Source organism: Oryctolagus cuniculus, chromosome 21 (assembly GCF_964237555.1).
Source record: "Oryctolagus cuniculus chromosome 21, mOryCun1.1, whole genome shotgun sequence".
NCBI classification, from domain to species: Eukaryota; Metazoa; Chordata; class Mammalia; order Lagomorpha; family Leporidae; genus Oryctolagus; species Oryctolagus cuniculus.
The window spans coordinates 7,083,195-7,196,734 of NC_091452.1; the positions used below are offsets into that span (position 1 = coordinate 7,083,195).

Here is a 113,540-nt window from a genome sequence, read left to right on the forward strand (position 1 = left end):
CAGCTGTTGTGGGCACTTAACGAGTGAATGAGTAGATGGAAGATTTCTCTCTGTGTCTCATATATACATACATATGATACACATCTGCCTTTCAAGTAATGGAGATAAACTGAGACCCTAGCTTTCGTCTGTGTACACTATGGTGCCAACATACTTTAAAGGCCAACATATCGCTGCCAACTTAACCACGTGCAGAGCTGCAGATGATTTCTGCCTCCTGTGTGCTTCGCAGCCCAGTGGAGTGTGAGGCGGCCAATCAACCACCTGGGCTAGTGCGGTGTACCAGGTGAGGCCCAGATGTGTCACACACGGGGCTGGCTGCTTCTGCTTCTCTCTGGCAGTTGCCCCACTGTGAAGCTTGACCAGTGATGCGCTTCCCGAGGGCCTCACCAACCGCCTAGGTATTTTGTAGAGAAGAAGCCACTCACAGAACTCTTGGGGGCCCCAAACAGCTGGGGTGATGCCCGGCGGGTGTCATGAAGGGGGCCGGCTGCTGCTAAGGCCTCCACCTCCAGCCCAGCCTTGCTGTGCCCTGCATGGACCTCTTGACAGCACCCTCTTCATGGCTCAGGCCCGGGGATCCCACAGCCATCAGCACCCAGCTGCCAGGGCTGTTCCTGCCTCCCCCTACTTTTCTATTTCAGAAACAGTGGAATGTCCAACTTTGCAAATTCCATTGCCGAACAGAAACTTGCTTTTAATGTCCAAATGTCCTGATGAGCAGAACGTGGGCAGGGAAATGCAGAAATCACACACACACACACACACACACACACACACATACACACACACTCAGCATGCTGCCTCTGGGCTTCGAACATTCCTCACAACTTCACTGACCACTTTGTTCGGAATCTTCTGAAATGGCCAAGCCAAGGATTTCCGTTGTGAATATTTCTGCAGTGATTTCTTCTGGAAGTTCTTCTTCAAGGCAAATTTCTGATCCTAGCCCAACAAGAAAAGAGTCACACACCTCTACAGCGACTGGGTTTCTAATTCAGACATGCCTTCCAAAGGCACTGGGATGGGATGCTGAAGGAAAAGGAGGGGTGCTCCAGGCCTGGGTTCACTGGGCTTTGGTTCCTTGAAAACCCTTGCAGGGAGAGTGGTTAAAATCCCTCCTTAGAGAACAGAGCCCTGTTAGCTCCAGCCACACCATGTGGCTGTATTTTTTCCATTTCTTGGAATCCTTTTGTCACAACATAAACACCCACCATCAACAAGGCTGCATCCTGAGATGCCAAGGACACAAGAGAATGGAGCAGGGAGCACACAGCCTGGAAACAACCTGCTGGGCACCAGTGTCTACAAAGATGTGAGACCAGGAACTTTGTCTAATCAGACACAGCAGTGAAGGAGAAGGGAGGCTGGCGGTGGTCTTGTCTGGGGAGACCTTCCAGCCCAGACAGGCAGGGGGGCTGCTGGGATTGCTCACTCCTGGGCTTGCATGTGTAGCCCTCACTTCCCGCCCAGTGGACTCGAGGAAAAGGGAGAAGGACAACCCTCAGGCAAGGGTGGGACGGGAAGGCAGGAGATGCTTAAACACTTGAAGGTCCTGGTGGCCAGAAGCTGGCCTCGAGCTGCCCACCTGGTTGCTGCCCCTCCCTAGCCACACCTCTCTGGACACAGCCGTGCTGAGCTGGACTCTACTGGTAGCCAGGGTCCACCCACCCAACCCACAAAGACAAAGAACTGATCCAAGGAATAGGGAGAGAAATGAGGCCAGAACCCATGAGAGGAACAGGACTCTCATCCCACAGGTCACCAGTCTAGTCCTCACTCGTTCACCATGGCTGCCTCTGCGTGCACAGCCTCACAGCGAGGCGCTTGTACAGTAAGGGGCAGTAAATGCACTCAAGTCTACCTTTGACAAGGTACCTTTGACGGAGGTGGCAGCGGGCTCCGATCCCCAGCCCTCAGGATTCAGGCCGAACAGTGTAGCGAAGCAGTTGGACATCTCCTCCTGGGTCATGTGCTCACCTGGGCTCCATCAAGCACAAAGGCAGCCACTCAGTTCTAGGGCTAAGTACAGGATTATCATCCAGGGTCTTACAGAAGCACTCTGTACTATCTGCTTTCCTTCGGACCCACACACAATCTAGAGTTCCACGTCACCGTCACACAGACTTCCTCCTATGGTGTGACTACGGTGTGACTACGGTGTGACTACGGTGTGACTAGGCTGGAGCTGGCAGAGCTCAAAGGCAGCTTGCTGAAAAAGACTGGGTTCTCTCACATCAAAACCACCCAGCTGGACAGAGATGAGAATATCACCCAAACAGAGTACCTGCTGAGCTGCCTCATACACAGTCACAAGGAAAAGTGGGCAAAAATTAACAGAAAAGTTGGCCACGGTGTAGATTTATTTCACAAACATGTCCTAATCTAAATGGCAGCCACATGGGACAGTGAGGCTGGAACTTCCCCTGTGGCTTTGCAGGGAGGACGCAGGCCCTACAGAGCTCCGGAGAGCTGAAGCAGAAGCCCCCTTCTCCCGGCAGCCAGGCCAGGGTCTCTCCCATCACCCCACACGTGCAGGTGGGCAGAAGGAGGTTCCTGCTCTCCCCTGAAAGACGGGGCTCCCAGGAGTTTGGCTCACCAGGCTTCGCTCTTCCCCTGGGAATGCTGGAGGATGTTCCCAGACGCCCTGTTTGTGCACTCACCTTTCGTTTGGAGCAGTTTCAGGAAATCCTCTCTTCGAATAGCCTTTTGTCCTCTGGAATTGGTGAAACCCAGAACCTCAAAGGTCTGCTGAATGCCACTCATGGTGTTACCGAAAGGCGGCCTGTGATTGAGGTAAACTTTGAGGAAATCTGGCAAGTTGATTTTGTCAATTATCTTCCCAGTGTTTACATACTCGCTAAATTTGACTTCATTAAACATATCCGCAATCTAGGGGAGAGATATAAAAATAAAAAGATCATGGTAAAAAGGAATGACGCTTCCATAGGCTTCTAAAACTTAAAGCATTAACAAGACAAATTTACACAAGTGGCTTAGAACATGTCCATTATGGGATGATTGTGCCTCCCAAGAAAAATACGTTGAAGCCCCAGGACCTCAGAGTGCGGGGTTAGTGGTGACAGGACCATGGCAGATGCAGTCGTCATGAGGTCACAGCCGAGCAGAGTGGGCCTTTGCTCCAGTGTGACTGCTGTCCTTGCAGGAAAGGGACAGGGACGTGCAGGAAGGGAAGGGCTGCTGACGCAGGGACCAGAGAAGCACAGCTCTAAGCCAAGGTTTGCCGCCCTCCCGACTCTGCTGAAAGCTGGATTTGGATTGTTGTGAAAGAGCAGGTTCTGTGGCTGGTTTGTGTTACTTTGTTACTGCAGCCCTGATACAGTATCAGATTTGTCAGCCTGAGCAGGAATTCGTTTCATTGTCTCACTTTTTTTTTTTTTTTTTTTTTTTTTTTGTCAGAGTTAGACAGTGAGAGAGACAGAGACAGAGAGAAAGGCCTTCCTTCTGGTGGTTCACCCCCCAAATGACTGCTAACAGCCAGCGCTATGCCGATCCGAAGCCAGGAGTCAGGTGCTTCCTCCTGGTCTCCTATGCGGGTGCAGGACCCAAGCACTTGGGCCATCCTCCACTGCCCTCCCGGGCCACAGCAGAGAGCTGGACTGGAAGAGGAGCAACTGGGACTAGAACCCGGTGCCCATATGGGATGCCGGCACCACAGGTGGAGGATTAACCAAGTGAGCCACGGCGCTGGCCCCTCACTGTCTCACCTTTTACCCAAGGGTGCATCCACCACTCTCTTGCCTTGTGAAACACATATTAATTTCATTTTAAAGACAGAATCCTCAAGAACTTTGAAATTTGTTTATCTGAATAAGCTAGTAACTTAGAGTGACACTCAACCATAGGACCCAAGCCCCTAGTATGTTTCTCAACCACCTTATAACTCCTTTTGCCTTTGTAATTTTACTGTGCACTATTTTATATATACAACAGACTATATGTAAAATATATGCAATTCACATGGCATTTTTTAAATGAACACCTAAAGAAACATAAGTCAGAAAAAAATCAACAAAACTGACAAATCTTTAACTAGACTAACCATGAAACAAAAATATTCACATTATCAACATCAAAAATGAGGGGCCGGCGCTGTGGCACAGCTGGTTAACACCCTGGCCTGAAGCGCCAGCATCCCATATGGGCGCCAGTTCGAGTCCCGGCTGCTCCACTTCCAATCCAGCTCTCTGCTGTGGCCTGGGAAAGCAGTAGAGGATGGCCCAAGTCCTTGGGCCCCTGTGCCTGTGTGGGAGACCTGGAAGAAGCTCCTGGCTCCTGGCTTCGAACCGGCGCAGCTCCAGCCGTTGCGGCCATCTGGGGAGTGAATCATCGGACGGAAGACCTCTCTTTCTCTCTCTGCCTCTCCTCTCTCTGTGTAACTCTGACTTTCAAATAAATAAATAAATCTTTAAAAAAAATCAAAAATGAAAGAAGTGACCTCACTACTGACACTACAGAAATAAAAACCAAGCAATGGGGTGAGAATCTGGCACAGCAGTTAAGACACTGCTTAGGATGCCTGCATCCCATACAGGAGTACATGGTTTAAGTCCTGGCTCCTCTATTCTGATTCAGCTTTCTGCAAATACACACCCCATGGAAGCAGCAGATGATGGCCCAAGTACTGGGGGCCTTGCCACCTATGTGGGAAACCCAGATTGATTTTTTTGGCTCTTGGCTTTGGCCTGGCCCAGCCCTGGCTGTTGTGGGTAGCTAGGGAGTGAACCAATAGGTGGAAGATCACTGTTTGTCCCTCTGTCTCTGTCCCTGTTTCTAATTAAACAATGAAAATAAATAAATAATTAAAAAAAGAGAGAAGAAAGAAGCAAGGGATAAAGGGAAGTAAAACAGAAGAAAACTTGTAGAAGAAAATAAAATAAAAGAAAAGTAACACCTTGAGCATTAGGGAATACTATGAACAACTATGTGTCAACATAGATAACTTATATAAAAAGGAAGAATTCTTGCACAAATAGAAGCAACCAAAACTAACTTGAAAAAAAAAATAGAACATCTGGATAGACTTTCAATAGAGATTGAATTAGTCATTTTAAACTTGACACAAAGAGAAATCAAGGGCCAGACGGCTGCAATGGTTAATTCTACCAAATATTTAAAGAAGAACAAAAATTTTCCACACACACTCTCTTCAGAAAAAGAAGAAAATAGAATATTTCCCAATTCATTCTGTAAGACCAGTAATATACTGAAACAAAAAACAGCAAAGACATCTCTTATGATTTTTAGATGCAAACACCCTCAACAAAATACAAGCACAGAGAACCTAGCAACATACCACAAGAACTGGGTAGCATGACCAAGTGGGATTTACCCTGGGAATGCAAGGTTGTTTCAACATATGAACCTCAGTGCAATACATAATTATCAACAGGACAAAGGACAAAAACCACACATACATGGTCATCTAAATAGTTGCAGCAGAAAACATTTGAGAAAATGTAACAAGCTTACATGACTAAAAACACTCAAGAAACTAGAAGTGGAGGACATTTCCTCAATCCAATAATGATTATTATGAAAAACCCACAGCTAACATTACACTGAGTGATCAAAGACTAAATGCTTTCCCCCCCATGTTCAGGAATGAGATAAGGATGTCCATAGCTTTACCTCAGTCCACATTGTACTAAATGTTCTAGTGAAGCAAAATTATCTTGACTTAAGGATGATATGATTACACACAGAAAAATCCAAAACAACGCATCAGAAACTATGAGAAGTGGTATATAAGCTCAGCAAGGTTGCAGGGCACAATAGCAATAATCAATTGTGGCCGGCGCCGCGGCTTACTAGGCTAATCCTCCGCCTGCGGTGCCGGCACCCCAGGTTCTAGTCCCGGTTGGGGCACCAGATTCTGTCTCGGTTGCTCCTCTTCCAGTCCAGCTCTCTGCTGTGGCTTGGGAGTGCAGTGGAGGATGGCCCAAGTGCTTGGGCCCTGCACCCGCATGGGAGACCAGGAGAAGCACCTGGCACCTGGCTTCGGATCAGCATAGCGCTGGCCATAGTAGCCATTTGCGGGGGGGAACCAACAGAAGGAAGACCTCTCTCTCCCTCTCTCTGTCTAACTGTACCTGTCAAAAAAAAAAAAAAAGAAAGAAAGAAAACAAATTATGAAAATAATTTCTTTTTTAATTTGAAAGACAAGGTTACATAAGGGGGAGAGGGAAGGAGGAAGGGAGAGGGGGAGAGAGAGAGAGATTAATCTAGATCTTCTATCCACTGGTTCACTTCCTAAATGGTCACAACAGCCATAGCTGAGCCAGACCATATCAGGAGTCTAGAGCTTCATCTGGTTCTCCCATGTGGGTGCAGGGGCCCAAGCATTTGGACCCTTTAGGAATAAATTTAATAAAACAAATACAAGACTTACATAAACTATAAAATATTATTAAAAGAAATAAAAAAGAAAATTAAACAATGGCAACATTATCCAAATTGATGGCAATACTACAAAGTTGATCTATAGACTACAGAATCCTTATCAAAATTCCAGATGGTTTTCCTGCAGAAAATTTGATCAGCTGATCCTAACATTCATACTTCAAAAGGTACCAAGAACAGCCAAAACAATCTTGAAAAAGAACAAAGTGAAGGACTCGTATTTGCTGATTTCAAAATTTCTACAAAGCTACAGTAACCAAAACAGTTGGTTCTGGCAGAAGGACTGACACAGATTTCAACAGAAGATAATTAGGAGTCCAGAAATCCTCACGCATCTTCATCACTAACAGATTTTTGACAAGGGTGTCAATTCAATTCAATAGGAAAACAGTCTTGTACAAACGGTGTGGGGACAACCAATATACACTGAGAAAGAACAAAACTGGACACCTTCCTCACATCACTCACAAAAACTGACTCCCAATGGGTCAGAAAAGAAATCACAGGAGTACATCCTTGGTTTTGGCAAAAATCTTCTTACATATGATAACAAAAGCACAAAATTACAGAAGAAAAATGGCAAGAAAATTGGACTTCATCAAAATTAAGAAAATTATGCTTCAAAGGACACCATCAGGAACATGAAAAGACAACCCAGAGACAGAAAGTGCTCAAAGGACCTGTATCTGATAAGTGACCTTATACCCTGGAAAAGACAAACAACTCTTCCAGGAGTAGGCATTTGGCACCTTAGTTAAACACCCACTTGGAACAGCACAACACACATCAGAGTGCCTGGGTTCAAGCTGCTACTCTGCTTTCGATTCCATCATCCAGCTAATGCACACCTTGGGAGGCAACAGGTGATGGCTCACACGCTTGGGTCCCGGCCACCCATGGGGGAGACTCAGACTGAGGTCCAGCCTTGGCTGCTGCAGATATCTGGAGCATGAGCTGATGGATGGAAGACCTCTGTTTCTGTCTTTCAAATAAATGAAGATGAATTTAAAAAGTTTTTTTTTAAAAGACTTAGTTATATATTTATTTTATCTGAAAGGCAGAGTTAGAGAGAGAGAGGGGGAGATGGAAGGGGGGAGTTAAAGAGAAGGAAGGAGAGTGGTCTTCCATCTGCTGGTTCATTTCCAAAATGGCCCCAACTGCCAGGGTTGGGCCAGGCCAAAGGCAAGCCAGGCCAAAGCCAGGAGCCAGGAGCTCCTTCCAGGTCTCTCACAGGGGTGCAGGGACCCAAGCACATGGGCCATCTTCCACTGCTTTCCCAGGCACATAAGCAAGGAGCTGGATCAGAAGTAGAGCAACAGGGACTTGAACCGGTGCCCATAAGGGATGTCAGCCCTGTAGGAGGCAGCTTAACCCACTATGCCACCATGCCAGCCCCTGAATAATTTTAAAAGAGAGCTTGTTCAATTCAATGACAAGAGACAAATCACTTTAAAAACAGGCAGATCATCTGAATAGGTATCTCTCCAGGAAGATCCGTGGATGGCCAACAAGCACATGAGATGATGCTCACCCAGAGGGAATGCAGACCAAAGCCACAGTGAGAAACCACTTCATATCCACTAGCCTGGCGGAAATCGGACAGACAGTACCCAGCCTAGTGAGGATGCAGGGAGCCTGAAACTCAGACAGAGGCAGGAGTGCAGACTGTACAGCTGCTATGGAAAACAGTTTGGCTGTTTCTCAAGAGATTCAGCAGAGTTCCCATGAGACCCAGTAGTCCCACTCCTAGATACACGCCTACAACAAAACACATCCACAGGAAAAGCAGGACACGAACACGCACAGCAACATCCTCACCGTGCTGCCAAACGGAAACCACCTGATTGTCTGCAGTTAAATCGCAGTGGAATGACCATATCATGGGATATTATTTGGCTGTAAAAAAGAACAGACTTGACATGTGCTACAGCATGGATGAATCTTGAAAATGCGCTTTGGAACAAAGTATGCCAAGTGGAAGAAGCTATCACAAAAGAAATATACATGTGGACCCATCGATACAAAATATCTATTTGAGGCAAGTCCAGGGGAGCAGGAAGTAAATTCATGGCTGTCTATGGCTGAGGATGAGGGGTTGGGGGGAAATAAAGAGTGACAATGTCAAACTGGATTCTGATGATGGTTCTGCAACTCATTGAATTGTACACCTTAAAAGGGCAAATTTAAAAAAATTATTTATTTTAGGCCGGCGCCACGGCTCACTAGGCTAATCCTCTGCCTAGCGGCGCCGGCACACCGGGTTCTAGTCCCGGTCGGGGAGCCGGATTCTGTCCCAGTTGCCCCTCTTCCAGGCCAGCTCTCTGCTGTGACCAGGGAGTGCAGTGGAGGATGGCCCAGGTGCTTGGGCCCTGCACCCCATGGGAGACCAGGAAAAGCACCTGGCTCCTGGCTCCTGCCATTGGATCAGCACGGTGCGCCGGCCGCAGCGCGCCGGCCGGGGCAGCCATTGGAGGGTGAACCAACGGCAAAGGAAGACCTTTCTCTCTCTCTCTCTCACTGTCCACTCTGCCTGTCAAAAAAAAAAATTATTTATTTTCATTTAATTGAGAGGCAGAGAGAGAGAAACAGAGGCACAGAGAAACAGAATCATCTTCCATCTGCTGGGTCACTCCCTAACCCTTAACAGCCCAGGCTGCACCAGGCTGAAGCCAGAAACTCCACCTGGGTTTTCAAGTGAGTGGCAGCGACCCAAGTACTTGAGCTTCACCCAAGTACCTCCTGTTTCCTAGGGTGCTCATTCAAGAGTAGAGATGGGATCTGAACACAGACACTCAGATATGGGATGTGTGCATCCCAACTAGCGTCTTTTTTATTTATTTATTTATTTTTAGGATGTATTTATTTGAAAGGCAGAGTGGCAGAGAGCCAGAGGCAGAAAGAGAGAGAGGTCTTCCATGCACTGGTTTACTTCCCAAATGGTCGCAACAGCCAGAGCTGGGCGGATCTGAAGCCAGGAGCCTCTGGGACCCGCATGTGGGTGCAGGGGCCCAAGGACTTTGGTCATCTTCTACTGCTTTCCCACCATAGCAGAGAGCTGAATAGGAAGTGGAGCAGTTGGGACTCAAATCAGCACCCATATGGGATGCTGACACTGCAGGCAAATCCTTTACCTACTATGCCATTTTGCCAGCCCCATCCCAATTGGGGTCTTAACTAATTTTTTTTTGATAGAGTTAGACAGTGAGAGAGACAGAGAGAAAGGCCTTCCTTATGTTGGTTCACTCCCCAAATGGCTGTTACGGCCAGCGCGCTGTGCCAATCCGAAGCCAGGAGCCAGGTGCTTCCTTCTGGTCTCCCATGCAGGTGCAGGGCCCAAGCACCTGGGCCATCCTCCACTGCACTCCCTGGCCACAGCAGAGAGCTGGCCTGGAAGAGGGGCAACTGGGACAGAATCCGGCGCCCCGACCAGGACTAGAACCCGGTGTGCCGGCGCCGCTAGACGGAGGATTAGCCTAGTGAGCCGCGGCGCCAGCCCATCCTCCACTGCTTTCCACAGCAGAGAGCTGGACAGGAAGAGGAGCAACCGGGACAGAATCTGGCGCCCCAATGGGGACTAGAACCCAGGGGCTGGTGCTGCAGGCGGAGGATTAGCCAAGTGAGCTACGGTGCCAGCCTAACTACTATGCCAAACACCTGCCCCCTAAAAGGGTGAAATTTAACATTTGTGAATTCTATCTCAACAAAACCATCACACAACTGAAGAAGAAAATCACTTGTGTGCTTCTTCCCTTTGCTGTCTATCTCCCCTTCTCATTGAATTACCCCCTGAACTTCCATTCCCCACTCCTTTGCTTTTTTATAAACTTATATGTATACTTTTCTATATACATCATGTGTACAAACCCCTAACTCACAGAGGATTCACTGTCACATTAAAGACACTTCTAGAAGATCATCTTGAAGCCTGTCACTTGCTGCTCTCAAGTTGTCACCTGCACAGTTACAACCTATCGGCTCATTACAGTTCACACAGACTGCTTAGGTTCACGCATTGGTATGGAGCAGGCAGAAAACGTGATGATTTCCCACTCCACCTGTGAGAGATGACAACTGTTACATGCTAGCTGCCTGATTCCTGACTTAAAGTATTTCTTGGTGGGCATCACTGGACTCCTGACTTCTCTTTTCTTTTCAAAAGTTTCATTTACATGAAAAGCAGAACCGAGCCAGCATCCTGGCATGGTGGGTAAAGCCATCACCTGAAATGCCAGCATCCCATATGGTGCTGGTTCGTGTCTTGGCTGCTCAGCTTCCTATCCAGCTCCTTGCTACTGTCCTGGGAAAGCAGCAGCAGATGGCCCAAGTGCTTGGGCCCTTGCCACCCACATGGGAGACCTGGAGGAAGTTCCTGGTTTCAGCCTAGCTCAGTCCCGGCCATTGTGGTCACTTGGGGAGTGATTCAGTGGATAGAAGATCTCTCTCTCTCTCTCTCTGATTTTCAAATAAATATTTAAAAAATAAATAAAGGGGCCGGTGCTGTGGTATAGTGGGTAAAGCCACAGCCCACAGTGCCGGCATCCCATATGGATACCAAGTTCAATCCCAGCTGCTCCACTTCTGATCCAGCTCTCTGTTTATTGCCTGGGAAAGCAGCTAAAGGCAGCCCAAGTGCTTGGGCCTCTGCACCCACACGGGAGACCCAGGGGAAGCCCCTGGCTCCTGGCTTCAAATCGGTCCCACTCTGCCCATTGTGGCCATTTGGGGAGCGAACCAGCAGACGGAAGACTTGTCTCTGTCTCTCTCTCTCTGTGCCTTTACCTCCATAATTCTGCTTTTCAAATAAATAAATAAATATTTAAATAAATAAATAAATAAATAAGAAAAGAAAGAGAAAGAGGAAGAGGGAGAGGGAGAGGGAAAGGAAGACGGGGAAGGGGGGAGAAGGGGAGAGGGAGAGGGGGAGGGAGGGGGGAAGGGCAGAAGGAGACAGGGGGAGAAGGAGGGAGAGGGGGAGGGAGAGGGAGAGGAAGAGGGGGAGGGAAAGGGGAGGGGGAAGGGAGGGGGAAAAGGGGAGGGGGGGAAGGGGGAGAGGGAGAGGGAGAGAAATTGATTCTTCATCCACCAAGCTGAAGCCAGGAGCCAGACACCAGGCACTTCATCCAGGTCTCCCATGTGGGTGGCAGGGGCCCAACCACTTGGCCATCTTTTGCTGCTTTCCCAGGTGTGTTAGCAGGGAGCTCGATGAGAAGTGGAGCAGCTGAGACTCAAACTGGTGCCCATTTGAGATGCCACATCACAGGTGGCAGCTTAACCTGCTGCGTCACAACCCAGGCCCCTGGCTCCTGATTTTTTCTTCACATATACCACCCCAGCAGAGGGAAGAGCTTTAACTCCAGGCTCCACATACTTTTTATACAGCTGTCAATGCAGTTTCTTACCGTGGGTCTTCAGAAAGTTCACAGAAAATGTGTGTTATGAACACAATGCACGGATTTAAACTTGACAAGGGCTTGCCTTTTGGCCATGAGCAGATGACCAGGCAATTGTGCTCCTAACACCATCGCCCAGAGAACCCAGGCCCATGAGACTTTTTAAATGTTTCTTCTTTGCCACTTAAAAAAAAATATTTCTTAAAAAACTTTGGAAAGTCATTCTTTGTATATTTTCCAAATTTTCTAAAATGAGCAAAGAGAGTTAACGTTGTGGGGAGCAATCCGGACTAGACTAAGTTGCTCGAATTGGGACTTGTTCTATGCATCTGCTCTCCCACAACATGGCGTTGGGAGAGAAGTAAACAGCTTCCGCACAGCTGCCTCCAGTTCAACTAATAAACTGTAGGACTTGCTCCTGATTGGAGAGCAGCGTACTCGGCGTGTGGGCGGCCGAGTTGGGATTGGCGGAGGAGGACTATAAAGGAGGAGAGAGACGGCATGCACCAGAAACATCTATGGGGAACATCTAAGGGAACCCGTGCAGCCCCCGAGAAAAGCCGGCCGGTGGTGTGCCGCTCCCCTGCGGAAGTGGGGAATGCGGCCAGGGGGAACTGCCCTTCCACGGAGGTGGAAGGGATAGTAGCCAACCCGGGAAGAACCAGCAGCAAACCCGGGGAGGGCCGAGCAGACGAAAGAACAGCGCAGGGTCCTGTGTCGTTCCTCCACGAAGAGGGGGAGCGACATAATGGTGCCGTGACTCGGATAGGAAACCTAACTCGGATAGGAAACCTAGGACGGATATGAAACTTAGGAGGGAAGAAATGACTCGGATTAGGAAACCTAGGACGGATAGCAAACTTAGGAGGGAAGAAACGGGAACAGACTAGGGAAAATATCGGAGAGAGAAACTAGCAAACAGCCTAGGGAAAAGCCGGACAAAAAAGGAGCCGGAAGAAGCTATTGAAAGCCTAGGCATAGACTCGAAACAGCCTAGGGAAAAGCCGGACGAAAAAGGAGCCGGAAGAAGCTATTGAAAGCCTAGGCATAGACTCGGATACGGACTACGGGGGGAAGCTGGGAGGAATCTCTAAGGTTGAAAGCGAGAGTGAAAGCTAGAACAAACAGACTCGGATACGGACTGTGGGGAGAAGCCAGGAGAAATGAGGGAGGAATATCGTTGGAGGAAAACTTAGGGAAACATACCGGGTAGAGAAAAATGTTAGGGAAATTGAAGCCGTGGGGGGCAGGCCGAGGCGGAAACGGAAGCCACTTTGGGGTTCTCAAGTTAGCCCGGGAATAGGGGGCGAAAAGTTGAAACCAGAAGCTGAAACGTGAGCCAGGTTGGGATCCGTCTGATTAGCCCGGGGAGCAAAGGACGGGAAGCCAAACCGTGGGGCGGAGACGTACGCTGGGTTGAATTCGCCAGGCTAGCCCGGGGAACTTAGATTGAATGCTAGTGGCGGACACGTAAGCTACGCTGTGTTACTCGCGGAAGCCGCCGCGTGCAGAGAGCACGGGGCGTGAGTAGATAGGGAACGGGACTGGCGCGAGGCTGTGGTTCAGACGCGAAAGGGTTAAGCGTGGAGACCGCGGAGCGCGCAAAGCCGAGCCGCGCAGAAGCAGAAGCGGCACAGAGCCGGGAACCCGCCGGTGGGGCGAGGCGCCGGGAAGCTGCGGGGATAAGAGAAACAGAAGTTTAGAAGTAAGATGAGAAAAATAGGAATGCTGGAAGATAGAAGTAAAATGGGAGAAATAGGAATGCCCGGAGATAGAGAAATAGAGAAATAGAAAGGCCTCCCCTCAACATGGCAATTAGAAGGCTTGGATTCGGTCTGCCCGATTAGTGAGGCGATGAGCACCTGGGCGGCTAGCAGCTTATGCGCCGCAGGTCACCGAAGACAGGCACGAATTAACATCAGTAAGGCTTCCCCACAATACCGCAATTAGAAGGCTTGGATTCGGTCTGCCTGATAAAGGCGGTAAGCGCCAGCAAGCAGCTCGACCAGAGTATGAGCTGCAGGTCACCGAAGATAGGCACGAACCAACACTAATAAGTCTCCCCCACAATAAGGCAATGAGAAGGCTTGGATTCGGTTTGCCTGATAGAGCTTGTAAGCCCCTGCAGGCTCGACCAGAGCATGCGCTGCAGGGCACCGAACACAGGCACGTATCAGCGCCTAAAAACCTCACAACATGGCGAAGAGAGGACCCGGATTCGGTTTGCCTGATAGGACTTGTAAGAGCCTGTGGCAACTCTAGCAAGTAGAGCAGAGTGTGTGCCGCGGGACACCGAAGACAGGCGCGTATCAACGCTAAAAAATAAAAAGAAAGGGGGATCTGTGGGGAGCAATCCGGACTAGACTAAGTTGCTCGAATTGGGACTTGTTCTATGCATCTGCTCTCCCACAACATGGCGTTGGGAGAGAAGTAAACAGCTTCCGCACAGCTGCCTCCAGTTCAACTAATAAACTGTAGGACTTGCTCCTGATTGGAGAGCAGCGTACTCGGCGTGTGGGCGGCCGAGTTGGGATTGGCGGAGGAGGACTATAAAGGAGGAGAGAGACGGCATGCACCAGAAACATCTATGGGGAACATCTAAGGGAACCCGTGCAGGCCCCGAGAAAAGCCGGCCGGCGGTGTGCCGCTCCCCTGCGGAAGTGGGGAATGCGGCCAGGGGGAACTGCCCTTCCACGGAGGTGGAAGGGATAGTAGCCAACCCGGGAAGAACCAGCAGCAAACCCGGGGAGGGCCGAGCAGACGAAAGAACAGCACAGGGTTCAGTGTCGTTCCTCCACGAAGAGGGGGAGCGACAAACGTGTCTGTGTATTCCAGGGAAAATGTGGTGCCAGTTAACACAGGGCTCCCCATGGGACTCCCAGGGAATTGGCAAACAGAGGAAGTGTTATTAATAAACAAGCTTGGGAACCACTGCTTGCTGCCATCAGCCTCTCTCTCAGTACGATTTTCGGGCTATGCACGTAGCAGTCAGCGGCTCACGTTCGGAAACTTCAGTTATGCCTGGCAAAGGGCTATGAAGGAGCAAGTTCTTTTAACAGTTATGTTTTAAATTAAGATGTCAAAAAACATAATAAGCTAAGGTGTTTCCTAATAAATTATGGGGTTTGAAATTTTACAGAGACTAACAGCCACAGAAAATTGGGAAATATTTCATCAATAGGCAACCAATTTCTCCTTGTACCACTCAATATGTATAGGTCAAAAATGTAGAGAACACCAGCTGGAAGCAATGCCAAACTATCAGCCTATCTGGGGACTGCTGTGTTTTCTGGTTAGACCCTGAGTACCAAGAAGAAAATAAAAATCTGCCCTGGGAGATCTGGGGCACTTTTTTGCCATTATTCTCCATGCATATAAAGTATATGTGGATATTTTTACAAGGTTTATATATATATATATATAATTTTGTATTAAAAAAAATTTTTTTTTTTTTGGACAGGCAGAGTTAGTGAGAGAGAAAGACAGAGAGAAAGAGCTTCCTTTTTCTGTTGGTTCACCCCCCAAATGGCTGCTACAGCTGGCGCTGCACCGATCTGAAGCCAGGAGCCAGGCACTTCCTCCTGGTCTCCCATGCAGGTGCAGGGTCCAAGGACCTGGGCCATCCTCCATTGCCTTCCTGGGCCACAGTAGAGAGCTGGACTGGAAGAGGAGCAACAGGGACAGAATCCGGTGCCCCAACCGGGACTAGAACCCAGGGTGCCGGTGCCGCAGGTGGAGGATTAGCCTAGTGAGCCGCAGTGCCAGCCTGCATTAATTTTCATTTAATACTCTATTTCAATAATCACCCAGTAGTTTCAAAGAAACAACATAGTCTCAATGCAACATTTCAGGAATGGTGTTTTGAAATAACAATGTTGGTTATGGATTGATACTTTTTATGTAGCTGTATATGCAAACTGTTTCTTACTAGAGGTCTTCAAAAAGTTCACAGAAAATGTGTATTAGAAAAACACCAAGCACGGATTTCAATTACTTTCGCACCAAAAAAAGTTATCTTTGAGCTTTCCATTAACTTTTGGAACTATTTCCATAAGCTATTGAGTTTATGTTATAAATAAATGCATGTTAAATTACATTTAATGTTATGTATAAATAAAGCAACCTCCATATTATTTACAATGTTGTACTATGTGCTGAGTCTCTGACTTGTCAGTTTGACTTATGATTTTTTAAAAATGTATTTATTTATTCGAAAAGCAGAGTCAGAGAGAGAGACAGACAGATATCTTCCATCTGCTTGTTCATTCCCTAAATGGCCAGTACTGGGCCTTGGAGAAGCCAAAGCCTGGAACTCCTTGTGGGTCTCCCACATGAGTGCAGGGACCTAAGGACTTGGACCACATTTTGCTGCTTTCGCAGTGCATTAGCAGAGAAGTGGATTTGAGTGAAGCAGCTGGGACTTGAACTGGAACCCACATGAAATGGTAGTGTTGCAGGTGGTGGCTTACCCCTCTGTGCCACAAATGCGGGCCCCTGATTTTCAGCTTTACAATGATGTGAGTCCAACGCTCATTCAGTAGAAACCATAGAGTTTTAAGTTTCCATCTTTTTCTGGCCTAGCACTACAGGGTCCTGGTGAGCACACCTCCCAGGCACTCACAGGGGCACAAGAAGTAACAACCTATGCCACACTGTGTGGCTGGGTTCTGATGCTTCCACACACTTTCATCTGAGGATACTATCATCAGACTAAAGCTCCATCCCAAGTGGAGGAGCACCTGCAGTTTTAACAGTATTAGTTAATGAAAAGATAGTATAAAAAATCTTGAAATCCCTGTTTATGAAGGCTGCTATTGGGCTAAAGGTGCAATCCTGGATGACAAACCGAGGTTGTTTTTTGTTGTTTTGTTTGTTTGCTTGTTTTTTAAGATTTACTTATTTATTTGAAAGTCAGAGCTACAGAGAGAGAAGGAGAGGCAGAGAGAGAGGTCTTTCATTTACTGGTTCACTCCCCAACTGGCCGCAATGGCTGCAGCTGCGCCGATCTGAAGCCAGGAGCCAGCAGCTTCTTGTGGTCTCCCATGCAGGTGCAGGAGCCCAAGGACTTGGACCATCTTGTACTGCTTTCCCAGGCCACAGCAGAGAGCTGGATTGGAAGTGGAGCAGCCGGGTCTCCAATCAGAGCCCACATGGGATGCCAGCACTGCAGGCAGCGGCTTAACCTGCTATGCCACAGTGCCAGTCCCCAGACCAAGTTTTAAATCTTGGCACTGCCATTTCCAGTCCATGGGACCTTGGCTGAGTTGCTTATCATTCCTTACCCTCAGCATCCTCGTCTTGAAAAGGAGAGTAACACAGTAATATGTACGAGCTGGGCTCTGTCTGCTCATTTATTCAACAGGGAGGGAGAGGAGGGAGCATATTCCATCTGCTAGCCCATTCTCCAAACTCCTACCGTAGCCTGGTTGGGCTGGGACTGAAGCTGGAAGAGCGGGGAACTCAATCCAAGTCTCCCCATGGGTGGCAGGAAGCCAATTATTTGAGCCATCACCTGCTGCCTCCCAGGGTCTACACTAGCAAACCTGGAGTCAGGAGTCAGAATCATGTTTTGAACCCAGGAATTCCAACACGGAACATGAGTGTCTTAACTTCTGGGCAAAATGCCCACTGCACCCAGCTGCTTTGAAGGTTACTGAGACAACGTATGTAAAATACTTACATAACACCTGATACAAAGCAAGCTCTCAACAGACTAATTATTCTTGTGATTACATTTTATAAGTACTTGTTAACTAGAATATATATAATTTATAGGTATTTAACAATATAACATTAACTATGAAAGTTATAAAAATAGTATCAATGTTATCAATGTAATCTATGATTTAATTCGATTAATAAATAGGAGATCAAGATGACAAAAAGAAAATAAAATGTGGGGCCGGCTCTGTGGCATAGTGGGTAAAGCTGCTGCCTCCAGTGCCAGCATCCCACATGGGCACTGGTTCAAGCCACGGCTGCTCCATTTCCAATCTAGCTCTCTGTTATGGCCTGGGAAAGCAGAAGAAGATGGCCCAAGTCCTTGGACCCCTGCAACCCACATGGGAGACCCAGAGGAAGCTTCTGGCTCCTAGCTTTGATCGGCCCAGCTCTGGCCATTGCACCCATCTAGGGAGAGAAACAGTGAATGGAAGACTGCTCTCTCTCTCTCTCTCTCTCTCTCTCTCTCTCTCTCTCTCTCTCTCTCTCTCTCTGCCTCTCTGTAACTCTGCCTTTCATATAAGTAAATCTTTTCAAAATTTTCGAAAAAGAACCTCTGCTCTACAAACATTGAGCGGGGTCGCTTTGGCATCACCAATGCTCCTTTCCTGAGCCTACTTGGCAACTGCTAGCTAAAAAGGCAGGTGATGTCACTTGTCTGAACAAGCTCACACTGGGGGAGGAGCCTGAGAGATAGAAATGGACCACTGAGCATCTTCTGAATGCGCACTGTGAAGACCACTCCAGAGAAGCACCAGGCCCAGCTCACATGCACAGAACATGGCCGTCCTCAGCTGGGTCTTTGAAGGTGTCCTCACACAGACCCATCATCCTCCAGGGCACTGGCTCCATCCCATTCATCCAGGCAGCTCTAAAGTTTCTGAGGCCCAGACCCCATACCCCAAGATCCTGATTTAATTAGACCTGGTAAAATCTGAGCTGTCATACTTTTTAAAAGCTCGCTAGGTGACTCAAATACGTGGCTGAGAGAGAGAAGAACGGCTTCAAGACAAGGGCTCTCAAACTGTACCAGCCACCAAATGACCAGGCCCCACCCCCAGGGGCTTAGATCCAGGGAGCCTAGGACAGCCGCAGAATTTGCATGTCTTACATGTCCCCAGGGGATGCCAATGCTGCTGATCTGGGAGCCACACTGAGAGCTGGGGCTCTCAGACCACAGGGGCTCACACAGGTGACGCTTGTGCCAAGAACAATCAGTGCCAGACTGGTGACGTGCAGTCGAGTGTAACGATGGGTGGCAGCTGCAGTGCACGCTCTGATTCCCCAGGCCCGGATCTGTCTCTCCCACCAAGCAGTAGCTATGGTGTTCATCTCAGTCCAGAGCCTGCCACGTGGTAAGGGCTCTGAGAAATATTGAATGAACGAGTTAAAAAGAAAGAATGAAAGAAAGAAAAAAGAAAGGAAAGAGGGAAAGCAAGGAAAGGGGAGGGAGGAAGTAGGGAAGGAAGGAGAAAGGAAGAAGGGAGGGAAGAAGGCAGGCAGGCAGACAGATGGGAGGGGAGGGGGGAGGGAGGGGAGGAGAAGGGAAGGGAGGGGAGGAGAAGGGAAGGGAGGGGAGGAGAGGGGAAGGGAAGGGAGTGAGGGGAGGGGAGGGAGAGAGGGGAGGGGGAGAGAGGGGAGGGGAGGGAAGGAGAGGGGAAGGAGAACATGGGCACAGGTGAGGCCAAGGAAGAATGTCTATTAAAACTCACAAAGCCTTAGTTAGAAAAACCACTTCCTGTCTAGTTGACATCACTCAATATACTAGTAGCCACTGAGCATTTGCGTTGTCAAGGTAGAGTGTTTGGTTAACAATTTGGTAATTTTCTTCCTTCCTTTTTTATTTTTTTTTTTTGAAGATTTATTTATTTATTTGACAGTTAGAGTTACAGACAGTGAAAGGGAGAGACAGAGAGAAAGGTCTTCCTTCCATTGGTTCACCCCCCAAATGGCCACCACGGCCGGAGCTACGCCAATCCGAAGCCAGGATCCAGGTGCTTCTTCCTGGTCTCCCATGTGGGTAAAGGGGCCCAAGCACTTGGGCCATCCTCCACTGCCCTCCCAGGCCACAGCAGAGAGCTGGACTGGAAGAGGAGCAACTGGGACAGAATCCGGCGCCCCGACTGGGACTAGAACCTGGGGTGCCAGCGCTGCAGGCGGAGGATTAGTCAAGTGAGCCACGGCACCAGCCCACTTTCTTTCTTTTTTTTTTTTTTTAAGATTTATTTTATTTATTTTAAAGACAGAGTTACACAGAGAGAGGTCTTTCATCTGATGGTTCACTCCCCAGATGGCCGCAAAGGCCTGAGCTGCACCAATCTGAAACTAGGAGACAGGAGCTTCTTTTCAGTCTCCCATGTGGGCGCAGGGGCCCAAGGAGTTCGGCCATCTTCTACTGCTTTCCTGGGCCATAGCAGAGCTGGACAGGAAGTGGAGCAGCCGGGTCTTGAACCGGTGCCCATATGGGATGCTGGTGCTTCAGGCCGGGCGTTAACCCACTGCGCCACAGCGTTGGCCCCTGTCTGGTAATTTTCAAACATTCAGACACGCATCTGGGCCTCCGTCAGTCCTGCTGCCCCAGGGTCTGTGATACCAGGGAGGCTGCTCTGAGTGACTGAAGTCCCCTCACTCAGGGTATTTCACGTCTGCCTCTGTCACTGACCCTCAGAGGCCTATGGGAATGGGATCCCCACTGGAGAATTAATGCTTTAAGATGAAGGCGTGTAACCTCCTCTTCAGCAAAGAGGGATGTGAGGCATTTGAGCTAAGGCCATTCTGCCTTGGGGTAAAAAGGCCCCCTGGATCCACCTGGTCACAGTTTCACAGACTCCCAAGGCTCAAGGACCTGCCTTCCTGCCTCACACCTCTGCTCACTCTGTGCCTGCTCCAGGGGTTCCTTGCTGCCCTGAACAGGGCAGGAAGCTGAAGAGAGGCTTCAGGGCTGGCAGCGCCACTGTGTGGCCATGCCTGCTATGTATGCGTCACTCTGTCCATCCTCCAGTAACCCCACCTAAAGAAAAAGCTCCAGGCGTGGGGAACATCACAGTCAGGTTCTGCCCACAGGCTTGGCCTCTATTACAGGTGAATGGCACTGCTCCCAGGGCCCTTTATGAGGGTGCTCACTCAGCCCGGCTTCAAGTACCCCAGGGACTCCTTCCCACACAGTCAAATGTTTTTAAAGCTTTTAAAGAAGTGTAGGCACTGGGCCTTGCTAAGAAGATGGCAGCTGGATCACCTGCATCTCACACAGGAGTACCTGGGTTCCATCCTGGCCTCAGGCTCCTGACTCCAGCTTCCTGTTAACGCAGACCTTGGGAGGCAGTGGGATGGTTCCAGTAACTGAGTTTCTGCTACTCACAGGGGAGACCTGAATTGTGGTCCTGGAGCAGCCCTGGCTCTTGAGGAGTAAATCAGTGCATAGGAGCACTGTCATTCTCTCTCTCAAAAAAAAAAAAAAAAAAAAAAAGGTTTTGGGCCGGTGCTGTGGTATAGCAGGTAAAGCTACCACCTGTGGCGTTGGCATCTCATGTGAGTGTCTGTCTGTGTCCTGGCTGCTCCACTTCCAATCCAGCTCCTTCCTAACGTACCTGAAAAAGCAGTGGAAGAGATGGCCCAAGTACTTGGGTCCCTGCACCGACATGGGAAACCTGGAAGAAGCTTCTCGCTCCTGGCTTTGGATCAGCCCAGCTCTGGCCACTGCAGCCATTTGGGTAGTGAAGCAGTGGATGGAAAACCTTGCTTTCAAAAAATACATTTAAATAAATAAGAGGTTGTAAAAAGACAGGCACATCTAAAGAACATGTCCAGCACCTCGTCTCACAACCCCAACTGAGGCTTTGTTAGCCACCCAAGCTCCCGACCAAAGCATGCACCTGGAGCACCAGCTGGTTCCTGGTTCAGGTCAACAAGGACAACGGACAAAAGCGTCTGGCAGGTCCTCCAATGGCAAGACACAGAGACGCTGTTTGACAGTGACTGAACGCAAATGTCCACGCAGAAACCTGTATGCACAGCAGCTTTGCCGTGGAACTACCCCAGCGCCCTCCAGGTCATAAATGAAGGAGTCAGCAGCTCACGTCCTCAGGATTCAGCCCTAACAGGAGAGAAGCCCCGACACACTGTGACCTGGATGAACCTGGGAAACACCGTGCTGCTGGAGAGGCAGCAGACACAGAAGGCCACACACTGCACCCGGTATTTGCATGAAACGTCCAAAGCAGGCAAATCCTTAGACACACAAAACAGACGTTGGTGGCCGGGAGCTGACAGGGGAGGAGCAGAGAGAGACCTAGAGGGATGTGGGATTTTGTTTTAAGTGATCAAACTGTTCTGGGATCACACAGTTCTACTGTGGGCACAACTCTGTGAACAGGTGGCTCTAAACAGGTGAACCAAAAAAAAAAGATGCAAAAAAAAGGGTGACCAGTGACATGCGATATACCACTGTAAACTTGTTAAAAAGAAAAGAAAAAATGAGGGGCCGGCGCTGTGGCGTAGTGGGTTAAAGTCCTGGCCTGAAGTGCCGGCATCCCATATGGACGCTGGTTTTAGTCCCGGCTGCTCCACTTCTGATCCAGCTCTCTGCTGTGGCCTGGGAAAGCAGTAGAAGATGGCCCAAGTGCTTGGGCCCCTGCACCCGTGTGGGAGACCCAGAAGAACCTCCTGGCTCTTGCATTTGGATCAGCGCAGCTCCGGCCTTGCATCCATCTGGGGAGTAAACCAACAGATGGAAGACCTCTCTCTCTCTCTGTTTCTACCTCTCTCTGTAACTCTGTCTTTAAAATAAATAAATCTTTAAAAAAAAAAAAGAAAAAAATGAAATGGAGTAGAAGCCATGGTGCAGGCAACGTAACAAAGCTTCAGTTCTAACAGTGCTAATATTTTTTGAGCTGTTTTCCACTGTCACTGTCATCTACCCTTTTATAGTTGTCAAACCAGCAAAGATTAATACATATTTGTCATGAAAAATGCAAATGATGAGATGCAAAGAAGGAAAATAAATGCTCTCATATTCCCCGTCCCTCAGCGATAACCAGTGTTGGATATCTTGACTTTAGTTTTTTTTTTTAGTTTTCTGCCCTCTTTGTGCTACACATGAGGGTTCTTCAAAAGGCTTGCAGAAAATAGAATTAAAAGATAAATTTGTTTTGGTACAAAAACATTTTGAAATCCATGTATACAAGGAGTCTTCAGAAAGTTCACTGAAAATATGCATTATGAAAAATCTATGCATGGATTTCAAAATTTTTGCAACAAATAAAGTTACCCATTTTTTAAAAAGTGTTCATTTTTATTTATTTGAAAGGCAGAGTCTGACACACACACAATACATAGAGATGGGAAAGAGAGAGTAGGTATTTTCCATCTTCTGATTCATTCCCCCAAATGGCCAAGCCAGGCAGAAGTCAGGAGCCTGGAACTCAAACAGGATCTCCCATATGGGCAGCAGGGCCCCAAGGACTTGAGCCATCACCTGCTGCCTCCCAGGACACATATTAGCTAGAAACTGGCATGGGGGTGGGATTGGATCCTAGGCACTCCAGGGATACAGAATGTGAGTCCCAGGCCGCAGCATAACCAGCGCACACCTGTCCCTGTGTCCTCTCTAAACGCTCCTAACCATGCCAGACTCCTGAAGAAACCAAACACGTCAGGGTGATCCAAGCACAATGCCCAGGACTCTGTTTTCCTCATTGTCCTTCATTCATTCATCCATCCATTCACTCATTCAACCAGCAGGTGCTGACTGTCCACCACATGGGTCCTGGGCTGGGCACAGGTCTCCACCAAGATTAGCCTTAGATTTCCAGAATGAAGCTGTTGCACTGATGTTAATTCAGGACAAAAATCCATCAGGTAACACAGCCTTCCACAAATTAAATAGAAATACAGCCATGGGGACCTGGGAAGGAACGCCATGCACTGTCTCAGAGAAAAAAATGTGTGTTTGTAAAGATGGAAGAGGAAACCTTCTTACATACAAACTCAGCTGTAGAGAGAGTGGCCGCTGTGGGACAGCTCCTTCTGTAACAGTATACACCCTGCAGATCTTTCGTTTAAAAAATGAAGAACTGTGAGAGCTGCCAACCCCAACCACTAGGGCTGGGGCCACGCCGCCTCTGAGTGTGGTTTTTTGTAGAAGAGAACGGCTGGAATTCTTCAGGGAGGGTTGTATTCTTGTATAATTTGGCTTCGATTTACCACACTGACTGGCTTCAAATCCCCACGGCAGTCACACTGACGTAAGAGAAATCTAAATAATGCAGAGTCTTCGGGGGCTGGCTTGAGTCCCTGCCTCTACATCGTTTATGTACTCAAGTGTGAAAGTGCTCCATTAGCCAAACCCATGCCCTTCGTACAACTTCCCGGGGGTGGGGCCACAGCGACCTCTGAAGAGGAAATGTTTCATTAACTGCAGCAAAGCCTGGGCGTAAAAGTTTCAAAGCCCTGAGAAGGTTGTTTCCAAAATCACTGTAAATCTGACACGGGAACAAAGGATCAGAGCCTCTCCGTGTGGCTTCACACAGGAAAGGGCTCATCAGCTCATAAAGTTGGCTCCCTGACAGGAGGGGCGGGGCCGATCAGGACCACAGGGCCCTCGGAAAACGTCTCCAAAGAGCAAATGTTGTTTTAAAGTGGATTAGAAACCCAGGCGTCCATGGGATTTGTAGACATCCACTGGGCAGCAAAACTCCCTTCTGGGGCCCGGGGAAGATGGACACCGCAGCAGTGAACAAGCCTGGCCCTTGTTTACTTCAGTTTTTGTGTTTTTAAATACTTGCCAATGCCACTCTGTTACAGATTAGCATCGTTTCCTCCATGCCTTTTATGCATCACCAAGTATTTTGTTTATATTTGAGAAGGAGACAGAGAAAGACAGAGAGAGCGCTCACATGCTGATCCACCCCCTAAATACCTGCAGCAGCCGGAGGGAGCTGGGCCAGGATGCCAGGATGGAGCCCAGAGCTCAGAACTCGCGGGTGGCAGGAACCCGACCACTTGAAGCACCACCTACTGCCCTGGGGAGTCTGCCTTTCCAAGAAGCTAGAACTGGGGGTGGGAGCCAGGACTGGAACCCGGGCAGCCCACTGGGGGGTGCGGGTGCTCCACCTGGTGGCATAACCACTAGACCAGATGCCCACCCCAAGACTTTGGTTGTTAAGCTTTCCCATGTGTTGCCAGCACAGGATACAAGCCCACCTGCTTCCTGAGCCTGCTCCACGGCAAGGAGTGAACACGCAGGTTCTCTCATGGGCGCTGCTGGGCCATGACAGGATGCAGTCACAGAAGCCTTGTGTTTCAAATAAAGAATCCCGAATGGGAAGACCACCTTCAAAGTGGTATCTCTGGCATAATTGTGTAAATTATCTTTACCAGATCAAGAAAATGTGAAAGGCTTACAAAAGGTTCTGTGAACAAAGAAGCAAGATGAGGTCAGAAGAACTGTTAGTAAAGTGGCAGTCTTTTTTTATTTATTTATTTTTTTAAACTTTTTTGACAGGCAGAATGGACAGTGAGAGAGAGAGACAGAGAGAAAGGTCTTCCTTTGCCATTGGTTCACCCTCCAATGGCCGCCGCGGCTGGCGGCGCACCGCACTGATCGCAGGAGCCAGGTGCTTTTCCTGGTCTCCCATGGGGTGCAGAGCCCAAGCACTTGGGCCATCCTCCACTGCAGTCCCGGGCCACAGCAGAGAGCTGGCCTGGAAGAGGGGCAACCGGGACAGAATCCGGCGCCCCGACCGGGACTAGAACCCGGTGTGCCGGCGCCGCAAGGCGGAGGATTAGCCTAGTGAGCCGCAGCGCCGGCCAAAGTGGCAGTCTTACCTGCAGCACCATCTATGCCCCGGATGCCATCTTAGGCTCTGCCCCCCGCCTGGTGGCCACCTTGCACAGTAAGCTTCGGTCCTAAGCCCCATGGCCCAACCACAGGTGTCAGCTCTGCTGCTCCTACTCCCCTGCCCCCTGCAAACATATAACGGGACCTGCTTCCAGCACATATCCTCACTCACTCTCTCACCCTCTCCTCTCTGCCTGTCGGGCTTCCCCCACCCGACTATAAACCTTTCCCTTAACTCCAGTGTTTGGTGTGTTTTGTGGTGGCCTTACATTGGTGCTGTGACTAGAATCCAGGCTGTGCCATCAACCTTGCTCTCCCCCTGGGGATCTGAGCTGTGTTGGGATTCTGGATTTCTGCCAGCCACGAAACACGCCTTGGACCTCCTTCCACACCACTGAACATTCTGTGATTTCCATCCACACATTGGCCTTGCAAGAACACTTGTGTGAAACCTTTTATAACCAGGCATCCAGAGATGAGGATGCTGGCTAATGGTTTCCAAGCTTCTAATGGGAGCCTTGTCGGCATCAGCACCGTGCCACACAGAGCCTCAGTCCATACAACAACTCCAAGACATGGGTACTACCATTATCCTCATGAAAAAATATATACTTAGGGGCTGGAACTGTGGTGCAGTGGGTAAAGCTGCTGCCCATGTGAGCACTGCTTCAAGTCCCGGCTACTCCACCTCCAATCCAGCTCCCTGCTAATGCACCTGGGGAAGCAGCAGCAGATGGCCCACGTCCTTGGGTCCCTGCAGCCATGTGGGAGGCCCAGAAGAAGCTCCTAGCTCCTGGATTCAGATTGGCCCATATTCAGCCATGTGGCCATTTGGGGAGTGAATCAGCAGATGGAAGATCTGTGTGTGTGTGTGTGTGTGTGTGTATAAATAGGTAAGTTGTGTAAGGCAGCATCTCTATACAGAAATGAGGCCACGAGGTTAGAGACAGGCCCACCCTCCCCGGGGTGCCTGAGCTCTGCAATGGGCTCACTCCTGCCTCAGAGGCTGAGCTTGGCTGGAGGTAGGTGAGGAACCAGGCCAAGATCAAGGGCAACACAAAGGAGAGCAAGGCCCAGAGAGAAGGTGACAGTCTGAGAGCCTGGTCAGCTCATGCTGCCTCTGGACTTACATGAGCCAAGCATGCTGTGGACAAAGAAGGGTCCTGGCTAAGAAACTCAGTGAGCGGGTCTGGTCCCATCTCCTCAAATATGCATGGCCCCGGTTAGCACCCCTCAATGCCGAGTTCTAAGGCAGGGGCTCACAACAACTCTGGGAGAGGTGAACTCCCAGGCCCTGAGCTCAGATTCACAACAGTGAGCTCTGGACAGGGCGCAGGGACCAGGAATCAGAGGATGTGCTCCAGGTGAGTCTGATACAGCCCATCTGCACCCCAGCACTCCACGCACCACGCTGGGGAAGGCACGAGTGCAGCTCCAAGGAGCCCTCTTTGTGGGCAGCACCCACTGCCTGGGCAGCCACTTGTGTTCTGACCATGTACTTCCACAAAATGCACATCTGGTGGAAGACTTTTTGGGGAGCTGGAAATAAACACTTTTCAGGTCCTCATTCGTGACTCAGCATGGTTGTGGGTACTAACAGCACACCCCTCCTGGTCACCCACGGAGCACAGGAAAGAGGTGACTGTGGGCAGGCCACCAGCCCAGAGAAGGTGACTGGGGCGAGCATCAAGTCTTAGCCGGGTGTTGGGAATTGAGTGTGCCTGAGCGTGGGCATGCAGATGCCACATTTCTGGGACGCAGCTGGCAATAGGACCCTAAAGTTCCTATCTCCGACCCAGGGAAACAATCAGAGAAGTACTCCAAACCACACTCAGAGACGCCCAGCCCAGCGGCAGCTGTGACAGCCAACACTCGAGACACCGTGTGTTGTCACCCCCATCCGCTGGGGGTGGCTTCAGCAAGCGTGCAGCCTGAAAAGCACTCTGTGTCAAGGACGTCTCAGAACACGGCTACCGAGACTGCTGACGTACGTGCCCTTGCATACACACACGCGTATATCCACAGAAATACACACACGCGGCCAGCTCGGTGGTGCAGCGGGTAAAGCCACCGCCCGCAGTGCCAGCATCCTATATAGGCACTGGTTTGAGTCCCGGCTGTTCCACTTTCAATCCAGCTCTCTGCTAATGGCCTGGGAAAGCAAGATGGCCCAAGTCCTTGGGCCCCTGAACCCACGTGGGAGACCTGGAAGAAACTTGGCTTCTGGTTTCGAATTAGCCCAGCTCCAGTTGTTGTGGCTGTTCGGAGAATGAACCAGCAGATGGAAAACCTCTCTCTCTCCCTTTCTGCCTCTGCCTCTCTGCAGTTCTGCCTTTCAAATAAATAAATAAACCTTTAAAAAATATATATGTATATATACACATAGTACATAATACTGATACAGATATAGATATAGATATATCATATGATGTCAATGCTTTGTTTACAAATAGAGATATGGTGGAGTGATGGGAGTTTGGCCTAGCAAAGATGCCACTCGGGATACCTGTATCCCACATCAGAGTGCCTGGGTCCCAGCTCTGCTCTCCATTCCAACTTCCTGCTGACACACATCCTAGGAGGCAGCAGATGATGGCTTAAGTAGTCAGGCCCCTGCCATCCACGTGGAAGACCTGGACCGGGGTCCCCACTCCTGGTTTTGGCCTGGCCCAGCTCTGGCTGCTGTTAACATTTAGGGAGCGTGGGCCGGCGTCACGGCTCACTAGGCTAATCCTCCGCCTAGCGGCGCCGGCACACCAGGTTCTAGTCCCAGTCGGGGCGCCAGATTCTGTGCCGGTTGCCCCTCTTCCAGGCCAGCCCTCTGCTGTGGCCAGGGAGGGCAGTGGAGGATGGCCCAGGTGCTTGGGCCCTGCACCCCATGGGAGACCAGGAAAAAGCACCTGGCTCCTGGCTCCTGCCATCGGATCAGCGCGGTGTACCGGCCGCAGCACGCCGGCCACGGCGGCCATTGGAGGGTGAACCAACGGCAAAGGAAGACCTTTCTCTCTGTCTCTCTCTCTCACTGTCCACTCTGCCTGTCAAAAAATAAAAAAAAATAAAAATAAAAATAAAAAAACATTGAGGGAGCGAAATGCTGGAGAGAAGATCTCTGTCTGTCTGTCTCTCTCTCCCCATCTGTCTCCCAAATAAATAATTAAATGAAAACAAATATATCCACATCTGTATATGAAATACACCAAAATAGTAACTATGATTACCTCTGAGTAATTTCTACTTTACTCGTTATTATACTATTTTTTTAAGATTTATTTATTTATTTATTTGAAAGTCAGAGTTACAGAAAAGGAGAGGCAGAGAGGAGTCTTCCATCTGCTGGTTCACTTCCCAAAGGGCGACAATGGCCAGGGCTGCGCCAGGCCAAATCAGGAGCCAGGAGCTTCACCAACGTCTCCTACCTGGGTGCAGGGGCTCAAGGACTTTGGTCATCTTCCACTGCTTAGCAGCTGGGACTCAAACGGATACCAACATGGGATGCCAGCATTGCAGGTGGTGGCTTTACCCGTTATACCACAGCGCCTGCCCCTACTGTTTTATTTTCTAAAACCGGAAAGGTTATAAAATATATCCTTTAAAGTTTTCAGAGCATTTGAATGAAGTGGAAGATGCTTACGATATAACATTAGGTGAAAACAGAGAATAGAAATACGTATTTAACAAGGTGCCAACTTATCTCCTAGAACTATGTGAGAAAGGAAGGGAAACATTAACTGCAAAGTCTGGGTGCAGGATTACAAGTAACTATTTTCTTCATTCTGCTGTGTAGTTTCAACACTGGGAATGTACCGCATTTCAAATCAGAAAGAAAACCTGGTCACTTGCATTTTATTTATTTTTACAGATTTGTATTCATTTACAGATAAGAGACAAATCTCCCTCCTCCCGCCACTAGTTCCCTCCTCAGATGCCTGCAGCGGCCAGGCGAGAACCAGGCCAAACCTGGGACTCCTAGTGGGGCACCTGCTGCCCCCAGGGCCGGGTATCAGGAGGGAGCTGGACCGGAAGTGGAGCTGGGACTTGAAGGAACCTGGCCCTCCGCTGATGTGGGCCGCAGGCGAGCCGTGCCTCCAACGCCTGCTCATCCACTGCCCTTCAGACCACGGCGCACCCGAGGGGCACCGCCCGCGCTGCCCAGGCCGGGTGAGGAGGACCCGCCTCCCCTCCTGTGTGCCACGAGGCCACACCCAGTGGCTGACGGCACCTGTGCACGACAACGGCCGCCACACTGGCCGGGCTCTGCCTTCTGGAACATTCCGAGGCCGGGCCTTGCCCAGCGGGGACCAGAACACGCCTGGGCCGGCCAGGACCTAACGGACAGCGCCTCCCTGGACGAACCTGCACCTTCCCTACGACCCGCTGACTCGCGGCTTGGCCCGCCCCAGCGCCCAGGTTCCCACCTTCTCTTCTGACGGGTAGAAGCCGATGGCTCGCATGACGAACGGCAGCTCCGACAGGCAGATGTGCTCGGACACCTGGCGGCCCTCCATCGTGTCGATGCCCTGGCTGCGGAGCTGCGAGTAGTAGAAGTAGTCCTCGAGCTCCTGAGGAGGCGATGTGCGTCAGCCTGCGCCCCGGGGCATGCCGGGAGGGCGCGTGCGCCCCGGGACATGCCGGGAGGGCGCGCGCGCCCCGGGGCATGCCGGGAGGGTGCGCACGCATGCGGGGTCCGCCATGGGGGCGTCCGAGGGCTGGCCGCGCGGCCCTTTACCGTGTAGAACTTGCCCTCCCTGCCGCCGGGCACCAGGCCGTAGAACGGGGTCAGGTCCTCACCCCCGAGAGAGACCGCTGCCTCCAGGGCACTGGAACAAAACGGAGACCCTGGGCTGAGGAGGAGGCGGCCTCTCCACAGTGGAGCCGTGGAACGGGGCGGCCCAGGGCCTGAGCCAGGGCGCCCCTCTCTCGCTGACCACGGACAGGAGGCCGGCAGTTTGCCAGCAACCCCTGGGGACCACGACCCTCCTGAGGGAGGGAGGCGACCGGTGGGCTCCTGGCCCTGAAGCCGCCGGCCCCCAGGCTGCCGCTTTGCCGGAAGTGCGCAGGTGAGGCCTGCCCCTCCGCTCTCCAACACGGGCTCAGGCCGTGTAAACGTGGCAACAAAACCTGCACTTGTACGAGACTGACTTGGTCTCACTCCAAAGCTGAAAAACTCCAAAATCGCCGGCACCCCACGACGGGGCCGCTGCCGGTGTTAAATAAATTTCGGCGCAGTCCAGAGCAGGGAAGGCGCTGAGCGTCCAGGGGCTGCCTAAGTTGAGGTCCTATCCTTGCAACAGAGACAGAGGTCACTGGAGGCACCACAGGGAAGCGCCATTTGCTGACTGCCCACTCTCTACCTGGCTGTCTCATACTTCCGGGCAGGGCGCTGCGCAGTAGGTGCCCAGGACACGCTCCCTGAGCAGGCAGAGGCATAGCAATGGGGCTCACCACCCTTGAGACAGCTCTGGCCCCAGTGACGGAACAGTCCCATCCCACGGATGGAGGAAAGAGACTTGCCGAGGTCACCGGGCGAGGAGGTGGTGGGGCCGGATTTGAATCCGGGTCTCTCTGCTCTTGTCTGAGCAAGGTGGCAGCAGGAGAGCAGGAGGCAGGGAGGCTGGGCGGACAGAAGTAATGGGGCTTTGAAACAGATGCCAGACAAGGAGAGGAGGAGGCGCGGTGTCAGACAGGGGGGAGGCAGGAGGTGCGAGGAGCCAGTGGGGGGAGGGGAGGAGGGGTGCTCGGGCAGACGCTCCCAGGCAGCGATGGCAGGCCCAGGGCAGAGCAGAACGGGAGGGGACCGACCCTCCTAGAAGGTGCCACCCGCGAATCCAGTAGGGGCTTTGCTTCCTTGTTTAGGGTTTTTCCTTTCCTTCCCGTGCGTGAGGCACTGAGCAGATTAAGTCACTAGAAGCAGCCATGAAGTGCTAATTAGTTTATAATGATCCTTTGTCCCCACAACAGATTAAATTGAAATTCTCAGAAGCCTGGACTCTGGCCAGGCACAGGAAAGCTTTGGAAAGCGAGTGCCGGGCTTTTTTTTTTTTTTTTTTTTTTTTTTAAATCTCAACCATTTCCAGAGGACAAAAATGGAAAACGGAACATTCTATTCTGCTACAGGCCCTGCCAGTCCCCAGGTCCTGGGCGATAGGCTGGGTCTGAGGACACGGATCAGGGAGAGCTCACCTCCACCTTCTGAATCCCCAGGTCCCCCAAACCTGCCCACTCAGCTGATGGCAGAGGTCAAAGTCAGAGCGGGCTGCCTGGCTCACACTCAGTTGAGAGGGAGAAGCCTGGGTCTCGGCCATACGGAGAAAGATGTGCGTGCACCTGGTCAGGCTAACACCTGCTGTCCCTGGCCCCTAAACACCACACTGCTGGGGTGGCGCCCACCTGAGATAGGGGTGCAGCACGGCCCTGGACATAGTCAGGAATGGAACTGGCTGCTTGGGTGGACTGCCCTGAGGCGGCTCCCTGAATCAGGCAGATCGGGGGCCACCTTAAGGCATACCCCGCTTTTAGCGAGCAAGAGCTGAGCTTGTGACGAAGGCCTGTGTGAGGAAGAGTAGATTTGCTGGGCGCTCAGCTCCGGGCGAGGTGCTTTAACCAGCCAGATCCTGACGAGAGTCCTGCCAAAGGCCCCGGTACATCCCCCGTTTTCACAAAGAACCTGAAGTTCGAAGACGCTAAGAAACCTGGCCGAGGTCCCCCAGTTGGGAGGCGAGACAGCTCTAAACTCAAACCCCCATCTCTGCGGCCTCAGTGTCCCTGCACTCTCCCATGTCCAGTGCTGGACCTCTGCAGCCCCACCTGGGGCAGGTGCCTCAGCTCTGGGAGGCAGAGCAGGACAAGCAGCCCTGCCCACTGCTCCCTGACCAGTGGGTCTGTCCCGCTGCTCCCTGGGTCTGTCCCGCTGCTGCAGCCGTGCTAAAGGCAGAGTGAGAGGGATTTGGGGAGCAAGGGCGAAGCCAGGTGGAGTCAGGGGGGCTGAAGTGCTGTGGGCCCGTGGGATAGAAGGGTGGCCTTGCGACTGCTCACTGATTTGAACAGAGGTCACAAGGAGCAGCTTGGACACGTCACAGGACAGCGCCTGGCAGACAGTGGGGGGCCGCCATGCGGTGAAAGAAGAAGGCCTGCACCCAAGCCCTTCCTTACACGGCCAGGCTGCCCAGCACGTACCTCAGGTTGATTTTCCACTGCACAACCGAGCGATCGTGGCCTCCTGCTGTGAAGGCGTAAGAGCCATCACAGGACAGGGCCATGCTGGCCACCCCGTCTGGGTGGCAAACAATGGCCCATGTCTTGTGTGGGTTGCCGTCCACTGGCAGGATCTGCAGCCCAACCTAGAAAGAGACACGTGGCGCTCACTCAAACGGAGGGGACAGGTGCGCATGTCACCTCTAGACCCATGTGCTGGAAGGACTTGTGTGTCCACAGCCAGGACAGGGGGTGGGGCTGCATCTAACCTAGCTGGGCATCCACTTGTCGGGGGTCCCTGAGGGGACCTGAGGCCCCCCTGCCCGGCTTCAGCAGGAACACAGCAGGGAAGCTTTCCTGCGGGGCCTCCTCGGCAAGCGTCTGGGGTTGTCCAGACTGATTCTCACATCCTGTGATTTACTCTTCAATACAGATAGTCTGTTGAATACCCAGCTAAGTGTAACCAACCTTCCACGCAAATGCACCAGGGAAAGAGTCCCCTTGTGGGCCGTGTCCGCCGTGGGGGCACAGGAAATCTGACTGCTCGGTGCGCCCGGTTATGGCATTCTTGCTTGCCCTGGTGGTTTCGGCCTCCCCATGGCCTGGATGGAGTTGGCAGGCCGTGGCCGTGGCGCCAGGCCCCCTGGAGTCTTACCACCCTGGGGACGGAATGTGGCCGGCAGCACACACAGCAGGGAAGAGCGAGGGCTCTACCTTGTCCTTGTTGATGAACACCAAGTAGCGCTTCTGCAGCTCCTTAGCAGTTCTCGCCGGCAGGACCTGGGTCTGCTCGATGGGTGAACCAAAAGTCGGCCCAAGAAGCGTCTTTCTGCAGGAGGAGAAAAGATTCCTTTTTTCTTTTTATTTGACAGATAGAGTTACAGACAGAAAGAAACGTCTTCCTTCCGTTGGTTCACCCCCCAAACGGCCGCCACGGCCGGTGCTGCGCTGATCCGAAGCCAGGAGCCAGGTGCTTCCTCCTGGTCTCCCATGCGGGTGCAGGGCCCAAGCACTTGGGCCATCCTCCACTGCACTCCCGGGCCACAGCAGAGAGCTGGCCTGGAAGAGGGGCAGCCAGGACTGGAACCCGGTGCCCATATGGGATGCCGGCGCAGCAGGCGGAGGATTAACCAAGTGAGCCACGGCACCGGCCCCAAGGAAAATATTCTTGAATTGAATGGTGGCAATGACTGTACAACTTTGGGAATACAGTGAAAAGTCCTTGGGTGATACTCTATTAAAAAAAAAAAAAAAAAGACATTTATTTGAAAGGCAGAGAGACAGACAGATGGGATGTCCCTCCACTGGTCTGCTGCCCAAAGAGCTTCTTCCTAGTCTCCCACAAAGGCAGCAGGGGACCAAGCACTTGGGCCATCCTCTGCTGTTCCCCCAGGTACGTGAGTGGCTGGACGCAGTGGCTTAACCCTCTCTGCCAGTCCCAGCCCCAGTGGATTCTTTAGGAGGGTGAGTTTTAGGGCCCATGTTGTGGTACAGTGGGTTAAGCTGCTGTCTGTGATGCAGGCATTCCATATGGGTGCCAGTTTGTATCCCACCTGCTCTACTTCCAATCCAGCTCCCTGTTGATGGCCTGGGAAAAGCAGAGACAGACAGCCCAAGTATTTGGGCCCCCACCACCCATGTGGGAGACCTGGAAGAAGTGCCTGGCCCCTGGCTCCTGGCTCCGGCCTGGCCCAGCCTGGCTGTTGCAGCCATTTGGGGAGTGAACCAGCAGGTGGAAGATCTCTCTCTCTGTCTTTTCCCCTCACTAACTCTACTTTTCAAATGTAGTTTTTAAAATACATAAAAATATTTTAAAAATAACATTTTTAAAAGGGGTGAGTTTTATAAGTATGTGAAGTATATCCCAATTTAAATTATGTATAAGAAAAAAGGTTAAGTTATTCAACCTCTCTGTGCCTCCAGCTCCTTTTCTGCAAGACAAAGGTAATAACAGTGTCCACTGCCATGGACAGCAAGGCCATCAGGCAGCAGGGGCAGCTGCTGACGCCCAGCTCTTTAACCATTACCCACTCCTGTTAAACATATCGAGCAATTCCGTGAAACCAGTATCTTTTCCTTCTGATTGGAAAGGCACTGCACATTCATCATGAAAATTTCTGAACATTCAGATACAAATAAAGTAGAAAATCCACCTGTAAATCTACGTTGTTACCCTGACTCCAAGATAGTCATGGGTAACAGCTTGCTCTATGTGGCTGCAGAATTTCTTCTGTAATTTTGAATGAAAATAGAATTAAGGGTTGGCGCTTCGCCATGGTGAGCCATCTACAGCGTAGGCATCCCAGATGGACAATGGTTCAAGTTCTGGCTGCTCCACTTCCGATCCAAATCCCTGCTAATGTGCCTGGGAAAGCAGTGAAAGATGGTCCAAGTGCTCAGGCCCCAGCACCCTTGTGGGAGACCCACATGGAAGGCTCCTGGCTCCTGGCTTCTGATTGGCCCAGCTCCGGCTGTCGCTACTGGTTGGGCAGTGAACCAGCAGATAGAAGATCTCTGTCTCTCCTTCTCTCTTTCTCTGTAACTCTGCCTGTCAAATAAATAAATCCTTAAGAGATACACATACACATAAAGAAGGAAAACAGAATTAGACGGTCCCAGCTCATCTGGCAATGGGCTCTGCCTCTGGTCGTATCTTGGAGCTATGTCCTTGCTAAGACACAGGCTCTCATTCCTTCTTTCCTGTCCAGCACAGCTTCGTGTTCCAGTATGCTGGGAAACCATCACTTAACGCATCTCCTATTAATGGACATTTGGATTGATTCCATTTTTTAACGTATTTTCAAACAAGAGCTCCTTTTACTTATGTCTTGGCACAACTGCGTGAGTGCGTTTGTGGGCTACGTTCCTAGAAGTCAGAAGATAGGCTAAGATTTAATGGAGGGTGACAAATTGCTTTCCCAAAAGGTTACGCTGATTTACACCCCCACAGCGCGGGGGAGAGTGCCCGTTTCCTCATACCGCTGCCAGCACCGGGCACTATCAATCACTTTTATCTCAGCTGATCGGATTTATGAGAAGTGCTATCCGTGTCATTTGCATCTCTGACAGACTAGTGAGCATCTGCTCACAGGTGTACTGGCCTTTCCTGTGAGCTGCCTTTCCTCGTTCTTTCAAATGCTTAAAAAATGCATTTCTGCTTGGAATTTAAAATTCTGCACAAGGCAACTCCTCCCCCATTAAGCTGTGGGCCCAGGGCTTTGTTATTTCTACAGCTCACAAGGTGCTTTTTGCACGTTCCAGACAGGGGTGGCCTAACTACACTGCGCTGTCCTCCCTAAGGCGCTGGGTTTATGGTCTGTGAGTTCCACCTGGTAAATTAGTTTTTTACAAGATGCCTTAGCGCTGATTGCAGGTGGCTCTTCCTTAGACACACACTCCTACCCGTGTGGCTCAAATCCCTCCTGCCCTCTGTCTGCTGAGTAACGCGGCAGGAACTTCAGGTCTGACCCGCCTGCTCTGCAGACTCCACTTCTTGGTATTTCTTGGATATTCTTTGCCCAAGCCTTCTTTCTCTCTCTCTCTCTTTCTCTCTGTCACTCTGCCTTTCAAATAAATAAATCTTTTTAAAAAATATTTATTTATTTATTTAAAAGAGTTACAGAGAGAGCTAGAGACAGAGAGAGAGGTCTTCCATCTGCTGGTTTACTCCCCAGATGGCCGCAATGGCTGGAGCTGTGCCAATCTGAAGCCAGGAGCCAGGAGTTTCTTCCAGGTCTCCCATGCGGGTGCAGGGACCCAAGGACTTGTATCATCTTCTACTGCTTTCCCAGGCCATAGCAGAGAGCTGGATTGGAAGAGGAGCAGCCAGGTCTCGAACCGGCACCCTTATGGGATGCCGGCACTGTAGGTGGCAGCTTTATCCACTACACCAGAGCCCAGCCCCACAAATAAATAAAATTTTAAAAACCCAAAAAGCATGTGTCTGTTAAAGATAACATATAAAGTTTCTAACAGCCTCATAAACTTTTTTTTTTTTTTTTTTTTTTTTTTTTTTTTTTTTTTGACAGGCAGAGCGGACAGTAAAAGAGAGAGACAGAGAGAAAGGTCTTCCTTTGCCGTTGGTTCACCATTCAATTGCTCTATGTGGCTGCAGAATTTCTTCTGTAATTTTGAATGAAAATAGAATTAAGGGTTGGCGCTTCGCCATGGTGAGCCATCTACAGCGTAGGCATCCCAGATGGACAATGGTTCAAGTTCTGGCTGCTCCACTTCCGATCCAAATCCCTGCTAATGTGCCTGGGAAAGCAGTGAAAGATGGTCCAAGTGCTCAGGCCCCAGCACCCTTGTGGGAGACCCACATGGAAGGCTCCTGGCTCCTGGCTTCTGACTGGTCCAGCTCCGGCTGTCGCTACTGGTTGGTGTGCACGCTGCAGCCGGCACACCGCACTGATCCAAAGGCAGGAACCAGGTGCTTCTCCTGGTCTCCCATGGGGTGCAGGGCCCAAGCACTTGGGCCATCCTCCACTGCACTCCCTGGCCACAGCAGAGAGCTGGCCTGGAAGAGGGGCAACTGGGACAAAATCTGGCGCCCCGACCGGGACTAGAACCCAGTGTGCCAGCGCCGCAAGGCAGAGGATTAGCCTAGTGAGCCGCGGCGCCAGCCTCTCATAAACTCTTCTTACACATTCTTTCCAGTGTTTTAATAACTCGAAAAACATTGTTCTGGGGCGGTTTTGTGGTGTAGCAGGTAAAGCCATTGCCTGTGACACTGGCATCCCATATGGGTGCCGGTTCATGTCCCAGCTGCTCCACTTCCAATCCAGCTTCCTGCTAATGTGCCTGGGAAAAGCAGCAGAAGATGCGGACGTGTTTGAGCCCCTGCACCAACGTTGGGGACTGGATGAAGCTCCTGGCTCTTAGCTTTGGCTTGGCCAGCTCTGGCCATTAGGCCATCTGGGGAGTGAACCAATGGATAGAAGATATTTCTCTCTCTCTCTCTCTCTCTCTCTCTCTCTCTCTCTCTCTCTGTGTAACTCTTTCAAATAAAAAATAAAATAAATCTTAAAAATAAATAAAAACATTGTGCTGATTTCCCTTCCTACTATATGGCCTGGCATTTCTCAGTCATTCTTCCCTGTGCCTTCTGAATAAAAACAACTTAAAGAAAACAGCAAAAGACTCTGGGTGGTCCTGACCTGTTGAGGCCCTGTCTTATCTGAGATAACCTTCAACGTGATCTTTCTAAAGCTGGGGCCGCTGCTGCCTCCAGTTCACAACTTCCTTCTTCCAGGCAGGCAGGCGGCACCTTGCAGCAGGCTCATCTCTGCCACTCCATCTTCTCTCCAGCCATACCCAGGAGACGGCAAACCACAGGCAGCAGAAGCCCTATCATCCCACCCCCACCCCCCACCCCAGTACACACACACACCCCAGGGATGACCAGGTAGGACCTCAAAGCCTGGGCTGAATGAGGAACAGAGGGCAGTCAGAGCTCGGTTCAGGGCTCAAGTGCTGCCCTGCCCCGCACCCCAGGCCTCCCCGTTCCCGTCAGTGGGATGCTGCTGAGGGGGACATGGCCCGGAGCCGGTGCCCAGTGCTCCCTTCTGTCACAGGAGCACACTGGATGCAGGCGAGGCACACTGGAGGCCTCCCCAGCACAGACACCCTGCAAGGGGACGTTGAGCACTGGATCCTCTGGAGTCTCTTCCTGCCTCACAGCTTCTTAAAAATTTATTCATTGTTTAAAAAGAAGATTTAATTAATTAATTAATGTGAAAGGCAGAGTTGCGGAGGGGAGCGGGTTTCCATCCGCTGGTTCATTCCCTTAATGGCCACAACAGAAGCCCAGGAGCTTCATCTGGGTTTCCCACATGGGTGCAGGGGCCCAAGGACTTGAAGCATCACCCGCCGCCTCCCTGGGTGAACCTTAGCAAGAAGCTGGAATCAGAAGCAGAGCCAGGACTTGAACCCAGACGCTCCAATATGGGACTTTTTTTTTTTTTTTTTTTTTTTTTTTTTTTTTTTTGACAGGCAGAGTTAGTGAGAGAGAGAGAGACAGAGAGAAAGGTCTTCCTTTTCCATTGGTTCACCCCCCAAATGGCCACCACAGCCGGCGCGCTGCGCCAATCCGAAGCCAGGAGCCAGGTGCTTCCTCCTGGTTTCCCATGCGGGCGCAGAAGCCCAAGCACTTGGGCCATCTTCCACTGCCTTCCCGGGCCACAGCAGAGAGCTGGAATGGAAAAGGAGCAACCAGGACAGAATCCAGCGCCCCAACCAGGACTAGAACCCAGGGTGCCGGCACTGCAGGTAGAGGAATAGCCTAGTGAGCCGTGGCGCCCGCCATGGGACATCTTAACTACTGCACCCAGCGCCCCCCATGAGCTCCACCCTCAGGAAAGAGCCTCCTGCGTGTGCCCCTAGATGACGGCCCGCATGCCAGCCACATGATCCAGGCTCCTGATTTGTCTCAAATTTCTTTTTCCCTCGTCTTCCCCATTCCCTTAAAGGTCAGTTCCATTCTTGTGGCTGCTTGGGCCCTGGCTGTGAGTGAACAAAGTCGCTCTTCCTCTGTCAGCAAATCCCCTGAGCTCTGCCAGGATTTGACCCCCTCCCCTGCTGGCCCTGGGCGAAGCCACCTTCTTCTCTCCCAACAGCCCCACGGGCCTCGCACCATCCGTGCCCCGGCACCTGGTTTCCTACCAGAAGCCACACAAGTCACAGCGTGTCACTCTGCTGCTCAAAGCCCTCCAGTGGCTCACGCAGGACCCAGAACAGCCGCAGTCCTTTCTGTGTCACCTTCGGGCACTGCGCCCGCCTCTCGCACCCTCTGCCCCTGCTCACTGCACCCCAGCCAGGCCGGCCTTGTGGGCATTCCCCAAACCCCCACTAGTTTGCTGCACTTCTGTCTGGAGGTTTTTTGTTTTTCCTTCCACCATCAAGGCTGGCTCCCTCCCCTGCTCAAGTTTGCTCAGATGGGACCTGTTTCTGGCCACGCTTTGCAAACCTCAGGACTGGGTGTCTCTCCACCCTGCCTTTTCAAACCATCTTCTGCAGCATTGGGTACCACGCACCTGCTGCCTGGCTACCTGTGTTTTCCACGGCATCAGCCCTCGTCCACTGAAGCCTACGCCCCACAACGATGAAAACCTTCTGTTTCCATCCCTGTCTTCAGCCCCTGGAGCAGAGTACCCAGCTCATGGGGTCGCTGGACAAACAGAATCTCAGGTGACCTAAAGACTAAGCGCTGGTCATCCAGTGAGCATGTTTCTCTTTGTGAGAGAAAACGGAAGGCTATAGGGCATCTGCAGCTTCTCCAGGGCCCCAGGGCCCGTACGCAGCCCCCACCACTTCCTGGCCACTGAGAACGACTCACTTTAGCCCATGCCTCAGTTTCTCCTCTGCAACGTGAGGACGACGGAACGGCAACCACACGGCTCACGGGCCCTTCAGGGGGCCTTGAAGCAGGCCAGGGCTGGGGGGCCCACGGCCCGCCGGCAGGAGGCTCCCAGTGCTCACCGGCACATTTTGGTGGTGGAGTTGAAGAGCTTCACTTTGTAGCCGCTGTTGCAGACGAGCAGGAAGAGCTCCTTGGTGAGGGGCGGGTACCAGACCATGCAGGTGGGGTAGCTGCCCTGATCGGTGCGCTGGATGTCCAGCACCTCCAGGTGGTCTTTGCAGCTCTTGCGAAGATTGTACTCGATCTGCAGGGCCCAGACGAACACGCATGAGGACCCCGCCGGGCATAAAGCTCGCCCGGGAGCCTCGGGCTCGGGGTGACATTGGCCAGCAGTACTCCAGACCCTGAGTACTCGCGGAGGGGACAGCGGGAGGACAGCGGGAGGACAGCGGGAGGACAGCGGGAGGACAGCGGGAGTGAGGGCCCCGCAAGTGCTGTCACAGTGTGCGCCTGACAGATGAGCAAATGGAGGGGCCGGGCGGCTCCTGCAAGGTCACACGAGTGCCCCATGGAGGGTTCAAAACTGTCAAAACTCCAACTCAGGGCACGGACCCTCAGTTATGCCCCTTCCTGTGTCGCTTTCCCTATTTTATGACCTCTTTGAGAAAGGGAACTGATCCGTGTTTTCATCTCAGCCCCTGTGGCCACGCAGCAGCAGTGGGCAGAGCAGGGTGAGTGCAGGAAATAGAGGAGGGAGGGCGGGAGGAAACACCATGACCGACTGGGAGCCTTCCGGTTTGGTCCTGTGACTGTGCACTCACCACCGTCCTACCTCCCCCTCTGTGTCACATTTAGGTGCCAGCGTAGCCCCAACCAATATAGCATTAGCACCGGCCACGCAAGGAAGGCTAAGCATTCAGACCTTGAGGCACTGTGGCCTCCCAGGACCTCCCAACTTGGGACAGGAGCCCCTCCCTGCGTGCATCACAGCCCTGTCGGGGCAGGGGGCCGACTTGGAAAGGTCATGGCACTGCCATGCCCCCAACAAAGGCACACAGGGTCGGCCTGTTCTGTGCAGGACGCCAGGGACAGGAGGAGGAGGAGGCACTGTGGTGGTGTCAGCTAAGCGACACCATGCAGCTCACCAAGAGCCTGTCTCTCCCGAGGCTCAGCAGTCTGGGGTCATTGCTGTCCAGGTGGACCCCAAACAGGAGACTTCGGATGCTTTTGCGATGAGAACGGAGCCTTGCTAAATACTCCCAGACCCTCTGTCCGTTTTTGACCACGACCATGTACACGGCCACAGTGAAGTTCACATCCTGAACAGAGGCAGAGGGACACAAGTTACTCCTTGTTACACGTGGTAACTTAACTATCATCATTATGCTTTCCATACTAATTCTGCTTATCCCCAAAAACTTAGTCTATCAGAGCAGGTGACAGAACGCCCATTTTACAGATGAGAACATCAAGGTGGTGGGGGAGAAAGAAAGTATCTAACTCTATGGCCTTACTCTTACTCTTTTCTCCAAGTCCATAGCTCATTCTCTGTGGACAAAGGAGGGCGTGACACTTGTTCTCTTTGTCTTTGCTTCTCTTGATTCAGCCACACAATGATTTTTTTTAGATGCATGAAACCGGGGTGGGGGTGGGGTGGGGGTGGGGCTGGTCCTTTAGCCTAGCAGAGTAGACACCCTCATTCCACACCACAGTGCCTGGGTCCAACTCCCAGCTCCAGCTCCGGACTCCAGCCCCAGACCTTGCGAGGCAGCAGGCGCCGGCCGGCTCAAGTACTTGGGTCCCTGCCACGCACGTGGGAGACCTGGATGGAGCTCCCAACTCCCAGCCTCGGTCCTGGCTCAGTCCCAGCCGTTGTGGGCTTTTGGGGAGTAACCCAGCAGACGGGAGCTTTCTCTGTCTATGTCTCTCACCCAGAGAAATTTAAAAAGGGGAAGCAGTGTGAAAGTGAGATGCAGGTCAGAGTCAGGGAGACCAGTGAGAAGGGACTTTGGGAAGTGGAGCTGTGTGCCGGGACCCACACCGTGGGGAGAGCGGTTGCCATGGAGATGCAGCTCCTCCCCCACCCCCCATCCTCCCACCCCCACCCCAAGAGAGACAGACCCAGAAAAAGGTGCGAGGGTGGAGCCAGCATCAGGGAAGGAGCAGAATCCAGTGTCGTCTTGTCCAGAATCAGAGGGATCATGAAAGAAGGGACAGAGAGCTGGGGCTCCCAGAACCTCCCCGCCAGGGGCACTGCCAGGGCAGAGCCCCCCAGACACACACAGCTTCACTGAGATGAGTCACACCACGTCACTCCCCGCCCAGAGGGGACGGCCGATGCTTCTCAGGACACCAGAGTTGTGCCTCCATCCTCCCAACCTCAGAGCCTTTGCAGCACCCCCAAAACAGCCTCCCCCTCTCCCCGCACCCCCTCTCTGCTCTGGTTGGAGACAAGGCTGCTGCGACACTGGACAGCAGTCGGGGAAAGCACTCACGGCCGTTGCCATGTACTGAGAGTCGTGGGAGAAGCTGATGTGAGTCACGTTGCTTCTGGAGTATTTGAAAGGCTTCCGGCTCTCGTTTTCTAAGGACATGGCATCGAGAATGTAAACTGTTCCCTCTGTGAAGCCAGCTCCAAGGAGGGCTCCTGAAACGACAAGCCAGGGAACAGGATGGGAAAGGATGGGAAAGCCCCCCCACCCACGGCAGGCACCTGAGGTTAGACACCCATGCTAGTCACGGTTAGAGCCCCGGGTCCCAGCATCTATCCCCAACTGCAGCTCCAGCTCCTGCAGTGTGGGCTCAGGAGGCAGCGTGGCAGCTGGGCCCCTGTCTCCCTGTGGAGGACATGGGTGGGTTCCTGACCTTGTAGGCATTTGGAGAATAAACTAGTGAATGGGAGACATGTCTCCCTGTATCTCTATGCAAGAAAGGAAGGAAGGAAGGAAGGAAGGAAGGAAGGAAGGAAGGAAGGAAGGAAGGAAGGAAGGAAGGAAGGAAGGAAGGAAGGAAGGAAAGAAAGAAGGAAAGAAAGAAGGAAAGAAGGAAAGAAAGAAGGAAAGAAAGAAGGAAAGAAAGAAAGAAAGAAAGAAGGAAAGAAAGAAAGAAGGAAAGAAGGAAGGAAAGGAGAGAAGGAAAGAGAGAGAGAGAGAGAGAGAAAGAGAGAGAGAAAGAGAGAAAGAGAGAGAAAGAGAGAGAGAGAGAAAGAGAGAGAGAGAGAAAGAGAGAGAGAGAGAGAGAGAAAGAGAGAGAGAAAGAGAGAGAGAGAGAAAGAGAGAAAGAAAGAAAGAAAGAAAGAAAGAAAGAGAAAGAAAGAAAGAAAAGAAAAGAAAAGAAAAGAAAAGAAAAGAAAAGAAAAGAAAGAAAGAAAAGAAAGGATTTCATTCACTTAGAAACATCGAGTCTGTGCCAGGCTGTGTTGTAGGTGCAGAGGAGCTGCCGTGGGCACAACCGACAAGTCCCGCCAGGCGTGGTGCCTGGGACGAGCCTTGGGCAGGGACCGGGGTCAGGGGATGCCCCGGGAGCTGTGACGGCCAAAGGCAGGGCCCTCCTGGGTCTCTTCGTGGTCACCGGGGAAAGGAGCCTACCTTCCGGGTTGTAGCTCAGGCTCTGCACTCCGAGGCCCTTCTCAAAGACCCTGCTGAAGAGGTACTTTTTCTTTTCATAATCCCACACTTTGATCATCCCACACACACTCCCGATGGCAATGAGGGGCTGGTAGGGGTGGCAGGAGATGGCACAGATGGCGTCCTTGGCCTCCACGAACAGCTTCTCCAGCTTGGTGCCGTCTGTGGTTAGGTGGTACACGGTGGCGTCCGAGGTCCCGATGATGAAGTTCCTGCGTGCCGGGACACGGGGCGGCAGGCGGCGTGAGCATGGCGGGGAGTGGCCGCCAGCTACCCTGCTGCTAATTGCACAGGGACCGCCTCTGTCGTCTGTAATTCAGTGACATTATTAACCCAGCATCTCCGAAAATACCCCGCCAACACCCAACAGCCTCCATTTGCAAGTGAAAAAGCCCACTTTTCCACATGGAAATGGAATCATTAAGTATGCAGATGGACAGTCAGTTGTACAATTAGCTAATCTGCACATGCAAATATTCATTTGTGTATGCAAATATGGAGTTGGTGCACCCATACAGATGTGCCTGTAAAGACTGCAAGGGTAATTAAGCAGCCTCACAGATAATTCGGTCTAGAAGTACTCAGGCTATTAATTATCTGATGGCTCTAACCGCAGTGGCTAGGACCCACTCAGCCAGGGAACAGGGACCAACCTCCGGTGGGGACTCCGGGCCCTACAGGGATTAGGCCTGGGGATGAGGACGTCCCAGCTTGCACTGGGGGATGAGGACTTGCCAGTTTGCAGTCACTAAGATTCTTCACAGTAAAATGTTAACTATTCTTAAAAACACGAGTCACTAGCGACTGCAGCCAGCTGAGCAGCACCACCTGCAACCCAGGAGAAGGGCGGCCTGGGAGGCCGTGTCCCTCCGTCCCCATCCCAGGACAGCCAGAGCGTTTGCTCCACTCATGCAGACTACAGGAGGCAGGAACTCGGTCCGGGTCTTGCCCATGTTAAGGACACAGCACTGGAGCCATCACCTACTGCCTCCCAGGGAGCTGCACTCGGGAGTGGAGCCAGACTCAAGCCCAGCCACTCTGGTCTGGGATGCAGGGGGTATCATAAGGGCAACAAAGGTCCCAAGACGTTAACCCCCCCCCCCATTTCCTCCTTTGTTGTTGAGACCCTCAGAGCAGGAACCAAGGTCAACCATCCCCCAGACTCCTTGCAAAGCAGCTGGCAAAACAGATAAGCCGCTCAAGGCAGCTTGTGAAACAGATAAGAGGGAAGTTCCTGTGGCTTCTTTAAAAAAAAAAAAAAAAAAATAGATATAGATATAGATATAGATATTATTTATTTGAAAGATAGAGTTACATAGAGAGGTAGAGACAGAGAGAGGGGACTTCCATCTGTTGGTTTACTCCCCGAACGGCCAGAGCTGAGCCGCTGATCCGAGCCAGGAGCTTCTTCCAGGTCTCCAACGTGGGTGCAGGGTCTCCAAGCACTTGGGCCATCTTCTACTGATTTCCCAGGCACATTAGCAGGGAGCTGGATCGGAAGTGGGGCACCGGCGCCCTTACGGGAAGCTGGCACTGCAGGCCATGGTATTAACAAGCTGAGCAACAGCGCAGCAGCCCCTCCCCAGTGGTTTCTAAAAGCCCCCTACCCTCTGCTTCCCACCAGCAGCAGCATAGTCCCTCTTCAACCAGATGAAAACCTAGCCCTAGGGGCTGGCCCTGTGGTGCAGCGGGTGAAGCCAATGCCTGCAGCACTGGCATCTCATACGGGCGCTGCTTGAAGTCCCAGCTGCTTCACTTCCACTCCAGCTCTCTGCTGGGCTCTGGGAAAACAGCAGCAGACAGCCTAAGTGCTTGGGCCCTCGCACCTGTGTGGGAGACTGAGCAGTCCTGGCTTCAGATCAGCTCAGCTCCAGCCATTGTGGCCACCTGGGGATGGGGAGTGAACCAGGGGATGGAAGGCCTCTCTCTGACTCTGCCTCTCTGTAACTTTGCCCTTCAAATCAATAAATCTTAAAAAAAAAAAAAAAAAAAAAAAAAATCCAGCCCTAAGCACACCCTGCACACAGTCTCTTCAGAAGAGACTCAGCCTCACTAAAGCACCCTGTCTCTGCTGAGGTCGGTCTCCGTCTCTCCCTTGTCTGTTTTCTGGGGGTACGAGAGGCCAGAACCCTGAGCTATTCCAAACCTAACAGTGTCTTAGCCACGGTGCCAATCGCTGGCTCCTTGCTGACTACGTTCACTGACAACGTACCTTACAACAAAAAAGTCGCCTTTCAAGGTGCAGTCTGGAGGGTAGTTTGACTTTTCCGTAGGAGGAGCTGCTGGGGTCTTGGAGAAGGAAAGCGTTCTTATGGCGCTCAGCTTGAAGTGACTGTACCAGTTAACGATGGACAGGGTGTGGTCGTAAAACTTAATGTTGCCCCTGATGTCGCCTGTGACGATGTAGCTGCAAGCAAGAAGGGCATCCTCAGGGGCAGTGCCAGCCAGGACCTCCCACGGGTGCGGAGTCAGCTCTGGACTCTAGGCCTTGTCAGAACGCCACAGGACACCGCCCAGGGGCTCACCGCCCACTTTCCATCCAGCAAACAAGGCTCAGAAACATCAAGAAACTTGCTCAAGGCTTACGGTTGCCAGATTTAGCAAAGAACAATACAGGGCGCCAAGTAAAAGCTAAATGTCAGATAGACAAGGGCGCCCCTTGGTGTAAGTATAGCCCGGATCCTGCGTGGGATACATTGACACCTGGCCACCCCACCAGGTTCCCTGATATATTCTTCTGGGCCCCGCACCGCCAGCCCAGACGTGGTGGGCAGTGATGGGCATTCGGAGATGGGGAGAGCTATCCATCTGCCCACTCACGGCAGGCAGTGGGGCACAAACTGCTTTAAGGAAGATGTGGCTGATGGAGCCATCCTAAACCCTGTGTGGTCATCAGAGCCAGAGGCAGTGCCGCGTGACACAGTGGCTCTCATCCCACCTTCGGGTCCATCCTAAACGAGCTTGTTTCCCTGGACTGACACATTCTGGTCATGGGGAGAGGGTAGGGGGATGAATTTTCTCTTACATTTGCAGAGGGATTCAATTAGGTCTCTGAATAACCAGCCAGGCAGGTGGGCACAGTAATTGGCTAGAACGGCTTTCACTGCCCTCTGCTGGCCAGAAGCAGTATAACTGGCCCAGTGTTTTCAGACCTCCATGGTTGCTGGGGTTTTGGGCTGGGTTTTCCTTAATGTGGAGAGCCGGCTGGGTCCTGACCCTGCCTCACTCAAGGTGCGCCTGCGGGTGCTGCTGAGTGAGGGTGGCGGTTTGCACTCCCTTGAAAAAACTCTGCCAGGACTTCATGGTGCCTCTCACAGGGCTTCAGGGGAACAGAGGGCCCAGGGGCGGGTGCCCACCTTCAGGCGTTTCACGTTCCCTCCTGGGAACTTGTCTAACACACTCATCCCCGGGCAAGCCGTGCCCAGCAGTGTGCAGGGGTCTACGTGCCTCGTCTCAGGGAATCCTCGGGAAAGCACTGACACACACACACCCACACCCACACCCACCCACACACACGCCCACACACCCCCCCCACACACACACACATACACACCCACACACACACATACACACACAGCGCTCCTGTGCCCATTTCACAGACAGGGAAACGGAGGCCCAGCTAGGTTAAACTCTTGCTCAAGGTCACTCAGCCCAAAAGGGAAGCAGCTGGAATGCGAACCCTGTTTTCACTGAGGCTTCATGTTAATGATTACCTGTGGGTTCCACGGCCTCTCAAAATGAGTTCGTGAATTTTATGGTGTTCAGATGTACTGGACCTTTTCATCATGAGTGAAATACTACTTTGGGATACGATAAACATAATATACTCAAGAATATTTTCTTAAATGTAAACTTGGTGGTGAGAAATAAGTCTAATTGGCACAGAAGGAAACGTTATTTTGTTTCCCCAACACAAATGGATTTTAAACACAATGTATGCTCATGATTTTAAGACATACAATTAGAAACAACAAGACTATAAAGAGAAGGAAATCCACCCCCACCCAGGACCCTCACTCTCTGCTTTTCTCAACCGCAACCGGGGTTCCCCAGGAACGTTCTAGACATGCGTAAACTGCGCGTGATGCCAAAAGGGTTTGAGGCGGGCCCTGTCAGTCACCTGTCGACGGTGGTGAGCACCGTGATGCCCTCCCTCTGCAAGTGCACCAGCTTGCAGGGCTTGATGCAGGGGGAGCCCCCCAGGCGCTGGACGTCCCACACCACCAGCTTCCCTTCCATTGTGGCCGAGAGGATTTGGGTCAAATGCAAGTGAAACACGGACTGGCTGAATTTTCCCACGAGCTTGTTGAACGTCTGGTTCAAAACACAGGATAGGAGTCACCACTGGTCATAAATATCAAACAGTGGATCACATTAAGCCGAAATACTGTGGGGAAAAGAGAGAGGGAAGAAAAGATCACAGGGACCCCACTGTCAGGGATCGCCACGGGCCAGGTGGTTCTGAGGCCCTGAGGTTGGCTGGGCCGGGCGGTTCTGGGGCCCTGAGGTTGGCTGGGCCGGGCGGTTCTGGGGCCCCGAGGTTGGCTGGGCCGGGCGGTTCTGGGGCCCTGAGGTTGGCTGCGTGCAGGCAAAGGGCACTGCTGTGCTCTGTCCAGCAAACTGTCCACCTAAAGCCCATGAACAAGCGCTTAGTCAGTATTCCCATACGGGCAGCTTGGCTTCTGCAGGTTGCAAAGGCTGGTAAAGAAGCAAAAGCGTGCTCTGCTTACAAAACACCATAAAATGAGTCCCCGGTCTCCTCCAGTCCTAAGGTACCTTTCCATCACAGGAAATCATTTAAGGGGCCAGCGTCATGGTGCAGCAGGTTACCCACCACCTGCGGCACTCACATCCCATGAGTGCTGGTGAGTCCTGGGGGCTCTACTTCTGATCCAGCTCTCTGCTAACGCACCTGGGAAAGCAGCAGAAGGTGGCCCCCAAGTACTTGGGCCCCTGCACCCATGTGAGCGACCTAGATGGAATTCCAGACTCCTGCCTTCAGCCTGGCCCACCCACAGCCGTTGTGGCCATTTAGGGAGGGAGCCAGCACGTGGAAGATCTCTTTCTCTCTCTCTGTCACTCTGCTTATCAAATAAATAAAAATAAATCTAAAAAAAATCAGAGCGGTGACTCAAACACAGGCACTCTGTGCTGCCCCAGCGGCAACTTAACTGCAGGGCCAAACCCCACCCGCCTCATTTTCAATGACACTCACGTGATTTTCAACTGACAATTCAATATGGATGGAGGAGCCAAGTAACACATTTTAAATTATTTCCCGATGGCTCGAGTAAGAGGTGCGAAGAGCTGCCCTGAGCAACTACACTTGTATAAACACAGAGGCCAAGTACAAAGACGCGTGCTCACTTTTTCTGTCAGAAGCGGGGCACTGTGCACGAGGGTGTCTTTCTCTTCGTCCTGATGGGCACAGAAAAAGATCGTCACCACTGAAAACAGACCCAGCCACGAGAACAACAAAATCCAAACACCCACGTGAACAGGGCCAGAGATTTGCAGTTTCTGTGGGTAAGAGAACCTGCTGCCAGGGAAACGTCTAAACCCACCCGCAGGAGAGGCAGATGCACACGGCAGTGCCACCGGTGACCGCGACTCTGCCCCTGGGAGTGACTGCACACCTGCGGTGAATACCGGAGGTGAGGAGTATCGCTGAAGACCAGTGAGTCCAAGTGTATTTGGTCCTGCTTTGCATTTTTTAAATTGAGGTAAAATTCACTTGCTATACAATTAACCGTTAACTGTGTGCAGTGTGCAACTCGGCACAGTTAGTACGATCACAATGCTGCACCACAGCCGCCTCGGCGCAGCTCGGACACACTTTCACCACCAAGGGACACCCTGGGCACCGGCAGCTCCTTAGGCCGCTGCTTGTGAGGCTGGCATTCCTCGTCCTGGCTGCCCGCTTCCGATCCGGCTCCCGGGGCCTGGGAGAGCAGCTGAAGGTGGCCCAAGCCCCTTAGCCCCCGCGCCCACAAGGAGGAGGAGCGTAAGCTTTCACTTGGACGCCCGTAGCGGACACTGCCGCGCCTGGGATCAAGTCCCAGCTATTGCGTCTCCCGTGCAGCTTCCTGCTCACGCTCCTGGGAGGCAGCAAATCATGGCCCAAGGACCTGGGTCCCTGCCACTCACGTGGGAGGCCTGGACTGAGTTCAGTTATGGCTTTGGCCTTGCCTGGCCTTGGCTGTTGCAGCCATTTGGAGACTGAACCAGGAGCCTCTGCCGGGTCTCCCACATGGGTGCAGAGACTGAAGCACTTGGGCCACCCTCCGCTGCTTTCCCAGGCACATGAACAGGGAGCCAGACCAGAAGTGGAGCAGCTGGGACATGAACTGATGTCCATACGGGATGCCACTGTACCAGGCCAGGGCTTTAACCTGCTGAGCCACAGCGCTGGCCCCCCTAATTTCTTTCCAAAAGGAAATAAAGTCCAAGGTCTCAAAAAATTCCTCTATTTGGGGGCTGTTATGGCACAGCAAGTTAAGCTGCCACCTGCAATGCCAGCATCTCAAATGGGTGCCAGTTCGAGTCCCAGCTGCTCTACTTCCCTTCCAGCTCCCTGGTAATGTGCCAGGGAAGGCAGCGGAAGATGGTCCAAATGCTTAGGCCCCTGCATCCACGTGGGAGACTTGAAAGAAAATCTTGGCTCTTGGACTGGCACTGCAGTTTAGAGGGCTAAAGGCTCTGCCTGTGGCACCAGCAACCCACATGGGTGCTGGTTTGAGTCCCGGCTGTTCCTCTTCCAATCCAGGTCTCTGCTATAGACTGAGAAAGCAGTAGAAGATGGCCCAGGTGCTTGGGCCTCCGCATCCACATGGGAGACCCAGAAGAAGCTCCTGGCTCCTAGTTTTGGACTGATTTAGCTCCGGCCACAGTGGCCATTACGGGAATGATCCAGAGTATAGAAGACCTCTCTCCTCTCTCTCTCTCTCTCTCTTTTTTATAGAGTTATAGACAGTGAGAGAGAGAGACAGAAAGAAAGGTCTTCCTTCTGTTGGTTCACCCCCCAAATGGCCACTACGGCTGGAGCTACGCCAATCTGAAGCCAGGAGCCAGGTGCTTCCTCCTGGTCTCCCATGCTGGTACAGGGCCCAAGGACTTGGGCCATCCTCCACTGCTTTCCCAGGCCACAGCAGAGAGCTGGACTGTACGAGGAGTAACCCGGACTAGAACCCGGCACCCATATGGGACGCCAGCGCCACAGGCGGAGGATTAACCAAGTGAGCCACGGCGCCGGCCCCTGGCTCCTAGTTTTGGTTCGACCCAGCCCTTGCTGTATTGGACATTTGAGCAGTGAATCAGCAGACGGAAGACCTCTCTCTAACTCTGCCTTTAAAATAAACAAATAAATCATTTTTTAAAAAAAACACATTTCAAATAAATATTACTTTAAAAATTAAATGAAATGTAATCATCTGCATCTGATTTATTTATTTTAAAGATTTATTTATTTACTGATAGAGTCAGAGGCACAGAGAGAGAAAGAGAGGGGTCTTCCATCCCCTGATTCACTCCCCAAATGGCTGCAAAAGCCGAGGCTGAGTTGATCTGAAGTCAGGAGCCAGGAGATTCCTCCGGGTCTCCCACGCAGGTGCAGGGCCCAAGGACTTAGGCCACCTTTTACTGCTTTCCCAGGCCACAGCAGAGAGCTGGATCAGAAGCATAGCAGCTGGGACTCACACCAGCACCACACAGGATGCCTGCACTGCAGGCAGCGGCTTTACCCACTACACCACAGCGCCAGCCCCTTCTGATTTAATATGCTAATTTCCATTAGGACTAAAATAAATACTATAATTAAAGCAAAACATTCTAATATATATTCATTGCCTCCTAAGTAGATACTATAGTGGGATATTACCAAAACATATAAACTCAAAGAATGAACAAATCACTTGTATCCACATCTAAAACAAATCAAGATAGTCCCACTTACCCATGAATAATATATCGCTTGTGTTTTGCTATTGCTCACCAATTCCTTATTATTCTTTGGGTTAAAGATAAGGTAGTTCTGAAACAAAAGGCAGGGAAATGTGTTACAGGAGAACAAAATTTCCGACACTCCTTGGTTAAGCTGAACATTAATGCAGTTTTAATTCAGACAGATAACTGAGCAGGGGCGGAAACAGAAAAGAAAAGGCATTTAGGCCGGCGCCGCGGCTCACTAGGCTAATCCTCTGCCTTGTGGCGCCAGCACACCGGGTTCTAGTCCCAGTCGGGGCGCTGGATTCTGTCCCGGTTGCCCCTCTTCCAGGCTAGCTCTCTGCTGTGGCCAGGGAGTGCAGTGGAGGATGGCCCAAGTGCTTGGGCCCTGCACCCCATGGGAGACCAGGAGAAGCACCTGGCTCCTGCCATCGGATCAGCGTGGTGCGCCGGCCGCAGCGACCATTGGAGGATGAACCAACGGTAAAGGAAGACCTTTCTCTCTGTCTCTCTCTCTCTCACTGTCCACTCTGCCTGTCAAAAAATAAAAAATAAATAAATAAATAAAAATAAAAAAAGAAAAGAAAAGAAAAGGCATTTAGTAGGCCATGAGGACAGCAGCTAAACACTGGCTGCTAAAATAAATAGTGCTGAGTGTGCTCCCTTTCTAGGCTTATTTATTATAATTAATTGTCTACAAATTGGAATAAGCAAAAGTGAAGTAGAATTTACCAATAAACTCCATTTTGTGTCCTTTTGGACAGAAATGCCTGCATATACTTTTTTTGAAGACAGAGAGAGAGATCTTCCATTCAAAGGTTCACTCCCCAAATGGCCAAAATGGCTGTAGCTAGTCTGGCTCAAAGCCAAGAGCCGTGGGGCTAAGGATGTGGCTTGGTGGGCTAGGCCTCTGCCTGAGACGCCGGAATCCTATATGGGCGCGGGTTCGAGTCCCAGCTGTTCCTTCTCCCATCCAGCTCTCTGGAAAGGCAATAGAAGACGCCCCAGTTCCTTGGGTCCCTGTACCCGCATGGGAGGCCCAGAGGAAGCTCCTGGCTCCTGGCTTCAGATTGTCTCAGCTCCAGCTTTTGTGGCCATTTGTGGAGTGAACCAGAGGATGGAAGACCTCTCTCTCTGTTTCTCCCTCTCTGTCTGTAACTCTGTCTCTTAAATCAAAAAAAAAAAAAAAAAAAAAAAAAAAAAAAAAAAAAGCCAAGAGCCCAGAACTCCATCTGAGTCTCCCATATAGATGGCAGGGGCCCAAGTACTTGGGCCGTCCTCTGCTGCTTTCCCAGGCACATTAGCAGGAGCTGGATCAGAAGCAGAGCAGCCAGGACATAAACTGGCTCTCTGAGACAGGATGCTGGCACTGCAGATGGCTTAGCCCAGTGTGCCACAATCCGGCTCCTGCACACACATTTCTGAAGTTGACAGGGCCACAAGATAACTTGGAATAAATGCAAGACTCTGGAAGGGGACTCTGACTCCTGCCAAGGTGGCAAACACCATGGGTCGCTGGCTCCCTTGTCAAAAATCAATCCTTCAGAAGCCACAGATGTGAAAGAAACATTAAATGCAGAAACCAAGCAGTAAGAACGACATCAACATGAGCTGCTCCTGGGGAGCCCTGGGATGCATGTATGGGAGGCACCTGCGAGGAAGGGCTGCAGGAGGCGGGAAGAGAGATGCATGCAGGTCCCGTTGCTGCCACAGCCCCCGTCTCTACACCTGATACCAGCCTCCTGCTTGCTGCAACACTGCGGGGACGTGAACCACCAATGCAGCATCTGAGAATTCACATCAGGATGGCACAGACGGCTGGACGGGGTGAGCAATGGATGACGGCAAGGACCGGAAGTCAGCTTCACATCACCTCAACCTCTGATTAAAGCGCCACTCTGCCAGTGAAAAGTAAACCCTCCTTGGAGGACATTACCACCCTGAGCCTCAAGTTATTTCTATGGGGCCAGCATTGTCGCTCCCCGTCTTCGTGGAGGAACGACACAGGACCCTGCGCTGTTCTTTGGTCTGCTCGGCCCTCCCCGGGTTTGCTGCTGGTTCTTCCCGGGTTGGCTACCGTCCCTTCCACCTCCGTGGAAGGGCGGTTCCCCCTGCCACATTCCCCACTTCCGCGGGGGAGCGGCACACCGCCGGCCGGCTCTCTGGGGGCTGCACAGGTGTTCCTCTTAGATGTTCCCGGTGCATGCCGTCTCTCTCCTCCTTTATAGTCCTCCTCCGCCAATCCCAACTCGGCTGCCCACACGCCGAGTACGCTGCTCTCCTCCAATCAGGAGCAGGTCCTGCTGCTTATTGGCTGAACTGGAGGCAGCTGTGTAGAAGCTGTTTTCTCCTCTCCCAGCGCCATATTGTGGGAGAGCAGATGCACAGAATAAGTCTTAATTCCAGTAACTTAGTCTAGTCCGAGTTGCTCCCCACAAGCATTGTGGCACAGTGGTTATGAGATGCCAACATCCCATGTGGGCACCTGTTCAAGTTCCCCAGCTGCTCCACTTCAGATCCAGTTCCCTGCTAAATGGCCTGGAAAAGCAGCAGATGATGGACCAAGGACTTGGGCACCTGCACCCAAGGCGGGTGAACTGAATGAGGCTCCTGGCCTCGGCCCAGCCATTACAGACATTTAGGGGGTGAACCAGAAGATGGAGGATCTGTCTGTCACTCTTTCAAATAAATCATCAATATATATACATATTTCTTGCAACACACAGTAAAGAAGACAGAGGAAGGAGAGACAGCAATGTAGAGAACTCTTCTAGATGTTTTACTGGGAAATATGTCAAAGGCAACAGCTAGAAAGAAACCCAGAGTCAAAGGTGCTCTTGAAGACGGGTGACAGGGCCAGTGTGTGGTATTGCAGGGTAGCAGGTAAAGCCGCCACCTGAAATACCGGCATTGCAAACTAGCCCCAGTTCAAGTCCCAGCTGCCCTACTACTAATCCAGCTGCTTGCTAATGCACCTGGGAAAGCAGCAAAAAATGACCTAAGTGCTTGGGTCTCTGCACCCATGTGAGGGTTCCCAGCTTCTGACTTCAGATTGGTTCAGCCCCAGCAGTTGTGGCCATCTGGGGAGAGAACCAGCAGATGCAAGATCTCTCTCTCTAGCTTTCTCTCTCTTTCTCTCTCTAACTGCCTTCCAAGTAAATAAATAAATCTTAACAACAAAAGACGGATGACAACGACCCAGGATAGGGCAAGCTGGTGGCCACAGCACAGGCGCTTGACGAGCGGGAGGGCATGGGTCCAGAGCTCTGCCCTGCCGGTGACTGAAGGGAAAAGGAGACGGTCAGGCTGAGGGGAGCCAGAGTCATCTACAGGTCAGCACAGGCCCCCAGGCAGTTTGGCAGCAGCAGAGTCCGTCCGTGACATTCTGCACATGTGGCTGGCAGCGGCTTGCTTGGCGTTAAAGCAAGTAGGGGGATCTCTGAGCGGGAGGAACACTGGGGCGAGTGCTCGCTGGCATGTGCCGTGTGGAGTTGGGAGGCCACGCATGAGCCCCTCGCAGCACCTGGCACAGAGCAGGACTGGATGAACGAGACAACACAGACAGAGAGGGAGAGACAGAGGGAAAGGTCTTCCAGGTGCTGGCTCACTCCCCAAATGACCACAACGACTGGAGCTGGGCCGATCCAGAGCCAGGAGCCAGGAGCTCCTTCCAGGTCTCCCATGGGAGTGCAGGGGCCCAAGGACTTGGGTCATCTGCTGCCGCTTTGCCAGGCCATAGCTAGCAGAGAGCTGAGTGGGAAGAAGAACAGCTGGGACACAAACCAGCACCCATGCAGGATGCCAGCGCCGCAGGCAGAGGCTTAGCCTACTACACCCTGGCGCCAGCCCCTATTTATTTACTTTTAAAAGATGTACGTATGTATGTATTTGAAAGGCAGAATGACAGACAGAAAAGACAGAGAGAGAGAGATCTGCATTATGGTGTGGCGGGTTACGTTGCCGCTGCGACACTGGCATCCCATATCAGAGTGCTGGCTTGAGTCCTGGCTGCTCTGCTTCTGATCCAGCTCCCTGTCAGCCTGGGAACGCGCAGATGACGATTCAAGTACTTGGACCTTGCTACCCATGTGGGAGACCCAGAAGGACTTTCTAGCTCCTGGCTTCTGGCTGGCCCAGACCCAGCTGTTGCAGTCATTTGGGGAAGGAACCAGCACGTGGAAAATCTCTTTCTATATGTCTCTCCCTCTCGCTCTGCCACTTTGCCTTTCAAATAGATAAATAGATCTTTTTAAAAAATAAAATGAATAAAAAGTTCTACTGCACCAAAATAAAATCCCACGGAAACAGTGAGCTTGGACCTGGCCTTGGTGTAGCTGTCACAAGGAGCTTACCTGGAAACCGTACTCTTTGGGGAGCTCCAGGGTGCAGGCTGGCGTCTCCACTGCTAACGTCCACTTCCAGATGCACACCTTCTGCAAATGGCAGCACAGGGAGCAGGAGACAGGCTCAGAAGGCAGCCGGCACAACCTGCACCGCCTGGGGTGACGCCGAAGCTGCGCGTGCTGAACTGCAGGCAGGCGGGCCCAGGCTCGGGGGGTGGAGTCTGCGCATCTCCTGAGAACGTCCCAGACGCCAAGTGGCTGCAGCAGAGCTGGCCACGGGGACACTCCTGGCAGCTCGGCCAGCTGCTGAGGCCAATCCAGAGGGCCCTTTACCTGGATTTCGGCATCTGAGATGGTGGCCAGGTACTTGGCATCGCGCGTGATGGCTATGGCCCTGATGCCGCTTCCATCGGGGCAGCTGTCAAAGATGGTGTGCACGGGGATGCTGCACGACAGGACAGGGAGGCGGGCACTCGCACCGGGGCTCGCACCTCCCCAGACAGCACACAACGGGGTCTCTGTGTACAGTGGGACACGACGCGGCCGGAAAGAGGAATGAGGCAATGGCACAGGCTATGGCACGGGGGAGCCCTGGGAACGTGAAGCCCGGTGCGAGAAGCCAGATGCACGTGATTCACCTCCAGGAAGTGTCCAGGGCGGGCAGATCCCTAGATGGAAAGCAGACTGACCTGTGGTTGCTGGGTGGGGGGTGGGGACGGGATGCGACCTCCCACGGGTACAGGGTCTCCTCCTTGGGTGACGAAAATGTTTTGGGGCTCAGAGGAGGTGACGCTTCCACACTGGTGTATCGACTACATGCCACTCCAGTGCACACTTCAAAATGGAATTTTCCCTCAGCGACAAAAAGCCCAACCAGAGGCTGGATGTGAGCTGTGGACCCGAGTCCTGAGTCCCTTGTCCACCTGTTAACTGGGTGGGGGTCCCATGCTTGGCACTTTGCTTTGCAGCCTAGTGGTTAAGACACCCACGTCCCACATCAGAGTAACTGGGCTCAAGTCCCAGCCCCAATTTCTGGCTCCAGCTTCCTGCTCACACAGCCCCTCAGCAGCAGTGATGGTTGGGTTCCTGCCACCCACAGGGGAGACTTGGATTGCATCTCCAACTTCTGCCTTCAGCCCTGGCCTTTGGGAGAGAACCAATGCATCGGAACTTTCTGTTCCTATGTTTCTCTCTCTCTCTCTCTCTCCCTATCTCCCTATCTCTCTCTCTGCCTTTCAAATAAAAATTAAAATTAAAAAAAATGAAGACTTGGACACTGGCCCAGCTCCCGGGAAAAGAGGCACTCTCCCACACAAGTGGGAGCACAAGCCGGCATGATATATCCAGACAGAAACTTGGCTCCACTTATCTGAATTTTAAATGCACATAGCATATCACCCAGCACTTCCACTCCTGTGACTTTCTCTGGAGAAAAGAAAAAAGTCAACAAGGAGAAATGAAAATCCATGGACTTTGTGTACCACTCTAATACCAAAAGTGAAATAACACAAATATCTAACAACCAAAGGAGTGTTAAGAAATACTGTGGCTAAGCCACATAGTGAAAAACTATTCTGCCCTCAATAAAAAAAAAAAAAAAAAAAAAAAAAAAAAAAAAAAAAACAAGATAGGGAGCAGGTGTTTAGCCTAGCAGTTAAGATGTCACTTAACGGGGCCAGCTCTGTGGTGTAGCAGATAAAGTCGCTGCCTGCAGCACCAGTATCCCATATGGGCACCAGTTCAAGTCCTGGTTGCTCCACCTCCGATCCAGCTCTCTGCTATGGCCTGGGAAAGCAGTAGAAGATGGCCCAAGTCCTTGGGCCCCTGCACCCACGTGGGAGACCCAGATGAAGCTCCTCATTCCTGGTTTTGGCCTGGCCCAGCCCTGGCTGTTGTGGCCATTTGGGAAGTGAACCAGCAGACAGACGATCCTCTCCGTCTCCCTCTCACTTCTCTTCTCCTTCTCCCCTTCCCTCTCCCTCTCTGTAACTCTTTCAAACAAATAAATAAATCTAAAAAAAAAAAAAAAAAGTCACTTAAGACGCTCATGTTCTGTACCAGAGTGCCTGGTTTGGGTCCCAGCCCCAGCTCCTGACTCAGTTTCCTACTAATGCAGACCCTGGGAGGCCGCAGTGATGGCTCAAGTAGTGGAGTACCTGCCCCTCGTGTGGGAAACCTGGACTGAGTTCCTGGCTTCAGCCCTGGCCCGATCCCAGCTGTTGAGGGCATCTGGGGAATGAATCAGTGTACAGGAGCTCCCTCTATCTCTGCCTCTCAAATAAGTATCTAAAAATGTTTTTAAAAGAATGAATTAAATGTGGGAAAGTGGCCAAAACTTGGTAAAAAACATAAGTTGAGAAACAACATAGACAGTGACATCTGTGCACGTGTGTGCATGTGTGTGAGCACACACGTGTGTGTAAAAGCTTGGAGGACGAGGCTCCATAAACAATGCTTAATGTCTGGAGACGGGGTTGGATGAGGCAGGACCTTCCTTGGCTTTCCACCCCACTTTAGAATTGCATGCATCACACACAGCCTTTGGAGTCCCCATAAGGGAGCAGACACAGGCTCAGTATGTCCTACCAGTGCCCTGTGGGAACACAGTCTGGGTCTTAGCTGAGGACCACTCAGGTTCTATTAAGTATACAGAAGATGAACTCAGCTGGACTTGTACTATTAACATATGTGTAGTAAGAGAATTTGCTCAATTCCTTAGGAACATAGGACTTCTAAAAAAAAGATTTATTTATTTTTGAAATAGAGTCACATAGAGAAGGAGCGACAGAGAGAGATCCATCCTCTGGTTCATTCCCCAAATGGCCACAATGATCAGGGCTGGGCCAGGCCTAAGCCAGGAGCCAGGAGCTTCCTCTAGGTGTTTCACATGGGTGGCAGGGGTCCAGGGACTCGGACCATCTTCCACTGCTTTTCCAGGCACATTAGCAGACGCTGGATCCTAAGTGGAACAGCCAGGACCCAAACCAGTTCCCATTTGGGATGCTGGCGCTACAGGCAGAAGCTTAACACACTGCGCCACAGTGCCAGCCCAAGTAGCAAGTGACATTTTAGAGAATTTGAAGGACCAGTTCTGTGGAATAGCAGGTAAAGCCGTGGCATCAGTGACCCATATGGGCCTGGTTCAAGTCCCAGCTGCTCCACTTCCAGTCCAGCTCCATGCTAATGACTGGGAAAGCAGCAGAAGACAGCCCAAGTCCTTTGGCCTTGTATCCATGTGGGAGACCCTGAACAATCTCCTTACTCTGGCTGTTGTGGCCATTTGGGGAATAAACTAGCAGATGGAAGATATCTCTGTCTTTCTCTCTCTCTGTAACTCTACCTTTTAAATAATTAAATATAAATAAATAAATGTTTAAAAGAGAGAGAGAATTTGAAATGTCAGAGTCCAACAGATTAGATCTGGATATCTAATTTACAATATGTAGTTGATGCAGACTTGTGATTTTAAATCAAAACCAAATTAGGTATATAAGCAATATTACAACACTTAAGAGAAATTAAGATTTACCTAATTTATGTATAAATTATTAAATTTATAAGAATCACTTAAGTACTGGTGAAGCATCTGTTTATCAGACAGCTAAAAAACTTAAAATGACAGTATATTCAATTTCTAAATGCAGTTTAAAAAGGAGTTAAGAACCAAATTTGTGAGGGCAAACATTAATGGATGTATTCCCAAAGGTGATTGCAAAAATATGGTACATATTTAAGTTGAACGAAGAATTATGGTTTCTAATTTATCACCTTAATAAAGTGAATCTTTTTTTAAAGATTTATTTTATTTATTTGAAAGACAGAGGTTTTTTTTTTTTTTTTTTTTTTTTTTTGACAGGCAGAGTGGACAGTGAGAGAGAGAGAGACAGAGAGAAAGGTCTTCCTTTGCCATTGGTTCACCTTCCAATGGCCGCCGCGGCTGGCGCACCGCGCTGATCCGATGGCAGGAGCCAGGAGCCAGGTGCTTCTCCTGGTCTCCCATGGGGTGCAGGGCCCAAGCACTTGGGCCATCCTCCACTGCACTCCCGGGTCACAGCAGAGAGCTGGCCTGGAAGAGGGGCAACCGGGACAGAATCCGGCGCCCCGACCGGGACTAGAACCCGGTGTGCCGGTGCCGCTAGGCGGAGGATTAGCCTAGTGAGCTGCGGCGCCGGCCAAAAGACAGAGTTTACAGAGAGAGGTAGAGCCAGAGAGCGAGGTCTTCCATCTGCTGGTTCACTCCCCAGATGGCTGCAATGGTCAGAGCTGATCTGATCTGAAGCCAGGAGCCAGGAGCTTCTTCTGGGTCTGCCACTCAGGTACAGGGGCCCAAGGACTTGGGCCATCTTCTACTGCTTTCCCAGGCCATAGCAGAGAGCTGGATCGGAAGTGGAGCAGCCAGGACTTGAACCAGAGCCCATATGGGATGCCGGCACTGCAGGTGGCAGTTTTACCCATTATGCCACAACACCAGCTACTCTCCATTTTTTTTTTTTTTTTTTTTTTTTTTTGACAGGCAGAGTGGACAGTGAGAGAGAGAGACAGAGAGAAAGGTCTTCCTTTGCCGTTGGTTCACCCTCCAATGGCCGCCGCGGCCGGCGCGGTGCAGCCGGCGCACCGCGCTGATCCGATGGCAGGAGCCAGGAGCCAGGTGCTTCTCCTGGTCTCCCATGGGGTGCAGGGCCCAAGCACCTGGGCCATCCTCCACTGCACTCCCTGGCCACAGCAGAGAGCTGGCCTGGAAGAGGGGCAATCGGGACAGAATCCGGCGCCCCGACCGGGACTGGAACCCGGTGTGCCAGCGCCGCTAGGCGGAGGATTAGCCTAGTGAGCCGCGGCGCCGGCCCTTACTCTCCATTTCTGATCCAGCTTCCTGCTAGTGTGCACCCTGGGAGGTAGCAGTGATGGCCGAAAAGGTCAGAGATCCCTGCCACCCACGTCAAAGACCTGGATCAAGTTCTGGGCTCCTGGCTCCGGCCAGACCCAGCCTCAGCTCTTGTGGGCATTTGGAAGATCTCCATCTCTCCTACTCTGTCACTCTACCTTTCAAAGAAATACTTTTTTAGATATTAAGATAATTTATTCTTCCATTACATGTTTCAAAATGATTTTTTAAAAAATCAGCAGGGGGCCAGTGCTGTGGTGTAGCAAATAAAGCTTCCCCTGCAGTGCTGGCATCCCCTATGGGCACCAGTTTGAGTCCCCGCTGCTCCGCTTCTGATCCAGCTCCCTGCTAATGACCTGAGAAAGCAGTGGTGGATGGCCCAAGTGCTTGGGCCCCTGCACCTCAGTGGGAGACCCGGAGGAATCTCCTGGCTCCTGGCTTCAGATCAGCTCAGCTCTGGCTATTGAGGTTATTTGGGGAGTGAACCAATGGAAGGAAGGCCTCTCTCTCTGGCTCTGGCTCTCGCTCTCTCTGTAACTCTGTCTTTCAAATAAATAAAAGAAATCTTTAAAAAAAAAATCATAGCAGGATCAAAGTCAAGTCGCCATCCAAGCTCCCAGAGGCCCCTGTTCGGTCCGTGGACATCGTGAGTAGCACTGCTCCTGCCCACCAAGATTCCTCTACTCTTTCTGAGGTGCCCTGGCAGGAAAGTAGCCATAAGCGAGGAACTTTTTGGTTTCAGCGTCCCCAGGGCTGACGTGGGGAGGGTACGGGGCTGCCGCACAGCTACCTGAGCCTGGGCTCCGGCCAGGAGACCCCCAGCAGATCTGACTACCCACGGGGAGGCTCGCCTGCATTTCTAGCCATCAGAGCCCATCAAGAAGGTAATGACAACAGTCATCGTGGGGAGAACATCAGAGCATCCCAGCCAACGGGCAGCCTGCAAACCCCCTGGCCTGCGACCCTCCAGGCCATCGAGGCCATCAGAGACAAGGAAAAGCCGAGGAACGGCCATCACCAAGAAGGGCTGAAGAGACAAGACACCCACAGCCAACGGGGGTGCCCTGGAGGAACCCTGGGATAGAGAGGGGGCACTATGGCCGGCACCGTGCCGGTTCTGTCCCGGTTGCCCCTCTTCCAGGCCAGCTCTCTGCTGTGGCCAGGGAGTGCAGTGGAGGATGGCCCAAGTGCTTGGGCCCTGCACCCCATGGGAGACCAGGAGAAGCACCTGGCTCCTGCCATTGGATCAGCGCGGTGCGCCAGCCATAGCATGCAGCCGGAGCGGCCATTGGAGGGTGAACCAACGGCAAAGGAAGACCTTTCTCTCTGTCTCTCTCTCACTGTCCACTCTGCCTGTCAAAAAAATAAAAAAAATAAAAAAGAGGGGGGGGCACTGCCGGGGACAGAAGGGGACCCCAGCCACTCTAGGTGTTGGCTGAGAACAGGTGTGACCGTATTGCTCTGAGATGGGCACAACAGGGAAAGCTGGGTGCAGGGCAATGGGGGGACCTCGACCTGATCTAGAAACAGTCCAGGGATCACAAGCAAAGGCAACGGGGGGCTGTGAGCAGAGAGGAGCCGTTAGAAGCAGAGAGAGGCTGCGGGAGACCCGCAGGGGACTGCCTCCCGCCGTCAACACAGCTACGGCCACGGCAGGGCAAGTAAACAGAACACAGCCAATGAGCGGTGCATCCACGATCCAGTGTGGACAGCTCCAAATGTGGATGGACAGCCAGGGCGGGGGGACGCTCGGTGGTGACACGGATGGACACCCAGGGTGGGGGGACGCTCGGTGGTGACACGGATGGACAGCCAGGGCGGGGGGACGCTCGGTGGTGACACGGATGGACAGCCGGGGCGGGGGGACGCTCGGTGGTGACACGGATGGACAGCCGGGGCGGGGGGACGCTCGGTGGTGACACGGATGGACAGCCGGGGCGGGGGGACGCTCGGTGGTGACACGGATGGACAGCCGGGGCGGGGGGACGCTCGGTGGTGACACGGATGGACAGCCGGGGTGGGGGGATGGGGCGGGGACATGGTGGTGACACGGATGGACAGCCGGGGCAGGGGGACGCTCGGTGGTGACACGGATGGACAGCCAGGGCGGGGGGATGCTTGGTGGTGACACGGATGGACAGCCAGGGCGGGGGGACGCTTGGTGGTGACACGGATGGACAGCCAGGGCGGGGGGACGCTTGGTGGTGACACGGATGGACAGCCAGGGTGGGGGGACACTTGGTGGTGACACGGATGGACAGCCAGGGCAGGGGGACGCTCAGTGGTGACACAGATGGACAGCCAGGGCGGGGGACGCTCGGTGGTGACACAGATGGACAGCTGGGGTGGGGGGATGGGGTGGGGACATGGTGGTGACATGGATGGACAGCCAGGGCAGGGGACACTTGGTGGTGACACAGACAGCCGGGGCAGGGGACGCTCAGTGGTGACTATTAAGGACTGTCCTGGTAAGTTTGGCATCTGGCATCGGCTTACACTCGGAGCTTGTGCCAACTGGGTTACTATGAGTCAGCCTCCTCTGGCTTACCCTGGAATAATCTTCTGGGCACTGGTATGACCATGCCTGGCCCCAGAAAGCAGGGACAGGGTCACGAGGCAAAGCCTACCCTGTGAAGGAGTCCCATATGATGATCAGGCAGCCGGGCCCCTTGTCCGCCGTGGCAATCCAGCGCCGGTCTTCGCTGACACACAGGCAGGAGATGACGTTCGGGTGGCCCTGTGGAGACGGACAGAAATGCTTTCCAACACCCAGGATGTCGCCCGGCCCCGGCACCAGCAGCGGAAGCCGGGCCCACCGAGAGCTCTGAGTTCCTCTCCAGGCTCCTGCGGCTGAAAGTTCAACTCCATTGGGTCCCCACCTCCCCTCCCCCCCACCCAGGGGCCCCTCCACCTCCTGGTGGGCAGCTCTCAGCCCTTCTCCAAACACCAGAAGGATGGGCCACACCCACACAGATGGGGCCTCCCTGGGGGCTGAGGCCCGTGCCCAACTCGCAAGCCTGGCTGAAAGTAAACACCTGGGCTCTCCCTGTCCCGGCCCCCAAGCTCCCCACCAGCCTCACTCTGGGAGCAAAAATACTCCTCACTCTGCCTCCACTCCATCCTCCTACAATCGTCCCCCACAGTCCCCCAACAAGGGGGCAGCCCTCCCCGCTGGGAAACAACCTGCTCCGTCTCCTTCACCCCCACTGGGCGCACCGCCTCCCATCTCCTTCACCCCCACTGGGCACACCGCCTCCCGTCTCCTTCACCCGCACTGGGCGCACCGCCTCCCGTCTCCTTCACCCCCACTGGGCGCTCGGGGCAGCTCTAAGGGGAGTCTCTGTCCCCCAGAGCCTCCACACCCCGCCCCCCGGCATTTCTACATTTCCTCCCACACCCTGTTCACGCTGTGGATCCTGGCGCCTGGGTTCATTCGTTTAACATCCACTGGCGGCCCCATGAGGACAGAGACTAGAGCTGCCTTGCTCATGACCACGGAGCAGACATGGTGCACCCTGGAGCCACGAACGAATGAGGGATGAACTAGCAGCCAAGGCCATTCCCAGCCACCTGACACTGCTGGGGCTGGACTCAAGCTGCCTACATCTCACCTGCACCTGCTCACAACAAGCTCCCCTCCCCCACTGTCCCTGCCCCACTGTCAACCAACCTCCTGCTGGCTGATTTTCCTCCTGTCCATTTCTGGACTTCCAGAAAGTCAATTTCTTTCTTTTTGTTTTTTAAGATTTATTATTTATTTGAAAGTCAGAGTTACACAGAGAGAAGGAGAGGCAGAGAGAGGTCTTCCACCCACTGGTTCACCCTCCAATGGCCACACAGCTGGCGTGCTGCAGCCGGCACACCGCGCTGATCCGATGGCAGGAGCCAGGTGCTTCTCCTGGTCTCCCATGGGGTGCAGGGCCCAAGCACTTGGGCCATCCTCCACTGCACTCCCGGGCCACAGCAGAGAGCTGGCCTGGAAGAGGGGCAACCGGGACAGAATCAGCGACCCGACCGGGACTAGAACCCGGTGTGCTGGCGCCGCCAGGTGGAGGATTAGCCTATTGAGCCGCGGCACCAGCCAGTCAATTTCTTAAGTTGCACTCTTGCATCTTGGATCCCTGGCACAATGCTGAGTGCTGACTGGGCTCTTGGCAAGTGCTCAGTGATGGGGCAGATGCTTGGTGCACCCGCATTCCACATGGGAGTGCCTGAGTTCAGGTCCCGGCTCTCCCTGACTCCAGCTTCTGGCTAGTGTGGGCTCTGGAGTTCAAGTACTTGGGTCCCTGCCACCCATGTGGGAGACGCAGACGGGGCTCCAGGCTCCAGAGTGCCAGGTGCCGCAGGCATTTTGGGAGTGAATCAAGGGTGGAAGATCTCTCGCTCTGTCACTTTGCCTTTCAAAAACTAAAAACTCTGTGATATGTTTGATGTAGGGGTCCACCAGGAAGGTCCTGATGTAACGATGGATGCCCAGTAAGAGGGCGACACAGCGCTGCTGACCAGGTCACCCAGTGGAGACGCACACATCGTGGGAGGCGGCCACAGTGTCAGGCGTGGGGGACGCAGGGTGAGGGGCAGAGCGGCGTGCAAGGAGAGAAGCTGCTGAGGGGAAGCAGGAGGTGGGGGCAGGGACCAGAGGGCCAGGGCAAGGGCCGGCCTCGGGCCCGAAGTGCAGGGCCAGGGTGCCCCCACCTGCAGGTGGTGCTGCCTGTTCCAGAAAGTGTTGTAGATGACCACCGTGTGAGCACAGACGTACAGGAGGACCCTGTGGCGCTCCTCGCGGATGTAGAAGACGGGGAGTGAGCTGTTCCATCCGAACGTCCAGGTCACCGTCTGCAGACGAGAGGGAACACGGGCGAGGGCTGCAGGCGTTGAGCGGCGGGTGCCCGCAGGGGAGGAGCCCGCACCCACAGTCCTGCACGGAGAGGCCGCTCCCAGCGAGTCCCCGACCGCACCGTGGAGGAGCTGCGGGACAGACGCCTGTCACAGAAGGAGGTGAACCCCACGAGGCCTGAGGAGGACGCGTCCCCAACAGGCGAGTCCTCGGGACAGACAGCAAGGCCCCGGGGCGGTGTGATGGAGTTAGCAGGCCCAGCCCACCAGCCCCGTGAGTATGCTAAAAGCCAGCAACAGGGAGAACTTCACCAGGAAACGAGGAATCCAGAACTCTGGTGCATTAGTGCCACAAGAGCGTTCAGTGGCACAGCCACTAGGGAAAGCAGTATGGCTGCTCCTCAGAAAACCGGAAATGGGGGCTGGCGGAGCGGGTAAAGCCACCGCCTGCAAAGCAGGCATCCCACATGGGCGCCGGTTCGTGTTCCACTTCTGAACCAGCTCTCTGCTATGGCCTGGGAAAGTGGTGGAAGATGGTCCAAGTCCTTGGGCCTTGCACCCATATGGGAGACCTGGAAGAAGGTCCTGGCTCCTGGCTATGGATTGGTGTAGCTAAAACTGTAGCAGCCATTTGGGGATTGAACCATTGTCTCTCCTTCTCTCTGTATATAACTCTACCTTTAAAATAAATAAATTTTTCTTTTTTAAAAATATGTCTATTTTAAAAATTAACTAGAGGGACTGGCACTGTGATGCAGTCAGTTAAAGCCACCTGTTGTCATATCATATCAGAGTGCCAGTTTGGCCCCAGCTGCTCCCCTCCTAATCCAGCTCCCTGCTGGTGCGCCTAGAAAGGCAACGGTTGATGGCCCAAGTATTTGGGCTCCTGCCACCTACACGGGAGACCTGTGCGTAATTCCAGGATCCTGGCTTTGGCCTGGCCATTGAGGCCATTTGGGGAGTGAAACAGCAGGTGGAAGATCTCTCTCTCTCTGTAACTTTGCCTCTCGAATAAATAAATAAATCTTAAAAAAGAAAAAAAAAAAACCTTAACTAGAGTCAACCAAATGTAGTAGTACCGAAAGGGATCAAATACTCAAAATCAGTGAGTTAGCCTGGAATACAGAAATAAAACCTCTGAACACTGCACAGCTAGAGTTAAACTCACAAACCACAGGAATCCCCCAGGGAGCACAGAGCAGGCCGGCAGCTGACGTCTGTCGGTTCTGCTGCCTCTCTTGCTCCCATCTGCTCACCCCCTGTGGTCTAGATCCCTGTTTAGAACTCTTTCTGTGTGGGTGTGAGTGGTAGAATCACGGAATCAAAATCCTCTCAAGCTGCAACTTCTAGGAACAGAATTATTTCCTATTTGGTTGGTTCGTGAAAGCCGACGTACTCCGATGAAACTGTTCTTTTTGGAAATGTGCTAATCCTAAAAAAATCCTCTTACTTGACCTGGGAAGTCATTTGGCCACTTCAGAAACTGGTTATAAGAAGGAAAGATCCCTAAACAGATTCAGAAGGTCAATGCCGGCCTCGCCTCACTCAGCGGCCACAGAGCGGCCTTACGCACACGGCGACCACAAGCCCGCGAGTCACACCCCAGCTGCTTTCACGGCCACAGCAGATGCTCAGAGCGAGCCACCCTTTCCCTGGTGGTCTGGGGCCGGCGCTGTGGCACAGCGAGCTAAAGCCCCAGCCTGCAGCACTGGCATCCTGTATGGGCACCGGTTCAAGTCCTGACTGCTCCTCTTCTCATCCAGCTCTCTGCTACGGCCTGGGAAAGCAGTGGAAGATGGCCCAAGTCCTTGGGCCCCTGCACCCATGTGGGAGACCTAGAGGAAGCTCCTGGCTCCTGGCTTTTGATCAAGCCCAGCTCTGGCCATTGTGGCCATTTGGGGAGTGAACCAGTATATGGAAAACCTCTCTCTCTGTCTCTCCCTCTCACTGTCTATAACTCTACCTCTCAAATAATTTTTTGACAGGCAGAGTGGACAGTGAGAGAGAGAGACAGAGAGAGAAAGGTCTTCCTTTGCCGTTGGTTCACCCTCCAATGGTCGCCGCGGCCGGCGTGCTGCGGCCGGCACACCGCGCTGATCCAAAGGCAGGAACCAGGTGCTTCTCCTGGTCTCCCACGGGGTGCAGGGCCCAAGCACTTGGGCCATCCTCCACTGCACTCCCGGGCCACAGCAGAGAGCTGGCCCGGAAGAGGGGCAACCGGGACAGAATCCGGCGCCCCAACCGGGACTAGAACCCGGTGTGCCGGAGCCGCAAGGCAGAGGATTAGCCTAGTGAGCCGCGGCGCTGGCCTCAAATTTAAAATATAAATTTAAAAAAAAAAGAGGGGCCGGCGCCGCGGCTCAATAGGCTAATTTTCCGCCTGCGGCGCCAGCACCCCAGGTTCTAGTCCCAGTTAGGGTGCCGGATTCTGTCCCGGTTGCCCCTCTTCCAGGTTAGCTCTCTGCTGTGGCCAGGAAGTGCAGTGGAGGATGGCCCAAGTCCTTGGGCCCTGCACCCGCATGGGAGACCAGGATAAGTACCTGGCTCCTGCCATTGGATCAGCACGGTGTGCCGGCCGCAGCGCGCCGGCCCTGGCGGCCATTGGAGGGTGAACCAATGGCAAAGGAACCTTTCTGTCTCTCTCTCTCACTGTCCACTCTGCCTGTCAAAAAACAAAACAAAACAAAAAGATCACATGGATCCCCAGGTAAACGGTCTGAGTGGGGGCATGCAAGCAAGAACAATCCTTGCTTTCTTCAACCCCACACCAGCAGCTTGCAAAAGGTTTAGAGGAAATGCACAGTGTGAAAACGTTATGCACGGATTCAAAACACGTGTTTGCACCCAAATAAACTGAACTTTCAGTTCCATTTCCCCACAATCTCTGGAGTGCTCTCAATTGCGTTGTCTGAATTTTGTATAAAGAACAGCGTTTTTGCAAAAAAAGAAGAAATGACGAATAAAAGTCAAGGAAAATAAAAGAAGAAAGAAGGTAAAGCCCCAAAGCTAAATCAACTTGCAGAGGGAGATGCCCTAGAAGTCTGGGTTCTGCAGGGAGTCAGGCTGAGAGGGCCGGCGCTGAGGTCACTCCTCAGGTGCCGCTCCCCGCCAGCTGGCTCGGCAAGGCCACTGCCCACTCCAGTCCTCGGGCAACGATTACTTCCCTCACACGGGACGACCGGAAGCTACCAGACAGAACCTCCTGCTCAAACACAGCCAAACCGACGAGAAGGAGGCGTCCAACCACACACAGCCCCAGCCCCATCCCCATCCAGTCCTGGTCCTCACCGAGCCCCCCACCCCACCCCCACCCCGTGCCTTAGGAACCGTGTGGCCCCTTCCAAGTCTCGCAAAGGCAAGAATCTACAGAGAGAGAGAGAAAGGACGAGTTCCAGTTCACAATCTGCAGAACGCAGCAGACAGAGGAAGAAGGAGAAACCCTCATCTCCCGTCTCTTGCTAAATGGTAATATCTTTATTCCTTGCAGATGGTGGTTCTCTGGGATACTCTGAGCGGTGCCAAGGGCTCCTTCGGGCCACCTGGTGTTCTTCCTGCTGCTTCCCCTTTGGAAGGCGGGGCTTGGGAGCTCGAGAGGCCAGAGGGGCAGGGGAGGGATCCTGGAATGAAGAAGGAGTTTTACAAGGCTGGAGAGAGAGGAGTGCAGGGAGGGGAAAGGAGGTGAGGAGGGAGGGGGAAGAGAGGGAGCCGCCAGTCTCGACCTGGAGTCTCTCCCACCAACTGGCACCTTATGCAAAAGACAAAATCCGCCTGGAATCTCCCGCCTGCCAGGCAATGCTGTGGGACCCAGATGCGGCATTCCAAGTTCACGTTCCAACACACGCGTCTAGCCGGAGCCCTCCGCTGAGTGTTCAAAGACCCAAGTCTACCACTAGCTTAAAAAGTTTCCCCCTGGTGGTATCTCCTCACCACAGGCATAAAGGCACCAACTGCACACACCCCCGGGCACCGGGAAGCCAAGGCCCACGCTACACTTACCAGGGGCTGCACCTCCGGGGCGGGCACCTTCTGGAAGAGACCATCCTCCGTGGAGGTGGACACCTGGGACTGCTTGGAGACCGCCACCCTGCATGGGAATTCTTTGACTTCTTCATAGAGGGAGTAGGACACGCGCTTGTCTCGTCTCTTCTCTCCCTGTATGGGTTCCTCAGCTGTTTTGGGCCCCGCTCCGCCGGGTGGTGCCTGGTCGGTCCATTCTTCCAGCTCACCTGCCGACTGCCTCTCGTGAAGACCAACCTGCTGCTCCTCAGAGCTGCCTGGCTCCAAGTCAAGAAGCTCGTATTGCAAGCTCGGGCCTCGGGAAAGCTCATCGGGCATGGAGCTTCCCGACTGGAACGAATCCTTGGTCTTGCTACCTTTAGGGCTTCTCTGAAGAAACAAAGGGAGACAGGGACCCAACACGCGTGCTGTGCACTCCCCACCCACCCTGCTCCCCTTGACCCCCTCAGCCTGTCCCGTGTTACCCCCCTGTGGAATTCAGGGTCGTTTTTGAAAGGACACCGGGGCCGGCACCTGCGCCGCAGCTCACTAGGCTAATCCTCCGCCTAGCGGTGCCGGCACACCGGGTTCTAGTCCCGGTCGGGGCGCTGGATTCTGTCCCAGTTGCCCCTCTTCCAGACTAGCTCTCTGCTGTGGCCAGGGAGTGCAGTGGAGGATGGCCCAGGTGCTTGGGCCCTGCACCCCATGGGAGACCAGGAGAAGCACCTGGCTCCTGCCATTGAATCAGCGCGGTGCGCTGGCCGCGGCGGCCACTGGAGGGTGAACCAACGGCCAAGGAAGACCTTTCTCTCTGTCTCTCTCTCTCTCACTGTCCACTCTGCCTGCCAAAAAAAAAAAAAAAAAAAAAAAGGACACCGGGACACTCTGTGCTTACATAATGAACCGCGGTTTACACATGCGGGTTTACCCTCGGCCTCCTAGCACACCTGCCACAGCACAACCACTCCTCTAAGTGGCCCTGGGGAGTCTCTGGAGAGGGACTTGTTCTTGGGCCAGAGCTGGGTTCTCCCGGGGGAGAGGTCTGCGGGAAGCCCCTGGTCCCCTGGTCACACGTCAGCTGATGCCTGCGAGCCCCCTGGGAGTCAGCCATGCACACACCTCCTCCGGGAAGTCTCCCCTCCGAGCCTCTCCCTGCGCCCCTCCCACTGCACTTGGCACATCACACCCTAGGGCTCCTCAAGGGAACAGACCGGGTGCCATCTGTCTCTGACCCACAGGCTGGAGCACACCAAGGGTGCCGGCAGCCATCCTGAAGGATGAGCGACTGGTGACGCAGTGACCACTTACTAAGGAACTGCCCGACAGAGAGTCAGAGGCAGTTTTCTTCAGCTTGAAGTCCCGGTACTTCACGGAGGTTTTCTTCTGCATTCCTTCAGTCTCCTCCTCACTCTCCTCCTCCTTCTCCATCTCTTCCTCTTCTTCCTCCTCCTCCTCTTCCTCCTCTTCCCCCTCTTCCCCCTCTCCCACCTTCTCCTCTCCCTCCTCCCCATCCTCTTCCTCCTCATCCCTCTCCTCTTCCTCCTCCTGCGACCGCCTCCATGGTAACGTGTCCTCTCCTGATTCCGGGCGGGAATCATCTACTTCCTCAGCGTCAGCGTCGTCTTCTTCCATTTCTGTCTCTCCGTGTCCTTTCCTTTCTTCTGGGGGGGTTTCTCCGGCATCGGACATTCTTCCCCGGGAGTCTCCTTCAGAGAAAGGCGGGTCAGGATCGTCAGCAGGCTGTTCTGACTTCCTGGTGCACTAAGCTGTCGATGCATGTGCAGTCCCGAGCTCTGCTTCCCTACCACAGCACTATTCATGTTCTTGGGAAAGCCCAGGCCAAATCTTAAAAGTATTGTTCCGGGGCCGGCGCTGTGGCACAGCGGGTTAAAGCCCTGGCCTGAAGCACCGGCATCCCATATGGACGCCGGTTCTAGTCCCAGCTGCTCCTCTTCCCATCCAGCTCTCTGCTGTGGCCTGGGAAAGCAGTAGAAGATGGCCCAAGTCCTTGGGCCCCTTCACCCGCGTGGGAGACCTGGAGGAATCTCCTGGCTCCTGGCTTCGGATCAGCTCAGCTCTGGCTGTTGCAGCCATCTGGGGAGTGAACCAGCGGATGGAGGACCTCTTTCTGTAACTCTGCCTTTCAAATAAATAAAATAAATCTTTAAAAAAGAAAGTATTGTTCCCAGGGCTCTCATCTTTATAAGGGTAACCTTAGACTCCTCTTTAAAGATTTATTTGAAGGGCAAGGTTACTGGGTGGGGGGGACAGAGGGAGAGAGAGATCAATCTTCCATCTGCTTCACTCCCCAGATGGCCATAATGGCTGGTGCTGAGCCAGGCCAAAGCCAGGAACACCATTTGGATCTCACACATGGGTGGCAGGGGTCCAAGCACTTGGGTCATCTTCCACTGCCTTCCCAGGTGTGTTAGCAGAGAGCTGGATAGGAAGTGAAGCAGCCAGGACCTGACCCAGTGCTCACATGGGATGCAGCTTAACCTACTGCGCCACACTGCCAGACCCAAAGGCAGCAAAACAAAGAACCCGGACATCAGCAACAATGCTGACTATAGGAACCAGAGAAACAGTGTATCTCAGGGGTCAAAAGCAGGCCTCTGGGGGGGTGGGTGTTTGGTGCAGTTCAGACACCTCGTGGAAAGCCCACCATCCCATAGGCAGTGCCTGGGTTCAAGTCCCAGCTCTGCTCCCAATTCTTTCTGCTAATGCACACCCTGGAAGGCAGCAGGTGTCGGCTCAAGTACCCGGGTCCCTGTTACCATCACAGGACACAGGATGGGTCCTGGGCTCTTGGCTTCGACCTTGTCCAACCTGGCAACTGTGGGCATTTGGGGACTGAACTGGAGAATAGGAGAGGGACCTCTCTGTCTCTATATCCCTTTCTAACAAATAAGAATTATAAAACATTATAGAAGTGCCTGTCTCGCACTGAATCCCATCCCACCACCCGCCTGCTCTGTGACCGTGGGCAAGTCAATTAACCCGCATAACCTAAATGTGTGTGCGAGAGGGGAAATAATCGTAATTCCAGATCCTGGGGCTCTCATGAAGACCGCGGGACGGGCAAAGCGCTCAGCAGCGAGCGAGCGCCGGACCCGTCACAGGGAGAAAAGCAAGTCGGCATGCAGTCGCTCGTGTACTCCCCGCAGCTGACAGAGCGCCAGGCACTGCGAAGTGTACTCCCCGCAGCTGACAGAGCGCCAGGCACTGCGAAGTGACCTAGGAGAGTAGATCTCTCCGGCACGGTCTGTCCCTGTGAACCGCGGCGGGGCGACGGCGAGGGCGGCGAGCTCTCAGGTCTCCCGGGCCCACCTCAGACCCTGCCGCCCACCCCCACCCCGCAAGGCGCCAGGCCTCGCCACGCTGGGGACCCTGCCCCAGCCCCAGGCCTCCTCCCCGGACTTACAGACCACGTCCACCTCGGTTCGCGAAAGGCTGGGGTGGTCCCGCCGCCTGGCCACCTCCAGCGACCCCGGCTTCCTTCTCCGCGCGCTCCCTAGTTACGGTTGCCACCCACGCTCTGCCCCATGGCAACCGCCACGGCCGCCTAGCCGTAAAGCGGAGAGCGTAGAGCGTAAAGCGAGAGGCGAGACCGGCGCGCGGGGCGGCACGCTCCCTGCGGGGGCCGGGGCGGGGGCGGGGCCTGGGGCTCGGGGCGGGGGCTCTGCTTCCCCTCCCGTTCCTCCCGGCACAGTCTCCGCCCCCTGCCGCCGTCCCTGCAGAAACTGCGGCGGCCGAGGCCGGCGGTTAGGAGCTTCAAACCCCGCCTCCAGGTCGCGGCGGGCGGCCCGCCTGCCTCCCGGGAACTCCCTGCCTCCTGCTGGCTGACATCTATCAGCGGCGTCCACGTCCTGGCGACCGCCAGCCAGGCCCTCACGGGTGGGCACGGGGCCGATGCTGGAGCCTCTGCCGAGGCCACTCCTGCAGGATGGGGGTGACTCTCCCAGCCCACCCCGCCCCGCCGGTCAACTGAACACGCACACATCTTAAAATAAAGGGCGCGGGGGGGGGGGGGGGGGCACCTGGATGGTGCAGGCCGCGTTTATTGTAGTCTGGGACTTGAGGAAAAGAAATTGGCGTTTAGCACACACAATGTAAACAGCAAACACAGCAGCTCCGTGGCTGTGAGAGGGGCCCCTGGGCTGTGTGGAAGAGTTTGGGGGAGACAGGCTGAGAACCGGTGGCTGGAGGCTACACCGATCCTGCCGCCACCAGGACAAGCTGGGTCCACGTCCATCCCAAGCAGGGAGCAGACTTCCACAGGGATCTCGAAACGAACGCTGACACCGCGGCCAGCAGCAGTCACCGAGGCCCCCTCCACCCTTTCAAGACAGAGAGACAATAGAAGGGAAGACAATCAGCATCGTCCCCGGTCACGTGGCGGGCACACCTGATGGCCGGGCGGGGCGGGGGCCTCCACACAGAGTCAAGCGAGAGGCTACTTCGCACCATCTTATTCCGGGAGTGAAGGGCCTGCTGCCCTCTGGTGGGAAGCCGCCGCCATGCGGGGCCACGAGGGGACCCTCCTGGGGAGCTGGGGTGGCCCTGGGGCCCCGCTGGATGGGTGCACGCCGAACAGGCCTGCAGTTCCAGAGCAGAAGCCTGGATGCAGAGAACGGCACGGTCAGGTGCCGACTTCAGCAGGAGGGCTGGTCTGTTCTGCCCAGCTCGCTGCCGAGCTGTGGTTTGCTAGGGTCGCAGGAGTCAGCTGGGGTGACAACACGGTCCTATCAGCACGGCAAAACTGTGTTTATTTGGGGGAAAAAAAAAAAGAATCTTAAAAGAATTAAGTCGTATCAGCATCTGCCAGAGTGACTCCTGCCCACTTGGCCACAGTCCAGAGAATTCCCATGCAGGGCCGTGGCCTAATTTGCAAAAGACGCTAGGCACAAATCAAGTTTTAAACAATGCCTTAATCCAGAGAGATTACACCGGGAGGCCACAGTGTCGCACCCCTCCATGTTCAGGCTTCCAGCCTCTTCCAGGTCCTTACGCCTCCGGTGGAGAAGACAATGAGGACATCCGCACCAGACCACGCCCGGGCGAGGGAAGATGCTTTCCTGCCGCTGTGCCCGCGACACTCATCTCTGCAGAGGCACGACGTTACAGCTGGAAGGAGGGGGGAAGGGAGCGCTAAGTCTGCCGGCCGCGTCGGGCAGAGCACAAGGTGGGTCCTTCTGAACTGACCGTCACCCGCGGTTTTGAAACAGTTACCCAGTTAAGGAAGGAGGCAGAGGGAGCCTTAGGAGAGACGCCAGGGTTCTCTCCGCCTCTGCACCTGCAGGCTCCTTCCCACACCAGGGGGGTTCCCATCCTCCGGAGTCCCCCACCTCTGCCCTGCCCCGGGGTTCATGGCTAACCGCCGACACAAGCAGATACGTTACCCCAGCAGCCCCTTCCCGGCCCAGCGCGTTGGGACGAGCCTGAGCTGGTGTCTCTGCCCTCTGCGCATCACCGTCACGTTCAGGGGCTTCTGCAAGGAAAAACAAGACTGTTCATAGTCCACCTGCTGGTGCTCCAAGAGGCTCAGGCTAAAACACCGACAAACCATTCCCACCCAAAGGATTGGTGAGGGTTTGCATTTTTTTTTCTTTTACTTTTTTTTCTTTTTATTTTTTGACAGGCAGAGTGGACAGTGAGAGAGAGAGAGAGAGAGAGAAAGAAAGGTCTTCCTTTTGCCGTTGGTTTACCCTCCAATGGCCACCGCGGCCGGTGCGCTGCGGCCAGCGCATCGCGCTGACCCGAAGCCAGGAACCAGGTGCTTCTCCTCCTGAGGGTTTGCATTTTAAGCATAATCGGGGACATGCACGTGGGGCAGCCAGTAGGGCTGCGAATCGGTTCCAGCTTCCAAGGGAAACGTGCATCTTGCAAGGCAAACCTTACAAGGTACTTGGGGGGATGTTTTACAAAACAGCAATATGAATGCCATGTTATACAATACATGAATATATGATATATGAATGATATATGATATATGAATGATGATATATGAATGATGATATATGAATGCTGTGTTCATCCCAGGACTATTCATAAGTTAAAAAGCTAAAAACAGGCCGGCGCCACGGCTCACTAGGCTAATCCTCCGCCTTGCGGGTTCCAGTCCCGGTCGGGGCGCCGGATTCTGTCCCGGTTGCCCCTCTTCCAGGTCAGCTCTCTGCTGTGGCCCGGGAGTGCAGTGGAGGATGGCCCAGGTGCTTGGGCCCTGCACCCCATGGGAGACCAGGAAAAGCACCTGGCTCCTGCCATCGGATCAGCGCGGTGCGCTGGCCGCAGCATGCCGGCCATTGGAGGGTGAACCAACGGCAAAAAGAAGACCTTTCTCTCTGTCTCTCTCTCTCACTGTCCACTCTGCCTGTCAAAAAAAAAAAAAAAAAAAAAAAAAAAAAAAAAAAAAAAAGCTAAAAACACCCAAAATACCCATTAATAAAGTACTGTTCAAATATAGCACACAGGAGCCAGCGCTGTGGCACAGTGGGTTAAGCCACTGCCTGCAATGCCAGCAAACCACACAGGCACCAGGACAAGTCCCAGCTGCTCTACTTCTGATCCAGCTCCCTGCTAAGGGACCTGGGAAAGCAGAGAAAGATGGCCCAAGTGCTTGGACGCCTTCTACCCATGTGAGAGAACTGGATGAAGTTCCTGGCTTTGGCCTGGCCCAGCCCCAGCTGTTGGGACCATTTGGGAAGTGAACCAGTGAATGGAGGTTCTCTCTCTATCTATCCCTCTCTGTAATTCTGCCTTTCAAATAAATAAATCAATCTAAATAAAAATTTAAAAAAAACAAAATCTTTGTACATCAAAAGATACTACAGGGCAGGCATTGTGATGAGCAAGTGAAGCCACTGCTTGGGACGCCTGCATCCCATATCAGAGGGCCTGAGTTCAAGTCCTGCCTCCACTTCCAACCCAGCTTCCTGCTGAGGTGCACGCAGGGAGGCAGCAGGACGGCCATGTACTTGGGTCCCTGCTACCCATGTGGGAGACCTGGATTGAATTCTGGGTTCCTGGATTTGATCTGGCCCAGCCCCAGCTATGGAAGGCATTTGGGGAGTAATCCAGTGGACAGAAGATCTCTCTGCCTTTCAAACAAAAAAATACATATGCACATATAAAATATATATTTATAAACATAAATATATACAAGATATATATACATATACACACATTTATACACTTTTAAAAAGGACACTACTAACAGAGTAAAAAGGCAGCCACATAACGCAGGAAAGTATCTGCACACCGTGTATCTCATAAGGAGTAAACATCTAGACTATATAAAGAACTCCTCCAAATCAACAACAATAAGACAAACAACTTAGGAAACAAGAAAAGCACTGGACGTCTGTTCTAAGCCGAGACACAGAGGACCAAAAAGCACGTGGAAAGATGCTCTTCATTGTCTGTCATTAGGAAAATCAAAATCAAAACCACAGTAAGATCACACTGCACCCTGACTAGGACGGCTGTAACCCAAAAAATAGAAAACAGCAAGCATTGGTGAAGATGTGGAAACACTGGGCCCCCTGTGCACTGCCAGAGGGAACGTGAAGTGGTGCTGCCAGTGGGAGACAGCACAGCTTTTCCTCCAACAGTGAAGCGGAGAATTGCCACACTGCCTGGCAAAACTACCAAGAGGCACTGCAAAAGCAGGGGCCACCAGGTATTTGCATATGCATGATCTTTATAGAAAAAAAGTAAAATCGAAGGTTGTTTTTCCTTTGAAAATAAATGCATTTGATCTAGAAACGCCATCTTTAGAAAGTTATCTAGCTGGCACAGTGGTGCAGCAGGTTAAAGCCCCGGCCTGCAGCGCCTGCATCCCATATGGGCGCAGGTTCAAGTACAGGCTGTTCCACTTCTGATCCAGCTCCCTGCTAATGCACCTGGGAAAGCAGCAGAGGGTGGCCCAAGTCCTTGGGCCCCTGAACCCAAGTGGAGACCCAGAAGAAGCTCCTGGCTCCTGGCTTTAGTCTGGCCCAGCCCTGGCTGTTGTGGCCATTTAGGAAGTGAACCAGCAGGTGGAAACTCTCTCTGTCTCTCCTCCCCCACCCAAATCTGCCTTTCAAATAAATAAATAGATCATTTTTAAAAAGTTATCTAAACAGGCTGGCGCTGCGGCTCAATAGGCTAATCCTCTGCCTGCGGCACCGGCACACCGGGTTCTAGTCCTGGTCAGGGCACCAGATTCTGTTCCGGTTGCCCCTCTTCCAGGCCAGCTCTCTGCTATGGCCCGGGAGTGCAGTGGAGGATGGCCCAAGTGCTTGGGCCCTGCACCCCATGGGAGACCAGGAGAAGCACCTGGCTGCAGATCAGCGTGGTGCGCCGGCCACAGCGTGCCAACCGCACCGGCCACTGGAGGGTGAACCAATGGTAAAAGGAAGACCTTTCTCTCTCTCACTGTCCACTCTGCCTGTCAAAAAAAAAAAAAAAAAAAAAAAGTTATCTAAACAGAGATTTACCTACAAATGTCCATCTCCAGGCTTCCATACAATTGGAAGCTCACACATCTGACAATAGGATGCTGTGTTTTTTTTCTTTTTTAATTCACAGAACAGGCAATGGAAAAGGACATCCTAGATTCTTAAGCTGGGCCACAGTTCCACAAAAATCGGGGCCCTTGTGGGCACGGGGCTGAAGCGTTGGAGGCTCTTAGTGTCCCCCCAAAATCTGCTCTGACCCCGCCCAGCCCCAGCAGTATGGCTTTCATCCATTTGGTATCAGGAACCCCTTCTGTTTGCTTGAAAAGGTGGAGTGGCTATTTCTATAAAGGACGGATGTGGGGCCGGCGCTGTGGCTCAGCGGGTTAATGCCCTGGTCTGAAGCGCCGGCATCCCACATGGACTCCGGTTTTAGTCCCGGCTGCTCCTCTTCCCATCCAGCTCTCTGCTATGGCCTGGGATAGCAGCGGAGGATGGCCCAAATCCTTGGGCCCTGTACCCACGTGAGAGACCTGGAGGAAGCTCCTGGCTCCTGGCTTCGGATCGGCACAGCTCCGGCTGTTGCAGCCAATTGAGGAGTGAACCATAAGATGGAAGGCCTCTCCTTCCTCCACCCCCACCTCTCTTCTCTCTGTGTAACTCTGACTTTCAAATAAATAAATAAATAAATAAATCTTTTTTTAAAAAAAAAGAAAGAAAGAAACTCACGGCATGATAAACAGATCAGTGGGGGTCTGGGGGCAGGGCCAAGCACAAAGGAACACAGGGCGGTCTGGGAGGAAGGAAGTAGAAGGGCGGCACCTGACCTGGCGAGGTAGAGCTGGCTGCAGGTGAAGGATCCCTGGGGTTGGCACCTGGCTCAGCAGTGATGGCACCGGTGACGCCTGCGTCCCAGACTACCTGGCTTCAGCTTCCTGCTAACGTGTACCCTAGAAATCACTGGTGATGGCTGAAGTAGTTGGGTCCCTGCCACCCATGGGGGAGAGATCTGGATTGAGTTCCCAGCTCCTGGCTTCAGCCTGGCCCAGCTCAGCTGTCAAAAGCATTTGGGGAGTAGGGGGCTGGATTTGTGGCATAGTGGGTTAATGCCCTGGCCTGAAGTGCTGCCATCCCATATGGGCACTGGTTCGAGACCTGGCTGCTCCACTTCCTCTTTTTTTTTTTTTTTTTTTTTTTTTTTTTGACAGGCAGAGTGGACAGTGAGAGAGAGAGACAGAGAGAAAGGTCTTCCTTTGCCGTTGGTTCACCCTCCAATGGCCGCTGCGGCCGGCGCATCGCGCTGCTCCGAAGCCAGGAGCCAGGTACTTATCCTGGTCTCCCATGGGGTGCAGGGCCCAAGCACTTGGGCCATCCTCCACTGCACTCCCTGGCCACAGCAGAGAGCTGGCCTGGAAGAGGGGCAACCAGGACAGAATCCAGCGCCCCGACCGGGACTAGAACCCGGTGTGCCGGCGCCGCAGGCGGAGGTTAGCCTATTGAGCTGTGGCGCCGGCCTCCACTTCCAATCCAGTTCTCTGCTGTGGCCTGGGAATGCAGTAGAAGATGGCTCAAGTCCTTGGGCCCCTGCACCCACGTGGGAGACCTGGAAGAAGCTCCTGGCTCCTGGCTTCAGATTGGCGCAGCTCCGGCAATTGTGGCCAATTGGGGAGTGAACCATCAGACGGAAGACCTCTCTCTCTCTCTCTCTCTCTCTGTGTAACCCTGACTTTCAAATAAATGCATAAATCTTAAAAAAAAAAAGCAAGCAAGCAAGCAAGCATTTGGAGAGTGAACCAGAGAATAGGAGCACGCGTACACACACTCTTGCACACTCACACTCTTGCACACGCTTTCTAGTGTACACACTCTCTCTAGTGTGCACGCTCTGTCTCCCTCCTGTCTAGTTAAAAAAAAAAAACAACAACAGGAAGAGAAGCCCAGCTCCCTGTCTCTGGGCGTGGCCTGGACTTAGTGAGTAGCTTCTAGCAAGTAACACAGACACGCAAGTCTTAGTGACTGGGTGGGAAAGGGTGCTGCCGCCGCCCCCTGGCTGCGCCCCGGGCTCGCCCACTCTAAGGGCAGCTGCTGTGCTATAAGGAAGCTCCAGGAGCCCACGGCCATGAACCGCCGCCGCCTGACAACCCCCTGCAGCGGAAGTGGGTCTCCAGCCTCAGCTGCGCCTTCAGAGGATCCGGGTCCCCTCTCCTGACTCACCCAGCTGTCACTGCTGCCCGACCCTCAGAACGGTGAGAGATGTCAATGCCTGTGGTTTTCAGCTGCTCCGTTTCCGGGCGATTTCTTACTCACCAAGACACAACAACAAATAGACCCTTTACAGCAAGGAGTTAAAGAGAAGCTGACCAAGAACAAACAGCTTTCTCCCGAGGGAGCCCAGAAAGGCTCAGAGCAGAGACCCAGGAAGAGGATGAAGAATCCCCCAGGCACAGAGATCTAGCAGGGAGGAGATGGGAGGAGAGTACCGACCACTCGATAAACGGCATGAGGGTAGCCGCTACCCACGTGGGGAGAAGGGCTGGGTGCCCACCTCACACCAGACAAGTATACACCCAAGAGGAACACAACATACAACCACACGAAGAGCCAACATGCAGGTGCACAGGTTTAACGAGCGACAGCCACAAGGTGGAGAAGCTTGGAGGTCCACCAAAGGCGTGGGGCAGGCTATTCCACCACGAAGAGGAATGAACACCCATACACAGCACACACAGACCTGGGAAACACCCTGCGGGCGAGAACCTCCGGTCACAGACCCACACAGCGCAAGACCCCATGTACGCACAACGCCCCGAACAGGCCAGTCCCAAAGCAGGAGTGGATCAGTGGTTTCCAGGAGCTGGGGCCTGGGGGAGTGGGGGAGTGGGGGGTGGAGGAGCGGGGGGTGGAGGAGTGCGGGGGCGGATGGGGACTGCCAATGAATACCCAGCTTCTCTCTGGGGTGACAAACATGTGCTAAAATTGACTGTGTAACGGTTACTGTGACTAAACTAAAAACCGCTGAATTAAGCAGTTTAAATGGGTGAATTGTAAGGTATGTGAATTACATCTCAGTAAAACGGTTATAGAAATCAATTCCAGATAGATTATAAGAAAACCAAAAATGAAAGTATGAAAAGAACTTTTTTAAGCAGACATAAAATGTAAAAGTCATAATACAAAAGACAGATAAATATGACAAAATCAACATGCTAAACACCCAGTAAGGTGTAGACGCCAGAGGTGCTGGCATGGAAACTCGGCGCAGGCTGGCACAGGCAGCTGCCCTCTAGGCGTTACCCACGGGAACAAGTGGCGGGCAGGAGCTGAGCCTGAGCAAGACAAGCCCGGATGTGTCGGTTACACTGAAGGTTTCATCTGGGAACCAAATAGTTTAGTCAATAACTTCTCTGGACTTTGAGGCTCCTAATTCTGAAGGCTATGGGTCTTTGCCCCAAAAAATCTTTGTTAGTTTTAAATAATTGAAAAACAAACAGAAGTGTTACTTAATGGCACACTGTGCCAGAAACTGGACAACAGTAGCCAATTTTTAAACTCCATGTGGATGGCAGACGCCTAAACACTTGGGCCATCTTTTGCTGCTCTCCTAGGCACATTAGCAGGGAGCTGGACTGGAAACAGGGCAGCCGGCACTCAAACTGGTACTCCAGCATGGGATACTGGCATCACCAGCAGCAGTCTAACCACTGCAGCACAACGCCGGCCGCTGGGTATATCTCTGGAGATAGAAATGGTCAGAGTCTACACGGGAGTCTACACGGGGTGGGGGTAGGGTTTTGTGGCACAGTGGATTAAGCTGCTGCCCTAGACATCTGCTCCCATACGAGAATGCCAGTTCAAGCCCCAGCACCTCTGCTTCCAATCCAGCTTGCTTGCTTTTCAAGATTTATTTATTTATTTGAATGGTAGAGTTAGACAGAGAGACAGACAGAGGTCTTCCATCTGCTGTTTCACTCCCAAATAGCCACAATGGCCAGAGCTGGTAGATCCGAAGCCAGGAGCCAGGAGCTCCTTCTGGGTCTCCCATGCGCATGCAGGGGCCCAAATACTCAGGCCATCTTCCACCACTTTCCCGGGCGCATTAGCAGGGAGCTGGACTGGAAGTGGGGTAGCCAGGACTCAAACTGGTGCTCATATGGGATGCCGGAGCTGCAGGTGGTGGCTTTAACCGCTATGCCATAATGCCAGCCCCTCCAATCAGCTTTCTGCTAATGCATCCGGAGAGGCAGTAGATGATGGCTCAAATGCTTGGGTTCCTGCCGTCCATGTGGAAGACTCGGATGGAATGCCGGATTCCGGGCTTCTGCTTGGCCCAGCAATTCCAGGGCTGTGGCCCAAACTCAGAGGGTTATGGTCTGACCATTTGTGCCCCTCTCGGATTCCTATGGTGAAATCTTAACTCCCCATTAGGAGGTGAGGCTTCTGATGGGTGGGGTGTCAATGGGATTAATGCCGTTTTAGATGCGTCCCCAGGGACTCGTGTACCCCTTGCACCCTGAGGGGACACAGAAGGAAAGCACCATCGATAGCCTGGGAAGTGCGCCGCAGCAGGCACGGAATCCGTCGCTGCCTGGACCTCGGAGGTCCCAGTCTCCCGAAGCGTGAGTGTCCCAGCAGCCGCACGGCCCCACTCACCCCCTCGCTGTGCTGCACCACACTGCTGATGTTCTGCAGGGACTGGAAGTTCTGAGCGTTCACAGAGCCAAACTCCACGATCTCATCGTCCACTTGCAGGCCCTGGAGAGGCGGAAACGGAAGCCAGGCTAACAGTTAGATGTGCTTCCCCAATTCAATGTCAATGCAGAGAGCTCGTTTTCTACGGGGAGAGTGGCTCAAAGTCAAGAGGCCAGACATGAGCTCCCCATGGAGGAAGGGGCGGTGGTGGGCTGGGCTGCCCCCACCTGGGGTTTCCTTCCAGGACAGATCTAATTAAAGGTGACCAGGTCTGCCGGCGTCTGATACTCTGGCCCGCAGCCATGGAGGCCAGGATGTGGGAAACTGTGGGAAAAACCAACTGCTGCTCCCCAGCGTCCTGACCCAGATAACAGGGCAGGAGGGGCAGGCCAGGCCAGTCTGGGCCCATTTGGTTCAGGGATCAAGATCTGAACAAGATAAACATTTGCTCTAGAAACCCCCAAACAAGCAGTCACAGGCACAGGGCGAATCCAGGACCACACAGACCCTTTCGGGCCGGATCCTAAAAACACAGACTATCTGTCGTTTACCCTGTTCACAAATACTTGTCATGCGCTGACCAGCGCGGTGGACACAGCAGCAGATGAAACAGAGCTTATGTGAGCTGATGGTCTCGTGGGCTTAATGTCACAAGGTGACTGGCAGGACCTGGGTACAGGACCCGGTTCTGCCTCTTAGGAGAGATGTGGCCTGGCCCAGGTTCCTCCAGGCCCTCTCTTCAAGGGTAGCAAGGTTGAGATTGGCCCCTGCCCCAGAACAGGCTGTGGGATGAGATTTAAACATGAATGTTACCAGCAGCGTCATTCATAATAGCCCCAAAGTGGAAACCACCACATGTCCATCAGCGGACTGACGGAGAATCAGGAAGTGCCCTATGTGAGGAGAGGCAGTCCCAGGGAGGGCGAGCCCGGCACAGGCCACCACGCGGTGACCCTCACAAGTGTCACCGCAGCAAAGGACAGCATTCACGGAAGCCCTAGCACCGGCCCCTCTCCTTGAAGTGGCCGAACAGACAAACCCACACGGGCCCAGAGCAGACTGGTGGGGCGGGCTGGGGGCGAGGGTGGGGCTAAGAGCTGACCAGGACAGGGTCCTGACACGGACTGTGCTGATGGCTGCACAGCTCCACGGATAGACCAAGAGCTCCTGGGCTGTCCACTTCATGGTGTGTGCCTCACATCTCAATACAGCTGCCGAATGTCCAGCAGATTCACCAGGGAGGGTACACAGCCCCCTTGGCAGGACACCTGGAACGGACAGCAGCCACTGCGGTACTCATTTCTCAACTCAGTGCCCGGCTAAAATGAGCCCCAAGAAGACAGCTGAGCCTCTCTTGGAACATTTGTCACCAACACCGTGTGTCCCAGCTGCCATCAGGAACAACTTCCCTCCACCAAGCTAGTGGGCAGCAGGGGCTGGCCCCGCTCTGAACCTTGGCTCCCTGCACACAGAAAGCCCTGGTCAGCATTTGTTGAGCCAGAAAATGAACTCAGAGATGCAGTACTGAGAGGGAGGGTCTGTCTTCCCACGCCCACCCCAAGGCTACCTGACCCACAGCACCCCCGAGGGCGGATTTGGGAGGCTGGCCCTGGATTACCGCGATGCCAGCTGGGGAGTCGGGGCTGACGCTGTTCACTCTGGCGAAGGCCTGGGGAGGACTGGAGCGCTCACTCTGGCCCAGCCTGTGGCTCATGGCCTCTCTGTGGGCTTCGGCCATGTCCCGAGCCTGCTTCTCCTTGTCGCGAGCGTGCAGCTGGTGCAGGGCCTCCTCTACCTGCTTCATCACCGCCTTGTGATCATTCTGCAAGCCTGGAACGAGAACCACTGTGTGAGGCCCGAAGAAGACAGCTGAGGACACAGAGTCCTGCGTTCGGCCCCTGAATATTCGGAGTGCTCATTACGTGAGACGGACAGAGGCCAAGGGCTGCACTGCTGCAAGCTAAGCAGCAGGGACACAGGCATCGCAGGAACGCCTGATGGCTGCTGGGAGCCTGCCCCTGCTAGACGAGGCTCTCGGGAAGTCCTGCCAAAGGCTGTGCGGCCTCCGCTGGGATGAAAGGTGGGCAAAGTAGATGCTGTCCCACTGGACCATGACCACCAGCACCAAGGTGTCCTGGGCAAGCCCAGTGGTCATGCAAATGTGGGGGGGGCGAGGCAGCACTGTGGTGCAGTGGGTAAACCGCCGCCTGCCGTGCCAGCATCCCTACTGGAGCACCGGTTCACGTCCCAGCTGCTCCATTTCTGATCCAGCTCCCTGCTAACGTGCCTGGGAAAGCAGTGGAGGGAGGCAGCAGAAGATGGACCAAGGGCTTGGGTCCCTGCCTCCCATGTGGGAGACCCAGATGGAGATCCAGGCTCCTGGCTGTGGCCTGGCCCAAAGGTACATGGGGAGTTATCCTTATCCAGTAGATGAAAAGATTTCTCTCTTCCTCTATCTCTCCCTCTCTCTGTAACTCTGCCTTTCAAGTAAATAAATTTTAAAAAAATGAGTGAAGGGAGCTGCACAGAAGACAGATTTTTTTATTTAAAGCTGGGTTTTTTTGTTTTGTTTTGTTTTTTAAAGATTTATTGATTTGAAAGGCAGAGTTACAGACAGGCAGAGGCAGAGAGATAGAGGTCTTCCATCCACTGGTTCACTCCCCAAATGGCTGCAATGGCCTGAGCTTGACCAATCAGAAGCCAGGAGCCAGGAGCTTCCTCTGGGTCTCCCACGCAGGTAGGTGCAGGGAACCAAGGACTTGGGCCATCTTCTGCTGCTTTCCCAGGCCACAGCAGAGAGCTGAGAAGACAGAATTCATTTCTCTTAAGTCTTCTAGAAGAAAAACAATGCACAGCTTAATACCCCATGGCTGGGCACACTCAGTGCAGGAGAGGCAACAGGGGCTCAGGTAAGGCCACCCCTGCGCTGGGCTCCTGTCAAATGCTGGGGTTTGGGGGGCAGAGCCAGGGTCTCCAAATCTTTGATTTTTTTTTTTTTTTTTTTAGAAAAGCTGGCAATTGGGGGTTTTGGGCTGAAACCGTCTGGATTTTCAGTGCTGGTGGCTCATTTAAAACACACGAGGCCGGCCAGCAAGTCTCAGCTGCAGGGCAGTTGCACAGAGCAGCTGGCACTGAGGTGTTTCGTCTTCCAATGTTCATTTACTTGAAAGGCAGAGAGCAACAGCAAGGGACAGAAGAAGAGAGACAGAGACCTTCCACCTACTACTCACTTCCCAAACGCATGTGACAGGCCAGGTCAGCCCAGGCCAGGCCAGGCTGAAGCCAGGAAAAGGGAACTCTCTCTGGGTCTCCCACAGAGCTGGCAGGGACCCAAGGACCTGAGCTGCCATCCACTGCCGCCCAGGACAAGCATCGGCAGGAGCTGGATGGGAAGCAGAACCAGCCCCGGCACTCTGAAATGGGTTCTAAGCGGCAGCCCAATCCCCCGCACCCTTAATTCATTCTTTTAACCTAAAACAACTTCCCCTGCTGCTCAGGATTCCACACCTTCATTCAGGCCAGCCCATCCACACCCTGCGCCTGTGTGTCCCAGACTTGCAGCCTCCCCTGGTGGCCTTCCTGGGTCACATGACTCCTGTCCACTCCTGTCCCTCTGGAGCACAGGCGGCCCTCAGGACTCGGGGACTCAGCCCGCAGGGCCAGACACAAGATGGGGAAATGGAGACACACCGGGTAGGAGCTCTCAAGACACTGACAGCGTACAGTCACGCGCCCCCTAGCGACAGCTCAGCCAACAGCAGGAGGTGTGCTACTTGGCGATGCCACAGCCTCAGGCTCCGTGAACGCACTCCATCAGTGCAGACAACAGTGAGACCACCGGCTGACGCGGTGAAGTGTGACAGTGTGCCACGGTTGCTCTCTGACTAGAAAAGTCCCCCAGGTGACAAGGTGCACAGGGAACCCCAGAAGCTTCAGCGATGCCTGGCACACAGGCAGCACTCCACGGACACTGCTAACTGAATGAACGACCTCACAGTAGACCACAACTCTAATTAGAATTAAGACATTCTTCTTTTTCTAGACAAAAATGTTTCTGCTGTGTGTGTGTGTGTGTGTGTGTATTAAGATTTACTTATTTCAAAGTCAAAGTTAGAGAGAGAGAAAGAGATCTTCCATCCACTGGTTTATCCCCCAGATGACCGCAATGGCCAGAACTGAGCCAGGCCAAAGCCAGGAGCCAGGAGCTTCATCCGCGTTCCCATGTGGATGCAGGGTTCAAACATTTGGGCCATCTTCTGATGCTTTTCCCAGGGCATTAGCAGGGAGCTGGATTGGAAGTAGAGCAGCCGGACACGCACCGGTGCCCGTATGGGATGCTGGCATCATTACAGGCAGTGGCATTACCCACTATACCATGGCGCCGGCCTCTCTGCAGCACATTTCAAATGTGCAGTGGTTGGGCCACCACGTGCACCTCATATAGAAGCACCCATTGGAGTCCCAGCTGCTCTGCCTCTGATCCAGCTCCCTGCTAACATGCCAGGGAAAGCAGTGGCAGATGGCCCAAGTGCGTGGGCCCCTGCCTTCCACGTGGGAGACCAGGATAGAGTTCCAGGCTCCTGGCTTCCACCTGGCCCAGCCCTGGCTGCTGCAGCCATCTGAAGAGTGAAGCAATGAATGGAAGATCTCTCTGTGTCTCTTCCTCTCTAACTCTGCCTTTGACATAAATAAAATAAATCTTTAAAAAAAAAATGTGCAGTTGGGTGGTGCACAGTATTGTAGGCTGTAACAGGGGAAGCTGAACAGAGACGACAGGGGCCATCTCTCCATCATTTTTCCCGTTTTTACACACACCTAAAATGATCTTAAAAATAAAGCCTATTTTAAAAAATAAACGTGTGAGGACGACTTTTGAAAGGAAGCCCAATGCCGAGGCAGCCAGACTGCTAAGTGTAATGAAGTCATCCCGACGGGGAGGCGTTGGCACCCAGGGAACAGATCAATGGCGCGGTGTCACACAGCCCAGAAATAGACCTGAGTGTGACAGAACAGCGCGCGACTCCTCCGGCTGGAACTGGGGGGAAGAGTGGACTGTTAAATAAATGCTGCTCAGGATCAGGCTGATCACTGCAGAAAGACTGAAGGTCAGCGCTCTCCCCTGCCCTGGGGCCTAGCACTTCTCAAATGCCCAGAGGCTTCCTAAAGCTGCCCCCTGGGGAGTCTAGGGTTTGGCCAAAAGCCCCAAATTTCCCTCAAGCCTGTCGTCTTCGTGCGGTTTTCCCCTACTCTGTATCTGCCTGTTTGTTTTCATGTGAAATTCAACGCTGTTTTCCCCAAATCTGCAAGGAGACGCGATGCTGGCAGAAGCTGCTCTTTGGTCATGCTGTGGCTCGGAGGAACCTTTGGCATCTTAAGCTGTACCTCTGCCCAGGTGTCACTCGTACCCCAACCTGAGAAATCTCGGCCCTGTACCAAACACACTGTAGGCGAAGTCAAGATTTAGAAAGATTAAACAGAGGCCGCTAGCAGAGCAATGCCATGATGAATTCCCTTCCAACACGACTTGTGGTAGCCACTGCCGGCTGCCTGCCTGCAGCAGGGACAATACCGCTCCCCAAGGACGTCCACGTGCCAGTTCCTGAACCTGTGACCATGCGACCTCACAGGGCCAGAGGGACCGTGCGGCTGTGACTGAGTTAAGGCCCACGAGCCGGAAGATGATTCCGGACTATCCAGTGGACATGGTGTCACCAGAGGGGCCTTCGTAAGGGAAAGGGGAGGCAGGAAGGTGAGAGAGGAAACGCAATGATGGCATCATGCCTGGGAGATGTGATCGCTGGCTCTGAAGACAGGAGAGCCCACGAGGCAGGGAGTGCAGTTAGCCTACGGCAGCCAAGGAAAAGGGAGCCAAGGAAATCAGGAGCCAGCCCCGCTGACACCTGACTCTGGTCCCGTGAGACCCAGCGGGACTGCGCACCTGCACAACAGTAAAGGGAGCAAATACGTGTGGCTCGAAGCCACTAAGTCTGCAGACATCTGTAGCAGAAAACTCACACACCACCCAGCCTCGACTCCGCTAATTTCTTGGTCAAAAGCAAATAAATACATCGAGGATGGGTGCTTGGCCCGGGGGCTAAGATGCTGCTTCGGAGAGCCCGCAGCCCAGGCCGGAGTGCCTCGGTGGAATCCTGGTTCCTCTGCTTCAGCTCCAGCTTCCTGCTAACCTGCACCAGGGCGGCACCCACAAGAGACCCAGCTGGAGTCCCAGACCCTTGCTTTCAGCATGGCCCAGCTCCCGCTGCTGCTGGCTTTTGGGGAACCAGGGGACAGGAGATCTGTGTGTGTGTGTGTGTGTGTGAGAGAGAGAGAGAGCCTTTCAAATAAAAAAAGATGAAATGCAGCAAATGAATGAATACATGCACAGCAGGTTTATTTAGGACAGGGCTGTGCCACCGTGGAGCACCTTCCCCACCCCTCTGGCGGGCAGGGGCCCATGGCGGGAAAGCAGGAACTGCAGGCAGGGGGCTGCGGCCGGCCCAGAAGCTTTAGCCCTTCCCACCTTCCTCCTTCACCTGGAACCTGGATGGGTGACCCTAAAGGGGACCAGACCTGAGCTTCTGCTCACTGCCCTGTACTGCTTCCCTCCAGTGGCCCTACTGAGAACTATGTTCTGCCTTTTCTGTTACTGACTGTGTCAGGGCGCTGTCACAAACAGCTGAATCTACACAGATATTTCAAAAAGCTCTTGGAAAAGGGGAGTTAAAGGGCTGGCGCTGTGGCATGGCAGTAAAGTTGCCACCTGCAGTGCCGGCCTCCCATATGGGCGCCGGTTTGAGTCCTGGCTGCTCCACTTCCAACCCAGCTCTCTGCTATGGCCTGGGAAGGCAGTGGAAGATGGTTCACGTCCTTGGGCCCCTGCACCCATGTGGGAGACCCGGAAGAAGCTCCTGGCTTCGGATTGGAGCAGCTCTGGCCGTTGTGGCCATCTGGGGAGTGAACCAGGGGATGGAAGACCTCTCTCTTTCTCTGTGCCTCTCCTTTTCTCTCTATGTAACTCTGACTTCCAAATACATAAATAAATAAATCTTTGATTAAAAAAAAAAAAGAATGAAAATGGGAATTAAGTGGTGTTTATTTTGGTACAGAAAATGTTTTGAAATCCACACATATGAAAGGTTTTCTAAAAGTTCATGCAAGGGGCTGGCATTATGGCACAACAGGTTAACCAACGCCTGCAACACTTGCACCCCATATGGGCACCGGTTTGAACCTTGGCTGCTCTGCTTCCAATCTACTTTCCTGCTAACACAGCTGGGAAAAGCAGAGGGAGACGTCCCCTGCTCCCCACGTGGGAGACCTGGAAGAAGCTCCTGGCTTCAGCCTGGTCTAGCTTTGCCTGTTGCGGCCATCTAGGGAGTGAACCAGTGGATGGAAGACACCTCTCTCTCTCTCTCTCTCCATCTGTCCCTCTCTCTGTAACTCCTTAATAATAAATAAATAATAATAAATAAGTCAATCTCAGGAGAGAGAGAGAGTGAGCCTTCAGGGCAGCAGATGTGACCTCAGGGCAGCTCCTGGTGACCTCATCTGGGCGTCTCCAGCGTCACGGGGCAGGGGAGGCCTCCCAGGGCCACTCACAGATGATGTTGTGCCTTGCGGTGCGGACTTGGTACAGGTCCACGTCTGCCCGGGGGTAGCCCTCACAGTCCACCAGCGGCTCATTCATTCCAACTCCTTTTTGCTGAAGGGAAGAAACGTGATTAGAAAGATTTCACAGTGGCACGTCCTGCAGACACCTCTCCCCAGCCATTTCCTTCAGAGTCACAACAGAGGTGACAGGAACGAAAACTGCCACTCACTGCTGCCTTGGCACCGGCCAGGGGCCTCCCTCGTGTCCTCACCACCACCTCTGAGGAAGGCACTATGTTTCAGATTCGCTTTTAATACCGAAGCCACTTAAGAGCAGTGCAGATAAAACCAAGCATTCCCGTAAGCATCCGAAACCTCTCTGCTCTGAGTCCTCCAGCCCTCCCTCCCGCCCACGCACAGCTGACACCTGGCTGGTGGCCTTGGAGCTGGCAGGGACTGAGAACCCAGAGCCCCCAGCTGCGGCTGGGTTTTGATTCTGCTAAAAACCAAGAAGTCAAAAGAGGATTTCATAAGGCTTCTGACCCCTGAAGCACACACCGATATCACCGGTCGTGTCCAAGGAGAGGGGAGAAGGACTGGGCGGTTGGGGGCAGGGAAGGAGAAACTTTTGTTACGGTTGTTGAGAGACAGAGAGCACGAGAGGGCTCCCGTTTGCCGGCTCACTCCTCAGGTGCCCACTGGGGCCAGGGCAGGGCTGAGACTGAAGCTGGCGGACAGGGACTCAATCCAGATCGCTCCCACGGGTAGCACGGACCCAATTACTTGAGTCAACACCACTGCCTCCCAGGGTCTGCTGGAGCCAGGGGCCAGGGGCAGGGGTCTAACCCAAGCACTGAGATACAGCGTGGGACAGAGCGTTCCAACCGCCAGGCCGAACACCTGCCTCAACAGACTTTTCATCCTATAAACGTTTGTAAGTTTTGGATTTTCACCATAAGAATGTATTCCCTATTCAAAACAACATATCTGTTTCAATATTTTAAAGTCTCTTCCTATGTGAGCAAGGGGCACGGGCTATACATTCCATTAGAATGGTTTGAGGCTCAGTTCTTCCATGGATAAGCTGGGCTCCTCAGCTTAAATCTCTGCCTCTTTTTTTTTTTTTTTTTTTTTTTTGTTTAAAGATGTATTTATTTACTCAAAAGTCAGAGTTACACAGAGAGAGGAGAGGCAGAGGGAGAGAGAGAGAGGTCTTCCATCCGCTGGTTCACTCCCCAGTTGGCCACAATGGCCAGAGCTCTGCCAATCTGAAGCCAGGAGCCAGGAACTTCTTCCAGGTCTCCCATGTGGGTGCAGGGGCCCAAGGACTTGGGCCATCTTCCACTGCCTTCCCAGGCCATAACAGAGAGCTGGGTTGGAAGTGGAGCAGCCAGGACTCGAACCGGCACCCATATGGGAGCCGGCACTGTAGGCAGCGGCTTTACCCACTATGCCACAGCACAGCCCCCCCCCCCCCCGCCTCTTTTAAGTCTCTGCTTCCTCAATTATGAGATCAGAATAGGGGTGAGCATTTGGCCAGACACCTGCAGCATGGGGTGGGTTAAGCCACAGCCTGGGACATCTGCATCCCATAGCAAAGCGCCAGGCAGAGTCCCAACTCCTCCACTCCAAGTCATCTTCCTGATAAAGCACCTGGGAGGCAATGGGTGATGGCACAGTGCTTGGGCCCCTGCCACCCACATGGAAGACCCAGACGGGGTTCCTGGCTCCTGGCTTCAGTCTGGCCCATCCCTGGTTGTTGTAGCCTTTTTGGAAATGAACCAGTAAATAAAAGATTCATTCTCCCCTCCCATCCCCTCCCCTTCCCTCCCCTCCCCTCTCCTCTGTTCTCTTCTCTCTCTCTCTCTCTCTCTCTCTCTCTCTCTCTCCCTCCCTCCCTCCCTTCCTCTCTCTCTGTTACTCTGCCTTTCAAATAAAAATAAATTAATTTAAAATAATAAGACCCCCACATGCCACGTTAGAGTGCTGGAGTTTGCAGCGCAGTCTAGCTCCTGACTCAGCTGCCTGTTAACGCAGACTGGGAAGCAGCAGCGACGGCTCACCACTGGCTCAAGTGAATGGCCTCCCTCCACTATGTGGGAAACCTGGATTGGGCTCCTGGCTCCTGGTTTTTGCCCCAGCCTGGCCTGGGGCCAGTGCAGGCATTTGGGAAGTGAACCAGCAGCTAAAAGTTCCCTCTCTGCCTCTTAAATAAACAAAAATTTACGATAAACTAAAATGGGAATAACAGCTCGCTTCCTATGTGCTGGCCTGCAGATGCGCTCAGCAGCCTGCCAGGCACACACACGGTGCAGAGGGCCCCACAGCGCCCCCGAAACGACTATGTCCACCTCCCAACACCCAGGCCCTGTGAATGTGACTTCATTTGGAGACAAGATCTTTGCAGATGTGATTAAGGATCTCCAGATAAGATCATCTTGGATTCAGGGTGTCCCCTAAGTGCGGACACCGACGTCCTCATGAAAGAAAGGCAGAGGGAGATAGGAGAGAGAACACAGAAAGCGCGTGAGCATCACGCGGGTGAAGGTGGAGGCGAAGCAAGAAGCCGCAGCCCCTCCTCGGCACTCCTGGGGATTGGTCAGGGCCCCTTATAAAAATGGCACAGTATTTGCACATAACCTACACGTGTCCTCCCATACACTGCAAATCGCCTCCAGATCACTCACGAAACCTCACACAATATAAGCGCCAGGTAAATGTTGCTTAGGGAAAAGAGACAAGACAAAGTCTGTGTGTTCAGCGCATGAGCAATTGTTTTCGAGCGTCTTCACGCCGTGCGGTTGAACCAGAGGATGAGGAACGTGGGGATGCAGAGGGCTGACTGTCCACTGTCTCAAGCAAAGGACCGCGGAAGCACAGGAGCTGGGAGAGAGGCAGGCGGCAGATGCCCCTCAGAGGCCCCAGCTGGGGCAGCCCTGACACCTTGATCGCACACTCCAGCCTCCTGAACCACACAAGGGCAAATTCCTGCTGTTGCAGGGTGCCAAGGGCCATCTGGAAATATGCAGAGTCATTTGCAGGCCACACAAAACTATCAACTTAAAAATTCACCTGCTGGAGCCGGCATTGTAGCGTAGTAGGTAAAGCCGCCCATCCCACATGGGCGCCAGTTCAAGTCCCGGGTGCTCCACTTCCTATCCAGCTCTCTGCTGTGGCCTGGGAAAGCAGTAGAAGATGGCCCAAGTCCTTGGGCCCCTGCACCTGCGTGGGAGACCTGGAAGAAGCTCCTGGCTCCTGGCTTCAGATTGTTGCAGGTCCAGCCATTGCAGTCATTTGGGGAGTGAATTAGCAGATGGAAGACCTCTCTCTCTCTCTCTCTCTCTGTGTAACTGCCTTTCAAATAAATAAATAAATCTTTTAAAAAATTCACCTGCTCCGCCGGCGCCGCGGCTCACTAGGCTAATCCTCCGCCTAGCGGCGCCGGCACACCGGGTTCTAGTCCCGGTCGGGGCGCCGGATTCTGTCCCGGTTGCCCCTCTTCCAGGCCAGCTCTCTGCTGTGGCCAGGGAGTGCAGTGGAGGATGGCCCAGGTGCTTGGGCCCTGCACCCCATGGGAGACCAGGAAAAGCACCTGGCTCCTGGCTCCTGCCATCGGATCAGCGCGGTGCGCCGGCCGCAGCGCGCCGGCCGCGGCGGCCATTGGAGGGTGAACCAACGGCAAAGGAAGACCTTTCTCTCTGTCTCTCTCTCACTGTCCACTCTGCCTGTCAAAAAAAAAAAAAAAAAAAAAAAAAAAAAAAAATTCACCTGCTATCGACCGAATTCTGAGTCCCACCTGCAGTTGCCTTGGTAAGGCCACAGAAAACGATGTGACAGGGCTCACAGGGCCAGCGGACCGGCGCCCGCCCTGCACAGCTGTGTGGTGATTCACCACTGCGGCCCTGGGAAACCGCTGGGCGTACCCACGCAAAGTAGCAAACAGGGGCGTGATTATGCGGGTGCTTCACAGCTTGTGGAAAACGGAGACAAAAGATAAGTTCATTTTGGCACAAAAGCTTTTGAAATCCATCTACAGTTATTTCATGACGCGTGCATTTCCCACGAACGTTCTGAAGACTTCGCCCGTCAGTCAGGGGCGAGTCGGGCTGCCCGGGGGATGCCGCTCACCTTTCTCCCCTCCTCCCTCGGAGCCTCTAGGTGAGACCCACACTTACGGTTTCCTGTCCAGGGACAGAGCTCTTTTCTTTTTGTGCTTTTTTAAAATATTTACTCTTTGAAAAGCAGTTAGAGAGAAAAAGGATATCTTACATCCTCTGGCTCACTTCCCAAGGGCTGGGCCAGGCTGAAGCCAGGATCCCGGAACTTCATCTGGGTCTCCCACGGGGGTGGCAGAGGCCCAAGTACTCGGGCCATCTTCTGCTGCCTTCCTAAGTGCATCAGCAGGGGGCTGGATCGGACGTGGAGCGGCCGGGACTGGAACTGGTGTCGCAGGCTGCGGCTCAACCCGCTGCACCACAGTCAGTCCTGTGGACAGAGTTCTATATGTGCCCTTAACACAAGACTCTACAATATATCCGTCTCTCTCCTGCCTCCCCACAAAGATCAGGAGTTGGCTGGCCTATAGGAAGCAATACCGCATGACATGCTGCTTCCCAGGGCAAGCGATTGGCTCAGCAGTTAGCACATCATTTGGGACACCTGCATTCCATACCCAAGTGTGTGGGTTCGAGTCCTGGCTCAGCTTCCAATCCAGCTTCCTGCTGATGCATACCCTGCCACGCGTGTGGGAGATCAGATCGAGTTTCCAGCTCCTGGCTTTGTCCTGGCCCAGCCACAGATGTTGTAGGCATCTGGGGAGTGAACCAGTTATGGAAGTTCTGTCTGTCTCTGCCTCTGTCTTTCATGCAAGTGAAAATAAACAAATTATAAATTAAATTTTTTTTTAGAGTTTTTTTTTTGTTTTTTTTTTTTTTTTGACAGGCAGAGTGGACAGTGAGAGAGAGAGACAGAGAGAAAGGTATTCCTTTTGCCGTTGGTTCACCCTCCAATGGCCGCCACGGCCAGCGCGCTGCGGCCGGCACACCGCGCTGATCCGATGGCAGGAGCCAGGAGCCAGGTGCTTCTCCTGGTCTCCCATGGGGTGCAGGGCCCAAGCACCTGGGCCATCCTCCACCGCACTCTCTGGCCACAGCAGAGAGCTGGCCTGGAAGAGGGGCAACCGGGACAGAATCCGGCGCCCCAACCGCGACTAGAACCCGGTGTGCCAGCGCCGCTAGGCAGAGGATTAGCCTAGTGAGCCGCGGCGCCAGCCATAAATTAAATTTAAAAAATATGGTTGGTGCCGTGGCTCACTTGGCTAATCCTCCGCCTGCGGTGCCAGCACCCTGGGTTCTAGTCATGGTTGGGGCGCCAGGTACTAGTCCCGGTTGCTCCTCTTCCAGTCCAGCTCTCTGCTGTGGCCCGGGAGGGCAGTGGAGGATGGCCCAAGTGCTTGTGTCCCTGCACTGGCATGGGAGACTGGGAGGAAGCACCCGGCTCCTGGCTTCTGATTGGCACAGCGCTGGCCATAGCGGCCATTAGGGTAGTGAACCAACGGAAGGAAAACCTTTCTCTCTGTCTCTCTCTCACTGTCTATAACTCTCTCTCTGTCTCTCTCTCTCTAACTCTGCCTGTCAAAAAAATTATATATAATATATATTATATAATATTTATATATAATATATATAAAATTTTATATATATATATACACACACACTAGGGCTGGCGCTGTGGCATAGTGGGTAAAGCAGCCACCTGCAGTGCAGACATCCCATATGGGTGCAGGTTCGAGTCCTGGCTGCTCCACTTCTGATCCAGCTCTCTGCTATGGCCTGGGAAAGCAGTGGAAGATGGCCCAAGTCCTTGGACCCTGCACCCTCGTGGGAGACCTGGATGAAGTTCCTGGCTTCAGATCAGCCCAGCTCTGGCTGTTGTGGCCATCTAGGAAGTAAACCAGCAGATGGAAGATTTTTCTCTCTCTCTCTACCTCTGCCTCTTTGTAAATCTGTCTTTCAAATAAATAAATAAATCATATATATATATATATATATATATATATCTCTTCCCAAAAAGGACCCACACAACTGGTGGCTCACACACAAGGCAGTAAATAACCTTCTGTCTAAAATACTTATTCTGGCCCCACCCCAGCCTTGTAGCATAGCAGGTAAAGCTGCTGCCTGCGATGCCAGCATCTCATACAGGCACTGGTTCATGTTCCAGCTGCTCCATTTCCAATCCAGCTCCCTGCAAATGGTCTGAGAAAAGCAATAGAAGACAGCCCAAATGCCTGGGCCCCTGTTATCCACATGGGAGACCTGGAAGAGCTCCTGGCTTCTGGCTTCGGCCCTGGCCATTGCAGCCATTTGGGGAGTGGACCAATGGATGGAAGCTCACTCGCTCTCTGCATCTCTCTCTTTCTCTAAATCTGACTTTCAAATAAATAAGTAAATCTTTTAAAAATAAAGAAAATATTTATTCCTGGGGCCAGCATTGGGTTAAGCCACCATGTGCAACACTGACATCCCATATGAGCACCAGTTCAAACCCCAGCTGTTCCACCTCTGATCCAGTACCCAAGTACTTGTGCCCGTGCCACCCATGGGGGAGACCTGGATGGAGTTCCAGCCCCAGCTGTTGTAGTCATTTGGAGAGTGAACCAGTGGATGGAAGGTCTCTCTCTCTCTCTCTGAAATTCTGCCTTTCAAATAAATAATAAATCCTTTTACAATTAAAATATTGATTCTCTTTCCAGTTCTCTTCAATATTCAGTCTTTACAATCCCAGATTACTTGCTGTCTCTGAGTTGTTCCAATTTTGAAAGTTTTTTCTTTTTTAAGATACATTTATTTTAAAGTCAGAGTTACAGTGAGAGGAGAGAGAGAGGAGAAAGATCTTCCATCTTTCTCCTGGGCCCTGATGGCCCCAATGATCAGTGGTGGGCCAGACTGAAGTGAGGAGCTTCTTCCGGGTCTCCCACGTGGGTGCAGGGCCCAAGCACGTAGGCCATCCTCCACTGCTTTCCCAGGCCACAGCAGCGAGCTGGATCGGAAGTGGAGCAGCCGGGACTGGAACTGGAGCTCTGACATGGCATGCTGGTGTCACAAGTGGTGGCTTAACCCACTGGGCCACAGCACAGATTCCCCGTTTTTGAAAGTTTCATTGAGATATTGTTCACTTATCATAAATTGCTCCATTGAGCAGTGAACAATTCAGGCCGGCGCCGCGGCTCACTAGGCTAATCCTCCACCTTGCGGCGCTGGCACACCGGGTTCTAGTCCCAGTCGGGGCGCCGGATTCTGTCCCGGTTGCCCCTCTTCCAGGCCAGCTCTCTGCTGTGGCCGGGAGTGCAGTGGAGGATGGCCCAAGTGCTTGGGCCCTGCACCCCATGGGAGACCAGGAGAAGCACCTGGCTCCTGCCATCGGATCAGCGCGGTGCGCCGGCCGCGGCGGCCATTGGAGGGTGAACCAACGGCAAAAGGAAGACCTTTCTCTCTGTCTCTCTCTCTCACTGTCCACTCTGCCTGTCCAAAACAAAACAAAACAAAACACTAGGCTAAAGTGAACAATTCAGTGGTTTTCAGAATATTCACAGACCCGTCCAACCCTCACCCTCAATTTTAGTACATCTTCATCACCCCCAAAAAGAAGCCTCATCAGCAATCACTCTCACTCCCTCCCCCCAGACCCCAGCAACTACTTTCTGTTCCTATGGATCTGCCCATCCGGGACATCTCACAGGGATCTGCCCATCCTGGACATCTCACACGGGTCTGCCCATCCCGGGCATCTCACAGGGATCTGCCCATCCCGGGCATCTCACAAGGATCTGCCCATCCTGGACATGTCACACGGGTCTGCCCATCCTGGACATCTCACACGGGTCAGCCCACCGTGGACATGTCACACGGGTCTGCCCACCGTGGACATGTCACAGGGATCTGCCCATCCTGGACATCTCACACGGGTCAGCCCACAGTGGACATGTCACACGGGTCTGCCCACCGTGGACATGTCACAGGGATCTGACCACCGTGGACATATCACACGGGTCTGCCCATCTGGGACATCTCACAGGGATCTGCCCACCGTGGACATCTCACACGGGTCTGTCCATCCCGGGCATCTCACACGGGTCTGCCCATCCTGGACATGTCACAGGGATCTGCCCACCGTGGACATGTCACAGGGATCTGCCCATCCTGGACATGTCACAAGGATCTGACCACCGTGGACATGTCACAGGGATCTGCCCATCCTGGACATGTCACACAGGTCTGACCACCGTGGACATCTCACAAGGATCTGCCCACCGTGGACATGTCACACGGGTCTGCCCATCATGGACATGTCACACAGGTCTGACCACTGTGGACATCTCACAGGGATCTGCCCATCCTGGACATGTCACACGGGTCTGCCCATCATGGACATGTCACACGGGTCTGCCCATCATGGACATGTCACAGGGATCTGCCCACCGTGGACATGTCACACGGGTCTGCCCACCGTGGACATGTCACAGGGATCTGTCCATCCAGGGCATCTCACACGGAGCCTGCAGTAGGAGCACCGCCTGAGGCCCCGCCCCCGGCACGCCCCGCACTCTAGCCACGCCCCCAGGCGTCCCGCATGCGCACTGGCGTTCCAGCGGCTCCCACGTCCACCAGGACCCCAGGCGGCGGTGATCGCCATCGGCTTCCTGGTCTCCAACGCGGGGAGCTCGGCGGCACCGAGCTGCCGGGCCAGCCCCGGGAGAGACGCCCGCGCCGCGCCCCTCGCAGGGGGCGGTCAGCCCGCGCCGCCGCCCAGGGAGGCCGTGGGAGAACCAGCCACGGCCGAGCGTCCCGGCAAGCCCTCGGGGCGCTCCCACGCCGCCCGGCAGCCCCGAGCCCTCACTCACGCCCTCCAGCACGTCGTAATTCGCCTTGATCTGCGCCTCAATCTCCTCCTTGCGCCGCATCAGCTCCTGGATGTCGCTGATAGTGTCGGCGCGGGCCTGCGAGGCGCCTCCGCTCGGCATCGCTTCCTTATCCGACATCGCGGCCCCCCACCCCGGGACCCTGGGCAGAGAGTGGCTACGGCTCCGCCCGCGGGCCAAAACACCTCAGCCGTCCGCGAGCGCGGGGCGACGCGAGGGGCGGGGTCGTTGGAAGCCACGCCCCCGCACGCACAAGCGCTACGGGGTGATGTCACCCTGGGTGACTTATTTTCATTACTCATTTGCTTAACAAATATTTATCGGGCACCTACCAAACGCATGTCCCAGATAAAGGGGCCACGGTGCTTGGATTCGGTTCCTCGCTTCTGCAAAAGCCTTGAAATGTACATAAATTCATATTTTTTTTAATCTCCTGTTTTACAAACTCTACAGTCCTGGGTTCGAATTCCAGTTTGTGCCCCTTACTGCAGCCCTCCCCTGGTTGTTTCAGCCATTTGGAGAGTGAACCAATGGATGGAAGATCTCTCCAACTCCACATGTAAAATATAAATTAAAAAAACTTTAAAAATAAAATTGGGGCCAGCTCTGTGGCATAGCAAGTAAAAATGCCGCATCCCATATGGGCACTGGTTCGAGTCCTGGCTGTTCCACTTCTGATCCAGCACTCTGCTTTGGCCTGGGAAAGCAGTAGGAAATGGCCCAAGTCCTTGGGTCCAAGCACATATGTGGGAGACCTGGAGGAAGCTCCTGGCTCCGGGCTTTGGACCGGCCCAGCTCCGACCATTGCAGCCATTTGGGGAGTGAACCAGTGGATGAAAAACCTCTTTCTCTCTCTGCCTCTGCTTCTCTGTAACTCTGCCTTTCAAATAATGAGTCTTTTTGAAAAGTATATAAAAACTATGGATAAATATACACAAAAAAATAGAGAATGGTGGTAGATTAACACCTCAAAGTTTTTTAAAAATAAAATAATAAAAATTAAGTTAAAAAGTTGCAAAATTGGAGCCAACATAGCAGTATAGCCAATGAAGCCACACCTGTGATGCTGGCATCCCAGTTCCAGTCCCAGCTGCTCCATTTCCCATCCAGCTCCCCGCAAATGCACATAGGAAAGCAGCAGAAGACAGTCCATGCTTGGGCCTCTGCCACCCACATGGAAGACCCAGATGAAGCTCCTGGGTTGTAGCGTTGGCCTGGCCCAGCCCTGGCTATTGTGGCCATCTGGGCAGTGAACCAAAGGAGGGAAGATTCATTCTCTCTCTCTCTCTCTCTCTCCCTCCCTCCCTCCCTTCTCTCTCTAACTCTGATTTTCAAATAAATAAATATTTTTAAAAGGCTTCAAAAATCACATAAACTTACAGCTAAATAAACTGTACAAAACAAAGATAGCAAATGCTCAAATCTCATTCCTTCTGCATGATTTTACTCCATTTTATCTTTTTTATAGGGTTATTTATTTGAAGGAGTTACAGAGAGAAAGGGAGAGACAGTGTTCCCAGTGCGTTCAAGGTTATTTCTGACTGCTCCACCTGTGTGATGTTACCACACTTGTCCTTTCCAGCGCCAAGGTCAGTGGCCGAACACTGGTAGCTTGAAATTGGCCTCAGGGAATATTTACACCAGAGAATTCTACAAACGCCAAGGCTTTTGCAAAAAACCAAGGCTTGATTTATTGTTTTATTGTTTTATTGATTGTCCAGGGCACAGGTGAGCAAACCATGGCCCTTGACCCAAACGTGGACCAATAGCTGCCTTTTCCTCACCACCTGGTTTTTGGTGGTTTTTTTTTTTTTTTTTTTTTAAAGATTGACTTATTTTTATTTGAAAGGCACTCCCCAAATGGCCACGGTGGCCAGGCCTGGGCCAGACTGAAGCCAGGAGCTGGGAATTCCATCCGGGTCTTTCATGGGGCCCAAGCACTTGAGCCACTGACTGCTGCTTTCCCCGTGTCATTGGCAGGGAGCTGGATCAGAAGCTGAGCAGCAGGGACTTGAACAAATGCTCTGACGTGGGATGCGGGCATTGCAGGCTGTGGCTTAACCCACTGCACCACCCTGCCAGCCCCAACCACCTGTTTTTGTAAATAAAGCTTTATGGGCACAGAGCCACACCCATTCATTTACCTGTTAATCACCACGGTGACTATTGGCTCAAAGAGCCTGAGATGTTTCCTAATTATATCTTTTCAGAAAATGTTTGCCAGGCTCTGTTTTACCCTTGAAAATGTAATGAACAGGGGCCGGTGCCATGGCACAGTCGGTTAATCCTCCGCCTGCAGTGTCAGCATCCCATATGGGCGCCAGTTCTAGTCCCGGCTGCTCCACTTCCAATCCAGCTCTCTGCTATGGCCTGGGAAAGCAGCAAAAGATGAGCAGCTCTGGCCGTGCGTCCATCTGTGGAGTGGACCAGCCGTTGGAAGACCTCTCTCTGCCTCTCCTTCTCTAACTTTGCCTTTCAAATACATAAATAAATCTTTAATAAAAAAATGTAATGAGCAAAGTTCAGGTCACAATTTTCATATCCATGTTTTCTAAGCACCTTAAAATCCTGAAAGAGGAACTGGTTATATGCTTGGATGTAGCAAATGCGGTGATATGAGCACGGTCTGGACCTGAGTCCTAGCTCAGCATTTTTTTTTTTACAAGATTTATATATTTATTTATTTGAAAGGCAGAGTTAGAGAGAGAGAGGTCTTCCATCTGCTGGTTCATTCCCCAAATGGCCACAATGGCTAGACTGGGCCAATCCGAAGTCAGGAGCCAGGAGCTTCTTCTGGGTTTCCCACATGGGTGCAGGAGCCCAAGCACTTGGGCCATCCTCCACTGCTTTCCCAGGCATATCAGCAGGGAGCTGGATTGGAAGCGGAACAGTCGGGACTGGAACAGGTGCCCATATGGGATGCAGGCATTGCAGGCGGCGGCTTTACCTGCTACACCACAGCGCCGGCCCCCCAGCCTGGCATTTTCCAGCCACAGCCAACGAGCTCTCTGGGCAAATCTTCTCCCTGAGTCTCAACATTCCGTGATGCGGGAGCAACAGCAGTGGTAACTGGCAGGAGATAAAACCAGCCCAGTGCTCAGCGCTGACCCACCCGGCAGGGAGAGGCGGGGGTGCTAAGCTCTGCAGGGGCGGGTTTTAAGGGGATTCCCCAGAGGCAGAGGCTGGGAGGAGCCTTGGAGTGTGAGATGTTTTTAGGGATCCATGTCGGGGAAGCCAGGCTGGTTGAGACCCCGACGGGCCTTGGCCAACCCTGGAGAAAGACTGCCCGGGAGAGCTGCCCACCATTGGGCGGAAATGGCCAACACTTTACTCCCTGTGCAGTCATCACACACGACCGCCTTGGAAGAGACGGCCTGGAGCAGACCACACCACACAGCAGGAGCAGACGCTGCAAACGGTGACAGCTGACTGCTCCCCCCGCAGCCGGGCAGTGGGTGCTGCCTGGGAGGCGGGTGTGTCTACCACGGAGAGGCTTGGCGTCTACATGGAGAGCATTGAAAAACAATAGCGAGGGGCCGGTGTTGTGGTGCTGCAACTCCTGCACCCCACATCAGAGCACCGGGTCAGGTCCCAGCTGCTCAGCTTCTCACCCAGCTCCCTGCTAATGGCCTGGGAAAGCAGAGAAGATGCCCCAAGTGCTTGGATCCCTGCACCCACATAGGACACCCAGATGGAGTTCCAGGCTCCTGGTTTCAGCCTGGCCCAGCCCTGGCCGATGCGGTCATTGGGACGTAAACCAGCAGATGGAAGGCTGTTTCTCCTCTGTCTCTCCCTCTCTCTGTCATTCTGTCTTTCAAATAAATAAAATGAGAAATAAAAATAACAATGAAAATGTCTAACGTCTATGCACTCTACTTTGTTACTTTGTGACAGTAAACCCAAGCAATGTCACTAACCAAATGCTCCTCCCTGATGGAACAGAGACACCCAGCGCCCCCGCCTTAATCCCCGGCAGTGAGAAAGTGTTCCTAGAACTGTTGTGGTCGTTACTCTCCTTGTGTTTGTCAGCACCGGGGTTTTAGATGCCAGAAACTCAACTCACATTCGCTTAAGGAAATGGGAAAATGTGGGGCCCCTCCGGAGGCAAGCCTGGAGCAAGTTGCTAAGACATCAGGAGCTGCCTGTCCTTTCTCTGTGCTGGCTTCGTGCACGGGCACATGTCCCCTCCACAGGCTCAGACTCGGCCAACCAGCTCCACTCGCTCGGCTCAGGGACAGCCTCTTTCTCAAGCTGGTGTCACAGAGCAAACTCACGTTAGCCAGTTCCGGCCACAGGACCACCCCCCGAGCCAGTCACAGGGATGCTCCCTGGCTGGTTCTGGCTCACATGCGCCACCTCAACCCCACAGACAGAGAGGGAGAAGGGATGGTTCCCCAAAGGAAAAGTGAGATGCCGGTGCCAGCCGAGGAGGGTGTGAATGCAGGAGACGGCGCCACGCCCCCTGTGCGGCACACAGGGTGCCCTGCGCCCACACCAGATGCAGGGCTCCATGTGCTTGCACAACCTGAGATGCTGAGACCCCGTGAGGGGCCAGGGAGGGCCCAAGGCCACTTCTCCAGGGCCCAGGCTTCCTGTATCCCATGCCATCACTCTGCGCCTCCAGGCCCTCCGCGGTGCCTGGTGACCCAGCCGTCCCCCACTGCCAAGCTCAGACATCTGCTCTGCCCTCAAGAGATAAGAGCAGCCCCACCCTGCCGGGCCTGCCCAGCTGCACCAGCCCTGATAACCCTGGCAGCCCTCAGCCGCTCCAGGCCCCGACTGTGACCTCACTCCTCACTTGGGACGGCTCTGGCGCCCTGGGGGAAATGGGGGACTTCCGCCTCTGAGACCCGTGGTCCTGTGTGTCCAGGAGTCTGAAGCTACAGATTCCCAGAGACAGAGCACAGGGCTGTTCAAATGGCATTAGATCCAGTTTGAAAATGTAATGAGAGCTCTCGTGTTCTGTATGTTCCCCAAACCTAACAGAGAGTCACAACCAGGACCCTGGGCCACCCTGGGCCAAGCACACAGCTGGCATCTCGCGCAGCTCTCTCCCCGGTGCTGGCCTTGAGCACAGCAGGCTTTGAAGTCTCAGTCTTGCTCCAGCTCCACCATCAAATCCTCAACAGCTCCCCTTCGACACAGATGAAATCCAAGCACCCAACCTGGCACGTGGGACCTCCTACCTTCTTTGTAACAGGAAGCCCAACTGGGAGCTTACCACGCACCAGGCGTGCAGCAAAGTCCTGTGCACACACCAGGTCAGGCAGTCCTTGTAGGATCCCAGGAGGGAGGCATCACCCGTCCCGCTTTACAGACCAGTGGACAGGGAGGTGAAGTGACCAGCCCCAGGCTGTTCAGCCAGAAAGTACCGGACACAAGCGCGGGTGTGTCTCTGCCTATATGGAGGCTGCACTCCCAGCTCACTAGTCCACGGTCCCCTCTTGTGGCTCAGGAGCCCACCCCACCCAGACCGACCTTCCCACTCAGCCACAGGCCAAAGGATGAGGAATCTCCTTCAAGGTCTTAGTGAAGAAATCCAGGGGTCTGACATCTTCCTGCACTTGAAGGCGGGCATGGAGGTCATTCCCAAGTGGAGCACCTTCGACCTCATCTGAGCAGTGGCAGCATGGCTGGAGGTGACACAGCGCATGGACCTGGGAGACAGACGGCCCGGGTTCAGTCCCATTCTGTCCCTTGTTAGCTGCATTCCTTGGGTACCTTTCTGTGCCTCTACTTGCTCATCTGTGAAATAGGGCTGAAGACAGCATCAGATCCACGGGGTCGCTGTGGCACCGATTGAGGGGAGGGCACAGCAGGAGCGGCACTTCTTAGAACAGTGCCTGGTGCACAAAACACCGTGACCAGGAAGCGGGAGTTCCTTGGACGTCTTTCTGATGACTCTAGAGAAGGGCTCCACCTCCAGAGGGGACTACTTGGTGGGCCACACACATTCGTGGAAAGTCTTTTAAATTAAAAACTCAGCTCACTTCGTAAATGCGTCACTGAGAGCACATGTGACCAAAGAAAAAGCAGGTACGTTGGACCTCATCAAAAACTGGTGCTGCAAACGATGCTGCCAAGACAGTGAGGAGACCAAAAGAACCCCTCGCAGAATGGGGAAAAGCTATTTGCAAATCATGTGTCTGATAAGGGACTTGCACCCAGAATATGCGGAGGACCAGGGCTGCATAATGAAAGGACACAGCACCCAGGTTAGAAGCAGGCAAAGGGTGCAACAGGTGGTCCCCAACTTAGCATGGTTAGATCTGCCACATTTCAACATCACAGCAGTGTGCAAATGCATCCACACAACCATGCTGCTTTTCACTTTCAGGATTCAGTGCCATTACCTGGGCTAGTCAACACCTCCACTATAAAACCCCTACAGAAGAGGCTCTGGGTGAGATGGTTTCACCCATCTACAGGCTCACGCAACAGTTCCCTCCTTTTCGGGGGGCTGGGCTAACCTGTGATGTTCACCGCCGTAGATGGATTAAAAGCCTTTCTGTCCTACAAGATTTTCAATGTATGATGGATTTACTGAGATATGGCTCCGTTGTAAGACAAGGAGCGTGTGTAGATACGTCACCAAAGAGGACATACAAATGGACAGTAAGAATATAAAAATACTCAACATGATCGGCTACTAGAGACACACAAATCAAAAGCCCAGTGAGATGCTACTTCAACGACAGATGGGATGGCTAAGACAAAAACAGACATCCACCCTAACAAGTGTTGCTGAGTGGGCAGGCATTGTGCAGCAGGTTAAGCCACAGCTTCTGACATTGGCACCCATTCAGGGTGCTGGTTTCCATCCCAGCAGAGGAAGATGGCCAAAGCCAGGAGCCAGGAAATTCATCTGGGTCTCCCACATCGGTGCAGGGGCCCAAGGACTTGGGCCACCTTCTCTGCTTTCCTAGGTGCATTAGCAGGGAGCTGGATGAGAAACGGAGCGGCCGGCACTCGAACCAGCGCCCATATGGGATGCTGGCACTGCAGGCAGCAGCTTAACCCATTATGCCACAACGCCAGCCCTTCCACCAACTTTTTGAAGTCCCCGCATGAACCCATACAACAGATGAATCTCAAAAGATTCCAGACTCACAAGGCCATGTACTGTCTGATTCACTTATAGAACATTCTGGAGAGGGTAAAACTACTGGAGCAGAAAATAGAATCGTGGTTGCCTGGGGTTTGGACGGAGCACAGAGTTGCAAAGCTGGGAGATACAGGTGGGAGGGTGCATCTGGGGCAACAGCGTTGTTCTTCACCCTGATTCTGATGGCACACAACTGCACACGTTTTCAAAATCCATCGACCTGCACACTGAAAAGAGCGAATTTCACTCTATGGAAGTTGTACCTCAATAAATGTGATTCCCCCCAGAAGCCTTATTTGCAAAATTGTAATTCACAAACTAGGATTTGCTGCAGAACCAGGAAGAGCATCCTGGTGTGCGGAGGGGAAACCGCTCTAGAGTCACTTCCCCGGGCCCTCGTGAAGCAGCAGACTGAGCGGCTTCTCCCTCTCTGAACTCCAGTGAGCAGCTGAGAATCGTGCTGGCCCGTGCTCCACCGTGAAAAACTCAAAGTCAAACGCAGGAAGAAAATTAAAACCATCAGTAAACAGAGGGCTTTTCACACAAACGGTGACTTTTTACATGCAAGGGGGCTTCAAAAACTGTAGGAAAATGGAATTGAAAGATAAGGGTGGGTGCTGTAGCACAGCAAGTTAAACCACCACTTGGCACACCCACATCCCACACCTGAGTGCCTGGTTCAAGCCCTGGCTCCTCCACTTCAGATCCAGCTTCCTGCTAATGTGCAACCCGGGAGGCAGCAGAAGATGGCCCAAGTGCTTTGGGTACCTACATGGGAGACCCTGCTGGCTTTCAGTCTGGTCTGTCCCTGGCTATTAGAGGCATTTGAGGATTGAAAAAGCAGCAGGTAGAAAATCTATCTGTGTGTGTGTGTGTGTGTGTCTGTGTCACTCTGCCTTTCAAGTAAATATGGACTTTAAAAAATAAAACAGAGAGGAGCTGGCATGATGGATTCGCTGGACAAGCCATAGTCTATATTGCCGCATCCCAAACAGGCACGGGTTCAGGTCTCAGCTGCTCTGCTTCCGACCCAGCTCCGGCCTAATGGCTTGGGAAAGCAGCAGAGAGAGGCAGCAGAAGATGGCCCAGGTGCCTGGACTCCCGCCACCCACATGCGAGAACTGGATGAAGCTGCTGGCCCCTGGCTTCAGCCTGGCCCAGTCCAGGCCACTGTGACCATTTGGAGGGTGAACCAGCGCGTGAAGGATCTTTCTCTTTCTCTCTTTGTCTCTATCTCTCCCTCCCTCTCTGTAACTCTGCCTCTCAAAGCCGTAAAATAAATCTTTAAAAATAAACGAGGGGCTGGTGTTGTGGCATGGAGGGCCGGCATCCCATATTGCTACACACCCCCTCCAGCTTGCTATCAAAGACCAGCTGGGTCTGGACAGGCGGCTGCTGACTTCAGAACCCCCTTCCCCACCTGTCTTATCAAACATAAGATAGCTGTGGCCTCCTAAAATTGCCTTGAAGTGATTTACTAGTTCCTGTGCCATCAGCTGTCTTCCCTCGCAGGTGTGAGTGGTTAGTTCCTGTGTGTCTCAGATACGGTCTGCCTCCCTGAAACTGCTTTGCTAACCTGTGGCATAGCAGCAGAGAAAGACAAAGGATCGGGCCTGACTCCTGAGACGCCGGCCTAGTCAGGCCCACTTGTGGAAAGAAACCTCCCAAAAGCCCCAAGCACTGCCACAGTTTGAGTCCATGCCAGTTTGAGTCCCTGCTGCTCTGCTTCCCATCCAGCTCCCTGCCAACGCGCCTGGGAAATGAGTGGGAGATGGTCCAAGTGTTTGGGCCCCTGCACCCATGTGGGAGACCAGGAAGAAGCTCCTGGCTCCTGGCTCCTGGCTCCTGGCTCCTGGCTCAGCCCCAGCCATTGCGGCCATCTGGAGAGTGAATCAGCAGATGGAAGATTCTCTCTCTCACTCTCTTTCAAATAAATAAAATATATCTTTTTAAAAATGAATACATAAATAAAACAGAGAAAAGAAAGCCTCTTCCTCCTCATATTTACCAATCCCCTGTGGACGGACACCTGGACTGTGCAGGATTCTCTGCCACAGCTGTGGAATGCGAACAGGGGGAGCTGCACAGCTCTCGGCACGGGCGGGGGCCCGCTGTGTGCACCCTGGATCTCCCTGGCAGTCAGACGAAGCCCGCGCTGACATGCGTGGAGTGGCAAGCGGGTGCTGGGGGACTCCACGCTGTGCAGCTTAGCAGCCCGACACTGTGCTGGGAATGCGGGGTCCCCGCCAGCCTGTGCTTCCTGACGCCAACCTCAAAAGCCTTTCTCAGTGCTCCTTTTCTACGCATCGCCCGGGGGCTAAGCCCTTGGCCGAGACAACCTCACGGCAAAATTAGCAGCAAGGGGAGGCCCCGCTTCCATCTGCTGTGCCCTTGAGACATCTCGCGAGCAGCTGGTTGCAGTGGGTCCCATTAACCATGAAGGTTTATCTCAGAAAGGGAGGTGGCTTTCCTTTAAGTCTCTATGGTAGCCTTTTTTTTTTTTTTTTAACCTGATAGGAGACGTCGGTTGAAGCCCAGCGGAGCACTGGCCATGGAGTTGAGGCTGAGCTGCACACCCTCCCGGGGGGACGCAGTGTGGTGGTGTTTGGGGTCCACATGGGAGAACAGCCCTGGAGGACACAGAGGGCAGTCCAGGCACGACACGCACGGTCAGCCAGTCGGGGGCAGGCCCTTAGGCCCCCACGGGAACTCCTATTCAGAGAGGGCTCTAACTCCAGTGCAAGTAATTCAGCTCCGTGCTTGGCCGCAGACGGACTGCTTGAGGCATCCCGTTCCCAGCCACTTTGCCTGTCTACGGCCCGTGTAGACTGGATTCTGGTTTTGAAGCTTACAGCAGCTTGAGAGGGTAACATTGGCAGAGAGGAACCTCCCAGGACCAACCAGCTCCAACAAGCAAGATTGTGGGACAGGTTTGGTGCCGTGGTTAAGATGCCTCTTGGGTCGCCTACGTCCCGTATCTGAGTGCCTGGGTTTGAGTCCCAGCTCCGTTCCCTTCTCCAGCTTCTCGCTAATGCAGACCTGGGAGGCAGCAGGTGATGGCTCAGGTACGTGGGTACCTGTCACCCACGTGGGAGACCCAGATTATACTCCATCTTCAGCTTCAGCACAGTGGGGAGCGAATCAGCAGATGGGAGCCCTCTGTCTGTCTGTATCTCTCAAATTAGCAAATGAATAAAGAAAACAATTTTTTTTTTTTGACAGGTAGAGTTAGACAGTGAGAGAGAGAGATGGAGAGAAAGGTCTTCCTTTTCCGTTGGTTCACCCCCCCCAAATGTCTGCTATGGCCAGTGCACTATGCCGATCCGAAGCCAGGAGCCAGGTGTTTCTCCTGGTCTCCCATGGGGTGCAGGGCCCAAGCACTTGGGCCAATCTCCACTGCACTTCCAGGCCACAGCAGAGAGCTGGACTGGAAGAGGAGCAACCGGGACAGAATCCGGCGCCTGACTGGGACTAGAACCTGGGGTGCCGGCGCCCCAGGCGGAGGATTAGCCAAGTGAGCCGTGGCGCCAGCCCAAAGAAAACAATTTAAATAATAAAATAAATGGTCACCAGCACCATCTGTAGGTGACTCAGACGACCCCCAGCGTCGGCCCCACCGAGGGCCATCTCAGATCCAGTCTGGTCCTGGAGTCAGAGTCCTGTTCACTGAGTGCAGCGACTTCACCTGACTTGAGCCCAGCACAGCTCAGCAGAGCGTCAGGGCTCGACGCTGAGCCAGGCTCTGGCTCCTGCCAGCCCCACAGGTGTTCCTGCAGCTGGGATTCCTGTAATCACAGCCCAGGACAGACACCATGTGCCCTTCATTCTTTCTTTTCCAAATAATGCTTTAGCCATATTTCAAAAGTCGGGGTTGCTCTACCAAGCCCCACTGCTGCCACCCCTGTTCATGGGTCCCCAGGACCACCCCTGGGTGGGTGACTGGGCGCGGGGCCTCACAACAGCCAGCACACAGACACATCCATGGCTACAACTCGGTACAGCCCAAGGACACAAAGCAAGGTCAGCAAAGGGAAAAGGCGCATGGGGTGAGGTCTGGAGGAAACAAGACGCAAGTCCTCTCCAGCAGAGTCACGCGGGACACGGTGAGCACCTCCAGCGATGAGCCAGTGTCTACCACGCGCGCCTGCCTGAGCCCAGGGACAGGGTTTCCCCTGGGGATGGCAGGTCATGCAGGCACACCCTGCAGGGCTCCCAGAAGACAAGCATGAGTCTCATCATCTGTGCAAACCACGGAGGCACAGGGGCCGCTGCTGCCACTCCTGGGAGTGCCAGGAACCTTCCTCAAATCCAGGTTTCTGGACCCCAACCCAGGCACACCCCACCAGCAGGTCCTCCTGGGAACAGCACCCTCAGGCCTGCCACGCGGCTCCTTTCTGCACACCAGGGCTGGTCCTGTGAGCTCGTGTGAACCGCAGGTTCCTCGAGCAAGGCCTCTGGAACGCACCTCCCACATGGGCTGGGCACAGCCACACCCCACCTGCTGCTAATCTGCCATCCGGCTGAGCCCAGCCCAAGCAGCCAGGCAGCGTCTGGGAAGAGAGAGGAGGGCTGCAGAGCCCAGCCCCGAGGCCTGCCTCCCCAGTCTCTGCCTGGGGAGGTGTGGGGCACATGGGGGCGTATCTAGAATGTGACCGAGACGCACAGTGTTTTTGGAAGCAAAGTCCAGAGGGGAGGAGGGGCAGAGTCGTCACTTTGCTCACCTGCCAGCCCAGCCTCCGTGGCTCTGATGCTCCCGATGACGTCTCCCTCATTCAGCAAACAGTGACCTTGTGCTCCGCACCCAGCATAGCCCAGCCCCGAGCAGGGGTTTGTGTTGGCCACAGCGAGAAGGGGAAGGGTGGGGGTGCTGCACCCAGCCTTTCTTCCCACCCCTCCCCGAGGCACCTACTGTGCCTATGGGCTCCACTCCGGCCGATCTCCGAGCCAGGGGCAGGGCAGGACACTGGGGAGAGGGTGGAGAGTTGACCGGGACGGGCAGTGGGGACCACCTCCCCTGCCCCTAAAATTGCCTGGGAAATGGAGAGAAGGAAGGAGACAGTGGCTGGGCTGGGCAGGTGAGGGGAGGGGGTGGAATGAGCTCCTAGTTCAGAATCAAAGAGGGGGCTGGCTCTGTGGCATAGCACGTAAAGCTGGCACCTGCAGTGCTGGCATCCCATGTGGGTGCCAGTTCGAGTCCCGGCTGCTCCACTTCTGCTCCAGCTCTCTGCTATGGCCTGGGAAAGCAGAAGAAGATGGCCCAAGTCTTGGGCCCCTGCACCCTATGTGGGAGACCGGGAAGAAGCTCCTGGCTCCTGATCTCGGCTCAGCTCCAGCCGTTGTTGCCATCCTGGCAGTGACCCAGCAGATGGAAGGCCTCTCTGTGACTCTGCCTTTTGAATAAAATAAATCTTGAAAAAAAAAAAAAAAAAGAATCAAAGAGGCTGGAGTCTGGGTCCCTGTTCTCATCAGCTCTGTGACCTCAGGGTTATGTGCTCACCTCTTCAGGCCTCAGTTTCCCCATCTGCCTAGTGGTGAAATCACCGCTTCCCATCCACACAGAGGCTGATACAGCTGTCCGGAGTTAGGACAGCCTGCTTCCCCTTCTGTTAGAACAAAGACATAAGTCTCAGCCATTTTAGCCCCTTGCCTGAAAGCTGATAAAATTCCCTTTACTGGGGCCGGCGATGTAGCGTGGTGGGCAAAGCTGCCACCTGCAGTGCTGGCATCCCGTGTGGGTGCCAGTTCGAGTTCTGGCTGCTCCACTTCAGATCCAGCTCTCTGCTAAGGCCTGGGAAAGTAGTAGAAGATGACCCAAGTGCTTGGGCCCCTGAACCCCCTGGGAGATCTGGAGGAAGCTCCTGGCTCCTGGTTTCGGATTGGCCCAGCTCTGGCCATTGCGGCCAGTTGGGGAGTGAACCAGTGGATGGAGGATCTCTCTCTCTCACTGCCTCTCCTTCTCTCTGTTTGTAACTCTGATTTTCAAATAAAAAAATAAGTAATTTTTTATAAAAAATTCCCTTTTCCCCTTCCCCTCTGCCTTCTCTCAAGAGACCAGCTGAGCCCCGTGCCCTGTAGCGCTCCCCACCCCACCCTCTGCATTCTTTTCCAAGCCCACGGAACAACCTGTACTGGAAGTAGTCAGCTCCGCCCCTGCCCTCCCCTCCGGACCCTTGGCCCACCCTGGGGGACAGAAGACCCAGCTGCTGGAGGGCTGTGCCCTCCGCCACAGGCCCGCTGGCAGTCAGCGCCTCTGCCAACTTGTTTTTGCCCTTGAATTAATTTGTTTTGGCCATGAGTTCGTATCCCGGCTCCTCTCTGTTCGCCCCCTTTTCCTTACACTTCCCAGGTCTGCTCTGCTCCTCAGTAACCAGGTGGCCTGGGGGAGTTCCCTGGCCCGAGCCCCCAGTGCTGCTGGCCAGGGTTTCCACAGGGAGAGCAATGGGCACTGGGACTGAGACAAGCAGGGGGCTGTGCTGGCGCCCTCAGGTAAATGCCACGGGTGGCCGTCGGTCACCACGCCATCTTCCAGGACAGCAAGATTCAGAGACTCCTCTGGGGCAGGGCAGAGGGAGCCCAGCTCTTCCCCTCTGCCCAGGGCAACGCGGATCCTGGAGCCAGGGCAGGCCAGAGCTATAACCTCCCTCCCAGGACTAGGCTGCCCGGATGCCAAGGCTCCCATTCCCCTCAGCCCCCACATCCCGAAGAAATACAGCAGCAGCAGCAGAGACCACCCATGTGCCAGACCCCCCGAGGGCGTCCGTGCTTCTTCCTTGAGGCCCGGCCATGCTTTTTTTTTTTTTTTTTTTTTTTTTTTTGACAGGCAGAGTTAGACAGTGAGAGAGAGAGAGACAGAAAGAAAGGTCTTCCTTTTGCCATTGGTTCACCCTCCAAATGGCCGCTATGGCCGGTGTTGTGCCGATCCGAAACCAGGAGCCAGGTGCTTCCTCCTGGTCTCCCATGGGGTGCAGGGCCCAAGTACTTGGGCCATCCTCCACTGCACTCCCTGGCCACGGCAGAGAACTGGACTGGAAGAGGAGCTACTGGGACAGAACCGGCGCCCCAACTGGGACTAGAACCCGGAGTACCGGTGCCGCAGGTGGAGGATTAGCCTAGTGAGCTGCGGTGCCGGGTTTCCACAGGGAAACTATGCTATTATTGCCCCGCGTCACAGGTGGGGAAAGTGAGGCTCGGCGGCACTTGGGGACTTGCTGCTGTCACATGGTAGGGAGCAGAGCCAGGTGCAAAGCCTCAGAGC

At 53.3% G+C, this 113,540-nt stretch overlaps 2 protein-coding genes across 7 annotated transcripts; both read right to left on the reverse strand.

Moving 5' to 3' along the window:
• Positions 1 to 671: 671 nt before the first annotated feature.
• CFAP251 (cilia and flagella associated protein 251) lies at positions 672 to 73,107 on the reverse strand. Of its 6 annotated transcripts, none has more exons than XM_051837763.2 (23): positions 72,968 to 73,107; positions 70,852 to 71,249; positions 69,544 to 69,933; positions 65,407 to 65,547; positions 63,339 to 63,448; positions 56,468 to 56,497; positions 56,163 to 56,274; positions 55,839 to 55,919; positions 51,497 to 51,574; positions 48,913 to 48,963; positions 47,666 to 47,859; positions 45,758 to 45,952; positions 43,507 to 43,757; positions 42,415 to 42,566; positions 41,065 to 41,238; positions 40,039 to 40,223; positions 33,277 to 33,391; positions 32,545 to 32,708; positions 30,098 to 30,188; positions 29,787 to 29,930; positions 2,664 to 2,892; positions 1,879 to 1,980; positions 672 to 945 (listed from the first exon to the last, which is right to left on the reverse strand). In XM_051837763.2, exons 2-23 carry the CDS (start codon positions 71,230 to 71,232, stop codon positions 833 to 835), a joined length of 3,483 nt encoding a protein of 1,160 aa, XP_051693723.2. In that variant the 5' UTR covers positions 71,233 to 71,249; positions 72,968 to 73,107; the 3' UTR covers positions 672 to 832. The 6 variants fall into 6 exon arrangements, with proteins under 6 accessions (XP_051693723.2, XP_051693720.2, XP_051693726.2 ...); XM_051837760.2 differs by having other exon boundaries at positions 1,865 to 1,980; XM_051837766.2 differs by lacking the exon at positions 56,468 to 56,497.
• Positions 73,108 to 74,291: 1,184 nt separating this feature from the next.
• PSMD9 (proteasome 26S subunit, non-ATPase 9) lies at positions 74,292 to 99,402 on the reverse strand. Its single transcript, XM_002722736.5, has 6 exons — positions 99,163 to 99,402; positions 90,270 to 90,372; positions 84,289 to 84,500; positions 82,632 to 82,733; positions 74,946 to 75,034; positions 74,292 to 74,670 (listed from the first exon to the last, which is right to left on the reverse strand). Exons 1-6 carry the CDS (start codon positions 99,298 to 99,300, stop codon positions 74,643 to 74,645), a joined length of 672 nt encoding a protein of 223 aa, XP_002722782.3. The 5' UTR covers positions 99,301 to 99,402; the 3' UTR covers positions 74,292 to 74,642.
• Positions 99,403 to 113,540: the final 14,138 nt, after the last annotated feature.

What these genes read in the sequence shown, in the direction of transcription:
- CFAP251 (XM_051837760.2), bottom strand. Translation starts at nt 71,232, where the DNA reads ATGTCCGATGCCGGAGAAACCCCCCCAGAAGAAAGGAAAGGACACGGA. An exon ending in GCCCTGGACACTTCCTGGAG is followed by an intron (nt 56,275 to 56,467) that starts GTGAATCACGTG and finishes CCTGTCGTGCAG; the next exon opens with CATCCCCGTGCACACCATCT. An exon ending in CTCAGTACATGGCAACGGCC is followed by an intron (nt 41,239 to 42,414) that starts GTGAGTGCTTTC and finishes GCCTCTGTTCAG; the next exon opens with GATGTGAACTTCACTGTGGC.
- PSMD9 (XM_002722736.5), bottom strand. Translation starts at nt 99,300, where the DNA reads ATGTCGGATAAGGAAGCGATGCCGAGCGGAGGCGCCTCGCAGGCCCGC. An exon ending in CGCAAGGCACAACATCATCT is followed by an intron (nt 84,501 to 90,269) that starts GTGAGTGGCCCT and finishes TTCTCGTTCCAG; the next exon opens with GCTTGCAGAATGATCACAAG. An exon ending in ACTCCCCAGCTGGCATCGCG is followed by an intron (nt 82,734 to 84,288) that starts GTAATCCAGGGC and finishes CCGCCTCTCCAG; the next exon opens with GGCCTGCAAGTGGACGATGA.